Below are 143001 nucleotides of genomic sequence, written 5' to 3' on the forward strand. Positions count from 1 at the left end.
TCTGCTCTCTACCTCAAAAACCTCCAGCCGTCTCATCCATATTACATTACACACACGCACACACACACACACACACACACACACACCTCAGAGCTGCCAGCCACTATCCCCTTCCCAATGCGCAGCTTGGTCTCTGGATCAGTGGAAATACTCAAAGCTTAGAATGGGATATGCTGTATGCTAATGCAATGAGGCCTATGGCTGCTGTGGTTAGCATTGTGGCTGAAAAACAGCAGATTTACATCTATCAGTTCCCTGATTTGGCGCCTGGCGCCTAGCGTGAGGTCGAACAGCATGACAACACCTGGGAGTCAAACTGTCCCATCTGTGTGGTTTGGAGGTATTCACCTGGGTGAGTCGATTCCTCATAAATATTCTAGAGTCTATAAAAGTTTGGGAAATTAGTGGTGTTCCAGGGATGGGGGATTGTATTATTCACACTGTTTGAGATGCAAGTTTAAGCAGCAACTCCAGGCCTCTATCCCTAATAAGGAGAACCTAATCAGACCCCTCTCCCTCTCTCCCTCGTCTTCAGTGTAGTACATCTGGAGGTGTTTACCTCCAAGCATCCCTCCAATAAAACTCCGAAACATTATCTCAGCGAGTGCCCCCTCAGCTCCTAATGGTCCTCCACAGTGCATTTCTAGGTGGAGAGAGAAAAAACAGATTCACATCTGTTTGCCTGTTGTTTCAAACACTCGCCGATCACCTGTAACCTGAGGAATTCTACCTGGCGGTGTTCCAGCCCACAGGGGAGAGATCCGACAAGTTTGGTCATAAGACGCCAACACCAAAGCGGTCCTTCGTTCAATTACACCTCACGGACCTGATTAACAGGCTTTGGTTCAAGGAGCACAATCCGTGATATCAAATGTGCCAAAGCAGCCAGTGAGCGTACAGATTAATTCAATGTGGATGTTAGTGTGTTGGGCCATGCTAGTAAAAAGCCAAAGAACACAGACAATTATCAAGGTAAACGTTCAGTTGGATTTCACATTGCAGGAATTCCTGCTTTTCCCTTAGTGTTCCAGTATCTGTTTATGGTTCCAGCTAAACAGAATGCAGTCAATTCAGATTAAATTCATTGAACTAAAGTTATACATCTGGGAGATTCATTATTCTGGGAATTCATCATTGTTGGGATCCTGATTATGTGCAGATATAGTGTAACCCCCTGGTCATTCTAGTACAGCAGGGGATTGCTGTAGAAATATAATGAGGCTGCCCTGGATTTCTGACATCAGGGAAGGCAAAGATCCAGAGTCTGTATCGATTTGCAGAAAATACGGAACGCCATGAATGACACACTGCTCCAACGTAAATGTTATCTTTACGCCTTTGCTGTTGTTAGCGCAGATAGGGTGTTTGCTCAGAGCGCACGCTGAGCCCTGGAGCGCCGGTTCGAAACGGGTTGTGTCATCAGGAGCCCACAGCAGCAGAATGAACTGGGTTTGTTCTGCTTTGGATAGGGGTATGTCAGCCAGGGTCCCCTTGTCACTCTGGGTAGCCTGCATGTGCAACAGTATGCAGCCGGTGATACTGAATTAGATGAATAAAGAAAAAATGTGTGTCCGTTTCCTAGTCACACAGCTGCATAGAGCAGACCATAAGAGGAGGAGGAAAGAGATGCTGGGGGTCAACATCAGACCTTCTGGGGCCTCTTTCACAGGACGGCAGCTCCCACCATCACCATCACCATCACCATCACCATCACCATCATGATCAGCATCACGATCATGATCACCATCACCATCATCATCACCATCACCATCACCATCACCATCATGATCAGCATCACGATCATGATCACCATCACCATCATCATCATCATCATCATCACCATCAGCATCACCATCATCATCACCATCACCATCACCATCACCATCACCATCATCACCATCACCATCACCATCATCATCATCATCATCATCATCACCATCACCATCACCATCATCACCATCACCATCAACACCATCACCATCACCATCACCATCACCATCATCACCATCACCATCATCATCACGATCACCATCACGATCATGATCACCATCACCATCAGCATCACCATCATCACCATCACCATCATCATCATCATCATCATCATCATCATCACCATCACCATCAACACCATCAACACCATCACCATCAACACCATCACCATCACCATCACCATCCTCATCACCATCATCACCATCACAATCCTCATCACCACCATCACCATCCTCATCACCACCATCACCATCACCATCAACACCACTACTTGGCCATTCACACATTCAAGCATGGGGACTTGCGAGGACCATGCGCAGAGCTAGCATGCAGCTAGCATCTGGTAACAGCACCACACTGTACAACTGCAATTGATTCATTCTTGCAGGATATTACTCACAGCATTAGGGTAGGTGAAGGAAGGAACAGAAATGGCACTCAGGAGAGGACAGCTTGCCAAGGGCTTTGTTACCGTTTGTTTATGGGAATGCACCTATTATGTCTCAGCTGTGGTAAAATTCCATCAACCATAAGCGGGAGGTTTAATTTAATATGGTTATTATATAATTTCCCAGGTTGCTTCAAATAAATCATTAACAGACCTGAGAAACGGATCTCTTTATTTTTACAAGAAAAGTGGTAATAAAAATTTTCAACTAATTTTCTTAAGGTCAGGACGGATATGTATATCTGAACTCAGACAACACACTGGGGAGTGGTACTGACTTCGGCTGGATGCTGTGCTGGTTTTGGTGCAGAACCAAATCTGTGTTACAGAGGCAATCTCAGGTCGGTGTGTAAGAGATTATCCAGGGTTTGTGTGTGAGAGTTGTGATTCAAGATTACGGTGTGTAAGATGATGTGTAGTTAGTGTGTGTGAGATGATGCAGGGTTAGTCTCTGAGAGATGATTTGGGGTTAGTGTCAGACTTGGATCCAGGGTTAGATTGTATGTGAGATTATGCAGGGAAAGTGTGAGAGATGCTGAGTCACAGCACTGCACCAATGCTGAACCAAATGTCCTGCTGTTCACCACAGCACTACCCACATACACCCCGCATGGCACACACAGAGTCTGCAATCTCAGCGAATGGACATCCCTAGCTTTTATGAACTGCAGTCTGGCTGTCAGGCAGAGTGATGTCATCAGGGTTGAGTTGGTAAATCGTGGCTTTGTTCACTGGACCCTTTAGCAATGTAGTGATGTGGCTACACAGCGGTCCAACCATGCTGACATGCGGTTCAGGGTCCAGCACACCTGGTCAAATCTTCAAAAATGTTTCCAATGTTCATCCACTGTTTTTTTTTACAGTTTCTCAAAATGTTCAAGTTCATATAATTTTATGTGAATTTTATGTTTGAGATGGTAAAAGTCATGTGTTTTACTACAATCCTTACAAAGCACAATGAAAACATTTCTGAGCAGATATGATGTCATGGCGATGACCCCAGTGACCTCTGAAATCATGAATGGGTCGCCTGACTGCTTGGATACAAGCTCCACCCACCCCAGGGGGCAGTACTGGGCCCCTCCTCTGCTCCAATCACAGCTCTGGTAAGCCCTCATGTATCACTTCCTGATCCCTGTACCCCCCTGCCACACCAGGCCTGGATAACCCACACCTCTCCTGAGTGAGACATCTGCATTATATACTTTTTATTTACCTCACATATAGCTTTTTTATACTTCTTGTCACATTTGCACACATGGATGTTAGCAAAGGATAGGATAAGGTTATCTTGCTCAGAATAAACGGCAGTGTTTCATCTGGGATTTCCGAGGGAATATCAGTTGCTGAAAGAAACGTGAGGCTACATCCTGTTCCCTGGGCCCCTACAGATCTTTACTCCTGTTTTTAAGGTAGCTGACTGAGAGACAACGAAATCTACAATCTGTCACCCATTTCTGGAACACACTGGCCGTATTTATTTGGTTGGTAAAGGTCATCAAAGTATTGGGGAAAAACGGTGCCTTGAATGAACTGCAAACAGTGGCAAACCTTTTAGGAATCTGTGTGTTTCAGTTTTGACCTCTAGGGGGAGACCAACACCTCTTTAATAACAGCACGTGGAGAAATTATTCATTGATAATAGCAAGCCTCTTTTTGAAAATGGCAGGCTGCTCACAGTAAGACTGTTCTGTAACTGTCCCTGGGGACAAGTCTGAAGATTTCAGATGCCTGCATTTTCCCTTGAGATTCAGTGCACAACACAATAATAGTTCTCCCTATTGCCATGCTGGGCCTTGCAGAATACTCGCCTGTATCTGAACTCTTTCTGTTCAATGACAGCAAATGCATATATGTATGCACTGCAGTGAACTATAACATCTCCTTACAACAGTAAGAGCACTAAACCCAACCTCTATGCAGGAACCCAGGAGAGAGTGCTTCAAGGAAAACACACAAAAACCACAGGACATTTACTTTCTCCTCAGGTAATTCACCATCAATACCAAGGGTAAAGCAACAATACAATATTTTCTTATGGGCTGAGATGTTACGCTGAAATACAGATGCTATGAAGCAACAGGAGAAAAGGTTGGATGATCAGTGACCTCACATGTGATATTCAAACTTTTTTCTGTAGCTTTGCCTTAGCCTTGACTCTGGTGGCTTTCCATTGAAAGTCCTCTCCTCCACAGAGTCATGGCGGAGAGCAGAGGTTTGCTCTGTGGAGCTGTGTATTGTGTGTTTTCATGCGATAAACAGCAGCACTGTAGGTCTTCTGAGAGCAGCGTTATTGCGTCAGCACAGCCAGGAGGCCGGCGCTGACACAAACCAGGCCAAGAAAAACCCAGAACCCGTCCACGGGTCACAGCCAGCCACATTAGCACATTCCTCACACAGCACTGTCGTCACTGCGACCCCCCCCCCCCCCCCCCCCCAAAAAAAAAAACAACACCCAAAAAAACCCTACACCCTTCTTCTGTCCTCTGTGAATTCCTGAGCCCACTGCCCTTCTGTCTTTATGCTTCTTTTAATACGTTAATCATGCAATAGCAGTCATAATCATGATAATTTAGTTATTGCGATATAATGATTATTCAATGCTGCTTAATATGATAACAACAGTGATAATTGTTATTATTATGATATTAATAAATACGTACCAGTCATTTTATAGGTTATCAGTTTGTACATCTGGTTATTTATTGAAGCATTTCAAAGTGTATCATGCTGAAGCACATACAACATCAAAATTTTTCTCCCTGCATTTGAGCCTTCAGATCATGGCTACAGTAACCAAACTCTGGTTATAGTTCCAGCTCCGGTTTCCAAAGCACGAGTCTGCAATGCTGCTCTGTGCCGCTTGACACAACCTCAGCCAGTGCTGTGTTCGCTTGGACACAGTCACTGACCTCAGCGTCCGCACTGCTAGCTTTGGCCTTCAGCTCAGAGACGGCAGAGAGGAGTGTAGTCCAGGTAAGGGAATTAGGTGAGAGGATAAGAGAAGATCCAGAGGAGAAAAGGCAGCAAAAGAAACGACAAGAGCTCATTTGTAAATGCCCAGGGTTGTTGGTATCCCAAAATCAGGGGTACCCCAAAATGTCCAAAGAATTCAGCTCTTTTATTTCCCTCATTTAGATCCACTAATATTCTCCTCCACACCACTCCGCTCCGCTCCACTGCCTCCACTAATTCATTACAGCTGGCCAAGCAGGCAGTTAACAAGACAGTCCCCAGACCACCAGGACCCCCACGGCCTTAGGGTCTGGCAGAGGGACTTCTACTTTTGCACCAAAGCCACGTCATAGCAGAGACCAACACTCAATCTTTCCCTGCACTGCAATTTGACAATTATATGTATTCGCAAAAAGCAAAGAACAATTTTCCCACTTTCTTTCCAGTACATAAATGACAGCCCTATCCTGCCCTGGACATCTTTAATCAGATTTCCAGCGCTAAACGGATTAAATTCATGAAAATCCGTTCATTCCCCTCAGTAATGGGCTCGGCCCTGTGAGAATTGCACAGCCGATCTGCTGGCTCGCAGGGTGTTTTTGGCCGTCATTCAGCGGTGTTCCCGGAGGAGGTCACACAGGAGCCCTGCAGGAGAGTTGTGTCTGGTTTCTGTGGCCTGCGGGCGGGAGACAGAAGCAGCGAGAGATGCCAGGGGAGTGAGAAAGGATCAGGATCGCTCTGACGTGCTCTCTGCACGCTGACACAGGGCCTGAGCTCTCCTGCCATATCTGCACACCTCCCTCTCTCTCTCTCTACGACTGCACGGGCCATAGGTGGGAAGAGGTGTTGACCTTGACCTCTGAACTCTGACCTCCCTGAACCAGTGAACCCCGCCTTGTGACCATAGGTCTCTGCTATGCTAGGTAGCACAATTCACTTTCCTTTAGGCAGAGTTTTGGCTGCATTTGGAGACTTCTCACACATGCTTTCAGCAGCAAAGTAACTTTTCAGGAAGCATAAACAGTGGCATTCAGGGAACTGTCTGAGACCACATGTCCCAGCCCAGCGAGCTTCACAGTCCTCAGTGCTGTAAAATGCTGCTTTTCCTCCATTAAACAGAAACTGATGCCCTCTTTCTGTTCGCAGCCTGGCTGGCACAGCAGGCTGTCTCAGTGATAAAGTCTAACTCCCTGATGAGCTGGGCTGCATCTCTATGCGACTGTCTCTCACATGTGCTTTTCAAAGCACTTCACCCAAACACATTCTCACCCGTAAGTAATTACTAAGACAGACAGATGGACACAGAAAGACAGACAGACCAGCAATGTTAGCACTGGTTTATAATACAACTATTTACTGAGTACTACAATGTACATGCACATACTACACTCTCTCTCACTGTGTGACAGCTAAAGGCTACTCTTTATACTGCACATGTGTTATGCTTGGAGAAAAAAAACAAATGCAGTTAAAAATGTATTTATTGTAACTCCACACCCCCTGAATTCCGTATGCATATATCAACATGAATCTGAACGAAAACGGTTTGTCTTGCTTTTTTTGAGAATTTCCCTACAGGCACAGCACAGTCTGTGTTCTGCTTTGGGTAGTGATCAAACTCAACGGTGACTTGTCCAAGAACAGTTCTTCCAGGGCCAGGGAATAATTTTCCAGTTTTCCCAACTGGCCGTGGGTGTTCTGTTTTTTGATTCCATGTGGAAAATGCACAATGCTACATATTCAGCACCCTGTGACAATTTCAATTGTAAAAATACTCTATGAAAAATACAAAAATGGTTGATTGTCTGAAAATGCAGACTGCGGGGGTTAGACCCCCTTCTCCAGTCTGCCCCTGTGTTTTCTACAGCGTGTCTCAGTTTATCTGCTCACTTTGCTTCCCCAGCGCTAGCATTTTCTGCAGTGTAAATGAGCGCACCACACGCTGGATTAGACTGTTTGGACTGTTAAAAATATCAGCAGGCACTGCGGGAGCGCTTGCAGGTACTGAGTGCAACATGCGCTAATGACAGTGTGTGAAAGTTACTTCCAGCAGCGTCAGTCAGTAATCGCGCCCGCTCATGACAGAGAGCGCCCACGCTGCCGCGCGTTTCCGCCCGAGCCATGTAATTGTTGACAGGTTTTTATGGTTATAGGCTACCACAGCTTACCAGAGCTTTTGCTGTGGTTCTGATGTGGCATTTGGGGTCTCTCATCCTAAACCTTTAAGTGACAGAGGCGGAACTGAAACGGAGCCTTAATCCTCGATAAAGCTGCAATAAAGAGCCGCACAGGAAAACGGATCCCAAAATATACCGAAGCCACAGAGCAGCTGGCCCTGTAGCCAGATGCAGACACGCTGTCCTGCCCGGCCTGATAAAGACCCCTCCGCTTCTGCAGGGAGTCTGAGAGTGTATGGGCTTCTGGCTCAGGCAAAGCCCTGCTCATGTGCAGGTGAAGCAGGTACAGTGTGGTATGAACCTCAGTCTAGAGAGTCTGCGTAATACTAATATAAAGTATTAGAGCCACGATCAGCCTGTGCAGATCAGGGCAAAAACGTGTGTTTATTCAAAGCCAAAATAACTCTCATCAGTCTTTTCTAAATCCTTTCCAAGCCGAATCTTTTGTTTTTGGCCGACTGTGATGTGTGTATGAGCTTTTGTAGTATTTGTGAAAACATTTTCTCCACAATTAACCTACTTCAAAACTTCAAATTAATAAAAACCTACAAAAACAAAAAAAGTTGATGACTTGTCTCAGAAGTGCATATATTAAAAAGAGAAAAACAAATTACTCAGTCATTATTCTCTGTAACTCTCTGTGAAAAGGGAGAGAGAGATGCAGCGTGTGTCACAGATTTCTCATGTGAAAAGTGCAGAGAACCTAAATTCCCCACATATCTGCCTTTCAAAACAGCTGTCCTCTGTTGTTATACATTTTGGTTTCCCAGGGCATGTGTTGACAGGATGTTGCAGACAAATAACTGGCCCTAAAAACAGACCCATCAGCAATTCTGCAGTCTCACCTGTCTTGCTCACTTTGTCTCTCTGTCATACTCACTCACACACACTCACTCTGCCTCCCTCTCACACACTCACTCTGTCTCCCTCACACACACTCACTCTGTCTCTCCCTCACACACACTCACTCTGTCTCCCTCACACACACAGACACTCACTCTGTCCCCCTCACACACTCACATGTACATATTCACATAATCTACATTTGTTGGGTGTAAGAATAATATCTTGGATTGAATATGCAACATTTACAGAGGATCATCTGAAACCACCATTAACTAAACTATTCTGCAATGGAGTTTGGAATTTGGTATTTAAATGACAAATAGATACAGAGAAATTTAACATGCAGATTTTGAACCTTGCTCATTTCTTCTAATTTGACATTAACTTGGAATTGCCCGAATAATGATAATGACCGAGCACAAAATAAGGTCTTTCAATGTCTCAGGTTTTCAGAGGAGCGTATTTCCGTCTGTTAAATGGAATTTGTTCATACAGTGGGCAAATTAGCAAAGGAACTGCAGACAGATTGCTGATCAGAAAGGCAGCAGGGAGACAGCTACATTTCAAAAGCAGGTACATTTACAGGCAGGGCAAAAATCATACGAGTGGAAGGTCAGAAAGGGTTAAATCTTATTGGCTTAGTGAGGCACAGAGCCTCCAATCAGTTTCAGTTTCATGCTTGTGACATTCCAATTCAAAACAATAAACATGACCTCTGACCCCACAATGCCCCGACTTGCCCCTCAGTTCCTACGGCGATTGAGAGAGAGAATACGTGTATGCATGTTATTATGAACTGAGCACTCTTTCAAAGCCTTTACTTTTCTGATTGTGGGGTCTAAATGGACATTTATCTTCACTTTGGTCATGGGTATAAATGGACAATTTCAGCTTCTTGTGGGTCCTGTGGCGTAAATAGACAGGTTTTTACACACACACGTGAAGCCTCTGCTCTTGTGGTTTAAGCTGCAGATGTTAAGTCCACATGAGCCCTGAGATCCAGGGGTGAGCCCTGTGTCTCTCCACACGAACTCTGCCCCCACGTTGCCTGTTACAGCATGACTGTTTGACCTCTGACCTTGGGAGACGTCCAGCTGGGGTCTGCCTGTGGCTTGGCAAAGAATTCCAAAATGCCTCTCTTATATTTAAACTGGTCCCCTTCACCTTGAGGGTGATCTGAAACACAACAGCGTCCAAATGCTGGCTAACGCTAGGGCCAGCCCACACCTGTGTTTGTGTTTTTGTGTGTGAGAGAAAAGAGAGAATGTGTGTCAGACAGAGAGACTGTCCTTACGCCAACTTTTTAATGTTATTTTCAGGGGTTCGGGGATCTTTTAGAGCACTAACACTGTAATCAACTCTTACTGCCTGTGTCAGCTCCATGTGTAAATGATCTCCGCCTTGGCTTCCATCAACCACATAAACTCTGCTGTCTGATTGGACGGTACTACTACGGTAAAAAAAATGGCCTCATTTCTGTCAATATCTGTTCCAGTGGAGTTACGATGTGGAGTTATTAAGCTAATGTCTTCATCCCCCTGGGGACTGGCATGGAAGCAGCAAGTAGAGTTTTGAAACTAGAGTTCTGCACCTGGGACAGAGTTTGTAATATAATGCAAGCCATTTTGATGGATGAGATTTTTTGAATGAAATAACTGTTTTGTGCAAAAAAAACTCCTGCAGCTGGGAAATATCTGCTGCGAGATGCATGGGGCTCACTTCATCAGAGGAGAGGCCCAGACAAACAGGGGTGTGCGGACAGTCCCAGAAACACACATCACAGTTCATACATCATCATATCCCAGCAGCCCCCACTCCATCTATCTGTGAAGAAGCCTAAGAACAGCGGGCAGCTGTAGCACCAAACAGCTAAATCTACAATTCTAAAGGCAGAACAGCTTCATCTGTTGTTCTGACCTCTGTAACTATAATCAGTTTTATCAGTTCCCTTGACCTCCACAGCTATAACCAGCTTCATCTGCTGTCCTGAGCTCTACACATACACAGCTTCATCTGATTTGACTCTTGTGGCAAAGTGCCAGTGATATCCCATGATGCAGTCTCAGATGCAGTCGGCTCATGATCCTCTTGTCTTGTGCTCGGAGGTAAGGGAGGTGGGCTGTGTATGTGTGTGTATGTGTGTATCTATGTGTGTGTGTGGGGAGAAAAACAATGCTAGGCAAAGCGATGGTGTCCCTGCTGTGGTTTGGTTTGGGTCTGACCGCACTCTCTACGTATGGAGGGTCAAAGGAGCTGCTGGTTTAACAGAGAATCAGCGGGGTGGAAAAGAGCCCGAAACGCCACTTCTCGGGTTCACGCCCCCTGGGCTTTGATCTCCCCCAGGAGGGCGTCAGGTCCTGCATGTGTCACCTCCACCATTAAAGACAAAACCCTCGCTCTCCTCCCAACCTCTGACCAGCACCGCAGAAAACTCCGGACCGCTGGCCTCGGACAGGAAACAAAACCCAGACACCGTGACCCTGGGCCTCTGACCCCAGGCCTCTGACATCACGACCTCGGACCTCTGATTCACCACAACACGGGCACTAAGGAGATGGGGGCTGCCAGTTCAAAGCCACACAACATGCAAACATGGACAATTAACTTCACTTTAAAGAGATTAGCTTCAGCAACGAAGGGGATAAGCTAAACACTGACGCACAGACATCTTGCTCTGAAGTCTTAATTGGATGTTACTGAAATGTGCTCTCAGTGCTAATTGAGATGTAATAGATTAATAGCTGGGAACGCATGCTGAGCGTGCTGGAGCATTAAATACAGGAAACTGACACTTTGCCAAAGAGGCTGATGTTTAATAGAGGTCAGGTCACCATCCTCAGGCTGAAACTCTCATCAGGAGTTCAAGTCAAGTCAAGTTCAGTAAAATACATATTTGAAATGGCTATTTTTGGTTTGTATTCAGATTTTTCTTTACTCCTGTTGATAGGTGTTATGTAAGGAGGTTGACTGGTCCTGTGGTATACGGTGTCTCTGCGGGAGCTACCCGCTTTCCTGTCTTGGTGCCATTGGTGTCATATCTGTGCTGTGCTGTAATCCTGTATGTTTTGTATGTATGTTTTACCTGTACTCTCTGCTATAAACTCCAGTTCTCTTCCTTTGAGCGATCTGTCAATCACTCCCTCACTGCTAAAACATGCGTTATGTATCCTACCACTAATTGCCTTGTATGTTGCTAAGCACTGTGAGGGTATTGTCAATAACAACAGAATCTGAATTATTACAAAAATTATAGCTCTGAATGATATGATTATGTATTTATGCTTCACTCTGACCTGATTTGGGAGGAACACAATAAGGGGGTACAATGGATCATGCACGGATCATTTCTATTTTCTTTGTGATAACTCTTCATAGAAGAATACTTTCAGAAATGAAAAATTTAAGAATCATAATAAAAGCAGTCTATGCACAGTACAGCATGAAAAAGCTGCACACAAAAGCAGAATGAGATGAAAAGTGAACAGCAGGGAGTGGAAATGAACAGAGAGAAGGAGTGATAGACAGAAGATTAAAAAAGAACAGAGAGAGAGAGTATTTGGGAAACTACGGCAGGAGATAAAGAGAAAGGTAGGTGCAGGTACACAGAGAACCACAGAGATCAGAGGGAAAGACTAGTCACTAATTATGTTTTGCAAACGGCTGTCAGCTTAAAATCAAATGCACTTGATACTGTTGACCTTCAGAGAGTAATCAGGTGCAATCTATCATCATGGCCGCTGTAAGACGTCTAATGAGACTGGGCTGAGTGGCACACAGCGGGTTCTTTTACACAATTAGGGGAGATTAGGGCGTGTCGGGAGGGGCCAGCTAGGTGTGGGCACACACAGGGCTGTTGCTGGGACACCGTCCCGGGATGGACAGAGACAGGAACACAGCTGGGAGCTCCAGTCAAAAGACATCTTTAAAAAAACAGAGGGGGAAGCAGTTCATGTTGAAATGAACTGATACCTTATGATGCCTTACGCCTATGATGTTATTTCTATTATTATTTTCCAGGAACCAGGGAATAATTCTCCAGTTTTTTCCCAGTTTGCTTGGGTTTTCTGGTGTTTTGATTCCCTCTGCAAAACGCATTTTGCTATATGCACAGCACTTTGTGACAATCCTGTTTGTAAAAAAGCATTATAACAAATAAAATTTGATTGATTGATTGATTGATTGATTGATTGATTGATTGATTGATTGATTGGTTCCCAAAAAGCAAACCAGGATTTCCTGTTGGTTTGAAAACTAAGAGACAAACAGAACAGGCCTCTTCCCTACGCCACACACTGTCACAATGAGAAGGAACCCTGAAGGCAGATGGCTGCTGGTATCTCCCATTTTTCTGCTCCTACCGTAAACCTCCATCCATTCTAACTACAACGAGAGCAAAATCAATCAGGCAAGCCAAACACTATGATCGGTTTAAATAAGTGATTTATGATGGCACAAAGTAGCTCCCCCCACTTTGGGGTTCATGAAGTCTCACTCTCTCATCTCTAGGCTCATCTCTAATTGTATGGAGTGATTTCCCATAACCTCCTACCTCAAACTAATCACTGGTTAACTATGATGACACAATTGTCTAAAACATGGGACTAAAACACTTTATGTGGGGCTGGTTTTCTGTTTGAATCCCTGCTTTCAGTATTGCATTAGCCCCATCAGCTTGATTTGTTACATTTCTGAAAATCATAAATCTCATCTTTGGACAGATGTAACAAAATGTTAAACAGCCAAGAAATAATTAGCCTGCGGTACATTATGGAAAAAAGACATGTAAAATGTATAAAGCTAGTTAAGTGCCTGGGACAATCAGTCCAGTGGGAATTAACTAGAACAAAACCAGCATACACGCGGCCCCTCCAGAAACTGAGGCCGTCTCAGTGTCAGATGATGGCAAAGCTCAGATTAGCATGTGCAGCGTTAGGGACTACAGACCTCTGCCTGAGCTTAGAGTGAGGGCCTTCATCACCCCACCCAGGAGTCACCAAAGAAAAACCCACAGCTGACAGAGTTTTAGAGTGACAACTGTCTGGATGAGTAAGCCCTGAAACATCTGTCCTTATCTTCTGTTGTGTCTCTGAGCAGCCGTCCCTCACCATCCAGGTGGGAGTAAATCCTCACTCATTCATGTCCAGTTGCAGCCTGGACAAGCTCAGGTCCTGCTGCTGGACAGTCCACCTTGGAGAATGATATGTGAGAAGACTAACCACGTTCATAACCGTGGTGAAGGCGCAAAAACATTCCTGGTTTTATTGCCAGTGAGGTCAAGACTGGGGTCACCACAAAATGCACAAACTGCTCAGTGTGGTAGGCCCTGTCCACATGACCTCTGACCGCTGACGTCCTCACTCTTTACTGCTCAGCTGAGCAACAGGAGAACCTCTGTCAGAGCTGTGTCAATCAGAGGCACTCCATCTAAGGCCTACAACTCCCACAATCCACTGCAGTCATCTCCCAGAATTCCTCAGTCAGGCCGAACAGCAGTACTCTGTTTTCAATGGTCAGTTTGAAATGAAGAGAATATCTTCCTCGTCATCATATCTGCCTCGTCATCATTTTCTGTTTAGACACTAAAATCTTAATAGCTTACAATTTAAAGTATTTTCACTTTATGGAGTTGGATATTCACTGAAACAATTCAAGTGGGTAATTGCAGGATTGGAGTCAGACGCTCTGTTACTTTAACAGTATACCATACTGCAGTCAAACAGAAAGCCTCTGTTGCAACCATGTCACATGTTGAGTGTTTAGAAAATCCCTGAAGTCCAACGGACTGTTTTCTTATGAAGCTTAAGGTTGAGAGACCACCAGTTGTATAAAATAACAGAATTCTTAAAATTCCCAGAATGCCTGAGGGCAGAAGGGGTGAGGCCATGTGGAGTGTCATGTATATTCTTTAACATCGCTGGTGGTAAGAGAAAAGAGCAGGCTGAGGATGGCCCCTCCAGCCATTAAACATGTGACCATCTACCAGCTATACACCCCCACTGCAGCTGTTTGAAACCCTACTGCACTGCAGAGCTGGAACCAGGCTGGCTCATTACACCCCCTTCCCACTGCAGAGCTGGAACCAGGCTGGCTCATTATACCCCTTTCCCACTGTAGAGCTGGAACCAGGCTGGCTCATTACAACCCTTTCCCACTGCAGAGCTGGAACCAGGCTGGCTCATTACACCCCTTTCCCACTGTAGAGCTGGAACCAGGCTGGCTCATTATACCCCTTTCCCACTGTAGAGCTGGAACCAGGCTGGCTCATTATACCCCTTTCCCACTGCAAAGCTGGAGCCAGGCTAGCTCATTACACCCCCTTCCCACTGCAAAGCTAGAACCGGGCTGGTTCAACACACTCCTTCCCCACTGTAGAGGTGGAACCAGGCTGGCTTATTATACTTCTTTCCTATCGTAGAGATGGAGCCAGCCTAGCTCATTATACCCTTTTCCCACTGTAGAGCAGAAAAGATGATGAAAGTTAATTGCAGGAATGCTCAGAGTGATTGCTGAACCTTGCCGACCAGCTTGGCATAACAACGGCCCCAGTTCTGAGCCAAGACATTAGCTCATAACGGAGGAATAATCTTCTTTTAGCAAAAGCCAACGACAGTTAGGGACAGTTATCATTACCATGACAGATGGAAAAGCTTTCCCAGGAGTATTTTTACAATTAAGGGCCATTACATGTTTTATAAACACAGAGATGAACATAGGGAAATAAATGAGAGACATCAAAAAAGCTTATTATCACAGGACCCAGACTATAATGGTACTTAATGGTATGAACAACCTCAGCACTAAGGCTTATCTACTTCTCTCTTTCCCACTCCTCTCTCTCCCAAGGTTGATAAATGATGTCCTCACTCAGGTGCTGAACTGCCCTCTACACATTTTCACTATCAACACTGTAGGAATCTAAAGCAGAATGGTGTTAAAGAGCTGGGTTTGTAACCCAGCAGTTCGAGCTACAGGGGCACTGCCATTGGACCCTTGAGCAAGGCCCTTGCAATACACCAGGTTATATTCATACTGTAAGCTACGCAACCTGTATCCCTGTAACTCTGAGTAAGGGTGTCTCACACACACACACACACACACACGTACATGCACACATATGTATACACACATACACACACACACTCCCTAGAACCAATGAGGAATACAGAAATGAGAGCAGCCTCAGAGAAGTACAAAACCTCTGAGCCAAAAAAACCACAACTGTTTAAGCACAGACCCAGTCAAGCCATGACTGGATACTGCTGCTGCACCAGGCGGCTCGCAAAGCCCCTGGGACACCATAATTACAGGAGTATCACTGTTCTGCTCAAAAGCAGGCCTGTTATACAGAGAAGACATTAATTAATCATGTGAAAGATTCCTATTGGGTGTATAAATCATCTCAAGCCTTACATAATATGATGGGTCACATGACTCTGACACTCTGTCTCCAGCACTCAGTTGAGAGTCCAATGAGAAAGCCTCCCACAGACACAGTCTCATTACAGGAGGATTAAAGCTGTCATCACGGGCTCAGGACGCACCACGGCCCACACAGGCTGGGGGGAGGGCAGAGGAGGCAGGTAGAGCAGTGGACAGGTGAGCTGCCACTCAAAGCAGGGTCTTTCCCCAATCAGAGACACAGTCACACATGAATCATTTTTCATCATGAAATCAACAACTGAAAAAGTCACCTTCTGTAAAGCAGGCAGAATGTCATAACTTACATGCACCCAACACACTTTGCCTTTCTGCGTACCTCAAGGGAAGTTTTGTCCTACTCTCTCTTCCTCGTTCGCGACCCTCTGTTTGGCTCTCCCCAAACCAAATTTCACCTGCGTGCATTTCTGATACTTGATTTATACTGTCTGACCGTGTGAGAATCACGCTGTTTTAGAAGCTGGGTCTGTGAACTGGTCCATGAGTACTGAATCCTGCCCTAATAGGGTAGAAATCAAACCCAGCTGGGTGAGGGAGAGACGGAGGCAGCTGTGTGGTAGGGGAAGACATCATTGACTATAATGAAATGAAACGCTATATTTAAACTGAGCGTAAATCACATCTGTGTGGAAGATATGCGAGGGCTGCCACCTCCTAATGCTATTCCCCGAGCCAACAGTACCAGTCTCTTTTAGTGCTTATCATAAGGCCACATAACTAATCATTCGTAGGAGGGAGGATAGGTCCTGTCGCTCTACATAGCTCTGCAATGCAGTCGGAACAGAGCTTAGGACAGAACACAACACCATGGCATTGGGTGATATCTGGTTGTATATGCGTTTTTTTCGGAAGGGTACCTCTGTCAGAATCCTCACTCTGAAGCCAGCGCCCCCCCCCACCTGTGTCTAATCTCCGCACATCATCATGGCGGCTCAGGTAGAGATGAATGATCCTGCTGTAAGCCTCTGCACTATCAGAGCTGAAACAGGGCACTTCTGCGTCACTCACAGAGGGTGCTGTCAATAAAGGTTTTCTCAGCCTGTTTCATCACACTGTGGTCCTCACTCTGTCACCATGTACAGTAAGCCTTATGGACGGATGTCCAATCAGTGAGGAAGATACAAACGCACACCTGGTGAGGGCGGGGCCCCAGCTATCAGCAGCTTATAAGAGGGAGGGGTCATGAGTGTGAGACACACGCACAGGCAGGCAGACACATACACATACACACATGCACACATACACACACACGTACACACACACACACACACACACACACACACACACACACACACACACACACACACACACACACACACACACACACACACACACACATGCACGCATACACACACACACACACACATGCACGCATACACACACACACACACACATGCACGCATACACACACACACACACACACACACACACACACATGCACACACACACACACACACATGCACACACACACATGCACACACACACACACACACACACACACACACACACATACACACACACACACACACACACACACACACACACACACACACATGCACGCATACACACACACACACACACATGCACGCATACACACACACACACACACACACACACACACACATGCACACACACACACACACACATGCACACACACACATGCACACACACACACACACACACACACACACACACACACACACACACATACACGTTGGCTGTTGCTGTTTGTGTGTGATCAGGAGTTGGTTACTGGTGTATGTTATTCCCTGGGACGGCCCAGGCCAGTGCTCCTGACAGCGTGTTGGAGAGAGACCCCCATTGTTCTGCAGTTCCTTTGCGCTCACGATGTGGAAACATACATGAAATACCACAAACATCCTCCACACAGCCCTGCTGCTCACAGGCCCTGGACTCCGTCACAGTCTGGACGCCTCTGCTGAAAGGCGCACACTCGCAAGAATTTCCTGTCGTGTGTAGTTATCGTAAAAACAACAGCGTCCCCGTCCTTTGTAACACATTTTGCGAATGGCCACATTTCCAAAGCATCATCGACAGATAACATTCCTGGTCCTCCACAGTGCTGACAGGCAAGGAGGTGTGGGAGCACTCAGCGTTACTGAGGAGGGAAGGTGTCTCTTTTAAACAAGATCCTTCATCTGGAGTGAGAAAAGGCCTGAACCGATATGAAACATAAACTGATAAAGAGGAAATAGTGTAAAACTGTGTTAATGAGAAGAGTAGCCTGGCCTTAAACACATTAATGTAGGCAGAGGCCAAGCTGAATGTGGTGATCTCACATGAAACATGCTCCCATTCCAGTATTTAAACCTAGGGACCAATTTGCGAAAATACCAGCTTTATCCAAACTTACTGCTACCAATTGTGACTGCTCCAACTATCAAGCGATATCTCTGCACAGACAGTCTAGCTCAGCTGAAGAGGAGAGCTTTTGGTAGTCTGTCCAACACACTGGAGACCAGTGGTAGTCACAAAATGAGACCCAACCCACCACATATTGACAGGTAAAGGTGGACAGGTGGAGGGGGACAGTTGGAGGTGTAGAGCTGGAGGTAGACAGGTGGATAGGTGTGAGGGCAGTACTCACCGTACTGGCAGCTGGGCCCGTTGAAGCCGGCAGGGCAGGCGCAGAGCTGGGAGGGGCTGTGGCGACACTGGCCCCCGTTAAAGCAGACACCATAGCTGCAGAGTGCTGTGGGAGGCACACAGGACAGAGAGGCACACAATCACTCGCTCTGCGGAGCATCAACGCGCGTGAAAGCACTCTGTACAAAAACACAAAGCAGCTGGTCTGAAAGAGACATGTGGGAGAGTAAGACTTTTATACGATCGTTACTTTTATACGATCTATTTGTATTTTACTTTTTTCAATTCAAATTTTTACATTTTTTCTTTAATAACGTAATAATAATGGTTAATACTGTGTCACTTTTTGCTGCCTACTTACACTGCTCTGTGCTACTGTGAAAGACGGTGGAGAGGGAGCAAAGATCCCATCCTAAAATGCTATTGGATCTGATACAGGACAGGTCCAGGCTAATAAATCCACTTAAGGGAGTGAGCAGAGCAGAGACATGTCAGTCCACATTCATCATCCGGAACGGAAACTCCAGAGGTACAACATTCCCAAAGCACGTTTTTGTTTTGAGATTTTTATATTGATATTAACAGTGAATTTCTCCAAGGCTTTGGCTTCTCTTTGTCAGTGGAGGATACTCCATCTCCTCTTTATATTCCCATAAATCAGAATCTCTATTTTACTCTGACCACAAGAAAAAAAGAGAGGGCATGTTTTGCTCTGACCAAAAGAGTTTACATAAAGAACAAAAAAAAAAAAACTGCCAGCAATTTGTTCTTATTAATGGTTAACCTCCTTTCCTGACACTTTGCCAAGTCAAGAAAAATGTAAATCTGCAATTAATCTCCAGATGTCTAAACATCTTGTTTCAAACTGAAACAAGAATACAATCCATCAAAAGCACCCGTTTAAAAGTTCCCCCTCACAGTGATTTACAGTGCTGAACACTGTCACGGTCTGAACCGAAACCTTGGAAAGGAATCTCCGAAACAGAACTGGCATCATCTGATGGATTCTGCTCTCTCTAGCAGGATACCCCACGATAATCTGTTCCTGTCAGGGGAGGAGCTGCTGCCAGAGGAGAAATAGAGTATTTACCATCCAGATGGTTCCCCATCTATTGAAACAAACACACTACAGTGTAATGAGAAGACACACACACACAGCTACACACATACACACACACTCCTCTTCCATTTCATTAGATGAACTGTAAATCAGCTTGACCTGTTACTCTGTTTTTTTCAGTGCAGGAGGGTTGGCCTGCATCTTAATCAAAAGTTGAATATTGTTAACGGCCAGATTACAGCCAGCTGAAACACACAACGTCTTCTCTTCAATGCCCGCTCCTCATCACCACAGATGTACGCTATTCAAGGTTTCATACAGACTGAGCCACACAGTATGTCAGTATGTGAGATGGTCCCATATCATGTTGATGTAACGTAAGGTCCTTGCTTTGTGAGTTTATTATGTTTAATAACAGTAACACCGCCTGCTTCCCTGGGCTCTCTGTCAGCACAGTGCATGGTCCAAAAGCCGCTGAAACGGAACACTCGGTCCTCATCCTCTCACAGTTTGGATCTGACTTAACTTGTAGGAAAGGTGAGGGGCTGAGGTGTGTCGGACAGCTGTCAGAAGCCCTTAAATCTCACAGATGAAGCCTGGAATTCCTGCAGGCAGGACTCCTTTAAACAAGCTCACAGGGGGAAAGGCACGTGTGTCATGAGGCGTGTGGAAACTCCCACAAAGGTGCGTTCATCGCATTCCCTGCGCGGGTGCCGACCCCCTCCAGGTGCTGTGTCACACCGCGTCCTCACCGCTATGCCCCCCCCGCGAACCCTAAACACAGCAGAGGGGTAGGGGGGTCTATCTGCCTGACCCCCGCACACCGAGGGGCACACGCATAAAAGTTTAGCATGACGTCAAACCGGACAGAGACAAAGCTACCGCTGTTCAACGAAGCACAAAGTGTAAACCTGGGGAGTTTTCAGGCCACCGTGGCATTTCCTGTCAGAGAAGAACATAACATAAAGAAACTAGCACAAAAACTCCCCTCTTCCTGAAGTACACGTCGGTATCGCCTCAGACTTACTGTCAAAATTGAACTGTTGGCCACGTCTGGTCTTAAGCACATAGATGATAAGAATTCACCTGAGGAATGTAAATACTTCTGTGTTCCTGAGATTAGATTTTCAACATATTTGCTGCTTTGGAACAACACACCATGAAAACAATTTCCCGGAAAGTAAACAACATCAAAACAGTGTTATTACGCACTCCCAAGGTTATGGAGAGCACTGCTGCTGTGTCAGAGCGTTAAGCATGCGGTACTGTGTCCTCAACAACACACCATGTACTCTGGCTGTATTTACTGGGAGTGCTATTTGTTCATGGACTTAAGTTGTAAGGCACTTTGCAGATCCACCGATATTTATCTCATCTGCACGGACTGATAGCGCTCTCAGAGTATTGAATTCACACAGCCATATAATAGAAAGATCAGAAGATCACAGGGTTTTTTTGCATACACCCCCACCCCCCCTCTCCCCATTACACAAAGTTTTTCCTCTGCAACAATTTGTTAATGATATCTGCTGTGGTTCTGGAGCTGGTCTGTTGGAAGGTCAGTCAGTGCAGAATGGATTCACATGTAGGAATCGGCACCCTCTATAACAGAAACCAAACCAAGCTGGGTCACCGAATGCCAGGGGGGAGAGTCACGTGACCTGAGGGGGGGGGGGGGGGGGGGGGGGGGGGGGGTAAAGCCCCAGTCCGTGGTAGAGTGTAAACGTGTGCATGCAATATAACAAAGGATTCAGATCTCTCTCTTTACACTGTCATCCCACGAGAACCATTCCAACAGGCTTCATGCTCTCACTCCATTGCCTGCAGGTCTGGTCCTAGTTCCCTCAGTCCCCGGGATAAAAAGCTACACACATGATGACGAGCATGGCAGGAAACATCAGACCCGGCCATGAGCTGGACCCTGCAGTGCACTTTGTGGGGATGCCTGCCTGGTGAGTCCTCAGACCCGGCCATGAGCTGGACCCTGCAGTGCACTTTGTGGGGATGCCTGCCTGGTGAGTCCTCAGACCCGGCCATGAGCTGGACCCTGCAGTGCACTTTGGGGGGATGCCTGCCTGGTGAGTCCTCAGACCCGGCCATGAGCTGGACCCTGCAGTGCACTTTGTGGGGATGCCTGCCTGGTGAGTCCTCAGACCCGGCCATGAGCTGGACCCTGCAGTGCGGGGATGCCTGCCTGGTGAGTCCTCAGACCCGGCCATGAGCTGGACCCTGCAGTGCACTTTGTGGGGATGCCTGCCTGGTGAGTCCTCAGACCCGGCCATGAGCTGGACCCTGCAGTGCACTTTGGGGGGATGCCTGCCTGGTGAGTCCTCAGACCCGGCCATGAGCTGGACCCTGCAGTGCACTTTGTGGGGATGCCTGCCTGGTGAGTCCTCAGACCCGGCCATGAGCTGGACCCTGCAGTGCGGGGATGCCTGCCTGGTGAGTCCTCAGACCCGGCCATGAGCTGGACCCTGCAGTGCACTTTGTGGGGATGCCTGCCTGGTGAGTCCTCAGACCCGGCCATGAGCTGGACCCTGCAGTGCGGGGATGCCTGCCTGGTGAGTCCTCAGACCCGGCCATGAGCTGGACCCTGCAGTGCACTTTGTGGGGATGCCTGCCTGGTGAGTCCTCAGACCCGGCCATGAGCTGGACCCTGCAGTGCACTTTGTGGGGATGCCTGCCTGGTGAGTCATCAGACCCGGCCATGAGCTGGACCCTGCAGTGCACTTTGTGGGGATGCCTGCCTGGTGAGTCCTCAGACCCGGCCATGAGCTGGACCCTGCAGTGCACTTTGGGGGGATGCCTGCCTGGTGAGTCCTCAGACCCGGCCATGAGCTGGACCCTGCAGTGCACTTTGTGGGGATGCCTGCCTGGTGAGTCCTCAGACCCGGCCATGAGCTGGACCCTGCAGTGCGGGGATGCCTGCCTGGTGAGTCCTCAGACCCGGCCATGAGCTGGACCCTGCAGTGCACTTTGTGGGGATGCCTGCCTGGTGAGTCCTCAGACCCGGCCATGAGCTGGACCCTGCAGTGCACTTTGGGGGGATGCCTGCCTGGTGAGTCCTCAGACCCGGCCATGAGCTGGACCCTGCAGTGCACTTTGTGGGGATGCCTGCCTGGTGAGTCCTCAGACCCGGCCATGAGCTGGACCCTGCAGTGCACTTTGTGGGGATGCCTGCCTGGTGAGTCATCAGACCCGGCCATGAGCTGGACCCTGCAGTGCACTTTGTGGGGATGCCTGCCTGGTGAGTCCTCAGACCCGGCCATGAGCTGGACCCTGCAGTGCACTTTGGGGGGATGCCTGCCTGGTGAGTCCTCAGACCCGGCCATGAGCTGGACCCTGCAGTGCACTTTGTGGGGATGCCTGCCTGGTGAGTCCTCAGACCCGGCCATGAGCTGGACCCTGCAGTGCACTTTGGGGGGATGCCTGCCTGGTGAGTCCTCAGACCCGGCCATGAGCTGGACCCTGCAGTGCACTTTGTGGGGATGCCTGCCTGGTGAGTCCTCAGACCCGGCCATGAGCTGGACCCTGCAGTGCACTTTGGGGGGATGCCTGCCTGGTGAGTCCTCAGACCCGGCCATGAGCTGGACCCTGCAGTGCACTTTGTGGGGATGCCTGCCTGGTGAGTCCTCAGACCCGGCCATGAGCTGGACCCTGCAGTGCGGGGATGCCTGCCTGGTGAGTCCTCAGACCCGGCCATGAGCTGGACCCTGCAGTGCACTTTGTGGGGATGCCTGCCTGGTGAGTCCTCAGACCCGGCCATGAGCTGGACCCTGCAGTGCGGGGATGCCTGCCTGGTGAGTCCTCAGACCCGGCCATGAGCTGGACCCTGCAGTGCACTTTGGGGGGATGCCTGCCTGGTGAGTCCTCAGACCCGGCCATGAGCTGGACCCTGCAGTGCACTTTGTGGGGATGCCTGCCTGGTGAGTCCTCAGACCCGGCCATGAGCTGGACCCTGCAGTGCACTTTGTGGGGATGCCTGCCTGGTGAGTCCTCTGATCACCACATGCTCTGAGAAGTATCTTTAACATCATCTTTAACGTTAATCCAATATTAATCCAATACTGATCCAATATTGCAATACCGTACGATGTCTACTCTTAGCATAGTGATGCACTTATTTGTAACTTGCTCTGGGTAAGAGTGCCTGCTAAATTATGTAATGTAATGTAATGTAATTACATATTACAATATACTACATATATTACAAAGTGATATTTTGTTTTTTACCACACTCTTTGCAAGTGGCTCAGAATCACCATTGTAATCTTGGTCAAATGTTGGATGTAACACCCAGGAGTTCCAGGGGGAAGGAGGAAGAGGAAGACCTGGAAAAATAGCTCCAGTCTCCAGGAAAACGGTGCACTTAATTTGAGTCTTTTCTTTCAACAGCCCACAAAGTTCCCCCAAGTGTCAGACACTCAGTCCAAACTTTCTGACAGCCGTTTGGCGCTGTCTAAAGACACCTGGGTGACACATCCCAGCTGATCCTCTCACCCCCTCTCTCTCTCTGTGTGCTCAGACATCCCCATTCACCCAAAAACCCAGCATCCTTTGCTCTCCTGCAGCTGCTTCCATGGCAACTGAGATTGTCCTATATACCTCTATATCTCCCCATTAAACACACACACATGCACCCACACACCCTAAAACACGTTCATGTCACTGTTATAAAGGCAGTGTCTGTGAACAGCGAACCTCATTAATAGCAGGCCATTTGGGGGTGATTTATTCACCCAGAAAAGGGGAAACAGTCAACGAACGTCTCGACTTTGAGCTGATGCTCAATGACATCACCTGCAGCTGTGAGCACTCCTCTGAACGGACCCTGACACCCCGGCACAGAGACACCCCGAGATTAAAGTGAGGGGAGTGTGGTGATCATCCACTGAACGTCTCTGGAGTAGGTAGGCCGAGGGAGAGGAAACGAATCAGGGATCAGGGGAGGCTTGGAGGCCAGTCCATTGACCCTGCTGGATTTGGATTAATAGAGAGAGACAGTGTATGTGTGTGTGCGTGTGTGTGTGTGTGTGTGAGAGAGAGATAGAGAGCGAAAGAGAGAGACAGAGTGTGTGTGTGTGTGAAGCAGAGAAAGAGAGTGAGAGAGAAAAATAGAGAGAACTTACACACTGTAAACAGTATGTGTATGAATATGCACAAACTTGTGTTGTCAGATTTAAATGCCTGCACACAACTAAAGCAGAGGCCTTCCTGCCCAGAGTGTGGAGACCTGAATCCCAGTGAGAAGGCACCTTTTGAATCAAAGTCACCACCTGCTTTTCCATTTGCAGCAGACTGTGCCGGGATGTTCACACATGCAGCAGACCGGAGAGGAATGGCTATCCCAGGATGTGTTCTCCCTGCCGTTCTCAGGGAACTCTGGGAAACGGCGCTCCGTGGCTGCTGTTTGTCTTGGCGGGGTTGGAGTGCAGACAGGGAGGGGGTAATTACAGTGATTCACTGCCCCCCAGATCCAGCCTTTTGGGGTTGGTAACTTGCGGCAGATCAGGTTTGGTTTAGTAGAGGAATGTGTCAAATCAAAGGCCTCTCGCTGCACAAATTAGAGGGTTTTTGTCCTCAAACGTCTTTCTAAATGTCGCACGGAAATGGTTTGGGGGGCATTCCAGAAAAACACAAATAAACTAAAAAGAATTATACAAGACATTGAAAATGGCCTGTTATTTGTGTTACGTTACGTTTCGCAATTAAAAGAGAATCTTAAAAGAAATGAAAGGATGACTTAGTTGAGCAAATGTTTTCTGTTAAAATAAGAGTGATTGTGGTGAATGGCTCACAGAGAGCAGAGCAGAATTTTAAGCTCTTAACATTCTGCTCTCACAGACAAACCTTAAAAACAGGGACATCAGAGATGGATTACTTGCATATTTAAATTTTTCTTGGATAAAAAATAACCAACCCCTAGATGAAAGATAACACACCTACTTTAATTTCACCAGCCCCTCTCACAATTTAACCAACTCCATATAATAAGATATTCCATAAGATAGTGTTATTGACAGAGATTATCGTTACTGAGCAGCTCAGGGAGAAAGAAACAAGCTGCTTCATCCATTTTATGGTCTGAGCTGCTCACCTACTTAACAAGGCTACTGAAGCATGATCGCTGCTACTGCCACACACACACGCAGACACACACGCAGACACACACGCAGACACACACACATACACACACACATACACACACACATACACACACACATACACACACACACACACACACACACACACACACACACACAAACACACAGACACACACAACTCACCCATAACTAGTTCAGCAATTTCTATTCTTACCCAATGTATTTTGTTAATTTCAACAACTCCCAACACATAAAAGTTGCACAAATTAATGTCTCAGTCCAGGCAGTTCACGCGAACCTCGGCCTCCATCTCTTTCAGCTTCTACTGTTTCTTATCCCCAGCCCATTTCAGAACCTGGCCACCTCACACCTGACAGGTACCTGAGAGGCAGACAGGTAAAGCTCTGAGAGGCCTGTTTTATGTGACAGAGAATTTGATCACTGGCATGTCAATTACTGGACGGTCCAAACATGCCTTCCACTGGCTCACACTGATCGATGTCTAAAGTCTAAAGGGATTTCTGTGTGGAAGAAGCTCCTAAAACTTTATGGTGGACAGAAGCCCAGGGAAGCAGCCGCATCCTTGCTGTGCAATCGCCGTGACGACCAGCCGTGTTGTGTGGCTGTGAGGGACGGCCCTGGGTGGAGAGGACCTGCAGACGCTCGGATGCTCGGACCACCCGCAGTCCGGCTCCAGCGCATCTCACCCTCCACCGGACCCTTCACCCCACAAAGGGCCAGTTCCTGCCGAGTGGCTATTGAGGGCGGCCGGCTGCCTGGGGCTTTATCCTCAGCCGCTGTGCCTGTTAGCCTGTCCCTGCCGTCCCCAGACCCAGAGCCACGGGGCCAGTCTGCAGCACGGCTGGCTGAACGCGGGACCCCCCTTAAGGGCCCAACGGGGGAGCAGAGGGGGTGAGCAGAGGGGGTGACCACGGTAACAGCACACTGACCCTGAGAAGCCAGGCTCCTCGCAGGGAGGCCAGGAGAGCTATCAAAGCCGAAGGGACACTTATACACACATAAAGGCATCAAATGCTCCGGGAGCCTTTAAAGCATTGAAGGCACAAAACACACTGAGGTCCTCACGCTGTTGACTGCTTCCTCTCTCCAGACAGCGGCACAAGGGACTGACTCCAAACAGCACACGTGCCAAAGAATGATCCCTCATGCACTCTACAGGACAGTGTGATTGACTACGGGCAGGTTATAAACTCACCTGAAACACCATTCAAGACTGATGTGTAGGTACACCATCACACCCATGCCCCCCCACTCCCTCTCAACTGAGTATCAGAAATCTTCAGTGTCCAACAGCCAGTAGGTCAGAGAGCCACACATCAAACACATCAAAACACAGGCACCAGCACAGGACTCTCAGCCATTCCTCATTAGGGACTAATCTGCATTCACCTACACAGCAGCCCCTGCCTCATTACACTAATATCATACTAAAATGTAATATAATACAGTTTTACCCATTTAAACAGCTGCATATTTACCGAGGCAATTCTGGGTTAAGTACCTTGCCCAAGGGTACAGCAGCAGTGCCCCAGCAGGGAATCAAACCAGTAGCCTTTCGGTTATGAGACCCACTCCACCACACTGCTGCTGCTGAAGGAGAGAAAAGCAAGTGGAGGAGGGGGAGATGGGGGGACACGGGGGAGGATGAGAAACACCCCTGACAATGACCAGATGCTGCAGGATGTTTTATTTTTCTTTCCCACAAAGAAAGACAGAGTGGGAAATATCCGAGCAGCTTTCCACAAGGAGACAGAGCACTTATACAGGGGAGCCAGACCACTGGCAAGAACCCCAGGGTGACAGAGGTCTGCAGGAGCGAGGGAGAGAGAGGGAGAGAGAGAGGGGGGAGAGAGAGAGGGAGAGAGAGAGGGAGAGAGAGAGGGAGAGAGAGACAGAGAGAGAGAGGGAGAGAGAGAGAAAGAGAGAGAGAGAGAGAGAGGGAGAGAGAGAGAGGGAGAGAGAGAGGGAGAGAGACAGAGAGAGGGAGAAAGAGAGGGAAAGAGAGAGGGAGAGAGAGACAGAGAGAGAGAGGGAGAGAGAGAGAAAGAGAGAGAGGGGGAGAGAGAGAGGGAGAGAGAGTGGAGGACAGAGGGAAAGAGGGAGAGAGGAAGAGACTACTCAAAACAGATATAGAGAGATGGTGAAAAAAAACAAGTGTCACGTGAGCTCAGGTATTTGCACGTTCGCAAGAACATTCGTTTTGGTGTATTGTGTCAGCCTGTCACTGATCTTAACAGGACTGTGTGAAGGAGTGGAAACTCTGCAGTTAGACATTCAATCATAAATGTGCACCCCCCTGATAAGATCAAGATTTCCCTCTTTTCGGTTTTCTGAGAAGAGCCAGGCTGACAACTCTGAAAGTCCTGCAGTCAGTTGCGTGATGTAAAGATCATGGAGACATTCCACAGTGAAAGAAAATAAAACCACAGAAGAAGAAGAGAGGGGTTAGTAGCCAATAGGAAGAGAGACAGCACTTACGATACAGGCAGCCTGCCTCTCCGTTGAGCTGAGACCAGCCAGGACAGCACTTGTACACAGTCTGGAGGTCCTGTCTGTACACCTGTCTATACGCCGTGTAGTACGCAGTCCTGAAACAAGATGCAAGAAGTGAGCATTTTAGGGGTTATTCACGACCACATCTGCCTCAACTGTCAGTTCTGGCTGACTGAATTTTACATGGACAAGATGCTTTTTTGTTTTTTTTTTTTTTACTTCTACCATGATGACAGTTCCATTGTTATAATCACAGCATTGTTGGCACAGCAATTTAAACGGACTTCTAGCAGCTGGTGCATTAGCTGGGCGAGTTTCAGCGCATCAAGGGAACCTGTCAAAAATCACTGTATTTTCCCCTTTTTGATGGTGTGTTTTCCAAAGGCAGGGGGCCTTGTGTGAGAGCATTAAGTGTGTGGCGTATGACCCTGTATTTGGACACCTCTCTCGCAGCTCCACAGTCATTACGCAGTCAGAGAGAGCGCACTGCGAGGCCTGTAATTGAAACCCTGCCTGCCATCAAAGCACCAGCTTTGTCCTGCTGTAAACACGGGCAGAGAGGGGGCCAGACCCAGGGGCCTGACACAGCTCTGAAGGTGTGTCTCTCACACCTCTGCAGGCTCCGATGGGGATGCCCCCACCCCCCCCCCATAGCACACCTGCTGGAGGGCTCACACTCACCTGTGCACTTACTCTCACGAGAGGATGCCTACAGACACTACAGAACAAAAGACAGGAAGGAGAAATAGGGCATACCAACAGACTTTGGGAAGAGGTAAAGACATGGAAAAAACCCAGTGTAAACACAGAAGAGTGAGTGAGTGAGTGAGTGAGTGAGTGAGTGAGTGAATGGATGAGTGGGTGAGTGAGTGGGTGAGTGAGTGAGTGAGTGAGTGAGTGAGTGAGTGAGTGAATGGATGAGTGGGTGAGTGAGTGGGTGAGTGAGTGAGTGAGTGAGTGAGTGAGTGAGTGAATGGATGAGTGGGTGAGTGAGTGAGTGAGTGAGTGAGTGAGTGAGTGAGTGAATGGATGAGTGAGTGAGTGAGTGGGTGAGTGAGTGGGTGAGTGAGTGGGTGAGTGAGTGAGTGAATGGATGAGTGGGTGAGTGAATGAGTGAGTGAATGATACCAGTCAGAACTCACCTCCTCTCGTAGCCCAGACAGGGGTTCTGTCCGACACAGCCCTGCTTCCACACCTTGACCATGCGCGTGAAGGCCTGGGTGCAGGGCTGTCTCTGGGCCACCAGCTTCACCTCACGCTCCACACACACGTTTGGCCTACACAGGGAGACAGCGAGTCAGGGCTACACACCTCCCAGGTCCCTCAGCAGATCACCCTGCTTCCAGCGTGTTAAAACATTGTTTCACACGCATGTGGGCGGCTTGATTAACATCACCCCCAACCCTGCAGGCAGCAGTGTGTCATAGTGGTGAGGAGCTACATGTATGTAAATTGCTCTGGATAAGAGCATCTGCTAATTGACAACAATGTAATGTAATGTAATCCAGTGAGTGGCTGACAACAGATTCACACTTTATTTGGGGGAATCGTTTTATTCTCTAACAAAAAAGGAAAAGTTAGCACATAGCCTGTCCCTCCTACACTTGTCACTCCATTCATTTAAAAGTATGCACTATGCCAATATATGAACATTGAATTTATATACACATGCAATATGAACACGAGAACAGTGTCGATCACACTGAAAGAGGAGGCACCGACAGAATAGGTAAACAGCGCGAACTTTAAGGCGCTGCTAAACTAACATCCATTTTGGGGATGACTTAAGGGCTACTTTATCTCCTCTGATTTCAGAACGCTGTCTGACCTTCAGAGGGGAATGCCTCCCACCTAGTTACTTTAAAACTATTAGCGATCTCGGTTCACTTAGAGCAAAAGCCCGGAGGGTACCGCCTGCAAGTCTCAGAACACAGTCTGCAGTGATAGCATTAGCACATACTGTGGATGAGTCTGCAGTCTGAGGCAGATGTGTGTATGACAGCCTGTGAGTTCCCCTGTCCCTGCACATCCACCTCGTCCTAAAAACAGACTCTAGACGTCTGTGACTACAGGCAAGACTCAACTGAATCGCTCTGTGCTAGGGACAGATACTTGGGATAAGCGGTTTTGATCTGGGGGCGTGACAGCAGCTCTTCAGTTAAGGTGTGATATGGGGTGTGGGATAACTTCAGTCTTGAAGGGAACACTTTAATGCTGAAAATATGTTTTGTCACATTCATACATCAGTGAATTAATTTCAGCATCAATTTAACTGAATGTACGTAACACAATAACGTTTAATCCACTTCAACACTGGAACGTTCATCTAAGTGTAATTTGTATTATGCTCTGTAACTGGCTGCGAAATAAATAAAGAGTAGTACTGTTTTTGGAGAGGCTCCAAACCCCAGCAGGAGAGGATGGGATTGTGATTTCAGAGATGAGGACGGTCTTTGCATATCGGGCAGAAACAGCGCAATTCGGGAGATTTATCCCACCGGAGCGCTGTTAATGATTCACGCAGACTGCGTCTGCTGCCGCAACCACATCCTAGCACTTTACGCACGTTACTGAAAAAGCTTCATTCCGGTTCCGATTTCCTAATGAAACATTTCTTCTTAGCCTCATTAAGCGTGAATCCAATACTGATTTTTCCCTAAAAACACTGCAACATTCACAGGCGCTACAGTGATACAACAGACCACGGCGATGTGAAGGTTACGCATGGAAAGTTACTGATCATGGAACAACTGTATTGACCTGTTCGGATACAGTCTCGGTACTGCAGTCAACATGGTGACGACCGTCGCGGGACTCATTTAGTGTCACACAGAACCCCTGCGCGGGCAGCTTAACGGCGACCGCCACGCTGCGTCTCTGCCGCTGTGGCTATATCTCCAATAATTTGCTCATTTTACTAGTTTAATAGCATCACTTCTAACCCATATCCCATACGTTTGCCCTGAGCCATTTAACTCAGAAAGCACATCTTTAAAATATAAAATAGCTACTAGTGTATGCGTCATCAGATCGTCACCTGGAAACCGCATTCTACTTTCATTTCAATGTATGTTCGTTCTGTAGTGGAAGGACTAAACTGAAATATATATCACTTTTTTCCTGCTTTTAAAAGTTTTTTTTTCCAGTTTAATGAGGTTTTGAACAGGTTTTACACAACGCCGAGTACTGCCTTTAAATTGCAATTGCGTCTAAGATGAATAACGTCAAACGTCTAATCGCGCATGTACACCTGTACACATCAGAACTCACATTAAGGCACATGCAGTGATACAGAGAATTTAGGTTTATTTTACAACAAAATTTTGTGCGTGTGAATTCTTTAAATATTCGCAGGAGATGTCCTTACGTATTCACTGATTTAGCCAAAACACACTCGGATTTGAGAATGTAATAATTTGTTACAATTTTTCATACCTGATTAGCACTATCAACCGTACAAAGTGTGAGTAAATAGGCCTCTGTGTGTGTGTGTGACAGAGAGAGAGAGAGAGAACGAGAACATCAAAAGCTCACCTGTGATGTTTGATTAATTTAATTTTAATTAATGACTGCCCGTTTCCCTACTTAAATAAACACAAGATGCAAAACCAGTTTGATATTAAAATAAAGAATCATGCAAAAGAATGATACGCTCGTTTTCACTTTAACAGAAAAGTGGTTCCAAATCTGACAAAAATGTCAATTAAAACTTAATTACTTACATGTAGGGCTGCAGGTTCCTTCCTTGCAGAGGTGACGCCAGCATTCCGTTGATTATAACAATTATTACCGCCCAAACGTTCAGTTTCATTATTTTACAAAGCAGGTAGCAACCAGAGAAACGTCAGGAATGTCTTCGAGCATTGAAAACTGAAACTGGCGACGGAGGTTTAGCGCATATTAAATGCCCTCACATCATTTTTCCGACACTTTCAAGTGTCGAGTTCGACCGCTGGGAAATAATCCGATAACTTTGTAAAAGAAAAAAAGAAAATCGGTCTTCACGGGAAGAACTTTAAACTGTGGTGGACTTCTTTGCCTTTTCAGTGAGAGACACTTCTGGCTTTTTCCTCGTTCCCAGAAGCCAGTGTCAGGCATAAATGGGTGTCTGTGGCATAATTAACCCCCGGGGTTGAAAAGAGAATGCAGTGTATTTGTGAGGGCAGAGATCGCACAACGCACCCCTCCTGCGATCGGGTTTTGGGAACGGGGAGGAGATGCTGGCGGGTTAAGTCTTAAACACAAACCTAAACTTCAGAAAAGGGCTAAGAGTTTAAGAGGTTAAACAGACACAACCGATCCGACTCATCATCTCAGCGCTTCTACTCGTTTCTGAGCACCTACATCAGTCTGTCAGACCCCTTCAATATTGCCCTATTTTATTTATTATTTTTATATATTAGTTATACTTTTATCATTAAAAGGATGAAATAAAAAAAGACCCGTCATATTTAAGGAGTGGTGAAATGAGAGGGCGTAGCTTCATCGTATTAGATCTGCACAAAACTTAAACAGCGTGAGTTCCCTCAACGAGGGACGCAGCGTCTTCTTACACCTTCCCAGCGGTCGAACCCGCCGCTCGAAAGTGTGTCGGAAATTGATGTGAGGGCATTTAATATGCGCTACACCTTTGGCACCAGCTTATTGAGCTTCTCTCGAGCAGGAGACTGATGTGTCCCGTGTTACGACAGGCAGCACCTGCAGAAAACATTTCAGCCAGGGGCGGTTTCTGACGAAAATGTCCCGCTTTTCTCTTCTCCTGCGATTCTCTCATGAGATCCAACAGCTGACCCTAATGAAATATGATATTGAATCTGTCATATTCACTCCAGCCGCTACCCAGGGAGTATCGTAATAACTGTAGACAGTACATGGCAATAGTGTATCCATCGTCGCTTGCATCTAAAACTGGACTTTTCCAGGACAGTATGACTCACAAAATTTCCAATGCTGCCTTCTATCCGTATAACATAGATCGATAGTATGCGCGGCTTTTAAGAGGCGCGACGTAGCGCTGAGGATTCCATAGGCGCAAGCTTTGCGGTGTGCACTCTAACGTGTGCTTGGCCTTATGCGTTATGCTGAGGGTGTGTATGCAATTTTGCACACATGGATAATTCTACAGAAATGGCTCGAATTGCATACCCTCTTTAAAAATTACATTATTTTTACGCATGTAGATAAGTTCTGTATGTAAGTTATGCATACACAAAACTTATCCTGTCAGAGACATTGATCACTGCATGGGAGAAGGAGGGGGTGTGGTGTGCAGCACACCCCCTCCTGTAGAGTTGAGGAGGAGGACTCATAACCCAAACGCTTTCAGCTTGACTACCTGGTATGGAACTGATGTTGTGTCCTCGGGCAGGGTACCCAAGAGGAACCACCATATGCAGGTACATCATGGAGCTATGAATGCAACGAAGCCAGCATGCTGCCAGTCCAGCTCAGACATTTATAATTCAGCCATCTGACCCTACAGCATGACCAATACATGGAAAAAGTCAACAGAGGTCACAGGAACTCTGTGCGAAATCTGGCAACTCAGAGATGGTGTGCATTTCTGAGCATTGCAAATTACAGGAATTATTTTCTTGTGATATTTATTTTGATATGTGTACACTTTGACAACAGGAATGAACTTTTGTCATGTCAGTAAATAAAATTAAAACTGTGTGTGTGTGTGTGTGTGTGTGTGTTTGTGTGTGCGCGCACATTTGTCTGTATCTGTATGCCTGCATACATCTTTGTGTACATGTGCACATTTAGAACGGTGTTCACTGGTTACATTAAAATTGGGAAAATTGGGAAAAATCAGGACTTTAATTCTACTAATCTCTCTAGGGCTAGAATTTTGTTTAGTTATAAGACCATAGTTGTGACCAAATGTGAAGCAAAAAGCCTATATCATTAAATCTGTTTATTCTGCGTCCCAAGTGCATAACATCAAATTTCCTGCACATCTCCCCCCTGCTGGATTATTGTCTATTTCCCCTGGGAAAACTACATGCAAATGTACCATTCCACATGTAACTGACATTACTTTACATTCTGCCTCCAATATGCCCCTGTCATACTGTAAACACACATTAACTCCATTGTCCTTTCCAATAAAGACGCTGTGAAGCTCACACAACACATGCTCCTTAAGAACGCTAACGTTTTGTGCGTTGACATATGTTTATATAAAAGTGTCATGAAAGCACACATGCATCCCACAGCCATATAAAACTCAGCAGGCAGGCTGGAGTTTTCACATCGATATTAAAATAAACTGAGGGAATCAGTGATTTATTAGCTTCAGAGGAAAGGGTGATGGGGCATGGAAAAGAGTATGGACTCAGGCACGCTCACAAACCAAAGAGGATTTGGAGGGAACCGACGAGCTAACGATTGTTTGATGCAATATTAAAGATATGTTTTATGAGCACTACACCCACAGAGGCGACAGATAAAGGAACTTGGTTGGTTGTGGTTAGAGCACGTGCCTTCTCTGTGAGATACATATGAACAGGTTGATTTGGAATGGAATGGTGCTTTGATAAATCAGACATTCTTTTCCATTATTAATAAGTAACTAAATGGTTGTTTCAATGCAGGAACAGCAGAAGCAGCTTTATAATGTTTCCCTCTCTCGGCCCCTGCTCCTGCTGTGTTTTCATGTGGGGTCAAAGGTCACTGTGGGGTTGAAATTCTCTGTGTCACCCCCAGCTGTGTTGCTCAAACCAATGTGGTGAGGAGTGCACTCCTTTTCATTAACTAAACTGGAAAACTCCTTTCCTAAAAACGCATAAATTGCATAATTTTATGGCTACATGTTCATCATAACTGCATTCATTATACGTTACCATACATACCATTGAACTGTTTTTTTTGACAAGACACAATATAAGGATTTAATGAAAACTAGAGGATTAGTTTCATGCTTCATACTTTACTCCTAATGGACTAGTCGCAGAGTCTCAGTTTGATTTCTGCAAATCCAGCAAGAGACGATACTTTCAGTTAATTTCACTAGCCACCCCGAGACATCGGTGAGGACCTAAAGCGCCAGCCGAAACTAAACCAATCTTCACATGCAACTAGTTGATTAGTTGAGTGAAGAACATGCGCATTGATGTTTAAATGTTGTATTTTACTGACATCTTGTGGTAAAATCGAGAATTGCACTGTTCGCTTGAAAGGGACAATCGATAAATTGAACTTACAAAAGGACAAGTAGACATTATGAACACTGTCTCTCTACGCCTGCCAATGGCGGAGTCCATAGAGTTAGTGAATGACTTTTATTATTAACATTTTGTTTTAAAAGGCAAAAGAACTGTATATGGCAGTTGCTTTTGTTACCATTCGTTTGATTGAAAAACCGGTCTCTCCGTAAAGATGTTGTTTAAATATTTCTGCTCAAACGCGAAAACATGCTTAACCGACGTTTAACATAATGTGGAATCTAACAATTCCAGCAAGGAGAGTGGTTTGCTACGGTCACAGGGTGCAAAGAAAACGTTAACCATTCCCTCTGAGTTTTGTTCATAAGGAGGAATGACTCAGAAACTACTATCGAACGAAAATACTGTTTAAAATTAAGTGAGCTTTGTACTGGCCAGCGTCCACCCCCCAAAATCCAGACCAATGGTATTTATGTTAGGAAGACATCCCCTTTACGTGTGCATCTGAAGGCATAATTTTGACACACACCCTCAGTGCGGACTCGGCGTGTGTCCTTTGCCCTTTGCTGCTTCGCTGACGTTGTTGTATATTATGCTGTGGAGATCGCGGTCGGGCCTGTGCGTGTTTCTCCAGACGCTTAACACCAGATTCCGGTATTTACCTCCTGTGCTCCACCGCAACATGTCCAGCAGAACGAACTCCAAACTCCCCGTTACCCTGCTGGGAACCATGGCGTTCGGGGGACGCGCGAACGCGGAGACGAGCGTGGCCATGGTACGCGCTTACCTGGAGCGCGGCCACAATGAGTTGGACACAGCTTTTATGTACACAGATGGGCAGTCGGAGACTGTGATTGGGGGCTTGGGTCTCCCCAAAACAGGTAAATGCATTCGAAACATCGGGTACTTTATAGCGAACAGAGCACACCGCTTTTCACGCTCGTCAGCGCAACAGGCCACGAATACTTACATGAAAACCACAACTTTTCCTCTATCCCAGTTCAGCTACTATGTAGTTAGCTGCGACTAGCTACAGTTCTCCCAAATTCTCACTATCTTGGATTTTAGTCAGCTGGTTGGCCTTTGCACCTACTGTAAGAAACACAGCCGGAGGCGTGTGTAAGCGTAGTTATGAACGCGTTCTAATTATTGTATACACTAAACGAGTAGTTATTGAGAATATGAAATTAGTGACACAACCGAAACATTGTTTGCTGCTTGTATTCGTAAATCCGGGTTGAAGCAGCATTGTTAAAACGCCAGCACGCAGTTTGTGCTCTCATTGCTGCGTGTCCGTCCCGGTCTCGTCAGTTCGGATCGCCACTAAGGCGAACCCCTGGGACGGGAAGACGCTGAAGCCGGAGAGTGTGCGCTCCCAGCTGGACACCTCCCTGCAGAGGCTGCGGACCCAGTGTGTGGACCTCTTCTACCTGCACGCCCCCGACCACAACAACCCCATAGAGGACACCCTCCAGGCCTGTAACGAGCTGCACAAGGAGGTACGGCAGCCCCGGGTCTGTCCCTGTACCCACGCACCCACTCCACCATACTCGGCAGCGTGGCTGTATCATGAATTCCCACAATCCCCTGCAGCCCACCGGGCTGACAGAGGCCTCAGTCCATGTTCCATTACAAAAAAGACACCGCCGCTGATTGACTTTGGTCTAATTCATAGTCAGAATGGGATTGTGCTCCACCCCATGTGTATCACTGATCTGGTCTAGAGCGGCAGTGTAGCATTGTGATACAAAGCAGGGCTCTTAACCAAAAGGTTGCTGGTTTGATTCCCTGCTGAGGCACCGCTGCTGTACCCTTGGGCAAGGTACCTAACCTAGAATGACCACAGTAAATATCCAGCTGTTTAAATGGACAACATGTAAAAACTGTAAGCGATATAATTCACTCTGGATAAGAGCGTTTGCTAAATGACAATATTGTAATGTAGAGTGAGATCACTTCACAAGCAGCATAGTTTGGCTCACTGACAGACGTGATCATACGCTAAACACTCACTGCTCATCTCTGCTGGAGCTGCTCCAGCTCCTGAGTGACAGATCACCCTGAAAGCAACAACAACTGGCCAGACTGAAGACTTTGGTCATTGTACATGTGAATATCTATGAATCATCTCATTTGAAAATGCGAGTGCATGAATATCTCATGATTTAATACCGTGTTTCCCAACCCTGCTCCTGGAGGCACACTGTCCTGCATATCTTCTATGTATCCTTCCTGCTTGACTAAATCAGGTGTGCTCAGCTAATCAAAAGTGCCACTAATGAGTTCAGTCAGGTAGGTAGAGCAGGGATAGATAGAAGATATGCAGGACGGTGTGCCTTCAGGAGCAGGGTTGGGAAACGCTGATTTAATATGTATTTTTGAATGACTTCATCAATCATACTTTGTGGTCTTGGCTTTTCCATCATGTTTTTAGGGGAAGTACAAGGAGCTGGGCTTGTCTAACTACGCCTCATGGGAAGTGGCAGAGATCCACTGCATCTGTAAGCATAACGGCTGGGTGCTGCCCACAGTTTACCAGGTGAGACAGCGGGGATGTTCTCCGAGCACCAGCCTGCAGACCACCCCTGTAAATCTCCATCACTGTCACTCAGAGTCATTTATTCAACCCATGCACTCACCCAGGACAGCTTCCTCTGTAGGTAGAAGTGACGACCGCAAGAGGAAATTATTAAATACAATCTTAATTTCAAATGATGGAATGAAAGAACAACTCAGTATTATAGCAGGCACTTAAGGAACATTCCGGAAACACTTCTATTACAAGTGAAAAGATTTAAGGAAGTTTTAAAAATTGCCTGTTAGCTTACAGTGGTGCCAGTGCTAGTGTTTGTTGCTCACTGCTTCCCCCTTGGTGCAGGGCATGTACAACGCCACCACTCGGCAGGTGGAGTCGGAGCTGCTGCCCTGCCTGAGACACTACGGCATTCGCTTCTATGCCTACAACCCCCTGGCAGGTAGGGGGAGCTCTCACCCAGAGCCTCTTAATGGGAACGTGTATGAATACAGCTGATCCCGGATCGGTTGCAGATGTTGTACTAAAATGATCAGATTACAGATGCAGATTTTGTGTTATTGGGTCAGATTTTGTTCCTAAGGGTGCGAGTCCCCTTCTCACACACAGGGGGGCTCCTAACGGGGAAATACCATTACCAGGACAAGGACTCCACCCAACCCGAGGGTCGCTTTTTTGGGAACAGCTGGGCCCCCGCCTACAGGGACAGGTGAGTGTCCTGATCTCTTCATCTGTTTCTGGACTGGTCAGATGAGTATCTGGTCCTGCCTGTATGCTGAACCTGCTGACCACTGCTGACAATATGTAATGGGGGAGATGTCCGTTTTCAAAGACAGAGAGGAAGGGATTCAGGCTGTTTCACAGTCCCAGACATAAATTAATGGGAGAACTAATGTGAATGAAGAGTTTATGCCATCTGAATGGTAGGGTGTGTTGCATTGGTATTCACGGGCATTGAGGTAGTGAGAATCCAGTTCAAACAGGCATCAATGGTTTGCTCTTGTTTGTTGCTGTGGGACAGGTATTGGAAAGAGAGCCACTTCCAGGCCATTGATGTCGTTCAAAACGCCCTGCAGGCTGCGTATGGAGCTCAGAGGCCCACCCTGACCTCCGCCTCCCTACGCTGGATGCACCATCACTCCCAGCTAAAGGTATATTTAAAATGGGGGTTAAAAACTGGCCCCCCCACACCTCACATTCCAACATAACTGTACAAAATCAAGTCATGTAAACCATGTGTAATGAAATTACTGGGTGAAGACCCATCTTGAATATTCCATACTCATAGCAAGCAGTAGGTCCTGTGAATGTTTTTATACAATCTGGATCCTCTTAAAGTAATTTTGGATGTCAAAGATATTTAAGACACTGACATTATGCATGGTTGTGACTTCACTAGACCGGTACCTCATCTGTCTGGTTTTAAATTTTCAGCACCTTATAGAAAAAGAAACATGGAAAATGAATAAAAAGTGATTTTTGCCTCAGGGGAGGAATTATCAAGAGAAAAGGAACAGTTCTTTCTTCAAAGTACTGTTAAAAAAGCTCTGTATGAATTAAGTCCTTGCTGTGAGTCTTAAGCTTTGTAGGTTTCTTCTACAGCCCATCATCCCTTGCAGTTGCTAGAAACTGTTCCCTCATCACCAGAACTGTAGTAATCTCTGGTTACCATTGTCTTAAGTTCACCCATCAGGGTCTACAGCATGACTCCACTGTAAAAGGGGTCTTTCCTGTGTCACAATGCACCCCACCCCCCAGGTAGAACACAGAACCCCTCACCCTGTGTTACTGTTCAACCTGATTTCACTGTGTGGGGAGCGTGGTGATGATGTCATAATTGCTGACTCTCTCCTCGCAGGGTGAACATGGCGATGGTGTCATAATTGGCATGTCCTCCATGGAGCAGCTGCAGGAGAACCTGTCAGCCACCGAGGAGGGCCCCCTGGACCCGACTGTAGTGCAGGCCTTCAAACAGGCCTGGGACCTGGTGGCCCACGAGTGCCCCAACTACTTCCGCTAAACGAGCCGATTGCCCAGCACTACGCTTCCCAGTCAGAGGGGGACAACAGTGCCGACACAGACACCGCCAAAGATATACATATTTTTCCATGGTCATATTTAGGTTACACTGCGCTGTTCTTCCATACATCTGTTATTTCCCACAGTGCTGTTATCGCTTCCTCAAGCTGTAACTGTATACTTTCAACATCAGATTTAGCTGATACCACAGATACCTTAGTGTACATGGTTACAGGGATGCATAAACACTGCACAATCAACTCTGTCTTCAAGTGGGAGACACTAAGGGAACAGCTCTGATGACATTAACCCAAAGGGCTACACCACATCTCTCACTAATTTAAATGGGTAAAATACTCAAACCTTTGTTTTGGTTGTTAGTGATGTAATACACTTTTTTCTGCATTCTTCCAATCTGACAGAACTTAAGTATGGTTAGGTGTGAAGATCAGATATTCTAGTACTCCACGGAGGTAAAATCAGGTTTTTTTTTTTTTTCTTTTTCTTCACTGCAAACTGACTATACTGAGTCACCCTCTCTAATTTGTTACATCTGGAGTTTCCTTCAACATGTGATGTCATCGCATGTGACTTCTTAGCATCTCTCTATTCCATGCTCTGGAATCTAGCCACAGTTCACTAACGTTTTCCTGTTTACCAGAATTGCCTTTCCGTAATGATTATATGTAGCAAGCTTTCTAACATGATCATCGATCAGCTGTTTGAACAAGATGAATCAGTTTTCTCTTTTGATTTTACTGATAACTGAAGTGCAATGTTAGACCTCCTTTGTATTAATGAGAAGCACTTAGCTGATAAAGATAATACTTAATTCAGTGAATTGTTTGAAATTTTGAAGCATTTTGTGAAAATGGTGTTTTTGGAGGCTAGGTCTTCACACGTGAATAAATTCCAACATGAAAGAGCGAGACTGAGACACCGGTCATTACTCTGTGACGCTGATTGTCCGACCACCAAGAATTCACACCAACCCCTCAACAGCAGACACCATGGTTACCACTGAGGACGCCATTGTTACGCCAGGATTCCTCTTCCTGCTCATCAGTGGTTCTGGTAGATGTGATTTCCCCTTAGTCAAAACAACATGATTTTGCTCTCTATAGAAAAACTGATTTCACGGCAATATTAATAACGTGTCTGCCAACCAAATTTGCATTGAATCAGTGTTTTGGTCATATTCAGTATCCTAGTATCAACGGCAGTAATGTCCCTCTCCCACTACCCTGGAGGTAAAGCACCCAGCAGCTTTCCTAACTCATTTCACTTGGGTCAACTGCATGATGTGGTTTGGAGAAAATTGAATAAACTGAATAAACTACTTATGGAATAATCTGCAGATTCATGCCAGGTTTGGGTGAACACAACATTTAACAAGAGATTCAAAGACAATAGGTTCTTTCTTTGAAAACATTCAAATGCAGTTCCACTCATTAGGGTATTCCTCGTGAAAACAAAACAAAAATAAAATTAGTAAAAAAAAAAAATAATAAAAACACTTGCAGATGTAGGGGTTTTGACTGCTGGCACCACATACAGATTAGATTGTTTTAAAAATCCAGTCTTTCATATAGTTTCATTCACCCTCCTCTTCTTCCTCCTCCTCCTCCTCTTCTTCACCCTGCATGGCCTCCTCTTCCTCCTCATCCTCCTGCATTTTCTCAAATTCTCCCGTCTCTGAATTCCACATGCACTTTATCGTCACCCTGAACTCCACCATCTCGATGCCGAAGAGTTTCTGCAGAGGCAGAGAAAATGTGTGCATATAAGGCAATGTAACGCATGTAATGAGACAATTTTAAAGTAATAACTGGACTGAGAGCGACTTGTACCCTGTACACACCATAACTTTTTACACGTGTCCCAGTCATATTCGTGTCAACATACATCCATGATTACCTAATGTATCAGAAAATGACTGCCCTGTAGAGGTGAAATTATGATCAAATAATGTTGAGTAAAAAACATCTGCAAATGGAGATTTCTTTTATATCCAGTCAGTCAGGTCAAAATAAATTGTTGTATACACTTGCACTACAGAATAGGGCAAGTGAACATGTAAAGAAAAAAAAGACAGAATCCCCCACAGAGCGTGGGGTCCACTCACATTACATTACATTACGTTACGTTACATCATTTAGCAGACACTCTTACCCAGATCGACTTCCAAACAAGTGCATCACTATGCTAAGAGTAGCTAACACAAAGTATTACAAGAGGTCAGTAAGATTCTAAGTTAAGTGCTAAACTAGTGTAGAGTGCTTTTTTTTTTTAAATAGGAATACTGAAAATAGGGATACACTCACCAGAATCCGGGCCTGTTCTGGGGTCAGCGTGTCCCCTTCTTTACACACCTCATAATCCTTCAGTAGCGTCACCACACCTAACACAGCAAAACACATTGATGAGGTGAATCTCTCGAGATGAGTCAACTGACCCTGGAACAGTTTCAGCTTTTCTCGTGTTACATTACTGTCATTTAGCAGACATTCTTATCAAGAACGACTTACATAGGTTATGTGTTATTCATTCACACAGCTAGATATTTACTGAGGCAATTCTGGGTTAAATACCTTGCCCAAGGGTACAGCAGCAGTGCCCCAGTGAGGAATTGAACCAGCAACCTCTCGGTAATGAGCCCTGCTCCTTACCACTACGCTACACTGCTGCCCCACATATACACTATCAGTAACAGATCCTGGATCAGCAAACTGGGGCAGATGATACCTGCAGTTAAGATGGCTCATCAGACCACCTCACCTTTTTTCAGGGCAGTGGGTAATCCCAGCTGCCTTAACTGAGGCTCCATCGAGTGGGGGAACTGTGTGAGGGGTCCTTCATCTAGAGTTACAGCCATGTGTGCCTTGTTTCCTGCCCGAGCAAAATCCTTCTCCTTGAAGCTGCTGAAATACCTAAGAAAGCACACAAACTGGACGGTCAGCTCTGCTGTAAGGTCCAAGACTGCCAAAAAGATAAACAACAGCAATGGTGTCTTTCAAAGATTTAAAAACAATCTGAAGTGCATGGTGCAAACAGCCCATAGAAAACACTGTACTCACTCTTGAACCTCGTCCTTGGTTTTATTCGTGAACAGGAGGCCAACCTCACCCCTCAGAAACTTGCTGATCTACAACATGTACAGACAGAGCCCTTAAATGCAATCTCCGCATCTCACCTGTTACTGCGGTTGCACGCAATTTCAATTCGCTTCATTTCGCCCACCATTCCAAAAGACCATCCAGCTCAGGACTCGGGAAGACTTCAGTTGAGGACAAGTAATAATGAGTATAGTAATAATGAGTATAGTAACTCATAAGAACTTGATAGGCCTTTCTCCCAGTGTGGCAGACCTATATTCTGGACATACCTTGTGCAAATTGTCCTTGTATTCATCCGTTGGTCCTTTACCCAAAGCGATCATCATGACTTTGTTTTTCCCAAAGAAGAATCTGTCATAAAGAAAGAAAGGGGCTGATAACTGGAATCTATTCGTCGCTTTTAAGATAACGAACTCTGTGATTCCTGTTCATTATCTGAATTGCTAGTCGTGACCTTTAAGACAGTGACTGACCTGCTGTGCTTCCATGCCGTCCTGACGTCTTTTATTTTGTTGTTCCTCATGTTTGCAACGGAGAAAATAAACAGGTATCTGTACGTGTCCACGCATTTCCGCAACTAGTTAAAGAAAAGGCATGAACAGTTAGACGACAAGATGGCTAGAAATAGCTAACGTCAGCCAAGCGATTGAAAATGTTCAAAGGACAGAGAAGGTGCATACCTCCTCTATTAGGTTCTGTTTCGTTTCTAGGCCTTTCTTGGTTGTTTTTGTTAAGGAAACTGTGAAAGAAAATAAAAGGAAATAAAACAGGTAGCTAGCTGGCCCACCTACAACACATGGTCATATGTGACCAGCGAGGCACCGCTAAGTGCACTACGCAAACAGCTGACGTAAAACATTCTTAAATTGATATGCATTTTACAGACGCAGATTTACAGATTGAAGAACTTCCCAACTAGATATCAAAACAACTAAACCTTACACTGAGGTAACTCAACGTTTTCTTGTATACACACGTGTATGCACACTAGCTTGCTTCCAGTAATCACTTGTAATAGTTAATAGTCGCTCATAATAATCATACCCCACGGGCAAATCACAATCCACAACAGTCAAGAAATACCACACTAGCTGATTTCATAAACTGTAATTCTATAAGCCTTAAAATTTTAAAGCAAAGGTTTAAATCGTACCTTTCTTGTCCCGCTTTGATTTCGGCATGGTTGTCACGCTGCGATCCCACCGCACGAAGGACCCCAAATGTTTCTCTTGGCATATGATAGGCGGCCTACGGCCTGCCTGAACATAAATGTGCGGAAATTTTGAGTCTCGCGTACGAAGCGTATGTCAAGTGAAGCTAACTTGAAGCTAATTATGAAATAAAACATTTTATGCAACGCTTTTAATAGAGATAGGAAACGCATAATCTCCTGTTCTACAGGCTTTAAAAATGTATGATCGCTTAGGATAAAAGTTGCCGGTTTGAAACTAAATTCTCCAGTTTTCGAGTCAATGTGGTCAAAAAAATCCTTCCCATTTGGAATTTTAATTCCTTTGGGAATTTTAATAAGAGAAAATAGTTGATTAATGCGGTATTCACTTACTGATGGTATCAACTGATGGAATATTAAATGCCGGAGTCTGGTCAGAGAAATAGTTTCAAATATATCTTTCTGAAAATGAGAAGGCAATGTAGCCATCCCTATACGTCGTTTTGCTTCTTCAAATGGGTATTGACTTTTACGTGAATGTGTAGAAGAGACAGAAACACAGACCATTAAGACTACGATGGCAAAGGATCTTGATTAAATTTGTGATAAATTCAGATTCATGCCCAAAAGACGAAATGCAGGGCTGTTGTGAAAAGACGTCCATTCAGTCCCTTGTAGCCAAGTAGCTGCCGTGTGCTCCATGATAAATCGCCAGAATAAGACAATGCATACGGTTCTCACCAGCCAGACTGTCTACAAGGCAATGTTACAACTAACAGCATTAGACTTAATAAATTGTTTCCGAAGGCACATATTTCATTTTTTTGTTCAGGTTAATGCAACATGCTTTCTGTTTATCGTATTAGTTGCCCTATACGCTGTAGTTGTACAAATCTGATAGTACTGTGTCCTCAAACAGACCTTGCTCTCAGCTGAGAACCGTCTCATTGTGGAACTGTACACATCCTGTCCCCATACTGTCGCTATACTTACTGTATGCACTTTTGTACGTCGCTTTGGATAAAAGCGTCTGCTAAATAAATAAATGTAAATGTAAATGTAAGTCCAAACTAACCTTCCAAAGCAGCTAAACGAGTTGCAAAACTGGAACGCCTACAGGTCTTGGCAGTTTGAGAACTGCATTCATTTGAATGACCAAAAAAACCTGTAGAGAGATGTCAATGAAGTCAGAGCAGAGAGAAAATTTGAAAGATACGCTCTGCTTTTATTGAGTATTGATTCATTAAGTATTGGCTTTTTATTTTATCTCGTAATTACGATTGCACCTGCATGTGTACAAGGACACTTGTAATACGTGAGACTTATATTATTGTGTATAAATACAAATATTACATGCATTTAGCAGATAGGGAGAAATAACATCAGTATAAACGTGAAAAATGGGTCAAATTTGAAAACGCTCTCTCTGAAATCATTGCTGAGATGAAGAGGGGCTTCCCTCACCATGAACGCCCCCAAACCCCATTTATGAACTCTTGCAGATGTCCGCACGTGCAGTGCCCGTGGCTGACCCCTCTTTAAAAATAGAGCGTCGGAATCAAAAATGACCGGCCTCTGATTGGCTGGCGAGATTTTCCCCTCAGCTGAATGGCCATTCACAGACTCGCCCTCTCTGCCTCTCGCACTTTCCATTTAGAGGAAAAATCAGGTGAGGAAGATTATTATCTCCATTTTAAGAGAAGTTTAATATGGATAAAAATGCAGCTATTGGGACAATAAATGTAGGAAAATGCTTAGTTAATTTCATAATAGGAATGTATTGCACTTCAAAAACTGTAAGGATTTTACTTGCCCATTACAAATTTTTTAAAGCAAATATGCTCCCCCACAAACGTATTGGTATATTCTGAAGTCTGCACTCGCGATACGTGTAGGTAGCTTTCCGTGTAGTCAAGGCTGTTGTAAGGCGGCTAACTGTGCGTCTTATCTGTCAGTTGTAAGTCGGTGCTGCAGCATCGCTTTCATTTGCATTTTTTGTTTTATTAATTTACATTTTATTTTTGTCTGTTACTTTGTCCTACTCCCCGAAGCATGCTACGATTAAGATCGGTACTCTATCAGTCTCTGAGAGGGTATGTAATTGCACACTTCATACGAGCGCACATGACTTCGCCTTCACCTGCCTTTGACTTTTCAGACTGACATAGAAATCGGCTAGGCTAACATCAGCTAATTTTGTTTTAACAGTAACATTTCGCGTATGCGTGCTTGAAACGTGCTCTGTGTCGCTTTATATTTAACGCCACGGGGATAGGGAGCTAGAAATATCTTAAGCCGTTGCCTGGCATAGAACCAACTGCATGTCATGCCCTGATCTATGTCAGTGGTGTTATATAATGAGTAAGCTAAATAGATATTTGGTAATAACTGGAGTAACACTGGAAGGACTTCCCGGGGGCGTTAGCGATCTAACCTTCCAGAAGCGGACCGTGGGCAGCTGCTGGGGGTGGGAGCTGATGGTGTCGGTGCTGGAACTACGCGCAACTGACCGATCGAGACACTGAGGGCCACCGGACACGGCTGGCTAGCTAGCTTAGATGCTACTGTACATGTCTTTCTCACACGTGTTGCACAAATTCCCAGCCTTGGACTACCACAGCATAGCATAGCATGGTTGGTGGCCCACATAAAAGCAATTATGAGAGGTGTACTCTGTCTGACCTTGGTAGGCTTAGCAAAGTAAACAATACATCCTGTCGCCTAACTTACTTACTGACTACCCTGGAAGTTAATTGCAAAGGAGGGCACTGTAAGTCGATGCAAACCTAGACAAAAAGAACACGAAACTGTCCGAAAGAGGGCATTTAATTTGCTTCCTCATTTTGCATGAAAAGTAACGTGGAGATGTCCATATTCTTTTTTCATTGTGGCGCAAAAATGCTTCCGTCAAAATATTTTGCACACGTTTTGCATAAGAAGTAGCCTAATTATCAGTTTCGTTCCGGAAGATTGCAGTTAGATTGTGCAAGAACAACATACAAAGCTTCTCCAATTAGCTGTTGTGTACAAACAATGCACATTGTGCCATTTAATCCACCGGAGAAGCATCGGTGAGTTCAACAGGCAGAGTCTGCTAGCAGTGGTGCTGGGAGAAGTCCTTTGCTAGAGAATTTGAGTGTTGTTGAAAGGTTTACTGTGCGAAAAAATATACAGAAATCAGAAATATGTACTGAATCCTGAATTTCCCCAAGGGGGTAAATAAAGTGTATGTCTGTCTATCTATCTATATTTCCTTCTGAAAGTAGGGAAGTTGTTGGTTTACATTTACATTTACATTTATTTATTTAGCAGACGCTTTTATCCAAAGCGACTTACAAAAGTGCATACAGTAGGTACAGCGACAGTACGGGGACAGGATGTGTACAGTTCCACAATGAGACAGTTCTCAGCTGAGAGCAAGGTCTGTTTGAGGACGCAGTACTATCAGATTTTTACAATTACAGCCTAAAGGGCAACTAGTACGATATACTTTCGAACGGCAAACTTCAACAACTTCAAACGGCACAATGAGCGTCAGGGTTAAGGCGGCAACAAGAGACAAAATTTAAAAGCACAATTTAAAAAGCACAGCAATTTACGACAGCACTGATGAGTGGGGGGGGGGGGGCAGCAATTGTGTGCTGGGTCAGTCCAGGTAGAGTCTGAAGAGGTGCGTCTTCAGGCCCCGTCTGAAGGACTGGGGTGAAGGAGCTGTCCGTAGCGAGACCGGGAGTTCGTTCCACCACTGGGGAGCGATGTAGGCGAAACGCCGATGTCTGGCAGAACGAGCACCTCCTGCCTTGACCATGCAGGGAGCAAGGCGTCCAGTTGCTGCTGAGCGTAGGGGTCGGGCTGGTGTGTAGGGCTGGATGAGTTCTTGGAGGTAGGCAGGGGCTGTCCTGTTGACTGCAGAGAAGGCGAGGGTCAGGGTCTTGAATCTGATCCTGGCAGCGACAGGAAGCCAGTGGAGGGATTTCAGCAGGGGAGTAACATGGGAGAATTTGGGCAGGTTGAAGATCAGTCGGGCAGCTGCATTCTGGATGAGCTGGAGAGGGTGGGTGGTGCATGCTGGGAGGCCTGCAAGGAGAGCGTTGCAGTAGTCCAGTCGAGGGAGAACTGTGGCCTGGATAAGGAGCTGCGTCGCGTATGTGGTTAGGAACGGGCGAATCCTCCTGATGTTGTGGAGGAGGAATCGGCAGGTCCGTGACGTGCGAGCAATGTACTCCTTGAAGTCCAGGTTACTGTCGAGGGCGATGCCCAAGCTCTTTGCTGTCCGAGAGGATGGTATTGTGGTGCCATCGAAGGTGATGGAAAGGTCATGCAGGGGGGAAGGGCCGGCTGGGATGAAGAGGAGATCCGTTTTACTGAGGTTCAGCTTCAGGTGGTGGGATGTCATCCATTTGGAGATGTCAGCCAGGCATGCAGAGATTCTTTCGTTGACCTGGGGGGTAGAGGGAGGGAAAGAGAAAAAGAGTTGGATGTCGTCAGCATAGCAGTGATAGGAGAAACCATGCGATTTGATAACTGAGCCAAGAGAGTTAATATAAATTGAGAAGAGTAGGGGTCCCAGTACTGAACCCTGTGGGACTCCTGTAGTGAGGGGGGTGGGTGCAGAGGTGGAGCCTTTCCAGTAGATCTGGGAAGATCTACCAGTCAGGTTTCTACCTGTGGGGCTGGTGCCCCCTCCCACAGAACACCATAGAGTTCACCCTATCAAAGGCATTGACCTTCCAGAGTGTTTAGACTGGAGCAGTTACTGATAAATAGAGCCAACTGCTGGTTGGCTTGGCTGTGCAGAAAATTTCCATTCCCTGAGTGCTGAGTAAACCTGTGAAATCACTCAGAGGATGTGGGAGATGCTTCCTAAATGATGCCAGTGCCTCTCTGTGTGTTTACTCTGAAATTATCTGCGTTGTTATGGTTAATTTGCTGCTTTGGAGTGGGAAAGACTTCAGTTTGCACAGAAAGGGAACCAGTTTAGCCTTTTTTAGTTAAAGTGCTGGACCACCAGTTGAATCTGCAGTTGCAGTATTCCACTGCTAAGGTGCTGCATAGGTGTAGTGTTTTTGCGTGACATGGTCGTCCTACCCGGCCTTGATGATGATATATTGGCTAAAAAGTTCAAAAAGGTATTAAGTACGTAAACAACCAGTCTGACAGTGCATGGTTAACTTCAGTCACATATTTTTTGCAGACTAAGGAATGTTTGAGCCAAAGACCAGCTGGCGATATTTGGACAGTAAATAGACCTAGATTGGAACTGAGGCTGGGTTCATAAGAGACAGCAGAACGTCCAACCGTGAAGCTGGGTGGAGAATAGCGAGCAGAGTGCTTCACCATGAAACAGGGTTCCAACAGAAAACCATACTTTCTGGTGCCATTTCCGTTCTGAGTCAAAACCAAAACAAGACTGAGAGGGCTATATGTTACACCCTCTTCTGTAGCTGTTTTGCAGAAGCCTGTTGCCTGAATAAAATTAATATTGCTTGGCCAGAGGACCTGGTGCTGATCCTTGACAGTTTAGTCAAAAAAAAAACCACCTATCATACCTTTGATAGTATTTTGCATTTATTTTGACTATAACTGCTGTGAGCCACTGGTGGGAATTTCAGCGATGTTCAGTAAGCGGATACTTCATTTAGCACAGAGAACACCTGTGGTCACGCTCAGGCTGTGATTCAGAACAGAGTCTGGAGCTCTTGCTGCGTGTCCTGAAGGCCACACAGCTGGGTTTGAAAGCTCTTGCTCAGTACACAAGTGATAAGGGTGGAGAGTAACCAAGTTACTGTGTGTGTGTGTGCGTGTATGTGTATGTGTGTGTGCGTGTGTGTGTGTGTGTGTGCGTGTGTGTGTGTGTGCGTGCGCGCGTGTGTGTGCGTGTGTGTGTGTGCGCGTGTGTGCGTGCGTGCGTGCTTGTGTGTGTGCGTGTGTGCGTGTGTGTGCGTGCGTGCGTGTGTGTGTGTGTATGTGTGCGTGCGTGTGTGCGTGCGTGCGTGCGTGCGTGCGTGTGTGTGCGTGTGTGCGTGCGTGCGTGCGTGCGTGTGTGCGTGTGCGTGTGTGCGCGCGTGCGTGTGTGCGTGTGCGCGTGTGCGTGCGTGCACTCCCACCTGCAGGTTCAGGACGGCCCCCTGTGCTGCTGTTGAAGTGAAGAATGAGCCCATCCTGGGGTTTAAGGAGGGCAGCCCGGAGAGGGCGGAGCTACTGAAGGTAAACGCACACGTGGACACAGCCAATCGCATGCTCACAGGCACGCACAGCACACAAAAACATGCAGACGTCTTCCGGTCCACAGCAGGGGTGCACAGCTCAGAGAGGAACACACCGAGGCCAGACGCATCAGCTGCCTGCACCAGAAAGCGCTGTGTGTGGCAGGCTGCTTAACTGTACACACACACATTAAAGGCTCCTTCTCTCTCCATACCTCATACATCAGTAGGCTAATTAGGACCACAACTGCAGTTCAGGGAGCTGAAGCCATTAAGTGTGCATTATTGCTGTTCCGTTAATGTTTCCATGGTGACTTGTGATTGACAGGCTCTGCAGGAACTGAGGGGGAAAACGGAGGAGATTCCTTGCGTGGTCGGGGACGAGCATGTCTGGACCAAAGACATCCGATACCAGCTGTCGGTGAGCAGAGTGTGACCGGCGGTCTAGTCAATCAGTGACCGCACTGAACCTACTGCACACTCAGTGCACAAACAGAGGAGCTTCGGAGCAAAGGCTGTCACATTTATTCCTTTGCACAGGCCTCAGATTCAAATACAGCAACGCAGCAACCCAAGCTTTTACACACACAGACTCTGAGAACTGATGACCAGCCTGCACACAGTGTGTATGACTGAGGAGCGTAGCACAGGGCTTAATGCTGCCTTCAGAAACACTGCAGTCTGCCAGTGGAGGCAGGCTTGTAGAAATCTGGACTTTGAGAACATGTGGGGCTGTTGAACACTCACAGTCTGTTGTTTAAATATTTTTTGCATATCTGAAAAATCCCCTCTTATTTGTAATGTTGTTTCTTTTAGCCCTTCAATCACTCGCACAAAGTGGCCAAGTTTTGCTACGCTGACAAGGTAAGCCAGCTGTGAATTTCTCATTGCTTGAGAAGTTTCCATAAATATGCCTGCTGCATAAAATTAGCATAATCTTTGGCTGCTTATTCCCTTATTATTCATGCATTAATATGGTTTCTTTGGAAGCATTGTGCAAACAATTTATCTGGCTGTTTGCCATGCACAGAATAAGAACAAATATCTGTTAGATGCTGTTAGGTGCTAGCTTAGTGTTAGAGACTGAATGATGATTGATGTAAAGACAGTATAGCTGTATTTTTCCAGCGAGGAAACGCATAACCCTGAAGTTCCGTTCGCTGGAGAATTGCGGAAGCCCACCTCGTCTCACAGCTGCTCCTGTTGGTTCTGTTGCTGCAGGACCTCCTGAACCGGGCCATCCTGGCTGCAGTGGCCGCCCGCAGGGAGTGGGACCTGAAGCCGGTCCAGGACCGGGCCCAGGTCCTCTTCAAGGCAGCAGACATGATCAGCGGTCCCAGGAGGGCCGAGGTGTTGGCCAAGACCATGCTAGGACAGGTAAAGTGCCACACCCTTTACCGCTGCGAAACCCTACACAGGTCTTCCGTCAGAACTGCCAGAGTCATCAGTCAGATGCCTTCTGACTTACTGATTTCTTTATTTTTTCCTACAATGGCTTCATACCTTCTTAATAATGCTGGAGAGAATGAATGCAGGAATGGGGGTGTTGGAGTGAAGGATGAATGCGAATGTAGGTGGTGGTTAGAGTGAAGGAGAGGTGGGAATGTGGAAGGTGGTTAGAGTGAAGGAGAGGTGGGAATGTGGATGGTGGTTAGAGTGAAGGAGAGGTAGGAATGTAGGACTTGTCTTCACTTCTCTCTTGTTGTCTCCTGCAGGGTAAGACTGTGGTCCAGGCAGAGATCGATGCTGCTGCTGAGCTGATCGACTTCTTTCGCTTCAACGCTAAACACGCCATCGAGCTGGAACACCAGCAGCCCCTCAGTGCTGATGGCAGCACCAACACCATGCTGTACCGCGGCCTGGAGGTTAGCGCCCCCTGTAGGCCTTCAACTTCCCATACGCATGTTCCTCACTCTTCACTGGGTGAAGATGCTAGCTTTATATAAATTCATTTTTGGGTTGTTTATATTGTCTGTTATTGTTTTACATGGATGTTACATTATTTTATCTCTGATGCAGTTTATAATTCTTTTTTCTTTACTCGTTCTATTCATGCAACTACAAGAAATTAGCTACTGCAAACAATATTGAATAGTTATTCACTCCCCAACTGAATATTTTTTGCTCAAGCACCCTCATTTTAAATGTCATTGGAAAACTTGGGGAAATAATGTCTTTTTGCCATTTTTCACCTGCCATCTTTGATCACCTTTGGTATTAAGTGAAGGAAAGCCCACATGGCTCTCTCGGAGCTGAGTGGCTCGCATGAGTAAGCATCTAAAGCTGGAACAGAGCTGGACAGACAGGGATTAGTGGCTGCTTTCAAGCTGCGTTGACTGACACACGCCTCTGACCTCTGACCTCTGCCCTCTGCCCCGGCTTCAGGGCTTTGTTGCTGCTGTGGCTCCCTTTAACTTCACGGCGATTGGAGGGAACCTGGCAGGCACCCCGGCTCTCATGGTGAGTCTCTCTCAGCCAACTGTCCCTGAGCAAACAAGAGAAAAACAGCACGAACAGGGACATTATACATTAACAAGAGAATTGGTAAAGTTTAATACTGAAATATTTGTGCCAGCAGTATTGGGTAACACCGGATTAGACATTTTGCAGTTTCTCAGGGGAGTGAATGGTGGTGCTGTCCTGCAGGTGCTTCAGACTGCTTGGAATGTCAGCAGTGGTTAAACTGGTTCAGTGAGGACTGCGATTTGTGTGGTAGAATGAAGCGTTGAAGCATGTAGCTGGAAGAAGCTACACTCAGACTGCGACCCTCCAGGGCCAGGGCTTTTTGACTCTGATCTGTGTGTCTCTGTGCTGTTGCCAGGGTAACGTGGTCCTGTGGAAGCCCAGTGACACGGCTATGTCCGCCAGCTACGCCGTGTATAAGATCCTGAGGGAGTGCGGCCTCCCGCCCAACATCATCCAGTTTGTGCCAGCCGATGGCCCCCTCTTTGGGGACACCATCACGGCCTCCGAGCACCTGGCCGGCATCAACTTCACTGGCAGCGTCCCGTACGTCCCAGCCTGAGGGCCACACCTGTACCTGTCTGAACCCTCCCATACCTGTCTGAACCCTCATGTATCCGTCTGTAACCTCCTGCACCTCCTGTCTGCATTTACCTGCTCCAGTCTGTATCTACCTATACCTGTCTGTACCCCGTACCTGTGTCCATCTCATCTGTCTCTAGTCCTCTTTACCTGCCTGCAGCAGCCCATCAGAACCTCTCTGTACTGATGTGTTCCCGCCTCTTCCTGTCTATACACTGCTGTATTTGTCTGTATTCTTTGCAACTCTCTGTCTGTTCTCATCTTTACCGGTTCATGTGACTGTGGCGTCTGTGTAGTGGTTTCATTCATAAAACTGTGCATTTTGTTCTGCTGGAGTGGATAAAAGCTTGTTTCCCGCTGGCAGGACCTTCAAGCGTCTGTGGAAGCAGGTGGCCCAGAACCTGGATCATTACCGGAACTTTCCACGAGTAGCAGGAGGTGGGTGCTGTGGGAGATAAAGGCCTCATCCTTCCGCTGCCTTATCTTCACTGCTTATAGATTTAGATAATTCATATCTTAACCAGTCTTTAAAGGGTCAGATAAACTCTTTCTTGTCTTATCACTGCTCATTAGAGGTGTTTATAAAGTACTTAGAAAAGATGAGGAAGCTCAATAGTGAACTTGGTGGAGGGAAACCAAATTGGTAAAACAGGCAAATTGCTGGTGCCATACTGGGCCACATTAGTACAGCACACATACAGTCAAAGTCATGTATTTATATATAGGAATCCTGATGCTTAATGGTGGGGTCTCTGAAATTATGTGTCATGATCCTATGTGTGTATGTGTGTGTGTGTGCGTGCGTGCGTGCGTGCGTGCTTGTGTGTGTGTGCGTGCGCGCGCGCACGCGTGTGTGCGTGTATGTGTGTGCATGTGCGTGTGCGTGTGCGCGCGTGTGTGTGTGTTTCCTCTCACAGAGTGTGGGGGAAAGAACTTTCACTTTGTGCACAAGTCAGCGGACGTCCAGAGCGTGGTGATGGGGACGATCCGCTCGGCGTTTGAGTATGGGGGGCAGAAGTGCTCGGCCTGCTCCAGGATGTACGTTCCAGACACCCTGTGGCCCCAGATTCAGCAGGAGCTTCTGGCCGTGCACAAACAGCTCAAAGTGGGAGACGTGAGTCAGGCCGTTTCTCAGCTGCGGCTGAAAGTGATCATTGCTTTCTTATATGTATAGGTATGTGTTTACACAAGGGATTTTTGACTCCATTAAATTGATTTTCTTCTCCTAATTATATGCAAACCAGACACACTTGCACAGAGCACCGTACATACACACACACACACACAGTACACACACAGTACACACACACACATACACACACACACACAGTACACACACACACACACACACACACACCCCACCGAGCCACTGAGGCCTGGCTCAACAGATGGCTATCAGATATCTTAATCAGACATCCCATGCCTGTGTTCAGGCAGCTGTGTAACTGTTTCTCTCTCCCTCCCTCCTTTCCTTTTTCTCTCCCTCTTACTTTCCTGCTCTTTCTACCTCCAGCCCGTTGAAGATTTCAGCACTTTCTTTTCTGCTGTCATCGATGACAAGGTACGCGCCATCACATTTTCATATGTACAGCAATATATATATATATGTATGTATGTTTTTGTTTTCACCCTCACTGCTTTGTAGGTCTGTATTAACACTTCTCATCCTCCTCTCCCTGCTCTAGTCCTTTGCCCGCATTAAGAAGTGGCTGAACCACGCCAAGTCTTCCCCGAATCTGAAGGTCATCGCTGGGGGCAACTGTGACGACAGTAAGGGCTACTTTGTGGAGCCAACCATTGTCGAGACCAAGGACCCAAGGGACGCCATTATGAATGAGGTACAGTTGTATTAGTTGGTGCTTTCCCTTTCTGCATGAGGCCAGGAAGAAGTGCATTGTGGGATAGGTGGTGCATTGTGGGGGTATGTAGCGAATAGGATACGCGTTTAGTGTGAGTAACGCAGCAATGTCCATGACCACCATGCGGGTTAACGTGGGCCAGGGATCAGAGGAATATTGTGGCGATTGCGCTCAGAACAGCGTCGCTGTCGGTCGATTGTGGGAGATTATGTTGCAGAGCCCGCTTCCACTCTGACCCTGCCTGAGTTGTTTGTTTAGCTGAAGCCTCTCTGAGCCTCAGATTTCATGCCTGAGCTCGCAGACGCTGTGAGGCTGCTGTGTTCCCACAGCGTATGCAGCACAGAGCCGACAGAGTGCGGAATCACTCTTAGGATGCGCTCACATACGCATGTTTCCTTTGAACGAAACGCCGGTTGATCTGTTGCCAGGGAACACCAGCCATGTTTCTGTTCTGAGGAAAGCGACAAAGTGGTGCTTTGGTGCAAAAGGTGGCTTGCAGTGGTTCTGCACCGGATGTTAGGCCTTTATACTTGTGGCATGAAGCACTTACTCAAAATAGGAGAGCCCTACACTAAGATATAAATGAGAAGAACGGGGTGTGGTCAGATTCAGCCTTGGTTGTTTTGTGCATATAGAGTTATATGAAGATAAAAACTCTCACTATCTTGGTGCAGTAGGAGCTGCGTGTTTCTCAGCATCAAAACTATCTTTTGATTTGAGTTGTTTCTGTGTATGTTAACAGTTTGATTTGAGTTGTTTCTGTGTATGTTAACAGTTTGATTTGAGCTTGTTTGGTCCAGTTTTTATGTATCTGCAGTTTGATATTAGTGTTTGCATTGTTATGTCAACAAGTGTCTTCAGTTTAATATCAGTGTGTGTGGTTTGATATCAGCTGTGGGATGCAGTCTGTGTGCACACAGTGTAATGTCAGTGTGTCTCTCCTCTGCAGGAAATCTTTGGCCCTGTCCTGACTGTGTACGTTTACCCTGAGAATGATTACAAAGCAGTGCTGGAGCTGATTGACAACACCTCCCCCTACGCTCTGACAGGGGCCGTCTTCGCCCTCGATAAGTAAGTGGCAGTAGTGATTTTACCCAGGTGAGGTATGTCTGTGACTCGCTGTCTCTGTGGTGAGGTATGTGTCTGACTCCCTGTCTCTGTAGTAAATGTATGTCTGTGACTCGCTGTCTCTGTGGTGAGGTATGTCTGTGACTCGCTGTCTCTGTAGTAAATGTATGTCTGTGACTCGCTGTCTCTGTAGTAAATGTATATCTGTGACTCGCTGTCTCTGTAGTAAATGTATGTCTGTGACTCGCTCTCTCTGTGGTGAGGTATGTGTCTGACTCCCTGTCTCTGTAGTAAATGTATGTCTGTGACTCCCTGTCTCTGCCTGCAGGAATGTGGTGGGTGAGGCCGCTAAGGCCTTGCGGAATGCTGCTGGAAACTACTATGTTAATGACAAGTCCACCGGGTCCATCGTTGCCCAGCAACCCTTTGGGGGCGCTAGAGCTTCAGGTGAGGGTGCTGTCACATCAGAGTAAAGTCCTTTTTCAAACAGTGTTTCATCTAGGAGTCAAACAAAAAACCCCAGCATCCACAACACAGGACTCCAAGCACTACACTGCACCCCACGCTACACGCCATTACTCAGTAATTTGCTCATATATACATTTATATAAATATTTACACACTGTATGAGTTAGGACACAGTCTCAAGCTCCTCAATTAAATAACCTCTGAATCCCTCTCCCATTCAGGCACTAATGACAAACCCGGCGGACCACACTACGTGCTCAGATGGACCTCCCCCCAGGTTGTCAAGGAGACCCACGTCCCGCTGAAAGAATGGAAGTACCCTTACATGGGTTGAGAAGAGACTACACCCCACCCCACCCCCACCCCCACCCCATCCCTCCCCAGCTCTGCTGAGACGCACTGAAACCCCGTCCTCTACAACCTGGCCTGAGCTTCGTCCTTTTTCTACTGATCATCACCCAATAAGACAGTGAGAGAATGTACCTGCCCTGCCCAATGGAGTCACTCCCTCCCTCTGGAACAGCCTACAGGAGACTTAGCCAAACCCGGCCATGCACCCGCAAAGGGGGAGGGGCCTGCCGACTGAGCAGGGGGCCACGCCGCAGGAGGGCAGTGTTGATTGAGCCTGAGAGTGCAGTCTCTCATCATTTTACTATTTTTTACCACCTCCGAATGCGAGAGGGAGGCACACAGGAAAGGGAAGTGAATGTGTTTGTCGTGTGATCATTCTCCCCTCAGTGTGGACCGGTACTGTGCTCAGCATCTCTGGGAATCCCCTCACATCTGTCTGAGGATCCAGAGTTCCTGTAGCGCTGTACAGTCTACCTGTAACTCCGGGTAAAGCTGCAGAAGAGTGGCCCTGATCAGCAGCTGCATTCTGGCTTCTGTAGCACGAAACACTGTCTCCTGATCTGCCATGCACTGTGCCCGTCTGAGCAGCAGGAAGAGCGCTCAGAAACCAGCAGCCTGTGGCATCGCCTAGCTTTCGCTCAGTCCCGAGAAAGTATTCCTGGCTTTTATACTCTAGGTTTTATTCATCTTAACTGACACAGCTGTTCTCAGTCCTGTTGAAGGCATTGAGGACTTTACTTTGCAAGGACTAATTAGTCAAATCATATTTAGAATATATACCTGTATATTGACATCTTAATCAGTACATTATTTGGAAGAAACTACAACAGTAATACGGTAGCATTTCAAAAGAAGTTGCACTATATTTAGATGATAAATGTTGTCCTTCACCAAAAAGTTAATAGTTTACGTTCTTAAACCCACTGGCAGACAGCAGAGAAAGTTCGGTTAACTTTTAATATGTCATGTTTCATATTTCTTTTTAGATTTCTGAGGAATATAATTTTTATTATGGTGTGGTCACTGGTTGCATAAACATTGCAAGACTTTGCAAGAATGATGTGTTATTGCATACTCTTCCCTGCTGAGAGCTGGCGTAGCATGGGTCTTTGTATTTGCGAGCATATAGCATATATCTGAATCAGTGCTCTGTGCTTCCAGTGCTCTTGTGTTACTCCAGGTGAAAAGCCTGTCCTTAGTTGTATTTGTAATGGGTGGAGTCAAAGACCCTGACCTTTGTCCTTTAACCCTTGATCCCTTGGTTGTGGCTGTTACTTTTTCACTGGCATGTTTAGGTCAACTGCTGAAAGTTTTACAGAAGTGGCAAGCTTGCTGATGGTTACTTGACAGAAAGGGCAATGTTTTACCAGAATTGTGTCTGCCAGATGATTATGGAATTTGTTAAACCGCAGATCGTCCCTCGAAGAGCCGTTTATTTTCTCAAACCGTTCAGTGTTTTAGTTGTTCCCTTTTACAGCAATGCAATTTTACTAATTGTCTTCAAGATGTGCCTATATCAATATTGCAGAGAAAGGTGATGCTTGGAATATATCTGACACTGCCTGTTAATTTATTATAGTAATGTTAGAAAATAATTTCTCATTTTTAATTTTCATTGTATTCAGCCATACTGTGTCTTTGCAGTGTTTTTCCTCTAATACAGACTTAACTGTTCAGAATGGTACAGAGCAATCAAACTGACACAGACACATAAAAACACCATGTGCATTTTCAGCAGACAAATAAAAGATTATTCATGATCATGGCCATTTGCCTGTGTCTACTCCAGCACAGCTCACTGCTTATTAATCATTGTTAGGCATCATCTTAACAGATTTAAAAACTGGCTTACCGATACTTCCCCCCCAGGACCCAGCTCTGAAGATGAGAGTGAGCGTTCTCTCCTTCACTGTTCCCTGAAGGGGAGTGATGGGACAGCGTTGGTGCCTATCGTGACGTATTTTTTCTGCCTTCCTGAGGTTTTAGTAAAGCCATCAGACCCTCCCAGGCGCCGTCAGACAAATACAAACACCTCTCATTGCCAGTAAATTCATTAAGTGATAAAAGAGTATACCTGAATTAACTGGGTTTGGAGACCTTAGTAATCGGTCATCCTGTACTGACTGCCTGGAAATCTCTAATGATTCACAGCTCTGCCCTCAGCCTGCTGGTATGTCTGGACCACCACACTGCCTACATAGAAGGGGTGAAAAGGTTCTGCCCACACGCCCAGATCTTGGATCAGGTTCATGGTCTTACACAAAAAGGTTGGGGGTACAATAAGCGTAGGGTAAGCTGCTTGTGAACTGGGGGGTTGGGGGTGCAGCTGCCACTAAAAAAAGTTGCACTTGACTTTTGTGAAGTTCACTAAAGTTTCCAGCAGGTGGCGCACAGTGCACACTTTCAGATTTTTGTGGGGTGGACTGCAAACGGGTAAAGCAAGGCTTTCCCGGTGTGATCCATGAGAACGAGCAAGGCTTTCCCGGTGTGATCCATGAGAACGAGCAAGGCTTTCCTGGTGTGATCCATGAGAATGCTACAGTTTCCACTGCAGCTGCAGTGTCCTCATACTAATCCGGTTAGCACTGTTTGCACTGCCACTGTGGTATTTTATGGAGTATTAAGTATCACCTACTGCAGTCTACTCAGAGGCCTGTGTGCTTTACTGTGTATCCCAGTGAGAAAATGGAAAATGTTTTCAGTTAACAAGCAATGAGATCAAGAAAACAGGCCCTTCCGTGGAGCGCTGTGTTTAAGCTGACAGTGGAATAAAATATTAGAGGTGGAATCGACAGTTTGCCACCAAAAGTATATTATCATTGATATTTATGCCATCCACGAAAAAAAATGGCAGAGGCATCATTTAAGGTATGATCATAAAAACTTTGAGGCCAAGTGTGGAAAAGCTGTTTGGCTCCTCTTACACAAAAAAGGATCAACCTTTGATTTATTGAAAAACTAACAAAGGAACCAGCCTGAATGCAGCCACTCACAGTGTGACTCCTGCTCACCCGCCACACCTGTGTTTAACATGCCTTTAATCAGGCAGGTATGGCTTATTCACCAATGGCTGGTCAAATCAGACAATTACACAGACTGACAATTAAACAATTAGACAATCAACCTGTTTGTATGCAACTGGTTGAAGGTAAGCCTGATTATTGACAAAGTTGAAAACTGAATAAAAGGATCCTTGAACATTCAAACATGACGGCAAATACCCAACTGTATAAATGGAGAACATGTAAAAACTGTTACCTATCTAAGTCACTCTGAATAAGATAATCTGTTAAATAACAATAATGTAACATAATGTACTTATTATATTAAGGAGACAAACAGTTTTAGAGGAACAGGTGAAGGTTCTCTTTCACACCAAGCCACAGGGGTCTGAAAAATAGCACTGTCAGTCCAGCGTGGGATTTTTCTATAACTTTTAAACTCTCTCTTTGAACATCAGTTGCATTTTTTATAATGGCTATTCCTGTATAAAAAGAAACACAACACGATTGTGTCGATTGAGGAGCGCTTTCTGGTCACGTGAGGGTCCTCTTTGTAAGTCCCCATGTGTCCGTGTCTGCAAACCCAGCCCAGCCCTGTGTGCCGCAGAAGAATAGCACATTGTGCAGACAGAACGGGCAAACGTGACCGCGCCTTCTGTTGGCACGGCTGCCAGCCGGTGCCCCTTGTGCCAGTGGGCATGTGTGCCCGGCTTTGGCACAGCAAAGTGGCTCCAGGGCTGAATGGGCTGGCAGATTTATGCCCTGGTCCTCCCACAATCCCCACAGATGTCCCAGAATCCTCTTTGTGCTGGGTCTAGACTCGCTGCGTGCGTTGGGTGCCCCGCCCAGGCTGGCTGACCTCTGGGGGACTCCCGGTCAGCTGCGAGACATCTGCTGACACGTAGAGATGGGGTGCTGGGAGACGGTGCCCTCGCCAGGCAAAACACGCTGTCCCCCATGTTAGGAAGCACTGAGCAGCTCCAGTGAATGAACAAAGCTTAGCAAGATTGCTTAGAAAGATCAAGTTCAGTCGGGGTATTAGCATGCTAGTTGTTTGATATGATCACGCTGCTGTCAGGGAAGGCTTCATGATGATTAGAACTACTACAATATTTTGAATCCCATTTCTACCGGAACACATCAGGCATTTACCATTCTGCATATAAATTACTCCTGCCTCTGCTGTGTTTACCTACAGACACAGTGGTCTTTTTCTGTGCGTCAGCACATGGGAGCGGAGCACTGATCAGACATTACTGGATTATTACCGTAAGAGCTGAAGGTTTATAACTTCACAGATTGTTGTGTTGCTCATCCACTGGCAGTTTAGTGGTCTTCGGTTCAGCTCTGCGTGGGAGCTTTGATCTGGGAGTGGAGAGAGGTGGAGGCTGTGAGTGTACACAGCGCAGGGCCAATAAAGCTCAGCTCTGACACTATAGCACCTGTGTTTTCAAATCTTCCTGAGTTTGAACAGTGGCAATCCATACACACTGCTCACTTTGATGTACCTGCCACATTCTGTCACTCCCAACGCTTGACTGAGTGTGTGTGTCATTCCCAGGGCCTGCTTTACAATTCCTCACACACTGAGGTGCTGCAAACCAAACAGGGCCCAAATACACACACACACACACACACACACACACACACACACACACACACACACACACACAAGCACACACATACATACACACACACACATACACACCACTGCCAGGTGGACAGGCAGCACACCTCCCAGGAGACAGACCACACCTGGCACCGGCAGTCTCAACAGGCACACCTGGGCTGGGCTGCCCACAGCCTTGGCTCTGCTGCATGTCTGAACATGTCATTCCTACAAACACACCATGGGTAGGCAATGGCTGTGGAGATGTATGTCTGGGCAACCGTAAGGGTCATTCCTATTAACACACTGGGACTCAACATCATCATCATGGGTGTGAATGAAGAGAAATTTTAAATGGATTTTGCCTGTACCCATCAGGTTACCAATCCAGGGTTCACTATTCAGTGCCAGTTTGGTCTATGGAAGCAGAGTATGCAGAACCCAATGACAAAGTGAAACAGTCTTCTGTTTCATAAATACATACACTCATAGTGCACACGCTCTTCCCCTTACGTAAGCACCGTGGCACTTCCCAAAGACGAACCGTGAAAGAAAACAGGACAACTAAGTCGTGTTGGAGTAAATTCCACAAAAATTAAATTTGTTACTATTTGAGCTACTCCTGGCTCAAAAACAATGAGAAATTGTTGTGGCCAAACCTGATTATGTACTCTGTGAATGTTCAGAAAACCAAACAAAAAATCCCAAAATGTAGCAGGAGGCAGACCTCCCAGTACAAGGCAGGAGAAGGTGAACTCACTGACACTGTTGATCCCCACCTGGGCCAGCTTTCTCTTTTTGGAGTTAGTGGTAGTTTGTTCAGTTCCGTTTTTCAATTTAAAATCGATGGCACGGCGGTAATAGTCCAAACCCCGGCCTCTGAGAACTAACAGCGAACAGGTGATTCCAAACATGACGTCTTACATGTCCCAGTAGGGCAAACAGCATACGCAAATGACCGAGTGCTACTGACTGTAAGTGGGCCCTACACAAAACGCAGTATACCGGCGTCCCGGCTAAAACAAACATCGTTTGCAAACCAACGTCTCAGTCACATTCAAACCTGCCGCCATAGGTTCGTATTACTTTTCCTCCCCTTCCGGTGAGCAGGTCACCTGTGCTGCACACCTGGAAGAGAGGCTGCCTAAGGCTGTGTAATGACGCTGCAGCAAGTACCAAATAAAAGTGTGTGCACTCGCGGGGAGTGTTTGTGAGTGTGTGTAACCCAAACAAAGGCATGTTGGGGAGGTTATATCTACCTTTATAATAACGAAATATTATCACACCTTCGGACGCTGCAAGTCAAGTTCCGCTCTGTTACACAGTCTGTCTGTTGTTTTGCTAATTTGCAGGGCGAAAATATTCGGGGCTAGGCTTAAAATAATCGAGGCTATAGCCCCGAATGATCGGACCTAACACTGGCATGTAGTAAGAACTATTGCACACTGTCCATGCAAGGTGACGTTGTGCAGCCCAATTATGATGTTAAAACACTGTGCGGTTAGCCATTAACTAGAAGATGTCAGTTCTAAGTTTACGATATACACAATTCTAATTCAAATCAAGTTTTAAATATCTAAATTCCGAAATTGTTGTCATACTGTTTGTCACATGAGTTGCTAATGCTTATGCTAATGTCACATGAGTTTAATGCTTCATGCCGCCGCATTTAACATTTTTATAAGATGTTGTCCCCGTAAGATGACATCAGAACATCCATTATTTCGCACACACCTCTAAAGCTGTACTGTCTTCCCCGATGATACAGTACCTATAATTAAATTACCTGGCAACATTGTATTCATCTGGAGATTTGCTACGACTTTCATCCGTGCGGGCCTCTCTTGGGTATCGGACCATGAGCTGAATTGCGAAATAGGACACACTTCCATTGTCCAGCCTGTGAAAGCGCTGAATGGAGAGGGAGTGTGGGAAAGCCGTTTAAGATGGAACTCATGGCCTTCTGGAGAAGGCTGCTGTTGCTTTGTTCGTAATGGCAGCTGGATTATCCCCTTTGAAACCCTGAACCCCAACAGACCTTGTCAACATGCTCTTTTGCTTTGCCCGCGCGAATCTTTTTTCCTCTCTCAGAATTAATTTAATAAGATGTGATCGTTGAATTCACGAAAAGACAAAAACAGCTAGTGTGCCCTAAAAGAACTGCTTCATTCCACAAAGTGAATACTGAATATAAAAATGTGTAACTAATAATAAGCTTGCTCCGATGCCCATTTTGGTGCTGTATGTTGTGACACTGAACTAAACCAATGGTAAAAATATGCTTCTCGAAACCAAGAATTTGTTATTGAATAGAATATTATCGCGCGCATGCCTATATTTTCATGGTCTGGCTCTTAAGGCCGTGCTTTTATAACAATTTAAACCGATTGTCTCACCAAACATGACACTTTAATGCAAGAAGAGATAAGGCTAATAAGGCTAATAAATTAAGAATTTCTAGTGCGTTACTGTAACTGTTGTAGCACGTCGCTGTAGCCCATGTTTGGCTTCACCAGCATACCTCTCATTCCAAAGCAGAAAAGAGTCATTCATTCATTTTTCAGTATTTTATTTTTCGTCACACAAAATTGCATGATGGAAATGTGAACAAATATACTATCAATATGATAAATACAAAGACAATGATGAAATCCAAACGCAGGGGATCTATAACTGAATGGAACAGATTTTTTTTTCAACTCAATTTAAACACCCAAGAGCGTAAAGATTTTCCCCTCTCAGAAACACGCTGAGATATTACAACATTTTACAATATGTAAAGAAAAGCGATCTTCACAGTAGTGAAGTTAATATAATACAGCATTGTTAAATGCATGTTTGTACAATATAGGTGGCATTCTATACAGAATATTAGAATTCACGACAACTTTTGTCTACAAGGTTAGATTTTAAAACGGGAATAAACATTTCCTACTGAAAGAGAACGTTTTTAGCTATGGCTGCACAAGAAGCCAACGCGTTCTCTGATTTTGACATGGATACGATCTCAGCAGCAACTGACGGTTCACCACGGTCTCCACAGCGGCTTCTTGGTACTGGCACCGACGCGTTTTGGAGCGCCAACATTAGCCGGGTGGTGCGGGACGGTGACCGGGCAGATCAGGTCTCTTTCACCGAGTCGTTGGGCCTGGTGGAAGTGCTTCAGCAGTTTGTGCTGCGAGTCCTTCAGGCGATCGTGCATGGACAGGAAGCGCAGAGTTTCCTCCAGGCATTTGGTGAATCCCTCGGTGTAGCTGTGCGTGGGAGCTGGCGCCTGGCGCGGTGCAGCCGGGTGAGCGCTTCCCCGCAGGTAAAGTACGGCCGTTTCCAGGACGTCGGCTTTCTCCAGCTTGGAGCTGGTCTGGTTCGCTTTGAGCTCGTTCTCAAGCAGCGCTTTCAGTTGCTCGATGCTGTTGTTGATGCGGTCTCTGCGCATCTTTTCCACGACTGGTTTTCTCAGCTGGAAGAAAATAAATGACAGACTTAAGTTAGTCAATTGCACACTACAGGAGTTCTAGCTGTAACAAAATTAAGCTTTGAACGTTAGGCAATAGATTCGTTGACAGATACTTACTTTGATTTTTTCTTTCGTGTTCAGAGCCATATTGCAAACTTTGACAGGAGCCATGGCGTTACTGTTGGTTGAGGAGAGATCTGTCTTGCGAGCAGTGCTGTGAAAAGGCTGTTGTCTGATCTGCAGATCTGAGACCTCTACTTATACTCCTCGGCCAGGGCAAGACAGTGTGGGTCTAAGCCGGACAGGGGTTTCCCACACTAGACAGCCAATCAGGAACGAGAACAGGCAGGACAATAGACGTGGCTTCAATTACTTCATGGTAAATTGACTGCATATTGCCGGGGTACAATAGACGTCTTCCACATGAACAGGTGGAGGGTGGGCGATGAAGGGGAGCACCCGTGGAATCGTGTAAAATCTGGGAAATAGTTGACCACCGCAGCAGCACCCCCCCCCACCCCCACCCCTAACACCCCCTTTTTGCGACCGCATTCCAAGACCACACGTTGTACCATTCTCCATTCACATAAAAAAGGATATAGGAAAAAGGCGGGAAAAATGACAAAAATGAAGTCCAGGGGGACTAATTATTCAGGATTAAGGGGTTTCAGGAATCTGTTTCCCGCCCAAACATCTTTTTTTGCATTGTCCCAATTATAGGCTATGGGCTATGTGAAGATATAGATGAGACAATCAATAATTATTTTGACTCATAATGCTTTGCAGCAGTTTGCTATTATTAATAGACTTATATACTGTACATGCATAATTCAAATATCCTGCTCCATCCCCAGAGCTGATAACTGATCGTCTGCTCTGTTGGTCTAAACTATCAAGGGTGTTGTTTTAAATATACAAATAAAAAGTGCTTGCGGATTTTTTTTCCTCCTTAATGATCTATTGTTCCACGTAAAAGTAATTCTAAAGAAAAAAAAAAAAAGCTCCAAACTAAATCAAGCGTAGTTGAAACTTTGGTTTTGATGCTTTTTAATTGAGTACAGTTTGGGGGAAACTTGTACTAACATGATACTTTTTCCAGATGTCCAGTTGGGAGCGGGGTGCTAAATAGAGAGGGGCCGCTAATGTGGCATTGAACGCGGCACACTTCAATTGTCCCGCTATTGAATGCGTGGTGTGGGAAAGTTGGGGTAGCGCAGGCTCCAGGGCCTTTTTTCTAAAGACGACATCCGTCGCCTCAAAAGAGCAGCTGCCTTCTGCGGGCGGGAATCTTTTTAAGTAGGTGCTGACTGCTGTCATCAAAGGCGAGCGTCAGCTACGCAGTTCGGCTTTTGTCCCAGCGAAACCATTTGCCGTACAGCGCAATATTAAACATTTCTATATTTATACAAGTGTTTATACAAGAGTTTACATTTATTCCGCACTGTATACCTGTATCCCTGATTGTGTCTAGGTAAAATACCAATAATAGCCATATGTATTCACTATGCATACTATTTTCCCCCAGTTTTCATCCGTGTTGTCTTATTTTTCATACAATGTCCGCGCCCAACTGTATTTCTTTGTATAATAACCCCGAGGGTTTTGTCGGCTGGAAATACGTGTGTGTGTGTGTGTGTGTGTGTGTGAGACTGTGTCAGGGCGCGCGCCGTGGTGCCGTTCTGCTAAACGGGCTTTGACTCGCGCTCGCAGGCGTCTCGCGCCGAGCGGCAGGTGCGCGACGTCACGTGCAACATGAGAGGCGTCCCCCGCGACTTCCCCCGGGCACGCGGGACCTGGGAAACTCTTGACCTCCCTGTGGCAGAGCGGATTATTCCCCTTAATGTGTGCAATGCTGCATGGCATTCCGGCGTCACATGATCTCACCCACATCAAAGCCTGGCAGAGGCGGGAAACTTCATGCAGAGGCTGCAACCTCCATTGCACCCCTGTTCAGAATGGTGTGGTGTTCAGGGACACTTTTTCCAAATGTATTTATTGCTTTATATGCTCCTGTAGCTAAGCAGAACTCACCTTTGCTAATTTGTGTAGATTTAATGTATCCTGTGTTGCACTTAAATCAAAATATCCATATTCTACTTATCATACCTTGGTGCAAGGGGCTAATTGACACGGTAATGTAAGCGGGCAGGTCACAGTATTACGTTATAGTATGCTCATATCCATACGCTGAAGGCTGACTGACATTTTAAGCCAGTAATTTCACACCATTCAAGTTCATGTTTTTTTTTTAATACATAAAAGAGATTATCTGGCTCCACCTATGCTTGCTTTAGGTGTGCAGTGCGCGCGAGTGGGTTTGGCTCAGGCAGCGGATGTCCAGATGGCCTATTGAGGGAGGGACACAATGGCAGCCTCGCGGCGGCCGGGGCACACTTGTTTTGGGCCGCTGTGAATGGGCACGGATTGTGGGAAAGAGGTGCGAGTCGGAGCTCCCACACATTCCTGACTGAAGAGCCGTTCTCTGGTGCTGTTTAAACACCAGGGCAGCTGGAGCTGTTTATGGGGGGGGGGGGGGGGGGGGGGTGAAGATGTGGCTTTTCTTCATGAATGAAAAGAATGTCTTCATTGGAATGTCTTAATACCCGGACGGTGTCTTTTTATCACTGTAGTGTGTCTCTATTCAATGTTGGGAAACTATGCCGGCTCTGAGCACACAGCACAAAGGGAAGTGAAGTGGTGTTTTCCCTCCAAAACAGACCTCTGGCATCTGCTTTATAAACACCTCGGAGGGATGCTTCTGGTTTGTTCAAAGATTGTTCCATTTTGTCATCCTTTTTCTTTTATATTTTTATCTACATTCCAGTATGAAAATGAAATAAAACTTATTTTTCAGAGGTATACATAGGGCATCTTGAGAAACCTATATGGTTGTGAGCAAATGTGCTGGTTCCATATATTCCAGCCGATATTAACCCCCAATTTCTGCTGGCTTTGGGAAACAAGATCTGAAACAAAAATACTCACTACATATGTGTTTTTACATATAATTTAAAAAACCCAAACATTTTAAATATTAACAGCTGAAGGTCCTAAAATGAACTTAATATTTATTAAAGGTAATATTACCATTACTGTCAGAGGCTTTTACCTATCATATAAAACTTTTACTCCAGGCTGCAGAAATACCTGTTGTTAAAGCTTACAAATGCTATATCTAGCCATTAAAAATACATTTTTAAAAGACCTTGCCTTTTTCCTCAGATAGACTTCTGTCATTGTTGCCATTTAACTTAGATTTGTAAAATGAGGTTAATGAGAAGGTTACATATTACAACAACAATTGGAATGATAATACAATATAATTCTTGTTAGTAGAAGTTTGTCAAAAATACGAGTTGTTGTATTGATTCCGCAATAATTACACGTGTAGCAGAGCATGTGTCAAGTGTTAGACCACGGCATTGTTTTCAGGGTTAAGGAGTGGGGAGCAGTGTGATCACCGAGAGATTAGCGCGGGAGAGAGGTGTAGGGCAGGTGACAGGGAGGGGCCACAGAGTGAACCCCCATTCATCCAGGGGTTCATCGGTGCCTCTGATCTGATCTGAACTGAGTGCGTGTGTGTGCGTGTGTGTGTGTGTGTGTGTGTGTGTGTGTGTGATGGGGGGTTTGGTATTTAGCTCTGTTGACAGCAGGACGTGTGAGTGCGAGTTGGCCAGGGTTTCCCACACTGTCCCCCCTTTCATTGCTCAGTTTTCTCAGGGAGGATCACAATGGAAGTGTGCCGTCACTCAAGGGGCTGGATAATTGTGTTTAATTGCCGTTCCCCCATCAGAACATCTGTCTCCCTCTCTACCTCTGTCTGTCTCTCTCTGTATGTGTGTGCGCACACTTGTGTGCACGTGTGTGTGAGTGTGTGTGTGTGTGTGTGTGTGTGTGTGTGTGTGTGTGTGTGTGTGTGTGTGTGTGTGTGAGTGTGTGTGTGTGAGTGTGAGTGTGAGTGTGAGTGTGTGTGTGTGTGTGTGTGTGTGTGTGTGTGAGTGTGTGTGAGTGTGTGAGTGCATGCATGTGAGAAACATAAGGAGGATCAGACATTCAGGCAGTAACATAGATTAGCTGTCACAGTGTGGCTGTCACAGTCCTTGTGAGGCAGCCGTTGACACACCCTCTCCCCATATGCAGAGGATCTGTGTGACAAGGACTGGAGCGTTCCCGGGTGATAAAAGTCTCGCATCCTGCTGTATATCAGTCTGCTGCCGCCTGGAACTGCTCCTCCCACTGGCCCGGCTCACAGCCAGTTAGCCATGTGATAATCAGTGACTAAACATTGTCGTGGATGCCACGCCCTCAGGGCCGTTAGTGTGGGAACCCCGATCCCAGCCGGGCCCCGAGGCTTTGTAATGCTAATCTCCCTGCTATAAATGAGGAAGGGAGACCCTCGGCCCGATCGCAGTCAGCTTCACAGCCACAGAGACACTGAGTGCCTCACTGACAACAGAGATGGCTCCACACTTCCATAGCAGCGAGTATTCCAACCTCTACCTGTCCACCAGGGAGAAGAACAAAGTAAGTGTCACTTACTTATAAGTGTCATTATGGCTTTGGAGCCCCACCGTCCTCTTAATGCTGAAATGGGTTTGCTTCACGCTGGGGGCTTTGAGGGATGGTCTCTAACAGAGCGCCTTGTGTTTCCTGACAGCTGAGAAAGACGGCGGTGGAGAAGATGCGCAGAGATCGCATCAACAGCAGCATCGAGCAGCTCAGGAAGATGCTGCGGTCAGAGCTCCGCCAGCGGGACCCCAGCGGCAGGGTGGAGAAGGCCGACGTGCTGGAGCTGGCGGCCAGCTTCCTGAAGCGGTCTGCCACTGCTGCGGGGGCTCGCGGTGAGGGCCGGGACGCTCACGGTGAGGGCCGCTCTCAGTGCTGGAGTGACGCCCTGCACTTCCTGTCTGCCTGCCCCAAGGGACATGCTGCAGTTCAGCAGCTCCTCCATTTCCACAGCAGCCAGAGGGACACCCCGGGGTCACCCCCCGAACAGAGCCTGGTCCCAGGGAAGCAGGACAACTCTGCCCAGCCAACCCTCTGGAGGCCCTGGTAAAGACTGTAGAGAGGCATGTGGTCGAGACTCTACACACCTGATGGAGACAACACCTGGCAGAAACTCTGACCTGTAAACCAGAGGGGCACCTGCCCACTCTCAGCGTGTAGGAAATATACATTTCCAGTATTTTTATATTTATCTTTTTATTATGTTCTCTTCATACTGTGTATGAAAGGAACTGTGCTATTAATGTTTGATTTCTCAATGCAGAGAAAGTTTTTTTCTCGGTCACTTCATAATGAAGGGGATCTGTGTGAGTCGTGCATGCATTCAGCATGTGAGAAGCTCATTTTTATGCTGACTGTGAGCAGATGTGTGCCGTTAAAGTTTTCCTGCCTTCAGTGAAGGCACTGTGCATGAGTTACACTGTGGAAACTTTAGAGGTCTTTGCATTCTGGAATTCCAGAACCTTCCTCGTCCTTGTACCATGCTTGAACATTCCTTTTGTAAAGGAGCAATCTGTATTCTCATGTCAATACTGCCATGCAGTGAAATAATTTGTTGACACTGTGTGCTTTCTGTTGCACCCCAATAAAATGTAAAATTTGATTTAAATGTGTTTTCCATCTGTTTTTTTCATTCCTTTCACCTGTCTTTACTGTCTGGAAGCCTTAATGGAGCCCAGTGAAGCTCTCTTCACACATTTGATACTTATGATAATATTTAATGATATTTCCCATCTCTTTTCCACATACTCCATTGATTATCTCATCAGTGCCGCTGCTGTGGTTATTTATATTCAAATTAATTTAAACGGTGCTCTTATGTACCAATAGGCTCGACTACAGACTACGTTTTAAACTACAAAAAAAGAAAAAGATTCCAACTGAGTTTATAAGCACACACTGCCAAGCATAAATGTTGCCAATCTGATTCTGATTCATTAATAAACCTTGTTTGTAACTTGCTTTTACAAGAAGGTGTGCACGCTTCTGCACACATTGTGTAATGTAATGCACTTCCCTGCTGATTTCCTTGCAAGGTCTGTCTCGAGAAAGCTGCGTTTAACCTCAAGAGGCTTCCTGGTTAAATGCATAAATAATAAACAGCCTATCCCAGCAAATCACTGGCCACTTCATCAAAAAGATTCAGCAATAAAGCCTCAAGGTTTCAGTTCAGATGTGCAGTTCCAGGACAGGTAATGGTTCTGTCTGGAGGTACAGAGGTTAACCTGCAGAGGGTCTGTGTTGATGGTGGTAGGAAGCTGGTACCACCACTAGGGGGCAGCAGCGGATAAGTGTAGGTGCCAGCATGAGTGTTGAGGGAGAGCTGGGTTGCCATTCAGACACATGAATCATGCAGTGCTTGAAGACCTTTCTCTTCAAGCAAACCACAAACCACACCACTATCTTGTGGCTTGCGTCTCGATCCACAAATGCTGTTACTCTGACATTTCTGCCACCCTCAGCCTCAATCTCTTTCTCTGTCTGTGTGTCTGTCAGCTTGGTATATCTGCAAACGAGTGGAATAACTGAAGAAGAGGATTATAGAAAACAATATTTGAAACCTCTGTTTGCCTTTTGGTCTAATTCTCTCTGCCAATAATGCCTGCAGTATGGGGAGGAACCTCACAAATGCCTAAACATTGATGCCCAAAACAGCTTCTGCAAAAAGCAGTAAAGACTGGGTAACCTCTGCCTTGGGGGAACGAGTAGCTGATCTAAAATTGTTCATACGCACATCCATCTAAGACATAAAGATGAAATTTTTACATTGTGTTTCAGCCTGTATTCAGTTTTCCTGGATACCGCTCAAATGACTTTCTCAGACCACACAGCCCATCAGGGCACAGAGCAATGTTATGGATAACATCAGTTATCCAGTTCTGAACTCCAACAGTTGCCACCTAAATAGGTAAGCCTGCCCTGCAGAGGTGAGAAATGAGGAAGTGTGTGTGTGTGTGTGTTTGTGTCTTGGGGTGAGGGGGTATACAAGAAGCTTTGGCTTGTGACCCAACACCTGAAGAGTGAGCGGGAAAGAGGTTATAAAGAGGAGATCAAACGTTCCTCTCATCAAAGACACAAGGAATGCGATGGTGGTACATTTTATTGTGACCAATAAAAATACTTTTAAATCACTTCATTAAGTACAGCATCTATGATAAGATTATCCATCCTTTTGGAACAACATAAATATATACCCATTTTAAATGCTCTGCCTATGATAGCCAACAAAAAAATGAAAGACACTACTGGGCAAATACAGTTCTAATAAGCGGGGTTCACTGTAAATCAAAGTGTCCTTTTTCCTGAATGTGGGGTTACATACAGCCTTTTAGAATAATGCTGGTAAAAGTGGATGTGCTGTGATATTAAGTACATTTAGAAGAACTCTCACATGCTGCCAGTGGCTCTATTTGTTTTGAGAGCTACAGACTACTGCTTCCAGGGCCATCAGTGACTTCGTATTTCATAATGTCAGCCGCACGTCGATTAAAAACGACAGGCAAACTCAGGATCTTTCCCCAGGGGGAGATTTGATGGGAGGAGGGGGGTTAAAGGGTCAAAACGAGGGCCAGTACACCCCCGATGGGCGATTGAGTGTGGCACGCTTCCTTTGTCCTGAAGATGAAAGAGGAGAATGGGACAGGGTGTGGGAAAGTCTGCGAGAAGCTTGTCCTAAACATGAGAAAGCGCCCCGCCCCTCAGTGGCTGGACTCACCAGCTGTTTGACTAAAGCCAACCTGACAGGCCAAAGCTTGTAATCCTGGATAATTAATCATACAGGTGCGCCACACACACACACATACACGCACGCACACACACAACAGTGAGCAGTGCTGCAGTGAGCAGTCGCGTGGCAGAGGAAGAAGAGGTGTTTTAATTGCCGTCGACCGTTCAGCTTAATTTCTGTCATAAACGAGTGACGAAATTTGTATCACACCTTAGCTGTTGACGGGTGCGAGTGTTCGCGTGTAACCGCGGGGTCCTCACACTCGCAGAGGAAGGGAAGAAGTGTGTCTGTTATGAAAATATTCCCTTCATTATAATAGCCATAATTATAAGTACTACATTAAAGTAAATTCATATTGTCGACGCATTTTTGTTATTGCTTTATGAATGCTTGGTATTTTTCGCGGAGTTCTGACTAAAAGGGATAATCAGAATCCAGTCCGCACTCCGCAGGCACACGTCGATGGGCGTATGACACACTGCCGCTAACTGCCACTCAGCACAGTGGCCACCGTTTGATCTCTGCTTCCGGCAGCAGGTTCGAGTGGCAGGTGTTTTCGGCAAGGCGCCTGCCATACCGCCCGCACACGGGGGCAAACTATCCGCACTCCCCGTCGCGATCTTCGCGCCTGCAGCCGGACACGGGCGTGTCCAAGCGTGTCACAGAAGTTTGAATTGCTGTCGCATTGTCAGTCCGCTCTCTGATTGACAGAGAAGCGTGGGAAGGTTCCGCACTCTTGGGCTCCACGCGCTCGGAACCTGAGGTTGTCATTGCTACAATTATTCTGACTTTCAGCCCGCACCTTCAGACAATCCATCGTTCAACCCGTGATGACGCCATACACCCTGCTCAGAGAAACGACTGATCTCAATTCACTCAGTCAAGAAAAAAAGGAAGACTCTATACTTTTTAATATGACAGAAAAATACATCACAAATAAACCACAGTCTTCCAAGATCACATGTTGTGCTCTAGCATTCTCCTTCTCAGGAATACCTCTCCCAAATGCATGTTCACACTTTTTCTAGATACTCCTCAGATGTGTTCTGTGACTTTATATATGCAGCAATTCAACACCAATTCATAAGGTGACACATGGTTACAGTGGCAAATAATGGAGGCTTTACTACTTTAATTTTTCTATTATGGACAGAGACTTTGATTCCCACTGCTTAGATGGCAGTGTCTGAGTTTTAGACAAATCACTCAGAAATACGGATGAAGCTGCATATTCTTATTGTTGTTTATATTGCTTTGTCTCTGTGCATGTGGCAGAGACACACTTTGCTACAAGATGGGGGTTGAGGTGGAACTGAGATGTAGTCTGAAGAGTTGCAAATCTGTGGCTTGTGAAAGGAGAAAAGTTGCTTTTGCTAACATGTGTTAAGCGATTGGAAATATGGGTATGAAGTTTCAGAAAATAAATTAATTTATGAAAAATGAATATTCGATCAGTTGTGACATTCCTTCAATGTGGGTGTTGATTGTCACCCTGATTGCTTAAGTGTTTGGTGTGGGTCAATACCTGTCAGACAAAACAAGTAAGTTTTCAGAAAATGATATGGGACATGCCAGTGGCAAGAGAACAGATTTGTTCTGTCTGTTTTCATTTGAGTTTAAAATGAAGAAAGGAAACAAAAATATGTTTCACTTTTCATTTATTAAACATTGCTTGAATGGAGATGTTCAAGAAAAATACATCAATATTCTCTCATCAAGAACAATTAAAAATGCCTTCATTGAAGGAAACATGAAATAACTCTTATGCAAAGCAACACATCATCACAGCTGTAGCTTGAAGACATCTTCAAGACCTTAAGACACTCCCAGTATGGTGAATGCTGGATATTGAATAAACACCTCCATAAAGGACCTGCATACACAGGTAGCATTAGCCATGGAACATTTCTCAGCCAGCAGTGAGAATAATCCTATTTCAGTGTAACATACACTCAGCCCTTGTGTCACATTATGATTATTTCACTGTTACACCACATTCCACACACCAGTTATGTCTTTATAACTGGACATAACTTTCCACCACAAAGCATTAATATGCTACAATATCAAAATTTTCCTTCATAGAAGGTTACATAAGTTGTTTTCTTGCAATTTTAACTTAGTTGTACAACAACCAAGAGATCTTAATAAAAATACTCAATTTGAGCAATGAATCATTATGAAATTAAGAACTGTTTGTTCACGTACAAGTTCATGCTGAACCCAATGCAGTGAGGATACTGTTCTGTAACAGTAATTAAAAATATATATATATAACAAATTGAACAATCAGAAATAAACTTTCATTTGAAATATAGGCACCTTCACAGAGGTCTTTTCAAGTCCTTAGGTCACTTCAGCCGAAGTGAATATTTGAAAAACTTCTTCAATGAGAAGAGGAAGTACAGTATAGCAATACCGGTCAGTCCTGCGTGTGCTTTCTCCCAATGAAGGCAGAACCTTAAACCTCCTACACATGCAGAAGAGGAAGAGAAATACTTCCTACACACTGAGAATTACTGTCCATGCCCATCTTAGATTGACCTGTTCAATTCTCAAAGTTAATGTCCAGACACAGTCTGCAAGACTCTACCAGGGCCTCCAGAGGGCGCCTTTGGCTGGAGTCTCATCTTTGCTGGTGGTGTGTCGGGCTGGGGAGCTCAGCTGAGGTACCACACTCTGACTCCCGCTCTCATCAAAGAAAGGTTGCAGGTTGTGGAAATGGCTGAGCAGTCTTCTCTGGGCCTGTGACATGACTTCCTCCCGGGACAGGAAACGGCTGATCTCTTGGACACACCTGGAGTAGCCCTCCCTGGCAGCTGCAGAGCAGGAGGAGCTGTTGATGGGCGGGTGCTGGCGCTGGCGTTTCAGGAAGAGCACTGTCATCTCCAGGATGTCGGCTTTCTCCAGCCTGGATTCGGGCTGCTGCTGGAGGAACTCTGGGCTCAGGAGAGACTTGAGCTGCCCGATGCTGCTGTTGATACGATCTCTGCGCATCTTCTCCACCATTGGCTTTCTCAGCTGCACAAACAAAACAGGAAAACTGTTAATAATCTGGGTCTGCAACATGACATCACTGAAGCACATCAACAATGACATGGAAGCATTTCTTAAGAGATGATGTTGTCAGTTTACCTTGTGGAGCATAGTCAGGTGCTCTTTAGAGTAGGTGAGAGCTGCAGCTGCTGTAGGTGCCATGGCTGTATGTCTGTGCTGTAGAGGTCTCTATGCAGAGAGAGTCTGATGTGTGCTGGCTTCATCTCTCCTATTTATAGTCCCAAATCTCCATACCAATGTGTGGGTCTGTCTCTTGCTGGACTTTCTCACAGTGAGCAGCCAATGGGAGAGCTTGTGAGGACAATGAGGAATGCGTGGCTGTCACAGGCTGAATAAAGAGCTTATTGCTGGGGGACAATGGCCTGTCTCAGGGGAACAGGTGGAGGGGTGGGGGGATCTGGGAAAGTGTTGACCCTGGAGAGAACAGATCTGCTGCCTGATGTTAGGATCAATGACACTGACAGAGCACACGCTCATCATCACAATGTACACGTGTGGGACTGACACACATCTTCAGCATGAAGCTTCACACTGCCCCATAATCCAACATGCCTGCTGCACTATCCACTGGAGATGGGCCTCACTCATACTCACACTGTCACACTGTACAGCTCTGACATGGATTTGACCTCAGAGAGGGCTGCAGGTGCTTAGACTATGCACATTACACACAGTGTACACTCACAGTTATGAATATTTCATTGATTATGGATGAGGATTACTTGTATGGGATTTACATTTTCAACAGCAAAGCCATGGCTATGTCATGTTGAATATCATCATATTATACATTCAAAAGGGAGATAATATTCATTTTCACTCTTACTGTGAACATTCATTAAAATCATGTCATTCCATGGTCCCAGATTTCAGTGATATGACATATAATTATTGAGCAACTTCTAATACAATTAAGCTGCAGATAAAACTACCAGAAATGAATGGAAACCCACTGTTCCAGAGTCTCCTCTCTGCTACAGTGGAGAGTGGGCAGCCTCAGTGCTGGGAGAGCAGATGTCACAGATGTGTCCTCAGTCTTGTGGCTGCTGGTCAGTGTGAGTAGAGAGCTGATCTGCGTTTCCCACACTGAGTCCTGTGTGCTGGGATCAATGCACTACAAAAGCTGCTCACTGCACTGAATGGGCCATTAGTGATGGCTATTGGCTCTGTGCTGTTGGACAAACACAGCCTCAGACCATCTGGAGGGAAAGGCCATTATTGGCTGATACAGATACTGACCAACAGATATTTATTATTTGCAAAAACATTTTATGTCATGTGAGCTTTTGATCAGCATAGGATAAATAATTTATGCTCAACAGAAACTTCAAGTTTAAACACAGCTATCAGGTTTTTGTCATCATTGGTTTGCATCACACATACAACAAAAAAAATTTCAGTAGTCACAATGATACATATCACCAGATTACTTCAATGAATCTGGTCCTTTAGAATATCATTTTGAATCATTATTTTAAATCTATTTTCTTCATATCAGGTAATTATCATTGATCATTTTGCAGGATATGTTTGCCATCATTTAATGGTGTTTGTTACACACTGGCCTCCTTTACAGATCCAGGTGTGCAGATGTGGTGGGTTTGAGGATGTTAATGACTCTGAAAGTGTGACTCTGCTCTCTAGAGCTTTCCCACACTCTCTCCATTCACAGAGTCCTATACAGAACAATGGACGTGTGCCTTGTTAAATGCTAATTCATCTGTAGACAAGCAGTCCTCAACAAGACCCTGGGGGTAGAGGCTGTACGTTAAATACTCCTCAGACAGGAGCCAGATAAACACAAACATTCAGACAGAATGAGGTCCAACTGTAGGTGTGTTTGTAGACGTCAGAACTCAAACTTCCAACAAGCTGCAAACAATTGTAATCGATATGTACTAATCTTACAATTCATTTAGTGCTATTTATAAGTCAAGAAAGAATGAAGTCCTTTTTGTCATAGAACTCTTCACTGATGAATGTCAAATATAGTTATTGATCTCATAGGGGATTATCACATTATTGTAATTTAGCAGACGCTCTTTTCCAGAGCAACGTTTATAGGTTTCGATATTAAGCTGTTATTCAGCTGCATATTTAATCTGGAAACTGAGGTATAGGTCCCGTGTCCAAATGTATGAACATGCATGCGCAAAGGGATAATGGCTATTAACAATATTATAACATCAATTGATAACCTTAATATTAAGTTGATTTTTAAAACCATCAAATTACCAATAAGCCACAAACAACTGTAATTAATAATACTACAAAAGCATTGCATACTATTTACAAGTTACAATAGCGAGAGTGAGGTTTTTGCTGTAGATCTCCTCCCTGAAACACATTAAAAAATATTTTCAAACTTCCCTAGTGAGTGTATGTTTGAAAAGGGATGAAGGATATTAGAAATATTTTGACATTGATTTATAATGTTAATATATACTGAACGTTTAACGCCAACAACTTTTTAAAAGTTTCTGCTGAATTAGCAGCACTTGCATCGCATTACACGTATGGTCCAAAGACAGCGCATGGTTCTGAAGCTGAGAGTCAGACCATGGAAGCAGTTGGTGTGTGAGGGCAGCTCTGTACTCTGTGGGTGCTGCTCTGTGGACTGACTCAGTATCTATTGTCCCAGTGGGGCTGTGTGAGGGACTTTTCCTCTGTTTCCCACACTCTCTCCATTCACTGCTTTCAATGGGGGAACAAAAGACGTGTGTCTTATTACACATCACATTAGCCATGGAGTGTGATCTCCCACTGCTGGAGAAGGAAACCTAACTCCCAGTGTGACCATCTGGACTACAGTCAGTCAGACAAGTCCAGACAAACCTCTCCCGGTCTTCCAGTACACTGACACTACAGTATCTACATCCAGCACTACACACTGTCTGCTCTCATACTAATAAAATACACAGAAGGACAGACAGTCCTGACTCAGCTGGTATGTAGTGTTTACTTACATTTGACCATAGGAGCAACAGCATGTTGCTAAATTTCTCAAAAATAAACTTCTTCACAGTTTTCTCTTTGAATTATTACATGAGAACAATTTAAAATAATTCATTTGTATTGTGAACTTACACTGTAAAAATTCACTACATAATTGGGTATTAGTTTATTCTAGCATTTCCCTGTTTTACTCTTTAATAACAATGCCAAACTATGCTACTGCAAATGTGCATGTAATGACACAGGAATCCTGATTGGCTGGAGATCATTCACTCCATTTCATCCATTTAATCACTGCAGAGATTCTCCCAGCTCTTTGGCCAGTTGGGCTGCAGGTGCTAGCACGATTACAGGAAGTCCACATCATCTCACTGACAGCCAGGGACAGCATATGAGAAGGCAGAAAGACTGGAATGTGGCTGCTATTCTTTACCTGCCCCCAAATGTTCAATAGCTGTATTTTGATGGCCGAAATATGACCCTCTATTACCAAATGGACAAGAGTCATCTTGCTAACCACTATATACAGTCCAACAAAAAATTTGAGAAAATGTCCTGTACTTGAGAAACCTGAATGTATCTGGAAGTAATTTTCACTGTTATGGTAAAATCAGCTGTTAGTTTTCCTTTCATTTCTATCATCTTACTGGAATGAAGTTGGCTGTTACGAGAATTCTTAATGCTTCATGTAAAAAGTTCAGCTCTGTAATATCGTCTCTGTTTTGTTTAAATGAATAGTTCATTTCATCTTTTATTTTACTTTCATTTTGAAATGAAGCAAGGAAACAAAAATATGTTTTGAATAAGTTTTCATTTATTAAACAGTGCTTGAACGTAAATGTTCAAGACAAAGAGATCAACATTCTCTCATCAAGAACAATTAAAAATAACTTCATTGAAGGTAATATAATTCTTGTGCAAAGCAACACATCGACACAGCTGTAGCTTGAAGACATCTTCAAGACTTTAAGACACTCCCAATACGGTGAATGCTGGATATTGAATAAACACCTCCATAAAGGACCTGCATACACAGGTAGCATTAGCCATGGAACATTTCTCAGCCAGCAGTGAGAATAATCCTATTTCAGTGTAACATACACTCAGCTCTTGAGTCACATTATGATTATCTCACTGTTACAACAAATTCATCACAACAGTTACGCCTTTATAACTTGACATAACTTTCCACCACAAAGCATTAATATGCTACAATATCACATTTTTCCTTCATAGAAGGTTACATACATGGTTTTCTCTGCCATGTAATTTTAGATGTACAACAACCACAACAATGTGATATTAAAAACTCAATCTGAGCGACAAATCTTTCTTAAATCAAGTATTATTTCATGAAATACATTCATGCACAAGGAATATAGTCATGTAGAGACTAGTACACTAGCACCATCAAGGTAAATAATCTTCACAGAAGATCACAATAACATCAGCTCGTGTTGAGCTTCAAACTTTCATATAAAGAAAGAAACAAACGGTATCAAAAAAAAACTGTCCATTATTGAACTTGACTTAAAATTAACACAATATCTTCACAGAAGTCTGTTTTTTATACAATTTCATGCAGATTCAAGAAAAATGAATCTTCTCAGAACTTCTTAAGAAGAATATCATAACTGGTCATTCCTGCATGTGCTTTCTCTCAATGAAAGCAGAACCTTAAACCTCCTACACATGCAGAAGAGGAAGAGAAATACTTCCTACACACTGAGAATTACTGTCCATGCCCATCTTAGATTGACCTGTTCAATTCTCAAAGACTTAGTGTCCAGAGACAGTCTGCAGGACTCTACCAGGGCCTCCAGAGGGCGCCATTGGCTGGAGTCTCTTCTTTTCTGGTGGTGTGTCGGGCTGGGGAGCTCAGCTGAGGTACCACACTCTGACTCCCGCTCTCATCAAAGGAAGGTTGCAGGTTGTGGAAATGGCTGAGCAGTCTTCTCTGGGCCTGTGACATGACTTCCTCCCGGGACAGGAAACGGCTGATCTCTTGGACACACCTGGAGTAGCCCTCCCTGGCAGCTGCAGAGCAGGAGGAGCTGTTGATGGGCGGGTGCTGGCGCTGGCATTTCAGGAAGAGCACTGTCATCTCCAGGATGTCGGCTTTCTCCAGCCTGGATTCGGGCTGCTGCTGGAGGAACTCTGGGCTCAGGAGAGACTTGAGCTGCTCGATGCTGCTGTTGATACGATCTCTGCGCATCTTCTCCACCATTGGCTTTCTCAGCTGCACAAACAAAACAGGAAAACTGTTAATAATCTGGGTCTGCAACATGACATCACTGAAGCACATCAACAATGACACGGAAGCATTTCTTAAGAGATGATGTTGTCAGTTTACCTTGTGGAACATAGTCAGGTGCTCCTTAGAGTAGGTGAGAGCTGCAGCTGCTGTAGGTGCCATGGCTGTATGTCTGTGCTGTAGAGGTCTCTGTGCAGAGAGAGTCTGATGTGTGCTGGCTTCATCTCTCCTATTTATAGTCCCAAATCTCCATACCAATGTGTGAGTTTGTCTCTTGCTGGACTTTCTCACAGTGAGCAGCCAATGGGAGAGCTTGTGAGGACAATGAGGAATGCGTGGCTGTCACGGGCTGAATAAAGAGCTTATTGCTGGGGGACAATGGCCTGTCTCAGGGGAACAGGTGGAGGGGTGGAGGGATCTGGGAAAGTGTTGACCCTGGAGAGAGCAGATCTGCTGCCTGATGTTAGGATCAATGACACTGACAGAGCACACGCTCATCATCACAATGTACACGTGTGGGACTGACACACATCTTCAGCATGAAGCTTCACACTGCCCCATAATCCAACATGCCTGCTGCACTATCCACTGGAGATGGGCCTCACTCATACTCACACTGTCACACTGTACAGCTCTGATATGGATTTGACCTCATTGTTCACTGCAGGTGCTTAGAGTATCACACACAATGTGGATTTACAGTTATGAATATTTCATTGATTATGTATGTATGGGGATGTACGTATGTATTGGATTTTCATCTCAAACATCAATGTCATAGTGAAGTCATGTTAAATTGTATTAGATCACTGTTTAATTGGGGGTAATTTTCCTTAAATCTCGTTGAAAGACATTTATTGAACATGTATTGAACATATATGTAAATCATGTCATTCCCTGGTTCCAGATTTTGGTGATATACGTAATATGGCATTATTATTCAACTATTAATGCATTTAGATTTAATATACATATCCATAAGAATTCCAATGAGAACAACATATTATATAATGCCCCTCTGTATGCTATATATCATAGTATGGCCTTCTGATGTGATGCAAACTGTGCTTTCCATTTTAACATTCAGACTATTTTATTGGAAACATAAATACATTAGATAACCTTGAAATAAGGTTGTAGATTAGCACAGTGATCTGCAATATTAGATAAAGTGTGAACATTATGCACACTTTGTAAAATTGTTTCAGCAATAATAGTTCTTCCAGAGACAGTGTGGTTGAGAGCTGCAGCAGTGGATGGAAACACACTGCTCCAGCATCTCCTCTCTGCTACAGTGGAGAGTGGGCAGCCTCAGTGCTGGGAGAGCAGATGTCACAGATGTGTCCTCAGTCTTGTGGCTGCTGGTCAGTGTGAGTAGAGAGCTGATCTGCGTTTCCCACACTGAGTCCTGTGTGCTGGGATCAATGCACTACAAAAGCTGCTCACTGCACTGAATGGGCCATTAGTGACGGCTATTGGATCTGTGCCGTAGGACAGACACAGCCTCACGTCACAGACCATCTGGAGGGAAGGCCCATTATTGGCTAATACAGATACTGACCAGCAGATATTTATTATTTACAAAAAACATTTTATTTCATCTCAGTTTTAGATCAGCATAGGATAAATAATTTATGCTCAACAGAATCTTCAAGTTTAGACACAGCTATCAGGCTTTTGTCATCATTGGTTTGCATCACACATACAACAAAAAAAATTTCAGTAGTCACAATGATACACATCACCAGATTACTTCAATTAATCTGGTGTTTAAGAATATCATTTTGAATCATTACTTTAAATATACTTTCTTCATATCAGGTAATTATCATTGATAATTTTGCCGTATATGTTTGCCATCATTTAATGGTGTTTGTTACACACTGGCCTCCTTTACAGATCCAGGTGTGCAGATGTGGTGGGTTTGAGGATGTTAATGACTCTGAAAGTGTGACTCTGCTCTCTAGAGCTTTCCCACACTCTCTCCATTCACAGAGTCCTATACAGAACAATGGGCGTGTGCCTTGTTAAATGCTAATTCATCTGTAGACAAGCAGTCCTCAACAAGACCCTGGGGGTAGAGGCTGTACGTTAAATACTCCTCAGACAGGAGCCAGATAAACACAAACATTCAGACAGAATGAGGTCCAGCTGTAGGTGTGTTTGTAGACGTCAGAACTCAAACTTCCAACAAGCTGCAAACAATGCAATTCATTTAGTACTATTTATAAGTCAAGAAAAAATGAAGTCCTTTTTGTTGTAGAACTCTTCACTGACGAATGTCAAATATATTTATTGATCTCACAGGGGATTATCACATTACATTATTGTCATTTAGCAGACACTCTTGTCCAGAGCTACTTGCAAAGATTTCGATATTAAGCTGTTATTCAGCTGCATATTTACTCTGGAAACTGAGGTATAGGTCCCGTGTCCAAATGTATGAACATGTATGCGCAAAGGGATAATGGATATTAATAATATTATAACATTAATTGATAACCTTAATATTAAGTGAATTTTTAAATCCATCAAAGTACCAACAAGCCATAAACAACTGTAATTAATAATACTACAGAGCATTGTGCACTATTTACACGTATGAGTACAAAAAGTGAAATTTTTGCTGTAGATCTCCTCCCTGAAATACAAAAAAAAAAAAATTCAAACCTACCTAGTGAGTGTATGTTTGGAAAGGGATAATGGCTATTAGAAATATTTTGACATTGATTAATAATGTTAATATTTACTAAACTTTTAAAGCCACCAACTTTTTAAAAGTTTCTGCTGAATAAGCAACACTTGAATTGTATTACCTCTATGGTCCAAAGACAGCGCATGGTTCTGAAGCTGAGAGTCAGACCATGGAAGCAGTTGGTGTGTGAGAGCAGCTCTGTACTCTGTGGGTGCTGCTCTGTGGACTGACTCAGTATCTATTGTCCCAGTGGGGCTGTGTGAGGGACGTTTCCTCTGTTTCCCACACTCTCTCCATTCACTGCTTTCAAAGGGCGAACAAAAGACGTGTGTCTTATTACACATCACATTAGCCATGGAGTGTGATCTCCCACTGCTGGAGAAGGACACCTAACTCCCAGTGTGACCATCTGGACTACAGTCAGTCAGACAAGTCCAGACAAATCTCTCCCGGTCTTCCAGTACACTGACACTACAGTATCTACATCCAGCACTACACACTGCCCTCACTTATATTAATAAAACACACAGAAGGACAGACAGTCCTGACTCAGCTGGTATGCAGAGTTTACTTGCATTTGACCATAGGACCAACTTCATGTCATTAGATTTGCAACGAGTGTTGCATTTCTGTTTTGTAAACTTTTGCAAAGATTTGTGTGTTTGAATTATTACCTGAGAACAATTTAAAATCATTTATTTATATTGCGAGTTCACGCTGTAAAAGTTACTCCCTTCTGACCATTCCAGTGTTGTTATCACTTGAGTTTTTTCTATGTGTTGTTAGTATTACATTACAATTATTCATCGTAATTGATTTGATTCAGGAATTAGCACTAAATCAGATTTATTGCTCTTTTGGTTGTACGGTCATTCCATATTGCACTGTTTTACCCTTTAAACTGTAACAATGTTAGTAACAGTTCTAAACTCTGCTGATTTGAATGCCCGTGTAATGAAACGGGAGTGCTGATAGGCTAGAGCATGCTCATGCTTTTTATGCATTTAACTCACTGCAGAGATACTCCCAGCTCATTGGCCACTTGGGCTGCATGTGCTATCACCAAAACAGGAAGTTCACATCATCTCACTGACAGCCAGGCAGAGCAAGAGATAGCAGAAAGACTAGAAAGTGGCTGTTATTCTTTACTTACCCCCAAACATTCAACAACTGCATTTCGATGGTCAGGATATAACTCTTTACTACCAAATGCCTGCTTGCCCACTATATGCACTTTTGTACGTCGCTTTGGACAAAAGCGTCTGCTAAATGAATAAATGTAAATGTAAATGCAAATCATTGAGAGTCATCTTGCTGACAACTACTTAAATGTCAACAAAATAAATTGAAACTGCCCGAGGAAACCGACTGTATATGGAGCAAAATATGTGTCTCAGAATTAATTATGACTGTTATGATGATATCAGCAACTCTCATTTCTGTTTACGTTTTTGGAATGGAATGGAATTTTTGGAATTTAGTACTTTACCTATACAATGCATCTGTGTAATCACTTCACTGTTTTGTTTAAGGAACAGTTCATGTCATCTTTTCTTTTGCTTTCAGTTTGAAATGAAGCAAGGAAAACAAGATATTTTGACTTTTCATTTATTAAACACTGCATGAATGGCAATATTTAAGACAAAGAGATCAACATTCTCTGTTCAAGAACAATTAAAAATACCTTGAATGAAGGTAATGTAATTCTTGTGCAAAGCAACGCATCGACACAGCTGTAGCTTGAAGACATCTTCAAGACCTTAAGACACTCCCAATATGGTGAATGCTGGATATTGAATAAACACCTCCATAAAGGACCTGCATACACAGGTAGCATTAGCCATGGAACATTTCTCAGCCAGCAGTGAGAATAATCCTATTTCAGTGTAACATACACTCAGCTCTTGAGTTACATTATGATTATCTCATTGTTACAACAAATTCATCACAACAGTTACACCTTTATAACTTGACATAACTTTCCTCCACAAAGCATTAATATGCTACAATATCACATCTTTCCTTCATAGAAGGGTACATAAGTTGTTTTCTTTGCTATGTAATTTTAGTTGTACAACAACCACAACAATGTAATATTAAAAAAAACTCAATCTGAGCGACAAATCTTTCTTAAATCAAGTATTATTTCATGAAATACATTCATGCACAAGGAATATAGTCATGTAGAGACTAGTACACTAGCACCATCAAGGTAAATAATCTTCACAGAAGATCACAATAACATCAGCTCGTGTTGAGCTTCAAACTTTCATATAAAGAAAGAAACAAACGGTATCAAAAAAAAACTGTCCATTATTGAACTTGACTTAAAATTAACACAATATCTTCACAGAAGTTTTTCCTTTAATACAATCTCATGCAGATTCAAGAAAAATGAATCTTCTCAGAACTTCTTAAGAAGAATATCATAACTGGTCAGTCCTGTGTGTGCTTTCTCTCAATGAAAGCAGAACCTTAAACCTCCTACACATGCAGAAGAGGAAGAGAAATACTTCCTACACACTGAGAATTACTGTCCATGCCCATCTTAGATTGGCCTGTTCAATTCTCAAAGACTTAGTGTCCAGAGACAGTCTGCAGGACTCTACCAGGGCCTCCAGAGGGCGCCTTTGGCTGGAGTCTTGTCTTTGCTGGTGGTGTGTCGGGCTGGGGAGCTCAGCTGAGGTACCACACTCTGACTCCCGCTCTCATCAAAGGAAGGTTGCAGGTTGTGGAAATGGCTGAGCAGTCTTCTCTGGGCCTGTGACATGACTTCCTTCTGGGACAGGAAACGGCTGATCTCTTGGACACACCTGGAGTAGCCCTCCCTGGCAGCTGCAGAGCAGGAGGAGCTGTTGATGGGCGGGTGCTGGCGCTTGCGTTTCAGGAAGAGCACTGTCATCTCCAGGATGTCGGCTTTCTCCAGCCTGGATTCGGGCTGCTGCTGGAGGAACTCTGGGCTCAGGAGAGACTTGAGCTGCCCGATGCTGCTGTTGATACGATCTCTGCGCATCTTCTCCACCATTGGCTTTCTCAGCTGCACAAACAAAACAGGAAAACTGTTAATAATCTGGGTCTGCAACATGACATCACTGAAGCACATCAACAATGACATGGAAGCATTTCTTAAGAGATGATATTGTCAGTTTACCTTGTGGAGCATAGTCAGGTGCTCCTTAGAGTAGGTGAGAGCTGCAGCTGCTGTAGGTGCCATGGCTGTATGTCTGTGCTGTAGAGGTCTCTGTGCAGAGAGAGTCTGATGTGTGCTGGCTTCATCTCTCCTATTTATAGTCCCAAATCTCCATACCAATGTGTGGGTCTGTCTCTTGCTGGACTTTCTCACAGTGAGCAGCCAATGGGAGAGCTTGTGAGGACAATGAGGAATGCGTGGCTGTCACGGGCTGAATAAAGAGCTTATTGCTGGGGGACAATGGCCTGTCTCAGGGGAACAGGTGGAGGGGTGGAGGGGATCTGGGAGAGTGTTGACCCTGGAGAGAGCAGATCTGCTGCCTGATGTTAGGATCAATGACACTGACATTATACAAGTTATACAGTCTGAAGGGTAGTCTAGATCACTGATTCTCAATCCTGCTCCTGGGCCCCCCTGCTTTGCATGTTTTCCATCTTTCCCTGCTCTACCCACCTGACCAAACTCCTCGGTGGCACATTTGATTAGCTGAGCACACCTGATTTAATTAAGAGCATGCATTAATTTCAATCAGGTGTGTTTGGAGCAAGGATAGATAGAAGATATGCAGGCCAGGGGCACTGCAGGAGTAGGACTGAGAAACACTGCTCTAGACTTTACCAACCCAAAATATCTTTCTTTTCTGTCTGCGCTTCTTCTCTGCTTATACCAGCATTCTGAGCGCACCTGTAACGTAATTTGGGCTGCAGCGGAGGACGCAGGGAGCATGTAATGTAACATAATGTAATGTAATCTGGGCTGCAGCGGAGGATGCAGGGAGCATGTAACATAATGTAATGTAATCTGGGCTGCAGCGGAGGACGCAGGGCCTGCTGTTTCTGCACGTGCTCAGTCTGCTGAGGCTGGACGCAGGCAGCTACCCTGCTACCTGAAGCAGAGCCGCGGTCACACGCCCCGGCCGGCGGCCAGCAAGGTTTCCCACGCCCGCCTATTCATCCCGCCGAGACCGCCAGACAAAGGAAGCGTGCCTCCCCTCACACGGCACGGCTGACAGGGGGAGCTGCCGGGCCAGCCATCTGGACCCGCAACATCCTGCACAGATCCTACAGCTCTTACAGGACAACTCACAAATGTGCCTTCATTCTGAGTACATGAGAGTTTCCCTGAACCGATGCATGGAACATGAAATGGTACTTGATGGAAAAATCAAAAAAATATTTGGGGAATATTTCAACACATAATTACAACTCATAACTTGGTTTTATTACTGTTAAGTGATTAAATCTCATTAGTGAATGTCATTTTTACACAACACTATAATGTATATTTAACAGTTGATGAACAGTTACATAGCCAGTCAATCGTGATTCAGTGGAAAGTAAGGATTCTTTCTAGTAAGGCTGAGAAAGTTGTTTGTGAATATCTGGGGATATTAGTAAGATAGCTGTCTGTAATGCACATTATCCAGACAGATGTTCCAAAGCACTTTCCCACCACTGTCTGCATTCTGGTCATAGACTGATGCACAAGGTTTCAGACGCCTCCTGTTTCCAGACACTTTCCCACTGCTTTAAATTTCCCCTGATTGACAGCAGGCATTAAGCGGACTCCCTCCCACCTGTCTACCGAGTGATTCTGACACAAGCAGCTCATGTCTGTACTATTGTCCCCTGCTCTGAGCTTTCTGATTGGCTGCAGGCTGAGACAACCTGCCTCAAACCAAACACACCCACTAAATGCTGCATAAATACAGGCTGGCAGTGAAGGAGGACCACAGCCAGCCAAGGAGACACGCCACGCGAACTCAAAACAAACCACAGCAAGCTACCTGCGCATCTCTCTACAAGACAACATGAAGGACCAGCGCACCAGGTAAATTAAGATTACATTAGACTGAAATGGAACTTAATTTACACATACTGCAATGGAGTTGTATTTAGACAAACCAAAATGGTTCCTGTTGCACTTGGGTGCTCAGCAGAGTGTGATGTGTTTGAGTTTCCATGAGGAGGCGTCAACGTCCCTGTCTCCCCCTCCCACAGGTGTAAACTCCTAGGCCTGGAAAGGACATGCAGCAACGGAGTGGAGCGTCTCAAGGCTGCAGTGGGGGTTCACCTCCAGAGCGGGGTCTCCAGTTTGGACGTTTGGGAGAAGGCCCTCTCTCTTCTCGCAGTGAAGAAGGCCGTGGTCTTCCACAACGGCTACTCCAGGTACTCCCGACAGATGCTGCGGCTGTCTCCCACTCCCTGTGAAGATGTGGCACCGCTGTGCTTCCCACAGTGACTGTACAGGCCACAGCTATGGAGAGGTCAGAGGTCAGAGGATGCACAACCAGACCTTCCATGACCATTACAGGCCCCGCAAACACCCGTTCTGGTCTGTACTGAAAACTCAGGAAAGGACTTTACCAAAAACACAGGCTCTTTTACAGGAAGCAGGACGAGATGAATCAGAAGAGAAACAACAGCTACAAAAGTCAGGGGCATCTGGTGAATTTTGAAAACTTGAATTTTGTGCATTTTTTTATTTTCTTCATTTGATTAAAAAATGTGTCTCCATTTGTATAGACTACGCATAAATGCAGAAGACCAAAGGTCTTTTGTAAAGGTTTGCATCTTTTGTAAATGCTGCCGGAACTTGCTTTTATTTCTCATGCCTGGTGAATGCAGATTGCATCGTGCATGATTATATAAGCAGAGATTGGGTGCAGAATCCAGTCCAGAAAATGTCTGCATGGTGTTCAGAGAGACATGCATGTGCTCAGTGAGATGTATAAATGATCATTAGATCACAGCTGTGTATTCCTTTATGAAAAGGAACTAAGTTATAGTCTGTATGCCGATGCATATGTGAACTAATTTTTTTAGACAACCTGAGAGGATTTATTATTGTGATTGATATTTCTTAGAATGTGGTTGAATTTCAAGCCTATGTCAGTATTTTAGTGCTGCTGTTTAATTGACATAAATTCTAATAAAGTTTTTACATCTGTCCCTCAGTTCCCTTCATTATTCTTATCATCTTGCACACTGTCTGTGACCAAAACTCCTAACTTCTCAGCCCAGGAATGGTGTGAGGAACCCCTGAGGCACAGGTTGGGGATCATGGGGGTCAGGGGACAGGGAGGCAGGGGAACAGTTCACATGGGGAGGGGGGAGTGCCCCACAGCTTTTAAACAATTGGATTCATGAATACTGCCAATATGAGACTGATCTGAAAATGGAAAACGAGAGCTGGACATGACGTGTGGGGGGGTACATTGAATTGTACATTGGAATTGTCAATAATATCAATCAATATTTTCAAGAAACTGATTAGCATTTAAGAAGGCACACTTGTATTGTTCACAAATACATAAAATCATATATTGAAAACATATTTTATGGATAATCTATTTTTGGCCCAGACAGTACATTTAAGATGACTGGCTTAAAGCACTCTAGAGTGGGAAAGCTCACAATCACAAAGTCACAATTTCAGTGTAATTAGCATCCTCAACCCCACCACATCTGCACACCTGGGTCAGACAGCCAGTGAAAATTGAACAGTTAATTCATCTAAAATTATTGTAAATACCCTATACGGCAAGTACTACAAAACACTCCATAGACAAATGATCCAATTAAAGAATTAATAAATTTAAAATTGTTTCAAGTAGTATGATAAAGTAAAATGATGGAGTAATCAAAAATGTAAGAAATACAAAATGTGATTTAATAATGATATACAGTACATACTTGCTCACAAGTATCTGCTGGTCATTGTTGATATCAGCCAATAATGGCCTTTCCCTCCAGATGGTCTGTGACGTGAGGCTGTGTCTGTCAAACAGCACAGATCCAGCAGCCATCACTAATGGCCCATTCAGTGCAGTGAGCAGCTTTTGTAGTGCATTGATCCCAGCACACAGGACTCAGTGTGGGAAACGCAGATCAGCTCTCTACTCACACTGACCAGCAGCCACAAGACTGAGGACACATCTGTGACATCTGCTCTCCCAGCACTGAGGCTGCCCACTCTCCACTGTAGCAGAGAGGAGATGCTGGAACAGTGGGTTTCCATCCACATCTGAATGCATTAATATACAAATTAAATGCATTAGAAGTTGATATAATATGTTACATCAGTGAAAACTGCCACAATGGAATGACATATGTAAATAAATATTTACAATAAAAATGATAATGAATATTATCTCCCTTTAGGGTGTATAAGATGATGATATTCAAGATGACATGACTGTGGCTTTACTGCTTAAGATGTAAATTCCATACAAGTAATCCTCATCTATAATTAATGAAATATTCATAACTGTGAGTGTACAGTGTGTGTAATGTGCATAGTCTAAGCACCTGCAGTGAACAATGAGGTCAAATCCATATCAGAGCTGTACAGTGTGACAGTGTGAGTATGAGTGAGGCTGATCTCCAGTGCATACTGCAGCAGGCATGTTGGATTATGGGGCAGTGTGAAGCTTCATGCTGAAGATGTGTGTCAGTCCCACACGTATACATTGTGATGATGAGCATGTGCTCTGTTAGTGTCATTGATCCCAACATCAGGCAGCAGATCTGCTCTCTCCAGGGTCAACACTTTCCCAGATCCCTCCACCCCTCCACCTGTTCCCCTGAGACAGGCCATTGTCCCCCAGCAATAAGCTCTTTATTCAGCCTGTGACAGCCACGCATTCCTCATTGTCCTCACAAGCTCTCCCATTGGCTGCTCACTGTGAGAAAGTCCAGCAAGAGACAAACCCACACATTGGTATGGAGATTTGGGACTATAAATAGGAGAGATGAAGCCAGCACACATCAGACTCTCTCTGCACAGAGACCTCTACAGCACAGACATACAGCCATGGCACCTACAGCAGCTGCAGCTCTCACCTACTCTAAGGAGCACCTGACTATGCTCCACAAGGTAAACTGACAACATCATCTCTTAAGAAATGCTTCCGTGTCATTGTTGATGTGCTTCAGTGATGTCATGTTGCAGACCCAGATTATTAACAGTTTTCCTGTTTTGTTTGTGCAGCTGAGAAAGCCAATGGTGGAGAAGATGCGCAGAGATCGTATCAACAGCAGCATCGAGCAGCTCAAGTCTCTCCTGAGCCCAGAGTTCCTCCAGCAGCAGCCCGAATCCAGGCTGGAGAAAGCCGACATCCTGGAGATGACAGTGCTCTTCCTGAAACGCCAGCACCAGCACCCGCCCATCAAAAGCTCTTCCTGCTCTGCAGCTGCCAGGGAGGGCTACTCCAGGTGTGTCCAAGAGATCAGCCGTTTCCTGTCCCAGAAGGAAGTCATGTCACAGGCCCAGAGAAGACTGCTCAGCCATTTCCACAACCTGCAACCTTCCTTTGATGAGAGCGGGAGTCAGAGTGTGGTACCTCAGCTGAGCTCCCCAGCCCGACACATCACCACTAAAGAGGAGACTCCAGCCAACGGCGCCCTCTGGAGGCCCTGGTAGAGTCCTGCAGACTGTCTCTGGACACTCTTTGAGTCTTTGAGAATTGAACAGGCCAATCTAAGATGGGCATGGACAGTAATTCTCAGTGTGTAGGAAGTATTTCTCTTCCTCTTCTGCATGTGTAGGAGGTTTAAGGTTCTGTTTTCATTGAGAGAAAGCACACGCAGGAATGACCAGTTATGATATTCTTCTTAAGAAGTTCTGAGAAGATTCATTTTCTTGAATCTGCATGAGATTGTATAAAAAGAAAGACTTCTGTGAAGACGTTGTGTTAATTTTAAGCCAAATTAAATATTGGACATGTTTTTTTGTTATTATGATCCTCTGTGAAGATTATTTATCTTGACTGTGCTAGTATACTAGTCTATACATGACTATATTCTTTCTGCATGAATGTCTTTCATGAAATAGAATTCTTGATTTAAGAAACATTTGTCACTCAGATTGAGTTTTTAATATTACATTGTTGCTATTGTTGTACAACTAAATTAACATGGCAAAGAAAACCATGTATGTAACCTTCTATGAAGGAAAAATGTGATATTGTAGCATATTAATGCTTTGTGGAGGAAAGGTATGTCCGGTCATAAAGACATAACTGTTGTGATGAATTTGTTGTAACACTGAGATAATCATAATGTAACTCAAGAGCTGAGTGTATGTTACACTGAAATAGGATTATTCTCACTGCTGGCTGAGAAATGTTTCACGGGTAATGCTACCTGTGTATGCAGGTCCTTTATGGAGGTGTTTATTCAATATCCAGCATTCACCATATTGGGAGTGTCTTAAAGTCTTGAAGATGTCTTCAAGCTACAGCTGTGTCGATGTGTTGCTTTGCACAAGAATTATATTACCTTCAATTAAGTTATTTTTAACTGTTCTTAATTAGAGAATATTGATGTATTTTTCTTGAACATTTATGTTCACGCACTGTTTAATAAATGAAAACTTATTCAAAACATATTTTTGTTTCCTTGCTTCATTTCAAAATGAAAGTAAAATAAGAGATGATTTAAACAAAACAGAGACGTTATTACAGAGCTGAACTTTTTACTTAAAGCATTAAGAATTCTCATAACAGCCAACTTCATTCCAGTAAGATAGAAATGAAAGGAAAAATAACAGCTGATTTCATCATAACAGTGAAAATTACTTCTGAGACACATACTTTGCTCTGGATACATTCAGGTTTCGGAAGTACATGACACTTTCACAAATTTTTTGTTGGACTGTATATAGTGGTTAGCAAGATGACGCGTCCATTTGGTAATAGAGGGTCATATTTCGGCCAACAAAATACAACTATTGAACGTGTGGGAGCATTTTTTCAGCGTGAGTTCACTATATAAATGAATTATTTTAAATTGGTCTCATGTAATAATTAAAAGAGAAAACTTTGAAGAAGTTTATTTTCAAGATGTTTAGCAACATGCTGTTGCTCCTATGGTCAAATGTAAGTAAACACTACGTACCAGCTGAGTCAGGACTGTCTGTCCTTCTGTGTATTTTATTAGTATGAGAGCAGACAGTGTGTAGTGCTGGATGTAGATACTGTAGTGTCAGTGTACTGGAAGACCGGGAGAGATTTGTCTGGACTTGTCTGACTGACTGTAGTCCAGATGGTCACACTGGGAGTTAGGTGTCCTTCTCCAGCAGTGGGAGATCACACTCCATGGCTAATGTGATGTGTAATAAGACACACGTCTTTTGTTCGCCCTTTGAAAGCAGTGAATGGAGAGAGTGTGGGAAACAGAGGAAAAGTCCCTCACACAGCCCCACTGGGACAATAGATACTGAGTCAGTCCACAGAGCAGCACCCACAGAGTACAGAGCTGCTCTCACACACTAACTGCTTCCATGGTCTGACTCTCAGCTTCAGAACCATGCTCTGTCTTTGGACCATACACGTAATGCAATGCAAGTGTATGCAAGTGTAAAAGCTGTTGGTGTTAAAAGTTCAGTATATATTAACATTATAAATCAATGTCAAAATATTTCTAATAGCCTTCATCCTTTTCCAAACATACACTCACTGGGTAGGTTTGAAAATATTTTTTAATGTGTTTCAGAGAGGAGATCTACAGCAAAAACCTCACTCTCTGTATTGTAACGTGTAAATAGTATGCAATGCTTTTGTAGTATTATTGATTACAGTTGTTTGTGGCTTTGGTAATTTGATGGTTTTCAAAATTAACTTAATATTAAGGTTATCAATTGATGTTATAATATTGTTAATAGACACTATCCTTTTGCGCATGCATGTTCATACATTTGGACACGGGACCTATACCTCAGTTTCCAGAGTAAATGTGCAGCTGAATAACAGCTTAAAATGGAAACCTATGCAAGTAGCTCTGGATAAGAGCGTCTGCTAAATGACAATAATGTGATAATCCCTTGTGAGATCTATAACTATATTTGACATTCGTCAGTAAAGAGTTCTACGACAAAAAGGACTTCATTCTTTCTTTTCTTGTAAATAGCACTAAATGAATTGTAAGATTAGTACATATTGATTACAATTGTTTGCAGCTTGTTGGAAGTTTGAGTTCTGACGTCTACAAACACACCTACAGTTGGACCTCATTCTGTCTGAATGTTTGTGTTTATTTGGCTCCTGTCTGAGGAGCATTTAACGTACAGCCTCTACCCCCAGGGTGTTGTTGAGGACTCCTTGTCTACAGATGAATTAGCATTTAACAAGGCACACGTCCATTGTTCTGTATAGGACTCTGTGAATGGAGAGAGTGTGGGAAAGCTCTAGAGAGCAGAGTCACACTTTCAGAGTCATTAACATCCTCAAACCCACCACATCTGCACACCTGGATCTGTAAAGGAGGCCAGTGTGTAACAAACACCATTAAATGATGGCAAACATATACTGCAAAATGATCAATGATAATTACCTGATATGAGGAAAATAGATTTAAAGTAATGATTCAAAATGATATTCTAAAGCACCAGATTCATTGAAGTAATCTGGTGATATGTATCATTGTGACTACTGAATTTTTTTTTGTTGTATGTGTGATGCAAACCAATGATGACAAAAGCCTGATAGCTGTGTCTAAACCTGAAGTTTCTGTTGAGCATAAATTATTTATCCTATGCTGATCAAAAGCTCACATGACATAAAATGTTTTTTGTAAATAATAAATATCTGCTGGTCAGTATCTGTATTAGCCGATAATGGGCCTTCCCTCCAGATGGTCTGTGACGTGAGGCTGTGTCTGTCCTACAGCACAGATCCAATAGCCATCACTAATGGCCCATTCAGTACGTTGAGCAGCTTTTGTAGTGCATTGATCCCAGCACACAGGACTCAGTGTGGGAAACGCAGATCAGCTCTCTACTCACACTGACCAGCAGCCACAAGACTGAGGACACATCTGTGACATCTGCTCTCCCAGCACTGAGGCTGCCCACTCTCCACTGTAGCAGAGAGGAGACTCTGGAACAGTGGGTTTCCATCCACTGCTGCAGCTCTCAACCGCACTGTCTCTGGAAGAACTATTATTGCTGAAACAATTTTACAAAGTGTGCATAATGTTCACACTTTATCTAATATTGCAGATCACTGTGCTACGCTAATCTAAAACCTTATTTCAAGGTTATCTAATGTATTTATGTTTCCGATAAAATAGTCTGAATGTTAAAATGGAAAGCACAGTTTGCATCACATCAGAAGGCCATACTATGATATATAGCATACAGAACGGCATTATATAATATGTTGTTCTCATTGAAAGTCTTATGGATATGTATATTAAATCTAAATGCATTAATAGCTGAATAATAATGCTGTATTATGTATATCAACAAAATCTGGAACCAGGGAACAACATGATTTACATACATGTTCAATACATGTTCAATAAATGTCTTTCAAAGAGATTTAAGGAAAATTACCCCCAATTAAACAGTGATCTAATACAATTTAACATGACTTCACTATGACATTGCTGTTTGAAATGAAAATCCAATACATACATACATCCCCATACATACATAATCAATGAAATATTCATAACTGTAAATCCACAGTGTGTGTGATACTCTAAGCACCTGCAGTGAACAATGAGGTCAAATCCATAACAGAGCTGTACAGTGTGACAGTGTGAGTATGAGTGAGGCCCATCTCCAGTGGATAGTGCAGCAGGCATGTTGGATTATGGGGCAGTGTGAAGCTTCATGCTGAAGATGTGTGTCAGTCCCACACGTGTACATTGTGATGATGAGCATGTGCTCTGTTAGTGTCATTGATCCCAACATCAGGCAGCAGATCTGCTCTCTCCAGGGTCAACACTTTCCCAGATCCCTCCACCCCTCCACCTGTTCCCCTGAGACGGGCCATTGTCCCCCAGCAATAAGCTCTTTATTCAGCCCGTGACAGCCACGCATTCCTCATTGTCCTCACAAGCTCTCCCATTGGCTGCTCACTGTGAGAAAGTCCAGCAAGAGACAGACCCACACATTGGTATGGAGATTTGGGACTATAAATAGGAGAGATGAAGCCAGCACACATCAGACTCTCTCTGCATAGAGACCTCTACAGCACAGACATACAGCCATGTCACCTACAGCAGCTGCAGCTCTCACCTACTCTAAGGAGCACCTGACTATGCTCCACAAGGTAAACTGACAACATCATCTCTTAAGAAATGCTTCCGTGTCATTGTTGATGTGCTTCAGTGATGTCATGTTGCAGACCCAGATTATTAACAGTTTTCCCGTTTTGTTTGTGCAGCTGAGAAAGCCAATGGTGGAGAAGATGCGCAGAGATCGCATCAACAACAGCATTGGGCAGCTCAAGTCTCTCCTGAGCCCAGAGTTCCTCCAGCAGCAGCCCGAATCCAGGTTGGAGAAAGCCGACATCCTGGAGATGACAGTGCTCTTCCTGAAACGCCAGCGCCAGCAACCGCCCATCAACAGCTCCTCCTGCTCTGCAGCTGCCAGGGAGGGCTACTCCAGGTGTGTCCAAGAGATCAGCCGTTTCCTGTCCCGGGAGGAAGTCATGTCACAGGCCCAGAGAAGACTGCTCAGCCATTTCCACAACAAGCAACCTTCCTTTGATGAGAGCGGGAGTCAGAGTGTGGTACCTCAGCTGAGCTCCCCAGCCCGACACACCACCAGCAAAGACGAGACTCCAGCCAACGGCACCCTCTGGAGGCCCTGGTAGAGTCCTGCAGACTGTCACTGGACACTTAAGTCTTTGAGAATTGAACAGGTCAATCTAAGATGGGCATGGACAGTAATTCTCAGTATGTAGGAAGTATTTCTCTTCCTCTTCTGCATGTGTAGGAGGTTTAAGGTTCTGCTTTCATTGGGAGAAAGCACACGCAGGACTGACCATTATTGCTATACTGTACTTCCTCTTCTCATTGAAGAAGTTTTTCAAATATTCACTTCGGCTGAAGTGACCTAAGGACTTGAAAAGACCTCTGTGAAGGTGCCTACGTTTCAAATGAAAGTTTATTTCTGATTGTTCATTTTGTTATAGTTTTCTTTTTTAATTACTGTTAAAGAACAGTATCCTCACTTCGTTGGGTTCAGCATGAACTTGTACGTGAACAAACAGTTCTTAATTTCATAATGATTCATTGCTCAAATTGAGTATTTTTATTAAGATCTCTTGGTTGTTGTACAACTAAGTTAAAATTGCAAGAAAACAACTTATGTAACCTTCTATGAAGGAAAGATGTGATAGTGTAGCATAATAATGCTTTGTGGTGGAAAGTTATGTCCAGTTATAAAGGCGTAACTGTTGTGATGAATTTGTTGTTACAGTGAAATAATCATAATGTGACACAAGGGCTAAGTGTATGTTACACTGAAATAGGATTATTCTCACTGCTGGTTGAGAAATGTTCCATGGCTAATGCTACCTGTGTATGCAGGTCCTTTATGGAAGTGTTTATTCAATATCCAGCATTCACCATATTGGGAGTGTCTTAAAGTCTTGAAGATGTCTTCAAGCTACAGCTGTGTTGAATTATTTCATGTTACCTTCAATGAAGGCATTTTTCGTCTTTCTCAATTAAAGAATAATGATCTCTTTGTCTTGAACATTGTCGTTCAATCAGTTTTTAATAAATGAAAAATCAAAACATATTTTTGTTTCCTTGCTTCGTTTCAATGTGAAATCAAAAGAAAAGCTCAACTGAACTTCTCATTAAACAATACAAAGAAGTGATTACCTAGTAGCACTCTATATGTAAAGCATTAAAAAGTCATATAACAGCTGACTAAGCAAGTAAATAGAAATGAAAGAAAATCTAATAGCGAATGTCAGTATTGTAGTAATATTATTTATTCTGAGAAATATGCTTGAATAACAGTCAGGTTTATCAAGTGCAGTGCTGTTTCAAATTGTTCTAGTGAGATTTATGTAGTTCTCAGCAAGATGACTGATGTCCATTTTGCAACAGAGGGCCTTATTTTGGCCATTGTAACACAGTTTTTAACAGAATCTCAGTCAATTGACACAAAGTTCAAAGAAGCTTATCCAGATACATTCTGTAATTTTAGTGATACATTTATGACGGCTTAGCACACAAAATTAGAAGACTTTATTTTATTGTAAGTTGCACAAATTCTGCTGCAGCACTCCATGTGTAGGTAGTACAGTGCATCACAGGTGCATGCAAATATACCTTTTTTCTGCATTGTTGCCATGCAACAGTGGCAATGTTAATGGCTCTAACCTCAATCAGGCACCAGGGGGAGGTTCCAGTCCACGTAATATAGTATTACCCTATCACACTGAGACCTGAGGAGAATCTGAACTCGTTTGGGGGCAGGTAAAGAACAGCAGCCACTATCCAGACTTTCTGCACTCTCTGTGCCCTTTCTGGCTGTCAGTCATATGGCGTGCACTTCCTGTAAAGGCATGCAGCCCTGTTGGCTAATGGGCTAGGAGTATCTCTGCAGTGAGTCAGGGCCGGCAGTGTAGCATAGTGGTTAAGGTTCAGGACTTGTGCCCGAAAGCTTGCAGGTTGAATATCTTGCTGGGACACTGCTGCTGCACCCTTGGACAAGGTACTTAACCCACAATTGCCTCGGTAAGTATCTAGCTGTATAAATGGATAACATTGTAAAAAAAACTGTAACTGATATAAGTCGCTCTGGATAAAAGCGCCTGCTAAATGTCAATAATGTAAAATGAGTTAAATGGATACAAAGGAGTGACCTTGCTCTTGCCTGTCAGTATTCCTGCTTCATTACATGCATACAGCAGAGATTTTCACTGTTACCTAAAGGGTAACCCCAGAGCCGGCCAGTGGCATAGGCGGTATTGGCGAATGCTAGGGACGCCGTCCATCCATAGGAGTGCCCCAAATGAGGGAAGAAAAAAAAAAAATCAAATTTTTTAACTTTTACTATTTTTTACTAATACTATTTTAATACTATTATTTTGTTATATTACCAAAAAAAGGGGTGATTGAATAGAGGTTTTTAAATTTATGAAAGGACTCAATAAGGTTAACTACAATACATTTTTAGGGTGAGTTCAGTCTGTAGAACAAGGGGACATAAATGGAATCTAGTTAAGAGTAAGTTCCGCACTGATATAAGGAAGTATTATTTTACACAAAGAGTCATCAATACATGGAATAGGATGCCAGGTCATGTAGTTGAGGCAGAGACCCTTGCTGTGTTCAAGTCCAGACTTGATGCAGTTTTGGATACTCTCTAATTGTAAAGGCGAGCTTAGTTGGGCCGAATGACCTGTTCTCATCATATGTTCTTATGTTCTTATATTAATAGCAAAAGGCACCGGTAAGAGGAGCAGAAAGCCGTTGCGTCTACGCGCATGATGCTTCCCTGCATGAGTTAACTCATGTTGTGTCAGAGTACCCGACTGTGCGAAGCTCTTTCCACACTGGGAGCAGTGGAATGGGAGCTCTCCTGTATGAGTTTGCTGGTGTGCTGTCAGTTGTGATGTTGATTTGAAGCTCTTTCCACATGTGGAACAGTGAAATTGCCGCTCCCTTGTGTGAGTTCGCTGGTGTGTCGTCAGGTGTGATGCAGATATGAAATTTTTTCCACACTGGGAGCAGTGGTATGGGCGCTCCCCTGTATGAATTCGCTGGTGTGTTGTTAGATTCGATGCAGACCTGAAACTCTTCCCACACTGCGAGCAGTGGTATGGGCGCTCCCCTGTATGAATTCGCTGGTGTGTTGTCAGATTTGATGCAGATCTGAAACTCTTCCCACACTGGGAGCAGTCATACGGACGTTCCTCTGTATGACATCGCTGATGTAATGTCAGGTGTGATGCGGATCTGAAACTCTTTCCACACTGGGAGCAGTGGTATGGGCGTTCCCCTGTGTGGGTTCGCTGGTGTGCTGTCAGCTGTGATGCTGATATGAATGTTTTTTCACACTGAGAGCAGTGGTATGGGCGCTCACCTGTGTGAGTTCGCTTGTGAATTTTCAGGTCTGATGGAGATCTGAAGCTCTTTCCACAGTCAGAGCAGTGGAATGGATTTCCTGTGTGGATTCGCTGGTGTTGTGTTAGAGTATTAGACTGACTGAAGCTCTTTCCACACTGTGAGCACTTGAATGGGCGCTCCCCTGTGTGAGTGCGCTGATGTCTTGAGAGTAATGAGGCACACCTGAAGCTCATCCCACACTGGGAGCAGTGGAATGGGCGCTCCCCTGAATGAATTCGCTGGTGTGTTGTCAGGTGCGACACAGACCTGAAACTCTTTCCACACTGGGAGCAGTGGTATGGGCGTTCCCCTGTGTGGGTTCGCTGGTGTGCTGTCAGCTGTGATGCTGATATGAATTTTTTTTCACACTGAGAGCAGTGGTATGGACGCTCACCTGTGTGAGTTCGCTTGTGAATTTTCAGTTCTGATGGAGATCTGAAACTCTTTCCACAGTCAGAGCAGTGGAATGGATTTCCTGTGTGGATTCGCTGGTGTTGCGTTAGAGTGTTATACTGACTGAAGCTCTTTCCACACTGTGAGCACTTGAATGGGCGCTCCCCCGTGTGAGCACGCTGGTGTCTTGAGAGTAATGAGGCATACCTGAAGCTCTTCCCACACTGGGAGCAGTGGAGTGGACGTTCCCCTGTGCGAGTTCGTTTGTGTCTTTTCAGTTGTGATAAACATCTCAAACTCTTCCCACACTGGGAGCGGTGATACGTATGGTCCACTGTGTGAGTCTGCAGATGTAAGGTCAGCTCAGATTGAAGAGTAAAACACTTCCCACACTGGGAGCACTGGGTGGCTGTGTGGGACTGTGTCGGGGCGGGGAGTGTCTTAGGGGGTGTGGGATGCGGAGGGGTGCTGCTGGGAGGCAGTGGGTTCTCTGCTCCATTTCCTGCAGATCCCAGAATCCTGCTGTACTCCTCTGGGTGTACCTTCTCAATGTGCTGGTGAAGGTTCATTTTTTCTGTGTGAACGAAAGGGCATTGGGAGCAGGCAAAGACATGCGATGATACCTCACCAGTCTCCCCTACACAGAGAAAAGACAGGAGAAATCCGTACCTGTTAACACCTGTATATTTGTGTGCTGGTGAAGGTTAACCTGAATAAATGGGCACTGTGAACAGGCAAAGCCCTGAGATGGCACAGCCTTGTGTGTGTGTCTCTCTCTCGCTCTCATATATAATTTTTTTTATATATTTTTGTGCAAAAACATGCATTTTAAAGCAAAATCAAAACATGCCATTTCAAAGAATAAGAACAGAAACATTTTACACACATAGAAAGCTTCCAATAAGCATTCATTTCTGACAGAAAAATGCAACTGTGAAAACCTGGCTTTTATTGAGTTTTGGAACAAAACTCTTCATATGTACACTAGTTAGATGTTTACATCAATAACACACTAAAAGGAAAACGGTAGGAAATATTTCTTCACCTGTGTCTCCTTTCCGGGAGCAGATGAGGGAAGATCCCTGGAAGGGTTCAGCACAGATGCTGCAAAAGGCAAATAAAAGCATGGTATTTGTGTTACGACTGACTGCAATGAGAAAGAACAGCACACAGTCCACAGATCCCCTTCACTTACTCCTTCTCTGATGCATCTGTCATGGCGCTGTCCATCATCTCCCTCTTACATGTCCCAGCCTGTCCTTTCAGCCTCCGTGACCTCTCTGGGACCATTGGTGAGACTTCATCCTGCCTACATAGATATCTCACTCCCTGGTACCCGTTAATGTCCACGGGACAAGGAGGCGACCTGTCAGTGAGCAAACAGGAAGTGACCCGAGGTGGCAGGGCTTTCTCTTCCCAATAACCGCAGTCTTGATTTCCCTCATTCTTCAGCTCTCTTTCAGGTTGGGTGGTGTGATCAGTATGATCTCTCTCCCCCTGTTCATCCCTCTCTTTTCCCTTCTCACTCCACAGTTCCTTGTCCTCTTCTTCGCTCACACCATCCTCCCTCTTCATCTCCTTACTCTGTCTCTCCTCGCCTTCCTCTTCCTCCTCCTTTATACTGGATAGTACGTCTATTTCCTCCCTGCTCATCCCATATCCAGTCTTCCTCTTTGTCATCTCCTCCATGTCTTCACTTCTGTTAAGACTTGATGCCACGTCCACCCGTGTGTAATCTCTGCTGTCGAGCACAGATTCTGCCTTTACCTGCAGAGGCATGGCTTAAAAAGTTTTCTGAGCCAGTCCTGGAGTCTGAGTGAGCTAGGTGGAAACTGCCACTCCTGCAGAGATACAGACAGACAGGAGAGAATACAGTTGCTTATAGTGGGTAGCGCTGTTGACACAAAGACAGAGAAATTAATAAATACTTCTTTGTCTACTTCTTAACATCTGGTTCAAAGTCAAACTATGGTTTTACATTTTCCCTTGACTGCTAATTCAATCTGAATGACACTGTGGTTCACAGGGCCAACACCTTTATTGTATAATAGGCACTGGCTCCTGAACTGGCCCTAGATGTTACTGTCCTTTTCCAGCACTGAAATGTGTGTGTCTATTCAAAATGTCAGAAATAGCTTTTTTTAACCTTAAATGTGATTATACACTTTGTACATCCTGACACATTCATGTATAAACCTTATCTATGTCAGGTGTAAAACCATATTGCTTTCATAAAAAATGGATCCATACTTGGCTGAACTCAAGAGTGCACATAAAGTAAAAAGAGAGACCAATGTAAACAAGCTGAAATACTAAAATACAATTACAGTCTGGCCAGTGTTAATCCAAGAGAAGTGGTAATATATTTCGAAGTATGTTCTCAGGGCCATGAGACATCTTTTTTGGACTGCATTCAAATTTATGATATTTTGTCTCATTTAGTCACTCAGGAAAAAATGAGGCAGAGTTAGAAGCTGACCAATAAATGTGCCAAATAAATTCTAACTTGGCATGAGGCCAATGGAAAAACAATCATGGTTTTCAGCACATATGTAAATTGTAAGAGAATGTGGAGGCTAAATGATGCAAAAATTATAACAGAACATCATATGCCTGGTAAAACTGCATAATTTGATTAATATGACATATGCGTGAGCTGAAAAGTAGTAAAATGCATAAACTGTTAGCTTTGGTCTAACAACTAAGCTTGGATTCTATACTGATAACACCCGCAAAGCAATTTTTTTTATATGTGACAAATTCCTTAAATACCAGTGGAGCTTGCAAAGTCAGATTTTGCTTCCTTGTTTTCTTTTATGCAGAGGAGAATTTGTAAACACACAATTTTGCGGATGATTCACCTTTTTAATCAGAACATTCTGAGCAGGCAGTTAGAAGCACTGCCTCAGGGAGTGACGTAACTGCTGAAAGTGCTCGGCTACCTGCTACCCTACTGGCTTTACACAGGGTTCACACAAGCTACTCATTTCAGATATGCTACAAGATGCGTGTAGAGCCAGAACTCACAGAGATACGGCAGTCTTAAAATACGTTTTTCTAACGTGGAAGTGAAATCTGGGGTTTTGTGCATTGGGCTTGCCGTCTCCCTCTCCCACTCCCTTCAAACGTGCTCTGTCTCTCACAGTGGAGCCTGACACAGAGGAATAAGTTCCCAGCATGTCTCCCTGATTGGCTCCGTTGCAACAATTTCAACATCGAATGTTAATCTGGTTAGAGCGAGGGGATACCCTTTGGGCAAGCACAAATAATAAGGAACATTATTGTGGTCCAGCAGTGTAGCATAGTGGTTAAGGAGCATAACCGAAAGGGTGCCGGTTCGATTTCCCACAGGGCACTGCTGCTGTACCTTTGGGCAAGGTACTTAACCCGCAATTGGCTCAGGAAATATCCGACTGTATGAATGGACAACATTGTAAAAACCTGTAATTAACGTAAGTCGATCTGGATAAGAGCATCTGCTAAATGCCAATAATGTAATGTATTAATGTAACACAAGAACAACAGTCACAAATAAGCCACACGGCAACTGTGGTGTGCTAGCCCGACGGGCAGCCACACTAATTACCTAGGCAGAAAGTCAAAATGCATTTCAAGTTGAAGCTTGTAGCCTAGCTAACTGCAACATGTTAATAGAAGCCAACTAAAAAAAAAACCATGCATTTTTATCGTGACCTATTCAATGCAAATTACTAAAGAGAAATACCCCTGGCCTGCAAATTAAAGCAACTGCAGAAGAATTTCAGAAGTTACAAACCAACAATTTCACATAAATTCAATAAGTGAAAAAATTAAACTGAAGAAAAGCTAATCATTTTTACCACTCATAGACTAGAACTGATCAAATGCAATTATCCACTTTACCCAGGGTCTGAAAATAATTTCAGTCCCCCCCCCCCCCCCCCCCCCAAAAAAAAAAAATGTGTGCCTTTTGACCTACATCATCACCCTAAATTAAGTTTTTCCAAATGATCAGAAAGAAATGCAACGCAAAATATCGTCTTGCTGCCAGTCGCATGGCCTGTGGTGATGATGGCACCCAGTCTGACACACTGCTTTAACATCCCTCGCCACAAACACTTATGTTGTTCAGATAAAGAGAAATGTACGCACAGAATTTTCCTTTTCTGGTGAATTTCACATTCCCATCTTTACAAATCCTCCAACCTAAGACGATGGAGCAGTCAAAATAGCGTGCTAGCGCGCTACTAACCAGTATAAGATAGAAGCGAACTCGATAATGTGAGCTATTTGCTGATGCGCCTGCTAGGTATATTCCCGGGGAAGTCGAATTCCTCGGCTAAATCGGTTGGGTCAGACTATAAATACCTTACGTCAATGAAATGGAATTTAAACGGAGGTATAACAACCATTTCAGGAAAAAAATGGGTGAAGAAAATTTAGCCGCCCTTACCTTATCTAGAGCGAATACGCTCTCTGTGTCTGAGTTTCAGTGTTGCCAGAACAGCCCAAAAACTGTTCAAAAACCGCCAAAACGTTTGATCAATGTGTAGTTCAGTATTTTAACTGCCACGATTACTGACTGTACCATGCTTAAAAGCAATGCACACCGGCTGCCGAAGCACACATTAAAAAAACCACCACACCACAGTAAAAACCCCAATAACTTCAGGCTGCTTTCACATGTTCAGCTCCGCCGTAAAGCGCTCTTCTTCTGTTGTTTATCGGCGGTTTGTAAACAGCTTTTGGGTGCATTACCGCCACCTTCTGGACTGGAGTGTTGCCCTCCAGACAGACAGGTGTGTGCGTGAGGTCTTACCTTTAAATGCAGAACAGCCTGTCGGTTGTAACTTGAACAGGCTGCTAAAGAGCACAGCTGAATATCTGAACGTAACTTTGTAGAACTATGTACAGTCTGGCTGAGCTGTCTAGTACATGGATGGGTCAAACCTCGCCAACAACTGTCGGGGAGGACGGAATGTAGCCAATGTCCTTCCATTCCGTGTTAGCCCTGAGTGCACATCCATCAAACTTGAAAGGAGTGGCAGTCCCATTCGATTTCTGGTGTCATCTTTGAGCAGTGTGACTTGAGAAAATGCTCTTTCAACGGGTGCGTTGGAAATGGGGAGAGTGAGCAATTTAATTGCACCAAGTGCTAAATCCTGAAAGCAGTGGTTTCCTCTGGCATCTTGAAAAGATTCTACCTCCAGTCAAAATGCATCAATGGTCAGGTTAGGAGAGAAACCTGTTGAGGCAACATTTCCCCACTGAGTCTCAACTGAATCTGGTGAGCCTGAAAAGAACTCCTTAGGCAACTCTTGGACCCGTGACCTGTGGGACACAACAGAAGTGGGACACGGGAGCTCCAGCTTCCACAGCAGCTCCATGGATGCAGGCAAACGCATTTGGTACTGTACCAGGAGGTCTTTCAAGAAGTCCGTGTAGCGTGTTAAGACCACCCCGAAGGGTAAAAACATGCCATGCTGACATTGGTATGATGTAAGCAACACAGCTACAACTAATAAAATTGATAATGGGTGTGTTAGATTTACAGTAGGTGTGCGAATTATCAAGCATTGACAATAGTCAATAGTATTGGGGGCGCTGAGGCGGTGGGGGGCCCCCAAATCAAATTCTGCTCAGGGCCCCATAAAGGCTTAGGCCGGCCCCGTTATAGTACACATCAGTTGAAGTAATTCCTCTTAACAACTCAGGCAGCAGTGTGAGCCAGTATTTTGAGACAATTTACAGCCTGTAGCATGGTAATCATGGATATGAAAACAGTAATCCATGCCAATGAGGGAAATATGTTTCCCAGTGACTTTACTGGAGATTGTCTGTCACTCCCACGATAAGGGCTTAAGGTGAATGTATGTTATGTCACCCTTTCCATCTGGTCCAGGTAGTTGATGAATTTTTCTTTCCTTTTCAGGGGGATCTGACCAAAAAGAAAATATACCCTACATTTACCCTACTATGGTGGGTACCTAGTGCATTTAGACCATACAGGTAATACAATGCAAGTGCTGCTTATTCAGCAGAAACTTTTTAAAAAGTTGTTGGTGTTAAAAGTTCAGTAAATATTAGCATTATAAATCAATGTCAAAATATTTCTAATATCCTTCATCCCTTTTCAAACATACACTCACTAGGGAGGTTTTCAGGGAGGAGATCTACAGCAAAATTCTCACTTTTTGTAGTCATACTTGTAAATAGTGCGCAATGGTCTGTAGGATAATTGGTTACAGTTGTTTGTGGCTTGTTGGTACTTTGATGGTTTTAAAAATTCACTAAATATTAAGGTTACCAAACGATGTTATAATATTATTAATATATATAATCCATAATCCCTTCTCACACACATGTTCATACTCTTGGACAAAATACCTATACCTCAGTTTCCAAAGTAAATATGCAGCTGAATAACAGGTTAATATCGAAACCTATGCAAGTAGCTCTGGATAAGAGCGTCTGCTAAATGACAATAATGTAACGTAATAATCCACTGTGAGATCTATAAATATATTTGACTTTCGTCAGTGAAGAGTTCTACTACAAAAAGGACTTCATTCTTTCTTATCTTGTAAATAGCACTAAATGAATTGTAAGATTAGTACATATTGAAATTGAAAGATTTGTACAATTTCAATATGTACAAAAATTCATTTTTTTGATAACAATTGTAGCTCGTTGGAAGTTTGAGTTCTGACGTCTACAAACACACCTACAGCTGGACCTCATTCTGTCTGAATGTTTGTGTTTATCTGGCTCCTGTCTGAGGAGCATTTAACGTACAGCCTCTACCCCCAGGGTCTTGTTGAGGACTGCTTGTCTACAGATGAATTAGCATTTAACAAGGCACATGTCCATTGTTCTGTAGGATGGAGAGAGCGTGGGAAAGCTCTAGAGAGCAGAGTCACACTTTCAGAGTCATTAACATCCTCAACCCCACCACAGCTGCACACCTGGATTTATACTGGAGGTCCTTTGATTCGAAGAACACTTTACCCTGGTAAAATCATTGTAAACACATACTACAGAATAATCAATGACAATAACCTGGTATGAGAAGAGATCTATAGCAGTCATTCAAAACAATAATCTTTAGTTCTAGATTCATGTGTAAAATCTGATGATATGTAATAATGTGAGCTCTGCAAGTTGCTTTATTGGATCTGTTATGAAACCTAATAACAAAAGCAAACTAATACGTCGGCATGAACTTGAATTGTCAGTTCAGTATGAATTGTTTTTCCTAAACTAATCAAAACATTATGTGATTTTGTTATAACTGATAAACAACTGCTGATCAGTATCAATATCAGCCAATAATGGCCTTTCCCTCCAGATGGTCTGTGACGTGAGGCTGTGTCTGTCCTACAGCACAGAGCCAATAGCCGTCACTAATGGCCCATTCAGTGCACTGAGCAGCTTTTGTAGTGCATTGATCCCAGCACACAGGACTCAGTGTGGGAAACGCAGATCAGCTCTCTACTCACACTGACCAGCAGCCACAAGACTGAGGACACATCTGTGACATCTGCTCTCCCAGCACTGAGGCTGCCCACTCTCCACTGTAGCAGAGAGGAGACTCTGGAACAGTGGGTTTCCATTCATTTCTGGTAGTTTTATCTGCAGCTTAATTGTATTAGAAGTTGCTCAATAATTATATGTGATATATCACTGATATCTGGGACCATGGAATGACATGATTTTCATGAATGTTCACAGTAGGAGTGAAAATGAATATTATCTCCCACTAGAATGTATAATATGATGATATTCAACATGACATAGCCGTGGCTTTGCTGTTTAAAATTATAATTAATCCTCATGTATAATCAATGAAATATTCATAACTGTGAGTGTACACTGTGTGTAATGTGCATAGTCTAAGCACCTGCAGCGCTCTCTGAGGTCAAATCCATATCAGAGCTGTACAGTGTGACAGTGTGAATATGAGTGAGGCCCATCTGCAGTGGATACTGCAGCAGGCATGTTGGATTATGGGGCAGTGTGAAGCTTCATGCTGAAGATGTGTGTCAGTCCCACACGTGTACATTGTGATGATGAGCGTGTGCTCTGTCAGTGTCATTGATCCTAACATCAGGCAGCAGATCTGCTCTCTCCAGGGTCAACACTTTCCCAGATCCCCCCACCCCTCCACCTGTTCCCCTGAGACAGGCCATTGTCCCCCAGCAATAAGCTCTTTATTCAGCCTGTGACAGCCACGCATTCCTCATTGTCCTCACAAGCTCTCCCATTGGCTGCTCACTGTGAGAAAGTCCAGCAAGAGACAAACCCACACATTGGTATGGAGATTTGGGACTATAAATAGGAGAGATGAAGCCAGCACACATCAGACTCTCTCTGCACAGAGACCTCTACAGCACAGACATACAGCCATGGCACCTACAGCAGCTGCAGCTCTCACCTACTCTAAGGAGCACCTGACTATGTTCCACAAGGTAAACTGACAACATCATCTCTTAAGAAATGCTTCCGTGTCATTGTTGATGTGCTTCAGTGATGTCATGTTGCAGACCCAGATTATTAACTGTTTTCCTGTTTTGTTTGTGCAGCTGAGAAAGCCAATGGTGGAGAAGATGCGCAGAGATCGTATCAACAGCAGCATCGAGCAGCTCAAGTCTCTCCTGAGCCCAGAGTTGCTCCAGCAGCAGCCCGAATCCAGGCTGGAGAAAGCCGACATCCTGGAGATGACAGTGCTCTTCCTGAAACGCCAGCGCCAGCACCCACCCATCAACAGCTCCTCCTGCTCTGCAGCTGCCAGGGAGGGCTACTCCAGGTGTGTCCAAGAGATCAGCCGTTTCCTGTCCCAGAAGGAAGTCATGTCACAGGCCCAGAGAAGACTGCTCAGCCATTTCCACAACAAGCAACCTTCCTTTGATGAGAGCGGGAGTCAGAGTGTGGTACCTCAGCTGAGCTCCCCGGCCCGACACATCACCACTAAAGAGGAGACTCCAGCCAACGGCGCCCTCTGGAGGCCCTGGTAGAGTCCTGCAGACTGTCTCTGGACACTCTTTGAGTCTTTGAGAATTGAACAGGCCAATCTAAGATGGGCATGGACAGTAATTCTCAGTGTGTAGGAAGTATTTCTCTTCCTCTTCTGCATGTGTAGGAGGTTTAAGGTTCTGCTTTCATTGAGAGAAAGCACACGCAGGACTGACCAGTTATGATATTCTTCTTAAGAAGTTCTGAGAAGATTCATTTTTCTTGAATCTGCATGAAATTGTATAAAAAGACAGACTTCTGTGAAGATGTTGTGTTAATTTAAAGTCAAGTTCAATAATGGACAGTTTTTTTTTGATACCATTTGTTCCTTTCTTTATATGAAAGTTTGAAGCTCAACACGAGCTGATGTTACTGTGATCTTCTGTGAAGATTATTTACCTTGACTGTGCTAGTATACTAGTCTCTCCATGACTATATTCCGTGTGCATGAATTTCTTTCATGAAATAGAATTCTTGATTTAAGAAAGATTTGTCGCTCAGATTGAGTTTTTAATATTACATTGTTGCTGTTGTTGTACAACTAAATTAACATGGCAAAGAAAACAACTTATGTAACCTTCTATGAAGGAAAGATGTGATATTGTAGCGTATTAATGCTTCCTGGAGGAAAGTTATGTCCAGTTATAAAGATGTAACTGTTGTGTTGAATTTGTTGTAACAGTGAAATAATCATAATGTTACACAAGAGCTGAGTGTATGTTACACTGAAATAGGATTATTCTCACTGCTGGCTGAGAAATGTTCCATGGCTAATGCTACCTGTGTATGCAGGTCCTTTATGGAGGTGTTCATTCAATATCCAGCATTCACCATATTGGGAGTGTCTTAAGGTCTTGAAGATGTCTTCAAGCTATAGCTATGTTGATGTGTTGCTTTGCACAAGAATTATATTACCTTCAATGAAGTTATTTTTAACTGTTCTTAATTAGAGAATATTGATCTATTTTTCTTGAACATTTACGTTCACGCACTGTTTAATAAATGAAAACTTATTCAAAACATATTTTTGTTTCCTTGCTTCATTTCAAAATGAAAGTAAAATAAAAGATGAAATGAGCTATTCATTTAAACAAAACAGAGACGATATTACAGAGCTGAACTTTTTACATGAAGCATTAAGAATTCTCGTAACAGCCAACTTCATTCCAGTAAGATGATAGAAATGAAAGGAAAAATAACAGCTGATTTTATCATAACAGTGAAAATTACTTCTGAGACACATATTTCACTCCAGATACATTCAGAGTTCCTAAATGCAGGACATTTTCTCACATTTTTTGTTGGATTGTATGTAGTGGTTAGCAAGATGACTCTTGTCCATTTGGTAATAGAGGTCATATTTCAGCCATCAAAATACAGCTATTGAACGTTTGGGGGCAGGTAAAGAATAGCAGCCACATTCCAGGCTTTCTGCCTTCTCATATGCTGTCCCTGGCTGTCAGTGAGATGATGTAGACTTCCTGTAATCGTGCTAGCACCTGCAGCCCAACTGGCCCAAGAGCTGGGAGAATCTCTGCAGTGATTAAATGGATGAAATGGAGTGAATGATCTCCAGCCAATCAGGATTCCTGTGTCATTACATGCACATTTGCAGTAGCAGAGTTTGGCATTGTTATTAAAGAGTAAAACAGGGAAATGCTAGAATAAACTAATACCCAATTATGCAGTGAATTTTTACAGTGTAAGTTCACTATATAAATGAATTATTTTAAATTGGTCTCATGTAATAATTAAAAGAGAAAACTTTGAAGAAGTTTATTTTCAAGATGTTTAGCAACATGCTGTTGCTCCTATGGTCAAATGTAAGTAAACACTACATACCAGCTGAGTCAGGACTGTCTGTCCTTCTGTGTATTTTATTAATATAAGTGAGGGCAGTGTGTAGTGCTGGATGTAGATACTGTAGTGTCAGTGTACTGGAAGACCGGGAGACGTTTGTCTGGACTTGTCTGACTGACTGTAGTCCAGATGGTCACACTGGGAGTTAGGTGTCCTTCTCCAGCAGTGGGAGATCACACTCCATGGCTAATGTGATGTGTAATAAGACACACGTCTTTTGTTCTCCCATTGAAAGCAGTGAATGGAGAGAGTGTGGGAAACAGAGGAAAAGTCCCTCACACAGCCCCACTGGGACAATAGATACTGAGTCAGTCCACAGAGCAGCACCCACAGAGTACAGAGCTGCTCTCACACACCAACTGCTTCCATGGTCTGACTCTCAGCTTCAGAACCATGCGCTGTCTTTGGACCATACGTGTAATGCGATGCAAGTGCTGCTAATTCAGCAGAAACTTTTTAAAAGTTGGTGGCGTTAAAAGTTTAGTAAATATTATCATTATAAATCAATGTCAAAATATTTCTAATAGCCATTGTCCCTTTTCAAACATACACTTACTAGGTAGGTTTGAAAATATTTTATCAATTATTTCAGAGAGGAGATCTACAGCAAAAACCTCACTCTCTGTATTGTAACGTGTAAATAGTATGCAATGCTTTTGTAGTATTATTAATTACAGTTGTTTGTGGCTTATTGGTAATTTGATGGTTTTAAAAATCAACTTAATATTAAGGTTATCAAAAAATGTTATAATATTATTAATAGCCATTATCCCTTTGTGAATGCATGTTCATACATTTGGACATGGGACCTATACCTCAGTTTCCAGAGTAAATATGCAGCTGAATAACAGCTTAATATCGAAATCTATAAACGTTGCTCTGGAAAAGAGCGTCTGCTAAATTACAATAATGTGATAATCCTCTGTGAGATCTATAACTATATTTGACATTCGTCAGTAAAGAGTTCTACGACAAAAAGGACTTCATTCTTTCTTTTCTTGTAAAGAGCACTAAATGAATTGTAAGATTAGTACATATTGATTACAATTGTTTGCAGCTTGTTGGAAGTTTGAGTTCTGACGTCTACAAACACACCTACAGTTGGACCTCATTCTGTCTGAATGTTTGTGTTTATTTGGCTCCTGTCTGAGGAGCATTTAACGTACAGCCTCTACCCCCAGGGTGTTGTTGAGGACTCCTTGTCTACAGATGAATTAGCATTTAACAAGGCACACGTCCATTGTTCTGTATAGGACTCTGTGAATGGAGAGAGTGTGGGAAAGCTCTAGAGAGCAGAGTCACACTTTCTGAGTCATTAACATCTTCAAACCCACCACATCTGCACACCTGGATGTGTAAAGGAGGCCAGTGTGTAACAAACACCATTAAATGATGGCAAACATATACTGCAAAATGATCAATGATAATAACCTGATATGAAGAAAATAGATTTAAAGTAATGATTGAAAATGATATTCTTAAGGACCAGATTCATTGAAGTAATCTGGTGATATGTATCATTGTGACTACTGAAATTTTTTGTGTGATGCAAACCAATGATGACAAAAGCCTGATAGCTGTGTCTAAACTTGAAGTTTCTGTTGAGCATAAATTATTTATCCTATGCTGATCAAAAGCTCACATGACATAAAATGTTTCTTGTAAATAATAAATATCTGCTGGTCAGTATCTGTATCAGCCAATAATGGCCTTTCCCTCCAGATGGTCTGTGACGTGAGGCTGTGTCTGTCCTACATCACAGATCCAGCAGCCATCACTAATGGCCCATTCAGTGCACTGAGCAGCTTTTGTAGTGCATTGATCCCAGCACACAGGACTCAGTGTGGGAAACGCAGATCAGCTCTCTACTCACACTGACCAGCAGCCACAAGACTGAGGACACATCTGTGACATCTGCTCTCCCAGCACTGAGGCTGCCCACTCTCCACTGTAGCAGAGAGGAGACTCTGGAACAGTGGGTTTCCATTCATTTCTGGTAGTTTTATCTGCAGCTTAATTGTATTAGAAGTTGCTCAATAATTATATGTCATATCACTGAAATCTGGGACCATGGAATGACATGATTTTAATGAATGTTCACAGTAAGAGTGAAAATGAATATTATCTCCCTTTTGAATGTATAATATGATGATATTCAACATGACATAGCCGTGGCTTTGCTGTTGAAAATGTAAATTCCATACAAGTAATCCTCATCCATAATCAATGAAATATTCATAACTGTGAGTGTACAGTGTGTGTAATGTGCATAGTCTAAGCACCTGCAGCGCTCTCTGAGGTCAAATCCATATCAGAGCTATACAGTGTGACAGTGTGAGTATGAGTGAGGCTGATCTCCAGTGGATAGTGCAGCAGGCATGTTGGATTATGGGGCAGTGTGAAGCTTCATGCTGAAGATGTGTGTCAGTCCCACACGTGTACATTGTGATGATGAGCATGTGCTCTGTCAGTGTCATTGATCCCAACATCAGGCAGCAGATCTGCTCTCTCCAGGGTCAACACTTTCCCAGATCCCCCCACCCCTCCACCTGTTCCCCTGAGACAGGCCATTGTCCCCCAGCAATAAGCTCTTTATTCAGCCCGTGACAGCCACGCATTCCTCATTGTCCTCACAAGCTCTCCCATTGGCTGCTCACTGTGAGAAAGTCCAGCAAGAGACAGACCCACACATTGGTATGGAGATTTGGGACTATAAATAGGAGAGATGAAGCCAGCACACATCAGACTCTCTCTGCACAGAGACCTCTACAGCACAGACATACAGCCATGGCACCTACAGCAGCTGCAGCTCTCACCTACTCTAAGGAGCACCTGACTATGCTCCACAAGGTAAACTGACAACATCATCTCTTAAGAAATGCTTCCATGTCATTGTTGACTTGCTTCAGTGATGTCATGTTGCAGACCCAGATTATTAACAGTTTTCCCGTTCTGTTTGTGCAGCTGAGAAAGCCAATGGTGGAGAAGATGCGCAGAGATCGTATCAACAGCAGCATCGGGCAGCTCAAGTCTCTCCTGAGCCCAGAGTTCCTCCAGCAGCAGCCCGAATCCAGGCTGGAGAAAGCCGACATCCTGGAGATGACAGTGCTCTTCCTGAAACGCCAGAGCCAGCACCCGCCCATCAACAGCTCCTCCTGCTCTGCAGCTGCCAGGGAGGGCTACTCCAGGTGTGTCCAAGAGATCAGCCGTTTCCTGTCCCAGAAGGAAGTCACGTCACAGGCCCAGAGAAGACTGCTCAGCCATTTCCACAACAAGCAACCTTCCTTTGATGAGAGCGGGAGTCAGAGTGTGGTACCTCAGCTGAGCTCTCCAGCCCGACACACCACCACTAAAGACGAGACTCCAGCCAAAGGCGCCCTCTGGAGGCCCTGGTAGAGTCCTGCAGACTGTCTCGGGACACTACGTCTTTGAGAATTGAACAGGTCAATCTAAGATGGGCATGGACAGTAATTCTCAGTGTGTAGGAAGTATTTCTCTTCTTCTTCTGCATGTGTAGGAGGTTTAAGGTTCTGCTTTGTTTGCAAGAACATTCACGATTGATAAGTTTAAGTATTCATTATATGGAAGATCAACTAATTGTTTTACAATTTGTCTAAATATTTGAATCAAATGTTCTTTTTGAATGAGATGAGTTTACTTTGTGCTGCTTATGCAACAGTTTCAATTTTTATACTTTTTTTGTAAGAAGTTTGGAAAGAAGTTCCCAAATTGGAAACACATTGTTCAAGCATGGTATTAACACGTATTGATTATGTTAAAAGTAAAACATGTTTGAAAAACATTACCTTCTGTGAAGGTAATTTTTTACTTGTAGTGTTACCTCCATATTTTTAGTAATGGCTTTCTCCAAGATGAAGATTCAACGAATTGAATAGTAAACTTTATTTTCTTCTGTGCAAGACAAGTATATGGATTTTTTATCCTGACAATGGTCTGTGTCCTTATAAGAGTAGTAGTTCATTGTGAGTTAAGATGAGTGATGTTAATGTCTTTTGCAAAGTCGTTCATAGTTAACTTGAGTATCTTTTGTGAAGATTTTTAGAACAATTTATCCTTTACTGTGTTTATGTCTGTTGCTGTGTTTTTGCACAGCTGAAGGTTTCTCTCATCTCAGAGAAGTTGCTGAGGGTGATATTTTTGACTGCTTGGTAAAAAAGCAGTTTTAAAAAAACATCTTCTATGAAGGTGAAATGTTTGTGGCTTTGTATCACAGAAGTGTCTAAATAATAAATAATGAAATATGTTAACGTATTAATATATGTACTTTTCACTTATTGTGTGTGTGTGTGTGCGTGCACGTGTGTGTGTGTGTGTGTGTGTGTGTGTGTGTGTGTGGGTGTGTGTGTTTCAGAGGGTGGTGTGCTTGTTGTTTGCCCTGCACAGACTCACACTGCCAGGAAATGTGTCCTGGGATCTCGGCTCTCACACGCGTGTCTCTGTGACCTGAATCCCAGCACAGAACCCTGAGTCTGGCTATGCTGAGAATATCGATCTCAACTGTCTGTCTCCATGGAGAACAGTGACATTTCACTGCAGGAAATGACAGACGAGTCATCTTCCACAGACATTCCGAATCTTGCATCATTTTTCGTGGGTAATTATGGCTTGATATTTTGGATGGAAATGTCATCTTTGTTATCCTTTAAATAACAACACCATCCTCCCCTGATCCAGACTTCCACAATCTCCTCCCATTTACCAGTCCTGACTACAGCTTTTCTTCCCTCCATCTCCCAGCTGACACACTTTCTTCTTATCTGTCATACTCTGGATAATTCTACACACATCCACATATGCCTGTTATATGTAAAAGGGAAACCCCTTTTCTCTTTTGGAGAAAAATGCTGGATGAGCATGTTCATAGTGCATCCAACTAAATCTCATCTTCAAATATGTTTCCTCCATGAAAATTCCAAGCTCCATCTAGCCATATTCATCAGGTGATAAATGTAAAGGAAACTACTGATGACTATCTATAGAGTTGCCTCAGCTTTCTTTCAAGGTCATCCATTATGTGATACAAAATCCCTTTGACTGGATTGATTAACATGATCGGAACTTCTATGTTCTCTATGTAAGTATATGTTCTCCATCACATTAGGTCCTGCGCTAACTGTGTAAAGAACAGGCCAATGTGGGTGTGTGATACCGGATGAAAGAAGTGAAGAAAAATCAACATTCTGAATGCAACTCGTATGTTAAAGCCATCAGTTTGTCAATCATTTACCTTTTTCTGCTTTGTACCTTTCAGAAGCACACGTTACTGTCCAAATTACTTGTAAATAAACATTAAATGTAAATTAATTTAAATGAAAGTGTCTTTATCAGGCAACTACTCTGTCTGTGTAACATTCATCTATTCACCACTAGAGGTCAGTATGACACTGTGCACACTTTAGCCAAAAGTGGCTTGCATGACATGCTGTCCGTGAGGACTGAGCGCTTGAGGCTCCATTATATTTTATTTTAGATGCAATAATTAACCGGTCTCTTTGTTTTCAGTCCACAGTTTTGAGGACAAACAAACTGTGTTTTCAGTCAAGATTTATGTCTGTTATGAACCCCCTTCACTGGAAACTGAGAAATATCCACTAAAGGGACATGATTCAATTTAAGGTTTTATTGGTTCTTGTGTGTGTGCGTGTGTGTGTGTGAGCTACACAGTGTATTCGTAAGCGAGCTGAGAGAGTGCACAGAGTCTGCGCTCCCCAAGGGTATCAGCAGGGGCTTGCAAATCTCCCACTGTGCCTAATACCAGACCTCATTATAGCACCTACCCCCCTCCCCATTCCACCCACCTACACCTACATACACACACATACACACACACACTCAAACACACAGACACCCACACACGCACACACACACACACACACACACACACACACACACACACACACACACGCACACACACACACACACACACACACACACACACACACACACACACACACACACGCACACACACACACACACACACACTCCTCCTCAGCTTTTTCATTAACACTGGAGGCACTGTGTCTGTGTGTGTGTGCTCATGTGAGGTAATACAGCAGTGCCCACACCTCTGCATGGCAGGAGTTTACCCACAGAGCATCTTCCATTTACGCAGAGCTAATCCTCCATGGACTGAGGTCAAGGGGATGCAATTTCCCCTTTCTTTAACCTTATACTAAAACAAACTGAGAGTGGGAAATCCAGACCCTGGGAGCACTTGCTGTGGCATAGTGGGATAGTTCATCTGAAAGAATCAGCTTTCAGAGTCTGCTGCCTGAAGGGAAATCAACCTTTCAGAACATCCCATTACAAAAAACAGTGATCTTTGTAACATGCTGCGGAATGATTTGGGTTTCCAATGGCCCCCAATCCTGTCCACTCCAGATCACTTCCCACATCAGAGAGGGTAATGAGGAATTCAGGATGCTTTTTCTTCTGGAATCTCAGAGGTGTCCTGTGTTTGGCAATAAAGTCATCCCGTGAAAATGAATGAGACTTTGGGTATGTTAGGGTGCATCCAATTCTGCAGTGGCTGTTTGGATACAGCTCCTACTGGCCCTTATATTACCTGGATGGGCTGACAAAGCCTTCTGATAATATTGCAAATAAGAATAGCCTACAGAGATAACACTACTAAATAGATGAGGAAGATAAAGGGAGTCTGGAGTCAGCTCAAGAGAAACGGAGGTAGAGAGAAACAGAGAGAAAGACAGAAAGAAGGGAGGTTAGGGATGGTTGGCTTAAATGTTCATGTTCTGAAACACTTTGACATCACTGGATAACTCCCGTCATGCTAATTAAGCCAGTTTGAATCTCTGAATCCTTGAGACCAGACAGGACTAAATGGCATGCATGTAGCCCTCTTATAAATAGCAGGAAATCAGGCCAACACACAGCAGCTTCCTGCCCAAACTGTTTGATGATGTCACTGTCCACTCAGACCGGGTTCCATCGGGTGGTGAGTCCTGTTTCAGCTCCACCGTGTCACGGAACAGTCGGATTACTCACGCGGCGATGGTCACGTGACTCCACAGAACTCCGACGTCTTCGTCGCGGAGGCGGAGCGGGGCGGCTGGCTGGGACAGACGTGTGAATCAACACGCCTGCTCACCAGATGGGCCTGACCGGCCGAACACGTCACTGGGACCACAGCCCCTCCTCCCGGGACCCTGCCTCCTACTCACGGAGAGGGGGCCGTCTCTGGTGACGCCCCGTCAGGTGTTTCGGTGGTCGAGGGTTTTCTGTTTCTATGAGCCCCCTCTCATCGCCCCCCTCTGCTAGATTGCCCCAGTGAGAGGGGGGTGGGCTGGGTAACAGAACATACTCAAGGTTAAGACACCATTGTGACACAGGAGGAGAGATTAGTGAGGTGACAACCGCATGGAGAAAGACCCCAAGATGAGGATGAAGATGTGTGCTCGTCTTCCATTACATATACATTACATTATTATCATTTAGCAGACGCTCTTATACAGGGAACTTACATAGGTTACAGTTTTTACAGGTTATCCATTCATACAACTAGATGTGTACTGAGGCAATTCTAGGTCAAGTACCTTGCCAAAGGGTATAGCAGCAGTTCCCCAGAGTGGAATTGAACCAGCAACCTTTTGTTTACCTCACCACTATGCTAAACTGCTAAAACTACACTACACTGCTACTCTACCTTTGGAGAGAGGCCTCAGACAGACGGAAGTCCACTTTTTCACCCGAACAGAGGTGATTCCATGATGGCTGCTCTCCACATTGTCCTCTTTCCCTGTGTGGGGGCAGGGTGGGATTGCTTAGTCCTCTGATCTATCCCCTCAGAACTGAAGCAGTGATCCCCCACCCCAGCAGGTCACCAGAGGTGGGTGATGATAATCTGCCCTTGTGCTGTGGTGCTGGTTAATTCACGAGGAACTCCAGTGTCAAGCAGACACTAAACCAAACATATTTTGTGGCTTTCATATGTGTAGGGGTGTAAGGGTGTCCAGCGGTTTTGCTTTCTCCTTCAGTGATGGAACATCTTACCTGTGTTGTAACCAGATTAAACTGAACTGAGATCAGTATCTCACGGAAAGCATTGCACCTCAGTTGGGGTTTGCTGAAAAGGGAGAAACAGTCGTCATGTCAAAAACTCGGTAAGGATCTGGTATGTATTTCATCCAACATACAGCAGGTCCATCACATAAGAACTCCTAAACAGTACTTTCAATAAATTTCCCCAACAAAAGGTAAATACAGCTAATACATTTTGCTCTGAGCAGTGATGACGGCACATAATTAGAAAAAAACGAGAATCAGTCGTGTGGAGCAGAGTGCAGATGTCGGCATTTCAGCGCTGCTGCTTTCTAACTTTGCGCGCGGTTCAGGCTGCTGACGGACGGATGCGCTCACGCGTCAGCGCAGTAGCGTGAATAAGTGCATGACTCTGAATTACGCGGAAAATATTGGCAAATCAAACTTAGATTGGTAGCGGGTGCATGAAACGTATCAAATAAATTTTTGCTTCCGCGAAGACTATAAGCTTGCAAACACCACCTTGATCTGGTTCTGCAGCTTGCAAAAGATATTTACTAAGATCGTACCATCGCTCCACCTCTATTATAGGTACTGCCGGACGTCCTTTGCTAACAGAATTTTTTTGCAGGACAAAGTAAAAACGAGTCAATCAAAATTGCCAGTTAGAGGTCTTCGCTGTATTAACTAGTGACGCTAGTGTCCCTGTATGAAAAGTCTCATTAAAATACTCTCACATCCGGGACTTCATTCCATGCCTGCTGTCTGCTCGTCTTTGTCGTATGTCATCTTTTTTTGTTCCTTTAGGTGCCCCCCTTTCCCCACTCCCCCTCCTCCTGTCTCCGCACGGACCCACGCTGACATCAGTCCCCAGCGGGAGCGCGCGTAGTGGCGGTGTGCTTGCGCTTGCCTCGCATAATACACCAGTCCACAGCGAGAGACCGCGGACACTCGACGCTCAGCGGACCAGAGGTAGACCCCTCCACGACTACTGCGCTGTGTTCAACTTTGGATCTAACATTTCATCCGATCCAGTCGTGTTTGACAGTTAACGCCATCGACAACGGAATTAAGAACACGGGTAAGCATATTTTGATATATTATTACCCAGTATTGTGACTGTATATAGTAGGATTATATTTTTAGCTTCTATATCGCCACCACCGTGCCCACAGTGAGCGCTGTGCCTACAGGAGCATACACCGGTCATTTTTATCCTTTGTGTCCTGACAAAGTTACTATTGTGTTGCGAATTCCGTTAAAAAGTTATGAAAAGGTTTTAAATAGCTTTTAATTGATTGATTACTTGAGTAGGCTACGCTGCATCCGCTGTGGTAAATCACATTGGCTCCCCGGTAACGTGGAGACGGGCACGAGATATATCACCATGTGAAATATGACAGAAAGAAATAGATTGTTGAATTCCTAGTGATTAATATCCCTTGCTTGTGTATTTAACAGTGGATTTGGTATTACCTGTTGCGTTTGATTTTCCACGGTAAAACATGACGATGACAACGCTGATGGTGATGATGATGATGATGATGATGATGATGATGCGAAGAAGAATAGCCCGGTCTTTTTGTTATTTCTGCCAGCACAACAAACCCAGTCGGGATAATTGTACCTCAGTCATTAGTTGTAATTGTAATTATCTTTGCAATAGGTAATTGTCTAAATTGATTACCTTGTCTTTTATGTTATTAAAGAACTCTCCAAAATATGTTTTGGAGAGATCATTAATAACTGCTAATTACTGTTGGTGTGTCTGACGTAGGATGTGCTACGAAAGGAAAGCGATGCCTTTATCCCGTAATTTAAGACCGTGTTTGCACGATAATCACATGAAATGGCCAAACTTTTAAAAAGGCCAAAAGACATCAAAATTAGTATCTGAGCGACTTATAATTTGGCCTTTACATTTGTGAATAATGTAGGTATTAGACTGTTGTACACTTGTCTTACCCAACACATTTGGCAGAACATCCGCTGATACCATGCCTAACTTTACAGAGCGCTTGTAAAGAGGGCATTTATCAGGCAAGCTATGGATCCCTAACTAACAGCAGTTTAAGAAAATAATTCCCCTCTCTCACTCTTACATCTCATTTTCATTCTTTAACCTTAATTTGCCTTTTGAAGCATCAAAACCATCGCGCACAGTGAATGAAATTTGAGTAGAATTTAAATTAATCATGATAGACACGTTTACATTGTAAATTTCACCGCTTCTTTTCCCCCCTACAGACATTTAAAAGTACAAGATCAATCCATATGATTGATCAAAGAATACCAGAAAGCAGAGCATCATGCATAGCTCCTCCTGGTCCATAAGGAGCAGACATAACGATGAAGATGAAATGAATGTGTGCGTGTGTGTGTGTGTGTGTGTGTGTTTGTGTGCGTGTGTGTCTGTCTGTGTGTGTGCGCGCATGTTTTGTGGTTGGGCACAGCCGGACGTCATGCAATTAAACATGAATATAAAGCGGACATTGTGGACATTTGTTCTGCCGTAATGATCAAAGACGTGTGAATTCAAAATCAAGCCAGCTAGACACACATGTGCCGCGATTCCGCTTGGAATCTCCATGAGACCGAACTACGAGGGAACAGCCTTCTGACGCTCCGCTCCCGCAAAAATAAATTAAAAAAATTAAAAAGCTGAAGAAATCTGTGCTGCTGGAAACGAAAGCGTTCAACTTGAAAGTAAAAAGCACAGTCTTGCCAAAGTATGAGTGTTACTGCAATGACATAGAGCGTGATAACGGTTTGTGACAGTCGCATCAGCGGAAAGCCCTTCTCCTCCCCTCCCGTTTGGAATGTGTGCGTGCCAGATACCCTCACTCAGGAAGGATTTCATTTATATCAAATATCATCTGTTTATACTGATGAAGAAATGTGCGCTCTTGTGAGTCAAACCTGCAATTTTATGGTTTCAAACGAGGTATTATTTATGCTCTGCTCTTTAAAAAGGCAACATTTAAAAAGGCAAATAATACAGAAAAAACTCTAACAAGTAGCTAGCCAAATACTTTCCCATTTTGATTGATGATTAAACAATTTAAAACGCAAGGTACGTAAACCAATATACATCCAATGCTTCTAAAATTAAGAATTAACTTGGTTGTATGTGGTCATGGGTAAAAAAAAAAACCACACTGGGGATGGATCTTTTTTATTCTGTTTAAAACGGCTGCATTATAGAATCAAGCAGTTCACTTGTAAGAATGAATTTGGGCTCACTTTGACTACATGTAAAGCAGTACTCTATGGAGTGTAAAATTTCATAATGTATGGAAAAAGATGTTAGAGTTTGGATGCAATGTAAGTCTTGTCTCACGATACTTACCAAAGCATATAGGATGTGCTTTGAGGAATAAGATAGCAAGAGGAAGAAAGTAAGAAAGACATTTTCTACAGATGAAAAATGCCTTCCTGAGTCTTCTGGCAATCTTAAGACTACTGAAGGAAATGAGGCCTGAGAAACTGGGCATTCCACGGCATACTCTGAGACATATCTGTCATGAACATAAACAGGCAAGGCAGTATGGTGCCAGTTATCATGGGAACACTCAAAAATAATTAATGTTCGTGAAACAAAGTGGTAATGTTTAATCTAGTTAAGGACATTGATCAGTCAGCAGCGTGGTGTTGTGGAAAGGGATCATCACCCAAAGCTCACTGGTCAGATTCCGTAGGTTGGGTCCATGTTTGTTTGGTAATTTACCCACATAGTCTTGGTAAATAACCAGCTGTGTCACTCTAAATCACTCTGCATTTTCCAAGTAAATGTGACTTCAGTGACAAAGCTACATCTTTGTAGGGTGAACAGCACCATCAATTTGCCCGGTGGCATTTAAATAATTACACTGAGTCATGTTTTTCCATAAGGATTATATAAAAATACTGAACACCTGCAGTGACTTTTGTCTGAAGAATTTAGCTGAGGACTTTTTGCAGTTTCTTAAGAGGAAAACTTTCCCAACATATACATGATGCATGTTTGTCTGGAGCACCGCTTTTAAGAGTTGTCCTCTCAGGAGAATCGGATCGTCTCGGAGGGGTGGGATCGTCATAAGCGGAGTTCACTGTGGCATCACTCAGATTCATCTCAGTGTTTCAACATCAAACAAACCCAGAACAGCTCTGCTTCACATGGGACTGTTCTTTCATTTCAGGAAGGGATGCAGAAATAAAGGGCTTTTAACTTTCACCTCAGTCGCCCAGGGTTGTTTGGGGATAGATAAGATTAGTGTCATTTGAAATCAAGTGTTTTTCAGACAGGACTACGTGTCTATTGCAAACTGTGTCAGAAATAATCCTATTTTGTGATTGATAATCCCAGACTGTGATTAATAATCCTATATACCCCCCATTTATCTCTTATTCTTCTCCCCCTTTCCTTCTACCTCTAGATCTTTCTTGCTGTCTTTCCCCTGCTCTCTTCCTCTCTGTCTTCCCCCTGCTCTCTCTCTCCGTTTCCCTCACTCCCCCTCCCTCTTTCTCTCTTTCTGTCAGCTCTCTCTCCCAGATGGCTCCTCCTTATGGCACTGTTAACACCTAAACTGTTAGAAGGATCTGTGCATCTGATGTTCATTCTGAGCTTCAGAGAAGTCAGTGTTAGTGTGAAATGATTTCTATTGATTGGACAGGACTGAGACGACTGCTCAGCCAAGCCACAGACTCCCTGGACTCCAGTAATATTGTTTCACTTTGCCTTCTATGGACTGGAAAGACTGAATTTTGAACCCCGGTGCATGTTCCTGTGATAGTCAAACTGGTTAAATATTTTTAGGCTACGAGTGTGTGTCCTTTCTGCAAAAGAGCAGCTGAATTCCTGTGTTAGTTTCCATTGCAGTGCATGATTGGAACAGTAAGATGCAGTTCTTTTGCTCTTTTTCCTCACTCCCAACAGAACCCAGGAAAAAAGATCAAACACGCAATATGTTCTTTAATTACAACATTTCCATGCTCTTCACTGTTCATTTGAATGGTTTCAAGAATCCATTAAGATGAATTAAGATATGTGTTACACTTTAAATAAGCAGACTGCGTATACAGTATGTATCCAGCCCAACTGATCATAATAAAGAGACTCAGAAGACCAGCCTCTTTGTCTTGTCATAAGGCATGAATTTAATTGCATTTTTACACTTTGTGCATTTTGCTTGACAGTTGTTTTGCCTGTACAGCAGATTTTTGGCAGGTAATACACACGTTTGCAGGAACTGTTTTCTCATGTATGTGAGCAGTAACCTGCAGAGGTGTCGTTTCAGAGGTCAGGTTGTGTGTGCGTGTGTGCGTGGATTAAACCTGGGCTAAATCGCGTGTCTCTGCTGCGTGTGTGTGATCCGCTGAGTGTGAAATCTCCCTCTGCTGTCCTCTCTGCAGGCCTCGGTCTCCGGCAGGAACCTGCCTCCACCTGCTCCCCTCCGTCTCCGTATGCACTCTGAGTGCGTTAGAGGGACAGGCACGTACCCTGCAGAACGGCAGGGAAATGTGCTTGATGGACTAATGATCTGCTAAAAATGGAAAGCTTTTGTTCATTGATAGGGTCTGCAGTTTTCAGCTTTTGTTTCTCCATGGTGTGTGATTTGTAGATAAGTGTGTGACTCTGGGTGTGTGTTTGGCTGTGTGTGTATGTGTGCATGGCTGTGGTGTGTTTATTCTTGCCTGTGTGTGTGTGTGTGTGTCTGTGTGTGACTGAGGTCCTTGCCTTGTCTAAACTCCTGACCTGAGAGGGTCAATCCCTCACAAAGCACCTGATTTCCTGACATTTCCATCTCGTGATAACGCTGAAATAACCTGACCGCATATGGATTCCCTCTGCTCTCCTGATCGTGGTTTGTCTGCTGCTGCTCCTCTGGTCCTCAGCGGCTGGTGCTGGTTCAGTGGTTGCTAAGGGAGCGTGTGGGTCCAGATGGCATTTGGGGTCTCAGGGCTCAGCGGGTGGAGCGGTCTGTAGTAATCTGTGAGCATTGCCCCTCCGTCGCGCCTGTTCACACACACACACACACACACACACACACACACACACACACAAACGCACACACCTGCTGGATGATGGGCGTCTCTGAGGGAGGGCAGGAGCTCAGAGGCAGAAGCTGACCAGTTGATTGGATAGGATGGGGAGATGATGTCAGTGCTCAGTGAGCACCTTCCTCAGTTTGGCCTGTGTGTGCTGCTGGTTCTCCATGCACTGGCTCACTGATTCTCCTTTGGCCGGGGCTTGGATTTCTCTTCGTCTTTGATTAGTCTCTGCTGCGGTTCTCTGAACGCTGTTGGTTGCTGTTACAGCGTCCTACAGCTTTGATTAGCTGAGATGCCTTATGAAAGTGATAAGGAGGTCGCTGTTTGGGGTCTGCTGCTCCGACCCCCTGTTGTGCTCACATCCCCCCCACCCCCCTTCCGCCCACGCCCCACTCTGCTGGTGCCAGATGTTGCGTTTGGATGGGGCGGCGCCCCCCGGAGGGCCCAGCAGGAGAGGTGCTTATCGGAGGCGGACACGGCGGCCCCTCGGCCCGCTGCCGTTATCGCTGCCGCTGCGCGGCTCTTCAAAGCAGCAGCTGCCGCACACACACTGTGCGGCCGCCCGTACACACACACACACACATACACACACACATGCTGCGCTGGGCCGCCTGCACACACACACACGCGCTGCGCGGGGCCGCCCGCATGCAGGACTGAGGCTTTGTGCGTCTCAGCACGGGTCCCTGGCTCCTGCTGGCTCCCGTTTCGGGGGCGCGAGACGAGCGCATACCGTTCCCGGAGTCGCCTTATGCGCCGTCGCTATAGTTACGGGCGAATCGCTGCTGCCTATTCTTTTGTTCAGAATAAAAATGGTCTCTCTGTGACTTTTTTACGGCACAGAAATAGCCACCACTGTTCTGCAGCTTGAGTCTTTGTGGTCAGGTTATTGTATCTTTATGAAGAGACAGAAATGTCAGATCCTGTGTGAGGGAATGACCCTCTCAGACAGGTAAGCAGTCAGCCACACACACACACACAGGCGCGCGCGTGCACACACACACACACACACACACACACACACACACACACACACACACGCACACGCACACACACACACCTCTCCATGCCTCTCTGACTCCAGCAGTGGAAACTCAATAAGCTGTGAAAGCTAAAAATCCCAACCACTGCAACCACTCCTAAAAACTGACACAGGTGACCTGCTCTAGAGGAAACCAGCTAAAGTAGTCTTAGTGTCTACAGTCGTCAGCATCCCTGGAATTCTGGCTGCTAAGAGACCTTCGGCAGCTTATTGGCACATGATTGATCCACTAGCTGCTACAGTGCCACAGGAACATGAACTCTATGTAAACTAGGCAGCTTTCTAGCGGCCTGCTGTGCTGTAAATGTACAGTAGGTAGTGGTGTCATTGCCATGTTCCACATGCTGCTGGTGTCTCTTTGGACTGACAGGGCTTCTCTCTATGTTCTCTTATTAGTGACATTTTCTCATTATACTGCTTATAGATTACAGCTGCCCACAGGGAAACTGCGAAAAAATAATTACCACTTGAGGTCCCTTTTAAATGTCATTGTGCCTGCAGTATCCTGATTGCTTGAGTATCGTTACGCCTGTATTCTGGGTGCTGTTCCGTAAAGCCGCTCTTGAGAATGCTTTCTCTGGCTGCCTTTATGACTGTGGTTTGGAACTGTGAGGCACTAGCAGCCTGTCAAGCTGAGCTAAAAGGCGGTGATGTTAAAGGTGATGTCTCACCTGTCACAGAGTCCTGGGGCAGTGAGTGGACTGGGCGGAGTAATGATGATGGATTTGGGGGGGATTATCTGAGGCTGGATTCCATTCATTCCAGTCAAGATTATGGATCCATTCATGAGTCCAAAGACTGAGAATCACTGCTGCTGTCTCCCCAGCAGGTGGCGCTGTGTTTAAAGATGGCAGCTCTCCTCTGGTGCCTGTGGCCAGCTCTCCTCCTCGCCACCCTGGCCGTGTCACACAGCATTGAGCCTGGCTCCCGGAGCGTGCACAGGAGCGTGGCCCAGGCCTCTCCCCGAAACGCTCTGCAGAGCCTGGACCCGTGGGCGGAGCGTGGCTATCGCGGCGGGAACAGCAGGAGGCACGGCGGGCGTGAGGACAGGGCCGGCGCCGGGCCGTCCCACCCCATGGGCAGGCCTGAGGATGATGTGAAAGGCCTGGGTGGGCGGAGCCCTGTGAGGCAGGAGGTGGGGTCAGTGGGGAGGAAGGGGCTGGCCAGGAGGAGGGAGGACGGCCCTCTCGGCTACAGGAGCCAATCCCATAAGCCGGAAAACCACGCCCCAGGGAGCGAGGGGTCCAGGAAGGGAAGGAGGCACGGGCACCATGCGGAGAGCAGGAAGCAGGGCGGCCGCAGGAACAAGGCACGACACGCTAAAGGTGAACACTCCCTGTGGGAACACACACACAACCTCATTCTCAAGCACTCTTTCTGTTTCATCCTCTCATTCTTCCCTTCATTTTCTTTTTCTCTTTCATTCTGTCTCTTGCTCTCATGCACTTCCCTACTTCTCTTCCCTTTCTTGCTTTTTTCTTGAAGTGCTTGAAAGTGTAAGTGTATTTGGCTACAGATATTTTTGGGAACATTTGCATCATCAGAGCAGAATCACATCCACCCCAAACGCTGCAGCCTTGCCTCCTCCCTGTCTCTCTGCAGGTCACACCCCTGAGCCTGAGCTGGGCTCCGTGCTGAAGGATGGGGGGGTTTTCGAGGAGCACCCCTACAGTGCCCCCCCATCAGAGAGCACCACCCAGCCCAGCACACCAGCCCTCCCCAGCGACACCCTCATCAGCACCAGCCCATCCCCAGTAACCACAGCGATGAGCGAGCAGTCCCCAGCGTCGTCCTCGCCCTCTGCCTCCACCAAACCCCAGGTACCCCCGACCCCGCCGGCCCGCCGTGCCCATAACCAGCTATGAGGTCACCAAGTAATGAGTCCAGACCTCGGTAATTTTTTTAGATCTAAAAATAAAATTTGAAGCTAAATACAACTGGAAAAAAATCAGTGGTTGAGAACTTCTCCTCTGAGACGGGTGCATGCTTAATTCAGTTTAGAACTGTTATTTAGTGTCCGCTGTGTGAGAGTTGTGAGAGAGGGCGCGAGCGCAGCCCCTTGCATCATCAGCACTTCCACTGACAGCAGCAATTGGAATTTACGAACGTTGGCAGCAGCAGGTGGCTTGTGTGTGAAATGGCAATTCACACACAAGTTTCTTGTAAATAGAAACAGGTCTGTTTCTATGTATGTAATGTTTATATCTTTAATTTTGACAAAACCTAACCCCCTCCCCTCCCGGACCTCACTATTTTCCAAACCCTGGTTATGGCCATGCGGCCCACGCATCTGCCGTCTCCGCGGGAGGCGTGTGTGAGCGCGCTCAGAGGCGTGCTCCGCTGTCGCGTCTGAAAGGGCGGAACCCGCAGGGAGCACAGTGAAGAGTCTGAGCAGAAACACACAGCCGCGCGGAGGGAGGGCGTCAGACGCACTCCGCCACCACGCTGCTTTTCCACCCCTTCTGTCACCGCTGCAGATAAAGGGCAGGCCGAAGCTGCGACATTTCAGCCACAGGCCTGTGTCACCCTCCATCAAACACTCACAAGAGCTGAGAAATATCAGCACCAACCTGCATCACCGCGCCGGCAGCCCAAGGAGGTGCAGATTACAGCACACAATTCCCACTTCTCAGAATAGGTCCCTCATCTACATTAAGAAAGCTTCTAGCCTTTGTTTAGAGAACCTGGCCGGGAGAAAAGGAACGGTCCTCATTCTCATGCAGCATTTAAATCAGACAGAGAGAAATGAAAGAACATAAAAGAGTTTTTGATATACACTATAGTCAAAGGGTTGTCTTTTGGGGACATTTGGATGTTGGGAAAGAGAGTAAATATGGACACGTATGAGTATGATTGTGTTCATGGCGGTCCCCTTTCACGTTTCACTCTTGAATTAAAACCATCCATCCTCTATTCAGCCTACCTCCCACTGTCAATCTGAATCCTCTTTAAACCGCCATTTCCCATAAACTTCCACCCAACTGCTAGCCTCACATTTACATTTACATATCATCATTTGGCAGACACTTTTATCCAAAGCGACTTACAAGTGAGGCAGTGTACAACACAAGCAAAAAACCACAGCAAGTCAACAGCATTAGAAGTGCTGCATGACCAGCTTTCAAGGGTTGGCCAGACAAGTCACAAGCTAGCTGGTAGATATAACAAGTGCATTAAACCATTAGATTACGTTTCCTTTTTTTTAACAGGGAAACAGTTTTGAGACATCAGAAATTCCTTTAGGTGGTAGTGTTTCAGGTGCTCAGGTGAGCGCGGAAGAGCTGTGTCTTGAAGACAGAGAGGGACTCGGAAGAACGGATGAAGTCAGCAATAGCTACCAGTTGCAGCAAGGATCAAGTTCAAGACCTTGCTACTAATGTTTAAGGGACTTAACAGGTCAGCCCCCCCATACATGCAGGACTCTTACTACTCACTACCCAACCAGCTCTCACTGCTCACTAACCCTCTGGCCAATGCCGTTTCCCAGCCAGCACAGAGCTTGGGAGAATCACAGAATCTTTATTCATGCTGGCCCCTCTAGGTGTCAGATTTCAGGGGCTTAAAACAATGTCTCTGAATAACCACACAGAAATGGCCCTCTTTATCGCTCTTTAGACCTGTTCACTAGTGTTCAATCAGTACACAATCACATTGATGTATATGGTGATCTTATCAGAGAGTGGATGTGAATGACGTGTCATAGGCCTGGAGCTAAGGTGACTGTGATGTTGGCAGTACTGACTGTTGCCTCTTACCGTTACTTGTGGTTGTTGCTGATCCTGAGAAAAGGCATAGCGGCTGTCTCCAGCTGGTGATGTGTTATGTTATTTTGGTCTCAGTTTTGACACAAGAGAAGGTGATTGGCAGATTTTTCCCTTTTTTGCGGAGTGTGAAGGACACTGCTGATTTAATTTACACATGAACCTCCCCTGCCGAAGCAGTAACTGCACCATCTCACAGGCGACAGGCATCCAGGCCCAGGCTCACACCCACACCCCGCCAGCCAATCCCCTGCAGGGGGTGGAGGAAGCCTTCCAGATGGAGGCTTAACGAGTGCCCCCCCCCCCCCCCCCACAACCCCACCGCACCCCACCCCACTCACACCACGCTCACACCCCACTCACACCCCACTCACACCACGCTCATACCACCTTCCCCATTGCACGCCAGAAGGGACTGACAGGGCTTATTCCCTCTCTGACCTTTACCCTTGATTGTCAGGCTGCTCTCCCTCCATGAGGTGCTCAGGGCCTGGTTTATGCATGCTTGGTAGCAGTGTTTCCCAGGTCTGTTTCTAGGGGCATACTGTGCAGACTCAGTTTTGCTCCATGTGAATGATTACATTCGATTTACTAGTTCATTGAGTGCTGATCTCTGATTGATTTCCAGTTATTGATTAGTGATCTTTGTCAATACATTTAATGTGAGGTGTGCTGGAGCGAAAAGAAAAGATAATGATGAAGCAGCTCGATCTGCATTGACAGTTTTTGACTCATGATACAGTTATTGCAGCTTCCACAAGCCCAATTACTTTTATTCTATTAATTGCTATAGATACATTGAACTCACTGTCAATACCTGCTTGCATTACAGATTTATTTAAGGGGCTCAAAAGGAGATAACTGCCGTACAAAAACCCCTTTATATGTATCTTTCTGTGGAAATTCCCACACCCACGCTGACAGCACCACATCTGTGGCTGACAGGAGGTTCTGTGCACAGCGTGTGGCTCCGGTAGCTGTCAGAATCGCTGTTACCGACCAGGTGTCACAGCAATGACAGGCAGTGTGGAGCTCTGGGTTTGTGGATCATGTGACTGTCTGGAGAATGCTGGTAAATGTGTCATGTGTTTGTGGGTGTAGCGGTTTGGCCGGGGGAAGAACCAGGGAGAGGTGATGCCCACGCTGGACATGGCGCTGTTCGACTGGACCGACTATGAGGACATGAAGCCGGCAGACACCTGGCCGCCCACCAAGAAGAAAGGTGATCTCGCTGTGTCCTGACCTCCTACAGAGAATGCCACATGCACTGTACACTGTATACACATCAATGTATTCATATTCCTTTGTATTCACCTACACCTGTATATCTATGTATATACAATTGTACATATACATGTACACGTATATGTATTTTTATATAAATGTGTATTCACCTACACCTGTACACACCTACGCAGTCATATATACCTGTGTGCTCATTCACAGTGTAGTTGTTGCTGCCATCTTCTTGAGATATCCAGTTCAGTAGAGCACTGGTAAAAAAACTATTAATCAGTGAATATTATCAGTGATTACACTGTCTTCCTCTTTCTCCTGTCCCTCTGTTTCCTCCTCCTCTCCTCCTCTGACTGCTCTGTCTCTCCGTTTCCTCCTCCTCTCCTCCTCTCCTCCTCTGATTGCTCTGTCTCTCTGTTTCCTCCTCCTCTCCTACTCTGACTGCTCTGTCTCTCTCCTCCTCTCCTCCTCTCCTCCTCTGACCGCTCTGTCTCTCTCCTCCTCTCCTCCTCTGACCGCTCTGTCTCTCTCCTCCTCTCCTCCTCTGACTGCTCTGCTGTTTCTCACTGTGTGCTCATGGTGCAGATAAATGGCGCAGTAAGAACCTCAGTGCAGGGAATGTCACAGTGAACACTGATGCCATCGAACCCTGTGACCACCACCTGGACTGCCTCTCCGGTCAGTCAGTCTCCCTCCAGACAGTTCCTGTCAAACCGATTTGAGCATGACCTGTGGGTGACTGGTTGCTGTGTTATGATTGACAAGATGGGTTCATGTGGTTTATCCATCCTGGTCCCTGCCCCGCCCACTGCCCCGCCCCTCTCCTGCCCCAGGCTCCTGCTGTGACCTGCGGCACCACGAGTGCAGGCCACACAACCGTGGCCTGAACAACAAGTGCTACGATGACTGCATGTGCGCCGAAGGTGAGGAAACTTTACTCAGCGTAACCACCTTCACAGTGAATATTCTCTTATTCTCGTTACACTCAGACATTTCAGCTGAAACTTGCTGAGGCCTTATTTAGCTCTGTTCCCAATCAGTCTGAATAATAGTGAAGCTGTTATAAACAGCCGCTAACAGAAATAATGTTCCCGGCCTGCCTGCTCATGAGCATTCAAAGATAGTGGCTGTCACAGGAACTCTTTAATCAATGACAGGAACTCTTTTCCTGAGACAGGAATGAACAGGGAGTGTGGGAATCCAGCTGGTGATGGAGAGTTTCTGGTTCAGGCTCATCTGGGTCAAAGGTTCCCTCATCCAGCGGGAACCTTCCGATGATTAAGGGAGTGTCCAAAAAGTGCTGATGTCTGGCTGTTTCTGAGTAATGGCATTCTGCACTGAAATACATTACTGGTGCCCAAAGCAGAGACTGCAGGAGCTTTACTCCCCAGGTGCAAAGGGAAGACACTTCCACTGTTCATCTTACTTGCCTGTTGCTCACGTGGGGTGGGGGGGCTGGGGTTTGTCCTTTTGGTTTCCAGGCCTCCGCTGCTATGCCAAATTCCACCGCAAACGTCGGGTCACCAGGAGGAAGGGGCGCTGCGTGGAGCCCGATTCGGCAAACGGGGACCAGGGAGCATTCATCACTGTCTGAGAGAAAGAGAAAGGGAGAGAGACAGAGAGAGAGAGAGAGACAGACAGACAGAGTCACAGAGAGAGAGAGAGAGAGAGAGAGAGTGAGAGAGAGAGAGAGAGAAAGAGAGACAGAGTGAGAGAGAGAGAGAGAGAAAGAGAGAGAGACAGAGAGTGAGTGAGAGGGAGAGAAAGAGAGACAGAGTGAGAGAGACAGAGAGTGAGTGAGAGGGAGAGAGAGAGAGAGAGGGAGAGATGGAGGGAAAGATCTGCTGATCCCACTTCTCTCAGACAGGAACCTGAAGAGAGAACATCTCCACCCACCTCCAGAGACCTGGCTCTGTTTGTCATATACACAGAACAGTCCTGTCACATACATGTGCTGAAGGTTTGATCGAAGGTTTGTCTCCTATCATGACTGCCAGGTGCATGTATGTATCGTACAAGAATGGATTTGCACATTACCATTATTTTATTAATTTATTTATTTTATTTATTGTCTTGTTGAGTTTGAGAGTGCTACCGTTTGTATGGTGTCCCATCTATCAGAAATGGACAGTGGGGGTCAGCTTTTTCTGCTCATTATGTGTAATACCCCCTTTTATTCCCATGATGGGAGTGATTCCCGTGATCGGCAGTGTCCTGTTCCTGAAGGACCGCAGGGGCCAATGAGAGACACACAGAACCCCATGGTGAGGGTGGAGGTGGTCCTGCTGATATTTAGGGGAGGTCGGTTCAGACCTGTTCCCGACAGAAATCGCTCCTAGGGATTCGTGTGCTCACAGCTGTCCCCTCTCATTAAAGAATGTCAAAGTATATGATAACATATGACAAAAATATATGAATCATTATGTCAACTACAAAGTCATTGTCATTTCCAAATATTATGCAATTTTTCCATTTCTTGCAGATCATACTTTACAAAGTTGTTTTCAATTTATTCCTACAATTGCATGTACTGTATGAAAGTGGCAATAGTTGATATATTTGTAATGTATAGAATCCAGTGAATGTTGACCTCTTTTGAGGAATATTCAAGTTTGAATATAATTTGTTAGAATTTGTTTTATTGTTGTAATATGTATACATATACTATGGGGGATGGGTGATCTACTGGATTTCAGTGGCTCTCTGTGCTTCTTCAACATCAAATAATGATAAAGGTATCCACAGAGAGCGCTCCTCTCTCTGCACAAGGTCTTTCTCTCTGCACAGAGTCCATTTCTCTCTCTCTGCACAGAGTCCATTTCTCTCTGCACAGAGTCCTCCTCTCTCTGCACAGGGTCCTCCTCTCTCTCTGCACAGAGTCCATTTCTCTCTCTCTGCACAGAGTCCATTTCTCTCTGCACAGAGTCCTCCTCTCTCTGCACAGGGTCCTCCTCTCTCTCTGCACAGAGTCCATTTCTCTCTCTCTGCACAGAGTCCATTTCTCTCTGCACAGAGTCCATTTCTCTCTCTCTGCACAGAGTCCATTTCTCTCTGCACAGGGTCCTCCTCTCTCTCTGCACAGGGTCCTCCTCTCTCTGTGAAGGGTCCTTCTCTCTTTATAACCTCTTTGTGCTCTGAATGGGGTCCTTTTCACAGACTCTGCCTTGCTTAAGTTATGTTTCATTTTAATTACAGCTCTGACTTAATCATTCAACACAACTGTGTTCCTTATTACAGCACACACAGCCTGTATCTTATGATGTAAGAATGTGATGAACTGGTTACAGTGTTTCTGTAATGTGAGGAAATGGTTTCTGCAAAGGACCATACTGTGAGCAAGGATACACGCAGTATTCTGTTAATGTGTAGACTGATGAACTGGAAACGTGTTTGTAATACAACAAAAATGTACAGTGTGGCCACTTTACTATAATACTTTGACCTGTTAAAGTTTGTTGACAATCTTGTTTTTGGTTTTGTCCATAATTTGTGGATTTGATTCTCTGAACATTTTCTGGATAAGGTCTTGTCTACAAAACTGTAGTCCTGGGAGACCCTCTCCTATGATTGTCTGTCACCATAAATTATCTCTCTTTTTACTGAAAAACAAACCTTGCATTTATTTAAGTGTCTGTGTCTTCATTCTTGTCCAGTAGTGGGGAGTTACGAGGCTTGTGGAGTCTTGTCTTAGCCTGTAAATGTGTCGGACACGCACAGCGCTGCTCTCCCGGGCAGAGGGACAGAACGGATCTCAGTGCGGAGCGGGGTGACTCAAGGAGATATGCGTGACCCATCTGTACATTCCCTAACATGCTCACATTCTTTTCCCCTGCCAACCCCAGCTACGTCCATCAAGGCCTCAGCAGGGAAATGATGTGCAGTCCGTTATCCATTCTGACCATTTTAAAAAGAAAAACATCCACCCCAGCCTCTGGACTTTCAGATTCGGTGTTACACACCACACAGGAAAAGTCTGAAATGACTCTTCAGGAGTCATTGGGTGAGTTACTGCTGTCCTGATGAGGGCTGGTAGTTGTAATCTCACACAGGCTAGCACAACAGTTACATCCAGTGCTGCTGGAACAGCCTCAGTTTAATTGCCAATTCACTTCAGTTCACTTTATTGGCATAAGGGAGAGTTTGTGTCCCCAGAATGCATTGAAAAGATTGAATTAAAATCCATGAATGGCATTTCTAGTTGTTGTGACAGGTGGCTCTACACTTTTTGCCAAGACAACACACCTCTTTTGTGTCCCCAAAGTTTTTTTTCCTCTCTTGCTCTCAATTCAATTTAATGAACTTTACTGGCAAGACAAACATATATTTGTATCGCCAAATCAAAATGGACAGTCTTCTTCAGTACACATGGGCATACATACGTACCTAAATGGTAAAGAGTAAGAATCAGCTTCAAATGAACAGGACGGTCCTGAAACATAGTCAACAGTCAAGAGGAAAGAGAGAATTTATTGTCAGCCCATCCATATACAAGTATACAGTAAGGTTGAAATAACGTTTCCCTGGGACCCATGGTGCTACATTCAGTCAATGAATAAATATACAAGACAATAAATAGACAAAACAACAAGAAAATAAATAGACAAAATAGTTGTCTCTCTCACAATCTTTACAGTCACTGTCCCTCAGATCATGGCATCTGGCAGCTCAGAAATAACAGCCTCTCAGTTTCTGTATATTTCTCAGATTCAAGGCAGATTTATTTTATTTCAGGGAACTAATATGCCTTTGCATATCTGTACTTAAGTGTTTGCTCGGGGAGTGCAGCTCTGTCTCCACCTCCTGTAAGTGACAGAGTAGCACAGCCAGCCGCTGTCTGCAGGACTCAAAGCCCAGTCTGAAGTCTGCTTTGCCTATCTTTCCCTTTGTTTATGGACTTCCACAATGGTCAGACAGTCTGCTGAGCTGAGCATTTCAGGGCCAGACTGCACGTTGATTTTCCTTGTGTTTTTGTTTGTGTGTCTCAGTAAGTGATGTAATTTTGTTTTTGTTGTGTAATTTGGTGGATTTGGGTTGTGCTGAGCTGTCCTGAAGCTAGCTGGTGTTAGTGGATATTCATGCTGTCAGCCTTAGGACCATCTGGCTGAGAGGACTCTTTTTTAGGTTCAGCTCTTAGCCTCGCAGGGCACTCAACACTTCAGGACCATAGAGAATGATACAAATTTTATCCATATTTTTATAGGCAGTTGAATTTTTTCTATGCCATAAAGTGCCCTGTGGGCATTCACTCTCTCTGTTCATTTACTGCCAAGCTGATGCTCCCTGTTGAGCTGATTTTTAAGCTTAAGTGGGTGTAGGATCTGCACTATTCCGGTGTTTGGCACCTTAAAGTGTTGTTTGAGTTGAAATCCTATAGCGTTTGTTTTAGACATGTTTCATGCCAGATCCCAGTTCTGACAGTAATCCTCCAACAGATCTAGGTTCTCCTGAAGGCTTTGGGTGGACAGCAGAACCAGGTCAATTACGCAGGGCAAGAATTTAATGTCTCTGTCAAACAGAAATGTCTTTTCCCTCCTCCCACCCCACCGACCCTGCAATATCTGTCAGAGAGCACTATGGGGTGGCTGTGAAAAACCACAGAACAGTACTTTAAAAAAGAAAAGGAAAAATCAATACCAGCACTCAAAATCAGCCACTGCAATTTTCTCCGTATCAATGTCTCGTTCAGTACGTAAAATATGATATTTTTTCAAACCACAAAGCCAGTACATGGGCAATAACGCTATATTCATCAAAAGTTCATAGCTTCTGATACATTCTCTCAGAATCAGAATCCTGGCAGCGGTTTCCTAACAGACTCTAAGCCTAAGATGTCTCCCAGATGTCTGACAGCAAACTCCAGTCCTTTGTACGGGATGACATTAAACACCATCCACCCTGACGGAATTGCTGTCACTGTAAAATGCTCTCTGTGGCATTAGACATGCTCTTTACTTCAGATAGTGATTATGGCAGTTCAAAGGTATTGAAGTGAAGTGTGGGAGAGATCATCTCTCACACTGGAGCTGACTACAGGAGTCTCAGTTCATTAAAGGTATCTTCTTACAGTACTTCTTTTCAGAGACGACCTCATGCGGTTTTTACATCTTAGCCATTTTGTAATGGATTTTTGCTGCTGGCTTTTTAGTGGCACAACTTGGGTAAAATGCTTAGCTCAAGGGTACAATGGTTGTGCTCTGCTGAGGATTCAAACTCACAACCCTCTGACCCCAGGAATGCCGATCTCTAACCGACATTCCCCAGTCCTGCCCTATAACAATTATTATTTTTGATTATTAGAATTTGCATTTAAGTTTTTCATTTAAATTATTTGAGCTTACAATGACCTGGTACCTGAAACCAAAGCATGTATGACTCTTGCCTTTTTCCTTATCTCCTGTGTTCCCTAAGGAATAATAATTGATTCAGATATTCATTTCCATCTGTGTTCTCATTTGAAACGTTTCCCCATAGAGGACCTGCAGTACTGTGGAATAAGATTGCTACTGAAAGCCTGACTGCTACGTAAGTAGAATGCAGTTTACAACTACGCAAATATATCCAACGTAACCTGTCAGGTCAACCAATTGTGGTTAACATGATTCTAGTATTTGAACCAGCAACCTTCAGGTTAATGGTCAGTGGATGATTTATAGCTGACCTGTCGCTGAGGGGAGTTCCTGTCCAATAGAGTTTTCAAATAAACCATTACGAGCTACAGAAAAGGGAACAGCAGCAGAGACTGCACTCTTTCGGCGCAGTAAATATGCTGTAGTAAAGCAAGCAACTCCCCTGGAATCGTTCTTGTATCTGACGGTCGATGGCTGTTTCTTCGGATGATCATGCCCGTGGGAAGGAAGGCGGGGCGCAGGGGGTGTCACGTGGAGGGAGTCAGGCTGCTGTCACATGGTTTGTGTTTTCTGGTCCGCTGGAGGGAGGGGTCGCCAAATTTAGGCAGGAAAAAGCAGCCAGGTTCTGTAAGTTTGAACGTGAAAACCTGAAAAGCTGAAGGGGACGTACCAGGATCTGCACTGGCTTATTAACATGGAAATTCCAGCCATAAATCTCAAGGTAAACTCGATTTTTTAAATGAAAAGTAACGCTTCTAATTGTGGCGTTAAGTTTTTTCTTGAAAGTTGGGCAACTTTATGAAAGTATTTGAGGTTACGGTAAAAGAAAGGGGCAAACTGTGACAGCTGTGGTTCAGTTGCTGTTTGATTACAATCGGTTATCTACTGTTGACAATACTTTAGCAGTGTATTCTGTATCGGCGAAAAAGCAACGTGTTCCTCGCTGTTCCATAGTATAAATGGCGGAGTTGAATTGGCACTAACGATAAAGCAACAAACTCATCTCAACGTCTCATCTCACGGTGTCTTTACGAACTCGCAGTTTTACGAGAAGTGTGCAGGGTCTTGTTACTCACTATTTTATCATATAGTCTTTCGAACATGTTCTTTATTGTTGAATTATAATGAATATGGCTAGTTGTGCGCTGCCTGGCGTTCGGAAAGCGGTCTAACCGCCCCACAGAGCCCCACAGAGCGCCGCACAGACTGCGAAACGGCTTGCACAGTGCATGGGCCAGTTGCGAAAGTGTGACAAGTGAGCAAGAGTGCCGTGAAGTGACGCGTGTCCGTGTTTGCCCTTTCTGCAGGCCATCGTGCTGGTTCACTGGTTACTGACCATCTGGTGAGCGCCTTTCTCCACACACCTGAGGAATTTCTCTAGTTGTCCCTCTCCACATGAAGCCCGTGTGTCAGCCCGGCACTACAGTGGAGGTGGAGGGGGTGGTGTCAGTATTTCACACAGCCCACTTCAGCTAATGCACGAAATCTTTACATGTGTCTCTGTATACCCGGGTTCATACAATGGCACAGGCATGGATCTCTTCATAAATGCACTTTACAACAACCACTGATAGTCTTTGAGGCATTCTCTTGCCTCTGCAACACTCAAAAGAGTTTCACAAAAAAGCGTGGACTGTTCTGTAGACCAGTCATTTGTTTACATTACAAGTATTTGTTGTAGATTTAAGTAGTATTGCATGTGTGTGTGTGTCCATGCATGTGTGTATGTGTCTGTGTATGTATGTATGTATGTATGTATATGTGTGGATGTGGGTGTGTGTTTGTGTGTGCGTGGATGCGTGTGTGCATGTGTATGTATTTTTGTGTGTCTGTGCTTCACAGGGGCTGCATGATGACCTCACTGCCCTCCTCCTACATTTGGGGGAACTTCAGCATTCTGGCAGTGGGGGTGTGGGCCGTCGCCCAGAGGGACTCCATTGATGCGGTACTGATGGTGAGCTGAAGCCCCGCCCCTTCGCCATGACTCACACCTCAGAGCCCCTGAGTCAGTTCAGCAGCAGTGCTGTGAACTGGATATGGCTGGGAGATCTGCCCCTACTCACCATCCATCTGACATGGCCTGGGCTCAGAGAGCAGAAATCTCATTGGGACATTAATTGCCCAGATTGGAAGAAGTGGACCATGTGATTCCTGTAAAACAGATTGATAATGAACTGGCTGCTGGGGCAGAGCTGTTTCTGGAAATCTGTTACGCTCTTTCAAAGCCTGACTCATATGTGCCCTTTGATGCTTTGTTTATCTGGTGTTTTTTTTTTCAAACTTGTTTGATGGGAAAAGCACTTTAGACCTTTTCATCTATGGGGCTGATGGGAGATGAAGTCTGGAGCTTGATAAATGTAGTCCACACCTTCAAGCAGGGGACTTCCCAGCATGCATCACCTCCCCAACCTGTGGCGGCACCGTGCTGACTGACAGTGATTCCCCTCTTGCAGTTTCTGATGGGGATGACCATCACCATCCTGACGGACATCATCCACTTTGGGATCTTCTACCCGCTGGTGGATCGACCTCACGACGCCTTCCGCTTCAGCATGGGCATGGCCATCCTCAGCCTGCTGCTCAAACCCGTGTCCTGCTTCTTTGTCTATCAGATGTACCGCGAGCGGGGCGGAGACTACAACGTCAACTTCGGTGAGCGGGGGCCCACTGGGGGGAGGGGCAAGGGCGGGGTTTGAGGCTTTGGTCAGAGGGGTACACAGTGGAACAAGGGTTGCATTGTCTCCCACTGCATCCCAGAAGTTACTGATTGAAGAGAAGGGTGATTCGCCCTGCAGAGCTGACAGAGAGAGAGCAGAGGACTTCATGGTGTGTTTTTTTAAACCTGTTCATGCAGTGGCTTGTCCGCTGTGTACACAGTCATGCATCTGGGAGATAAGCACTTAGGGGTTTAGCAGAGAACACGTTTTCCTTGGATGTCTGAGGTATGTGAGCTACAGAGGGCCTTCAGCTTTGAGTCTGAACTCCAGAGGAGTCAGAGCCACATATTCATATCACAAGAGATTCCACTAATCTAGTTAAAGTGACGGTCACAAGATGAGCATGTCCGATATGACTGCCCTTACAGACGTGGCTGTGCTCAGAAAGGGAAGCAGGAACGGAACTTTGAAACTGCTGATTGAGAAACCTTTGCATATATTATGCAAAGTATATATGTTTTATTTGTGATTTTTTGACCTGATTCTCACTTTCAGCAAAGGCTGATTGTCAAATATTGAGGTTTAAAGTGGCATCTAAATATTAAAAGAGGGAGGAAATTGAAGCCACTCTAATTTGCGTCCATCTCAGCTTTTGGTTTCAGTGAAGGATGGCAGTTCCACTATGAATTGTCCAAGTTCCTAAAGTGGGTTGTAGCCAGTTCCTTTTCCCAGTCCCTCAGTCTGATTAGGTAAATGACTACTTCCTCTTCCCCAGCTACTCATGTGCAGTCAGTACTGTGGCACAAAACTGTGGCTGTGCATAGCTGTGGCAATCAGCACACAGACACACACACCCACATGCAAACACGTACACACCCGCATGCACACACACACTCTCTCACACACACGCACACTCACATGCAAACACATACACACCCACACACACACACCCACATGCAAACACATACACACCCGCACACACACACACACGCACATACATGCTCACCAACACTCACACACACCCACCCGCACACACTCTCACACACTCTCACACACTCACTCACACTCACTCATACTCACACACACTCACATACCCACACACACGCACATACATGCTCACCAACGCTCACACACACCCACCCGCACACACTCTCACACACTCTCACACACACTCACACACGCACATACATGCTCACCAACGCTCACACACACCCACCTGCACACTCTCACACACTCTCACACCCACACACACACGCACGCACACACTCTCACACACTCTCACACCCACACACACACACGCACGCACACACGCACACACTCTCACACACTCACACACACACACACACACGCACGCACACACGCACACACTCTCACACCCACACACACACGCACGCACACACTCTCACAAACTCACACACCCACACACACACGCACGCACACACGCACACACTCTCACACCCACACACACACGCACGCACACACGCACACACTCTCACACACTCACACACCCACACACACGCACATACATGCTCACCAACGCTCACACACACCCACCTGCACACACGCACACACTCACACACACTCACTCACACGCACGCACACACGCACACACTCTCACACACTCTCACACCCACACACACACGCACGCACACACGCACACACTCTCACACACTCACACACCCACACACACTCACTCACACTCACACACCC

General features: G+C 44.9%; 9 protein-coding genes and 7 pseudogenes across 11 annotated transcripts in view; 9 read left to right on the forward strand and 7 right to left on the reverse strand.

The window, feature by feature from the left end:
• Positions 1–31926, reverse strand: part of megf6b (multiple EGF-like-domains 6b) — a 59019-nt gene extending 27093 nt beyond the window's left edge. Inside the window, exons 1-4 of the mRNA XM_036531598.1 lie at positions 31860–31926; positions 29280–29414; positions 28123–28232; positions 18461–18565 (exon numbers count right to left, since the gene is read on the reverse strand). Of these exons, the coding sequence (XP_036387491.1) occupies positions 18461–18565; positions 28123–28232; positions 29280–29414; positions 31860–31903 (394 nt within the window). The 5' untranslated portion in view covers positions 31904–31926. The remainder of the gene's footprint in view (positions 1–18460; positions 18566–28122; positions 28233–29279; positions 29415–31859) is intronic.
• A 3937-nt stretch (positions 31927–35863) lies between these two features.
• Positions 35864–41152, forward strand: akr7a3 (aldo-keto reductase family 7, member A3 (aflatoxin aldehyde reductase)). Its single transcript, XM_036531620.1, has 7 exons — positions 35864–36187; positions 36618–36805; positions 37741–37845; positions 38185–38281; positions 38449–38548; positions 38861–38990; positions 39698–41152. The coding sequence occupies exons 1-7, from the start codon at positions 35899–35901 to the stop codon at positions 39857–39859; spliced, it is 1071 nt and encodes a 356-aa protein (XP_036387513.1). The 5' UTR covers positions 35864–35898; the 3' UTR covers positions 39860–41152.
• Positions 41153–41238: 86 nt separating this feature from the next.
• Positions 41239–44180, reverse strand: mrto4 (MRT4 homolog, ribosome maturation factor). Its single transcript, XM_036531622.1, has 8 exons — positions 44128–44180; positions 43655–43713; positions 43448–43551; positions 43244–43325; positions 42936–43003; positions 42637–42788; positions 42183–42259; positions 41239–41614 (listed from the first exon to the last, which is right to left on the reverse strand). Exons 1-8 carry the CDS (start codon positions 44153–44155, stop codon positions 41453–41455), a joined length of 732 nt encoding a protein of 243 aa, XP_036387515.1. The 5' UTR covers positions 44156–44180; the 3' UTR covers positions 41239–41452.
• A 1866-nt stretch (positions 44181–46046) lies between these two features.
• aldh4a1 (aldehyde dehydrogenase 4 family, member A1) lies at positions 46047–57163 on the forward strand. Its single transcript, XM_036531602.1, has 15 exons — positions 46047–46238; positions 50259–50352; positions 50680–50772; positions 51168–51215; positions 51573–51728; positions 52067–52216; positions 52737–52811; positions 53173–53360; positions 53761–53834; positions 54314–54510; positions 54910–54957; positions 55082–55234; positions 56205–56326; positions 56652–56770; positions 57013–57163. The coding sequence occupies exons 1-15, from the start codon at positions 46198–46200 to the stop codon at positions 57123–57125; spliced, it is 1671 nt and encodes a 556-aa protein (XP_036387495.1). The 5' UTR covers positions 46047–46197; the 3' UTR covers positions 57126–57163.
• Positions 57164–64610: 7447 nt separating this feature from the next.
• On the reverse strand, positions 64611–65421 carry her2 (hairy-related 2). Its single transcript, XM_036531626.1, has 2 exons — positions 65328–65421; positions 64611–65213 (listed from the first exon to the last, which is right to left on the reverse strand). Exons 1-2 carry the CDS (start codon positions 65379–65381, stop codon positions 64779–64781), a joined length of 489 nt encoding a protein of 162 aa, XP_036387519.1. The 5' UTR covers positions 65382–65421; the 3' UTR covers positions 64611–64778.
• Positions 65422–69668: 4247 nt separating this feature from the next.
• On the forward strand, positions 69669–70266 carry LOC118779643 (transcription factor HES-5-like). The gene is made up of 2 exons (XM_036531820.1): positions 69669–69734; positions 69868–70266. The coding sequence occupies exons 1-2, from the start codon at positions 69669–69671 to the stop codon at positions 70264–70266; spliced, it is 465 nt and encodes a 154-aa protein (XP_036387713.1).
• A 5265-nt stretch (positions 70267–75531) lies between these two features.
• On the reverse strand, positions 75532–76202 carry LOC118779491 (annotated as a pseudogene).
• Positions 76203–80761: 4559 nt separating this feature from the next.
• LOC118779489 lies at positions 80762–81432 on the reverse strand (annotated as a pseudogene).
• A 5076-nt stretch (positions 81433–86508) lies between these two features.
• Positions 86509–87179, reverse strand: LOC118779490 (annotated as a pseudogene).
• A 4667-nt stretch (positions 87180–91846) lies between these two features.
• On the forward strand, positions 91847–92517 carry LOC118779488 (annotated as a pseudogene).
• A 4511-nt stretch (positions 92518–97028) lies between these two features.
• LOC118779492 lies at positions 97029–97699 on the forward strand (annotated as a pseudogene).
• Positions 97700–100230: 2531 nt separating this feature from the next.
• Positions 100231–105962, reverse strand: LOC118779472 (zinc finger protein 345-like). The gene is made up of 4 exons (XM_036531600.1): positions 105781–105962; positions 102544–103189; positions 102394–102452; positions 100231–101985 (listed from the first exon to the last, which is right to left on the reverse strand). The coding sequence occupies exons 2-4, from the start codon at positions 103125–103127 to the stop codon at positions 100268–100270; spliced, it is 2361 nt and encodes a 786-aa protein (XP_036387493.1). The 5' UTR covers positions 103128–103189; positions 105781–105962; the 3' UTR covers positions 100231–100267.
• Positions 105963–109670: 3708 nt separating this feature from the next.
• On the forward strand, positions 109671–110341 carry LOC118779842 (annotated as a pseudogene).
• Positions 110342–114924: 4583 nt separating this feature from the next.
• Positions 114925–115595, forward strand: LOC118779857 (annotated as a pseudogene).
• A 5560-nt stretch (positions 115596–121155) lies between these two features.
• Positions 121156–133927, forward strand: LOC118779687 (draxin-A-like). 2 transcript variants are annotated; one of them, XM_036531877.1, is made up of 7 exons: positions 121156–121299; positions 128117–128615; positions 128893–129110; positions 132153–132273; positions 132873–132965; positions 133121–133210; positions 133769–133927. In XM_036531877.1, the coding sequence occupies exons 2-7, from the start codon at positions 128138–128140 to the stop codon at positions 133879–133881; spliced, it is 1113 nt and encodes a 370-aa protein (XP_036387770.1). In that variant the 5' UTR covers positions 121156–121299; positions 128117–128137; the 3' UTR covers positions 133882–133927. The 2 variants fall into 2 exon arrangements, with proteins under 2 accessions (XP_036387770.1, XP_036387771.1); XM_036531878.1 differs by having other exon boundaries at positions 128120–128615.
• A 5308-nt stretch (positions 133928–139235) lies between these two features.
• The window catches only part of LOC118779673 (type-1 angiotensin II receptor-associated protein-like), a 7316-nt gene continuing 3550 nt past the window's right edge, over positions 139236–143001 (forward strand). For both annotated transcript variants that reach the window (XM_036531857.1, XM_036531858.1), the window contains exons 1-4: positions 139236–139355; positions 139942–139976; positions 140477–140588; positions 141088–141286. In XM_036531857.1, the coding sequence (XP_036387750.1) occupies positions 139329–139355; positions 139942–139976; positions 140477–140588; positions 141088–141286 (373 nt within the window). In that variant the 5' untranslated portion in view covers positions 139236–139328. The remainder of the gene's footprint in view (positions 139356–139941; positions 139977–140476; positions 140589–141087; positions 141287–143001) is intronic.

This window comes from Megalops cyprinoides, chromosome 6, assembly GCF_013368585.1.
Source record: "Megalops cyprinoides isolate fMegCyp1 chromosome 6, fMegCyp1.pri, whole genome shotgun sequence".
Taxonomy (NCBI): domain Eukaryota; kingdom Metazoa; phylum Chordata; class Actinopteri; order Elopiformes; family Megalopidae; genus Megalops; species Megalops cyprinoides.

Coding starts and splice junctions, on each gene's coding strand:
- LOC118779643 (XM_036531820.1), top strand. CDS start 69,669: ATGGCTCCACACTTCCATAGCAGCGAGTATTCCAACCTCTACCTGTCC. Junction 69,735..69,867: donor CCACCAGGGAGAAGAACAAA/GTAAGTGTCACT, acceptor GTTTCCTGACAG/CTGAGAAAGACGGCGGTGGA.
- mrto4 (XM_036531622.1), bottom strand. CDS start 44,155: ATGCCGAAATCAAAGCGGGACAAGAAAG. Junction 43,714..44,127: donor ATCAAAGCGGGACAAGAAAG/GTACGATTTAAA, acceptor TTTCTTTCACAG/TTTCCTTAACAAAAACAACC. Junction 42,260..42,636: donor ACCCACTGCCCTGAAAAAAG/GTGAGGTGGTCT, acceptor TTGCTGTGTTAG/GTGTGGTGACGCTACTGAAG.
- LOC118779687 (XM_036531877.1), top strand. CDS start 128,138: ATGGCAGCTCTCCTCTGGTGCCTGTGGCCAGCTCTCCTCCTCGCCACC. Junction 129,111..132,152: donor CTGCCTCCACCAAACCCCAG/GTACCCCCGACC, acceptor TTGTGGGTGTAG/CGGTTTGGCCGGGGGAAGAA. Junction 133,211..133,768: donor TGACTGCATGTGCGCCGAAG/GTGAGGAAACTT, acceptor TTTGGTTTCCAG/GCCTCCGCTGCTATGCCAAA.
- LOC118779472 (XM_036531600.1), bottom strand. CDS start 103,127: ATGCCTCTGCAGGTAAAGGCAGAATCTGTGCTCGACAGCAGAGATTAC. Junction 102,453..102,543: donor ACAGATGCATCAGAGAAGGA/GTAAGTGAAGGG, acceptor TGCCTTTTGCAG/CATCTGTGCTGAACCCTTCC. Junction 101,986..102,393: donor CTCCCGGAAAGGAGACACAG/GTGAAGAAATAT, acceptor TTCTCTGTGTAG/GGGAGACTGGTGAGGTATCA.
- her2 (XM_036531626.1), bottom strand. CDS start 65,381: ATGGCTCCTGTCAAAGTTTGCAATATGGCTCTGAACACGAAAGAAAAA. Junction 65,214..65,327: donor ACACGAAAGAAAAAATCAAA/GTAAGTATCTGT, acceptor ATTTTCTTCCAG/CTGAGAAAACCAGTCGTGGA.
- aldh4a1 (XM_036531602.1), top strand. CDS start 46,198: ATGCTACGATTAAGATCGGTACTCTATCAGTCTCTGAGAGG. Junction 50,773..51,167: donor ACATCCGATACCAGCTGTCG/GTGAGCAGAGTG, acceptor TGTTTCTTTTAG/CCCTTCAATCACTCGCACAA. Junction 54,511..54,909: donor AACAGCTCAAAGTGGGAGAC/GTGAGTCAGGCC, acceptor TTCTACCTCCAG/CCCGTTGAAGATTTCAGCAC.
- akr7a3 (XM_036531620.1), top strand. CDS start 35,899: ATGCTGTGGAGATCGCGGTCGGGCCTGTGCGTGTTTCTCCAGACGCTT. Junction 36,806..37,740: donor GTAACGAGCTGCACAAGGAG/GTACGGCAGCCC, acceptor TCATGTTTTTAG/GGGAAGTACAAGGAGCTGGG. Junction 38,282..38,448: donor TGCCTACAACCCCCTGGCAG/GTAGGGGGAGCT, acceptor TCTCACACACAG/GGGGGCTCCTAACGGGGAAA.